General features: G+C 59.3%; 3 protein-coding genes across 4 annotated transcripts; all 3 read right to left on the reverse strand.

Moving 5' to 3' along the window:
- Positions 1–36,069: 36,069 nt before the first annotated feature.
- Positions 36,070–43,792, reverse strand: Lhx3 (LIM homeobox 3). 2 transcript variants are annotated; one of them, XM_026395547.1, is made up of 6 exons: positions 43,705–43,792; positions 39,444–39,615; positions 38,147–38,349; positions 37,376–37,527; positions 37,024–37,192; positions 36,070–36,497 (listed from the first exon to the last, which is right to left on the reverse strand). In XM_026395547.1, the coding sequence occupies exons 1-6, from the start codon at positions 43,790–43,792 to the stop codon at positions 36,070–36,072; spliced, it is 1,212 nt and encodes a 403-aa protein (XP_026251332.1). The 2 variants fall into 2 exon arrangements, with proteins under 2 accessions (XP_026251332.1, XP_026251331.1); XM_026395546.2 differs by lacking the exon at positions 43,705–43,792 and adding an exon at positions 41,870–41,963.
- A 1,094-nt stretch (positions 43,793–44,886) lies between these two features.
- On the reverse strand, positions 44,887–74,087 carry Qsox2 (quiescin sulfhydryl oxidase 2). The gene is made up of 12 exons (XM_026395512.2): positions 73,709–74,087; positions 64,175–64,275; positions 62,406–62,454; positions 61,707–61,812; positions 61,402–61,492; positions 59,485–59,630; positions 57,810–57,944; positions 57,534–57,663; positions 54,289–54,411; positions 53,013–53,163; positions 49,439–49,627; positions 44,887–47,482 (listed from the first exon to the last, which is right to left on the reverse strand). The coding sequence occupies exons 1-12, from the start codon at positions 74,046–74,048 to the stop codon at positions 46,935–46,937; spliced, it is 2,109 nt and encodes a 702-aa protein (XP_026251297.2). The 5' UTR covers positions 74,049–74,087; the 3' UTR covers positions 44,887–46,934.
- Positions 74,088–80,865: 6,778 nt separating this feature from the next.
- On the reverse strand, positions 80,866–121,676 carry Ccdc187 (coiled-coil domain containing 187). The gene is made up of 28 exons (XM_077797369.1): positions 121,540–121,676; positions 120,666–121,177; positions 119,433–119,531; positions 114,550–114,684; positions 112,771–113,822; positions 112,199–112,293; positions 107,585–108,126; positions 107,076–107,160; positions 106,349–106,434; positions 103,954–104,103; positions 99,149–99,246; positions 98,673–98,786; positions 97,517–97,638; positions 97,314–97,405; positions 94,170–94,245; positions 93,472–93,600; positions 92,264–92,354; positions 91,608–91,754; positions 90,612–90,763; positions 88,356–88,501; positions 86,595–86,668; positions 86,308–86,383; positions 85,336–85,392; positions 84,501–84,640; positions 84,035–84,144; positions 83,533–83,606; positions 81,597–83,069; positions 80,866–80,984 (listed from the first exon to the last, which is right to left on the reverse strand). The coding sequence occupies exons 1-28, from the start codon at positions 121,674–121,676 to the stop codon at positions 80,866–80,868; spliced, it is 6,183 nt and encodes a 2,060-aa protein (XP_077653495.1).
- Positions 121,677–130,044: the final 8,368 nt, after the last annotated feature.

Raw genomic sequence — 130,044 nt, forward strand, 5'->3', positions numbered from 1 at the left:
TGGGGACACCCGGGGAGGGGACTGTGTGGATGATACCCATGGGGACACCTGGGGAGGGCACTGTGTGGGTGATACCCATGGGGACACCTGGGGAGGGCACTGTGTGGGCAGTGCCCATGGGGACACCTGGGGAGGGGACTGTGTGGGTGGTGCCCATGGGGACACCCGGGGAGGGGATTGTGTGGGCAGTGCCCATGGGGACACCCGGGGAGGGCACGGTGTGGCCAGTGCCTGTGGGGACACCTGGGGAGGGCACTGTGTGGGCAGTGCTCATGGGGACACCTGGGGAGGGGACTGTGTGGGTGGTGCTCATGGGGACACCTGGGGAGGGGACTGTGTGGGCAGTGCCCATGGGGACACCTGGGGAGGGGACTTTGTGGGTGGTGCTCATGGGGACACCTGGGGAGGGGACTGTGTGGGTGGTGCCCATGGGGACACCCGGGGAGGGGACTGTGTGGGCAGTGCCCATGGGGACACCTGGGGAGGGGACTGTGTGGGTGGTGTCATGGGGACACCTGGGAAGGGGACTGTGTGGACAGTGCCCATGGGGACACCCGGGGAGGGCACGGTGTGGCCAGTGCCTGTGGGGACACCTGGGGAGGGCACTGTGTGGGCAGTGCTCATGGGGACACCTGGGGAGGGGACTGTGTGGGTGATACCCATGGGGACACCTGGGGAGGGGACTGTGTGGGTGATACCCACGGGGACACCTGGGGAGGGGACTGTGTGGGTGATACCCATGGGGACACCTGGGGAGGGGACTGTGTGGGTGATACCCACGGGGACACCTAGGGAGGGGACTGTGTGGGTGATACCCATGGGGACACCTAGGGAGGGGACTGTGTGGGCAGTGCCCATGGGGACACCTGGGGAGTGGACTTGTGGGCAGTGCCCATGGGGACACCTGGGGAGGGGACTGTGTGGGCAGTGCCCATGGGGACACCTGGGGAGGGGACTGTGTGGGCAGTGCCCATGGGGACACCTGGGGAGGGGACTGTGTGGGTGATACCCATGGGGACACCTAGGGAGGGGACTGTGTGGGTGATACCCATGGGGACACCTAGGGAGGGGACTGTGTGGGTGATACCCATGGGGACACCTAGGGAGGGGACTGTGTGGGCAGTGCCCATGGGGACACCTGGGGAGTGGACTTGTGGGCAGTGCCCATGGGGACACCTGGGGAGGGGACTGTGTGGGCAGTGCCCATGGGGACACCTGGGGAGGGGACTGTGTGGGCAGTGCCCATGGGGACACCTGGGGAGGGGACTGTGTGGGCAGTGCCCATGGGGACACCTGGGGAGGGGACTGTGTGGGTGATACCCATGGGGACACCTAGGGAGGGGACTGTGTGGGTGATACCCATGGGGACACCTAGGGAGGGGACTGTGTGGGTGATACCCATGGGGACACCTAGGGAGGGGACTGTGTGGGCGGTGCTCATGGGGACACCTAGGGAGGGGATTGTGTGGGCGGTGCCTGTGGGGACACCTGGGGAGGGGACTGTGTGGGTGGTGCCCATGGGGACACCTGGGGAGGGGACTGTGTGGGTGGTGTCATGGGGACACCTGGGGAGGGGACTGTGTGGGCAGTGCCCATGGGGACACCTGGGGAGTGGACTTGTGGGCAGTGCCCATGGGGACACCTGGGGAGGGGACTGTGTGGGTGGTGCTCCTGGGGACACCTAGGGAGGGGATTGTGTGGGCGGTGCCTGTGGGGACACCTGGGGAGGGGACTGTGTGGGTGGTGCCCATGGGGACACCTGGGGAGTGGACTTGTGGGCAGTGCCCATGGGGACACCTGGGGAGGGGACTGTGTGGGTGGTGTCATGGGGACACCTGGGGAGGGGACTGTGTGGGCTTGCCCATGGGGACACCTGGGGAGTGGACTTGTGGGCGGTGCCCATGGGGACACCTGGGGAGGGGACTGTGTGGGCGGTGCCCATGGGGACACCTGGGGAGGGGACTGTGTGGGCGGTGCCCGTGGGGACACCTGGGGAGGGGACTGTGTGGGCAGTGCTCATGGGGACACCTGGGGAGGGGACTGTGTGGGCAGTGCTCATGGGGACACCTGGGGAGGGGACTGTGTGGGCAGTGCCCATGGGGACACCTGGGGAGGGGACTCGTGGCATCCTGTGGGAGGCTGGTCAGACCTAGTCTGGGCAGAGTTTCCACCCTGCCATTGCCACGCTGGGCCTCTCACCCCCACCCCGCCAGAGGCCCACATGAGTCCCCTGTTGGCACTGTCCGAAGAGCTGGCCACCCCCCTGAGGGGCCAGCAACTCCACAGGCATCCTGGGTTCAGATTAAAGTCTCCAAATGTGCAGAGGGCGAGAGGGGAGGGGCGTGACTGAGACCCTCTAGGTTGGGGCGGCTGCTGCTGCGGCATCCCTCTGCCCCCCACCCCAGCTCCGTGCTCCCCTTGGAGACCAGCCGGACCTCCAGGCAGCCTGTCCACCGGTGCTAGCCGGGGCCCTTCCCCAGGGCAAGCCCTGGGCTGTGATGGGGCGGACGGCTGTGCTGTGTCCTGGGTGTATTGATTTTGCTGTTTTACTGGTTTCAACTTAATGACTAGAAACCCCAAACAAATAAAATTTCCTTTAAAAACCAAAGGAGATCAATGAGCATGGGCCAGAATCACTATTCTATGAGCCGGAGGGACAGTCCGGCTTGGGCTTCCGGATGTCAGGGCTCATGGCCAGAGGTCCCCCAGGGGCTCAGGAAGGGCCCGTGGGTGGGGTGGGGGACAGCCTGCGCGTGCTTGGGCCCACCCACTGCCCTCATAAAGCCAGACCCCATCTCGCTGGCTGGCGAGGTCATTTACAACCTGTCTCCAGGTTGTAAAACCAGAAAAATTTAAAACATGTGACTCGTCTGTTTCCACACGTCCCAGGCAGCCTCGGGGTGGACAGGGGCTCTGAGGCATGGAGCTGTCCAGGCCTGGCTGCAGCCCCAGGCAGGGTCGCCCATTTAAGTGGTCTCTCCTGAGCCCCTCGGGCAGCTCAGGTGGAGTTGTGGAGGAAGAGAGCCCTTAGGGATGGTCAAAGAGCTGGGGGTCGGACCCCACTGGACAGGTCCTGGGGCAGGGATCCCCAACCCAGCTGCTCTGGCCCTGTGTGTGGGTGCAGATGCCACAGACCTGGACACAGCAAGTACCAGGTCCCCCAGCCCAGTCGGCTGGGGCCCCCTCGTCCCTCCCTAATGTTCTGGGTGACTGGGGAGTTTCTGCGGCCCCCACCTGTCCTGCAGGACTTTCTGTGTTGCCTGGAGGCTGCCCAGAGCCCTGCCACCTCCTCATCCCCAGGGTTTCCCAGAGGTCCTGGTGCCGCTGGGGCACACTGCACTTCCTGGGCAGGAACCCTGGCTCTCGTCTCCCCCTTGAGAGCTCAGGCTGAGGCTGGGAGGTCAGAAACACCCAGGCCACAGGAGCAGGAGGAGGGGAGGCCAGGCCAGGCAGGAGGAAGACAGCTTGGCCTTCCTGCTGCCCCTGCTCGGAGGTCCCCAAGTCCTAGGCCCAGGAAGGGGCCCTTTTGTAGCCTCTCCACAGAGCCCCTGCCCGAGCTCCAAATCCAAACCACATTAGCCAAAGGCCTAGGGAGGGCACTCACCGAGGGCGGACACTCACCTGGGGCTTATCGGAGTCACTGGGGAAGGGTTCACACACATCCCAGCCAGGACCAGTGCAGGGAACCCCGAACCTGGCTGGGCGAGGCTGGCAGGTGCCTCTGAACACCTCCTTGGGCTGGGCTGGAATCTGCCTGGGGTGCTGAGTGTGGCAGGGAAGGGGCCTCTCTGCCCGTCTTGGTGTGGCCCAGGGATCAGAGTTCAGCACAGGACATCAGTTTCTGTTTGGGAGCTGAATGAGTTCTCCCTCAGGCCTCTGTGGGGTGCCCTGGGCCCCCCGCTGATGGGACCTCATGCCCCAGAGGTCTGTCCATTTCTACACCATGGACACACAGGTCAGCCAGGGCTTTCAGCTCCCAGACCTTGGTTTCCCCTTCTGCCCCAGAGTCCAGGGTGAGGTGAGGACTCACCAGGGGACACCCTCTGAGTCCCGGTCCAGGCGCCCAGTGCTCAGGAGATGCCACTGTGTGTCAGGCTTGCTCTTCACAAGACAGGCCACCGACAGACAGGAGCGCCAAGGCCCAAGCGGCCTCACAGCCAGGAGGGATACCGTGGGGAAGGATGTGGCGCCAACCTGCTCTCACACACAAGGGTCATAGCTCTGCCTTTGGTCCAGTCAGCAGAGGTATCAGACAGGGTCATTGTCCTCTCAGACCCCGTGACCTGGGCATGGTGGAGGGAGGCTGTGGTGGCATTGCTGCGACGCAGGTTGGGGGCAAGGGAGGGGTGCCAGTGTCACCTGGACAGGTCCTGCGGGACAGTGACCAGGGAGCCTCGAGTGAGGAGCTGCATGGGGGCTGGGGTCCTGGCAGTGGGGAGGAAGGGCCTGGCCAGGGCTGTAGGCACACTGCCCAGGAGCACTGTGGGGTCCACCCCAGAGCCCCGCACGCCCGCCCTCGCCCTCACTCGCACGCCCGGGCAGTGGCTCCCCTCTGATGCTGCTGACTGTGAGGAGCTGCTAGCTGCCAGCTGTCCTCCAGGGCCAACCGCTGACCAGGCTCATGGATTATTCAAGGGCAGAGATCCCTCCTTTCTTAAAAAGCAGCAGAGCAGGCGTGGCTCAGGTTACCTGGGCAGGTGACGGGGCTGGTCTAGAGAAGCACTGGGATCGCAGCACTGAGGTCAGTGGCCCCCCAGCAGTGGCCCTGTCCAGTGAGCCCAGGAGGCCTCTCAGTGGAAGCCCTTCCCATGCCCTCGCAGGGGCCCTCGACCCTGAGGACCACAGTGCCTGGCCATGCCCCTTGGCCCCCTGGGCACCTCTCCAGGGAGCAGGTTAAGGGGCTTGCTTACGTCGCTCCTGGGCCTGTGTGGCCAGGTCCGGGAACTGCTGGGACTGACTGGCAGCAAGGCCCCTGGAGAGAGGTGACTGAGCCACCTGGGGACCATGCAGCCCTAGGCGGGGCCAGGAGGGAGGCCTCACTGTCCCAACTTCCCAGGCTCCGGTGAGCAGCAGGGGGCACCAGTCCACTTGATGGAAAGGTAAAGTGAGGCAGGGCCCTGGTCAGGGAGTCCTGGCTCTGCTCTTCCCATGAGACCTGGGACAAATCCCCCTTCAAAGCCTCCTGCCCCCAGAGTGTGGGCATGGTGGCCATGGCACAGGCCCGTGGCCCACATGAGGCTGTGGGCCCCTGTCGGTTGGTGCCAGCCAGGGCCCAAGACCTCATATATAGAGAGTATAGAGTCCAGCAGGAGAGGCCACATTCGCCTCTGGGGTACAGAGGCCGTGGCCTGCAGAGGGCATCCTGGGGTCAGAGCAGACTGACCACACCCAGGTGAACTCCAGGACTCCAGCCCCAGCTGACCACTGCCATGCTGGGCCTCCACAGGCTACTTGGTGGTCAGTCCCACTCCAACTCCAAGCGGCAGGTGCTGCCCTGGGTCCTCTCACAGATAAGGAAACTGAGGCCTGGGGGCTGGGGGTGTGGCAGGGGCAGAGCTGGGACCCAAGCCCTCCAAGGTCCACCGGGCCATGAGGGGCTATGGCAGACTCAGGCCAGGACCACCCACACAGTTCCCTGCTCGGCCTGACTCACAGCAGAGAGGGGCAGAGGGACACGTGTCCTGTGCACCAGTGTCTGGTGTCACGACATCTGACCAGGCCATTCCGCCCTCGATGCCATTCACTGGGGCCTCTCTAGGTGCCTGAATTATGCACGAGGCTGGGCCACCCGGGTGGCAGATGGCGGAGCAGGCAGTAACCAGAGCCTCGGTAGGCGGGCACCTCCCCTCCTCCTGTCCCTCTCCCAGGAGGCCAAGGACACACACAGGGATCCCCTCCTGTCCCAGGGATTCCACTGCAAGGGACAAAGAGCCTGCATAATCGGGGTCCCAGGACCATCCCCCTGAATTGCACGTGTCCTCTCTGACCTCCAGATGGCTGTGCACCTCGCTGTCTGCTCTTGGGTTCATCCGTCCTATCCTGGGAGCCGCCCGGCCCTGTGGGGCTCAGACTCTGGGGAAGGAGGTGCCTGAAAGTGCAGGGCCCAGCCCAGCGGGAGGCTGCAGGAGGGCACTCCCAGCAGGGCCACCGCCCTCCTAGCACTGGGAGGCTAGCAGAGCCCCCGGCTTTCAGGGCCCAATAGGCGATGCCATCCCCTGTCCCCAGTCCTGACCCACTGGCAAGGCCCGTCTCTCTGCCAGCGGCAGCGTGCGTGACACACCTTGGGGGCTACCGTGAGCTGTCCCAGGGAGAGGGCCTGGGCCTCCTTGAACAGCCCTCATGAGGGCAGCGCTGTGGACCTCCCAGCCTAGGGAGAGCACAGTGGTGGACACCCCAGACGGGGGCCTGGGGCAGGGCTGAGATGGGTCTCCTGGGTCCCCCGGCATGGCACCCAGAATGGCCTCTCTGGTCCCCGCGTTTGTTGAGATCGCAGCCACACAGACCCCACGCACCCCTGGCTCAGGCCCCCAGCAGCCCGCAGGGCAGACTCAGCTCCGGCTCCCTCTGGCCTCTCTCCGCCCCCCATCCCGGCCTGGCCACTCAGGCTCCAGCCTGGAAGCACCAGGCTAGAGAGAGGGTCCTTCCAGCCCCAGGCTGGAGATACCAGAGCCCACCCCACAGTGCCGCGGGTCCCCTGGGCAGGGCGGGTCTAGCGGGCGTCAATCCGAACAATGATTTATTTCAGAATTAAATGTATTACACCGAGATCTTGCCAGTTCCGTCCTGCCAGCGTGCAGAGGAGATCTGGCTAATTAAATATATTATGCAGTGTAGCCTTGATTGTTGGGAATGAATCAGTTTAATTATGGTGAGAATCACGCATTGTAATTAACATTATAGTTTTAAATCAGATGGGGGAGGAGCTTCCTACCTGGCACCAGAGACTCCAGACTCAGGCCCCACCAGAGAGGCCATGTGTCCATCCATGCCGTGGCGAGCCGGGCCCCAGACCCTCCTACACCTCTGTGGGGCCTTGGGCATGCCACACCTCACAGACTGGAAACCTCGTGGACGCGCCCGAGGGGCTGTGGGAGCCTGCCGAGGGCTCGCAGGTGGAGCTCTGGGCAGACGCTGGCTCAGATGGCACCCAGCTGATACTGGGCGCTAAGCTCTGCTCTGGGCCCAGCCTGGCCTCCTGTGCCTTGGGAGACAGGCCAATAGCTCAAGGAGGAGGACGAGGAAGGAGGCAGAGGGAGGCTCCGTGGCAGGGTGACAGGCCCAGGTGCTGACCCAGTGGCCATCAGGACGAAGAGGCCTTCGGGAGGTCTGCTGGGGGCAGGAAGGAGCTGCTCAGGATGGGGGTCAGGACCCAAGGCCCTGGGCGGCAGGAGTGTGCAGCCAGGCTGGAGTCTAAGCTGTCCGCAGGCCATGAGACCCCCCACCCAGCTGAAATCCCACCATCCTGGGGCCATCCTCTGGGGTCCTGAAGACCCCTCTCCGCCCCAAAGGCCCTTCTGCCGGCCAGGCCGGCCAGTGGGGTCCTGAGATCCGGTGGCCGAGGTGTCAGCAGCTGTGCTGGGAGCCGTGGGAAAGCCCCTCTTTGGTCTTGGTTGCTGAAGACAGCCCAGAGAGGGAAGAGGGTGACCTGGGGCCGTTTGGTGGACCTAGGCCCCCAAGGCCTCGAGGACTTACTGGGGTGCCCCCTGCCAGCCCCAGCCCCACCTGCACCCTCCAGAAGTTCTCAAGGTCGGGCTGTCCAGCGGGAGGAGGTTCAGGGGCCAGAGAGCCGCCCTATCTGTCCCCAGAATACCCAAGCAGCTGAAGGGCACGGGCCCTGGGGAGCGCGGGGCAGCCCAATAACCCCGTTCCGTTTTAATTTTATTTCCCGATGAACACGGCAGGATCAATCCCGCTGACCGGTTAGCGAGTGTCGCTATTTGCATACTTAAGAGATGCCGAGGGGGAGGGGAACCAGTTCCTGCTGATTGAACGGTAGCGGCTCCAGGGCTGGAGGGAATTTAATTTCCAGGGGCAAACAGCAGATTGCAGTGCCTGTGCCTACGCCAGCCAGGATGCCCGCCCGGAGATGCTGGAAGGCGCCAGGAGTGGTGGGCCCTCCGACACACTGGGTGCCCCCACAGGGAGCTGGGAGCTTTCAGCAGGCCACACTGCCAGGCCATGTGCTGCTGCCCAGGGCTCAGCCACTTGGGGTAGGGGGTCTACACTGCTGCCCTCTGGCCCTGGGCCCACCCCCAACCCTCAGAAGGGGGGTCCCTGGTATAGGAAGCCTTTAGGGGAGGATTGGAGGGCTAGGGTCCTCCCTGGGGTCACCACAAGCAACACAGGGTCCTACAGAGAGAGGCCTGCTGTCCTGCAGTAGTGAGGTGACCTTGGAGCCCTGGCCTAGGCCGCAGCCTTCCCTCTACCCTTCTTTTTCAGGGCCAGGGCTCCACCTGGGGCTGGGGGCTGGGTCAGAGAGCAGTCTGTCAGGACCAGGCAGGGGATGGATGAGCAGAGGCAAGGTGGTGGGAGGTGGGAGCTGGGAAGGTAGGAAGGTGGGCTGAGGAGGTGGGAAAGCCCCCCCTGGGCCTCAGCCGCACTGTGCCCCCCTCAGTGGAGTACCCTCACTGAGGGGCAGATAGCACCCTCCTTCTGAGGCTGGTGTCCCCGCAACCCTCTGGGGTGAGGCAAGAGGTGCCCCCACCCACCCTTCAGGGTCTGGCAGCCCAGCGGCTCCAGACATGTCCTGGACTGGGTCGCTGTCCCCTCGGTGACAGAGCCCACCCTTCAAACTGTGAGGCCCACACAGCAGAGACCCCCAAGCTGGCCCCAAACCTCAGTTTCCCAAAGGGGAAAGAGGCCTGAGCCAGTGACCAGCAGGTGGGGGTGAGCAGAGCTGGCGAGCAGGTGGTGCAGGGTAGAGGCCGGGTGGACGCAGCTGGGCGGCCTCTGGGCCCTGGGTGGCTTTGCCTGGCTCCTTTTGGCACGGCTGATTGGGACAAGCATGGGCCTGACTGATGACCAGGGAGCTCATGGGACATGGAACGTGGGGCAGCTTCTCCCACTGCCCACAGCCCAGAGACGCCACGCAGGATGCACCGCCCACGAGAGCATGTCCGCCAGGAACGGGCGGTGTCCACAGCAGCACTGTGCCCAGCCCAGGGGAACAGCCCAAGTCCACCCCTGCTGAGCAGTACTAACGGTCCTTCAAGGTCCTTCGTGGCGCTGGAGCTTAGGGAGAACTGAGGCGAGACAGGAAGGAGCAGGTCTATGGGCCGAGGGGAGGTCAGGCAGCAGGGACGGGGGTGAGGACATGATTGACAATGTTCTGAACTCGACCCTGGAGACTGACGGCGGCACAGCCCTGGACATGCTGGAGACCAGCTACAGCACTTTCTGCCCTGGGCACTGGATGCTCGTGGCACTGGAGGGGACCCAGGGTGTCCACTCACTGTACCGCCGAGCCAAACCCCGCCCTGAATGGCACGTGTTGAGTGGGTGGCCTGGCAGCATGTTAGGGACATCTCAGTCAAGCCGTTGTTTCAAAGCTGAGCCCAGCTGAGCAGAGGGCAGAGGACTGCACAGGAACCAACCCTCTCCTCCTCCAGGGGCAGAGCCCCAGGGGACAGATGGCATGCCCCCTGGGATGTGGCTCTCTGGTCCTTGTGTCTCTGCCCCATGGGGCCCCAGGGAGCTGGTGGGGCGTCACCCTCACTGGTGACGGGGAGAAGCCAGATGAAAAGTGCTGAAGGGACCTCAGTGGGTCGAGGTCAATAAATCTCAGGGCCGCGCGGCTCCCCCTCTCTGCTCAGCAATCTGTCCGGCTGCCTCCGCCCAGCCCAGTTGCTGCCCATTACCTCGGGGGGGAGAGCTACAAATCACTGTGACAGACCAATCAACAGGCCAGGGACTTTACACACGCTGCCTGGTGAAGGATGATTCACCCTCCGCCACACATCAGAATAAATCTCTTCAAAAACTTTCCCCGGCGCCCACCTCCCCGAGCCCCAGCCCGTCCCCACCACTCCCCTTCCTGCCACCTCTGTCCCTGCCAGACACCCACCCTGGTCCTTCACGGTGCTGGCCACAGGCCGATGGCCCCTGGAGTTCCCCCTGGCTGAGAAGCCCTGCCAGCCCCTCCTCGTGCCCAGCGGCCCTCGGCCACAACCCGTGGCGTGAGGCCCTCCTGCAGGGCTGGACCACCTCATCCCGGCAGGAAGAAAGAGCTTTGTAAAATAATTCATAGGAAACTTAAAACACTCAGACACCAAGAAATTGCAAATGGGGAAATATGATGGATTGTGAGTTGAAAGAAGGCGACTTCTACAGGGAAAATTGATCCCGTGGAAAATGTTTTTGTCTGCTGTGAAAAATGGGTAATATCTCGCTGGGGCTCAAGAGCTATGATCCCGAAAATAATTTGCTTTTGATTTCCTCTTAGCTCTTCTCGCTCTCTCCCTGTGCGGGAGCCTGGGCCGGGGGGTGTGGGGAGGGGAGCGGCCCCCAGCCGCCCCTGCTGGGCCTGGGGGGCCTCCCAGGGGTCTGCTCTGCTCAGAGCTGCCTGCCGCGGAGGGTGGGCTCCTGCGCAGCCGCCTCCCGCCCTCCAGCCCCACTGTCTGCTTTCCCTGCCTGGGACCTCCAGGAAACAGAGCCAAGGAGGAGGACTCCCCGGATGTCCCTGTGGGGCCTGTGGAGGCTGCCTCCCACTGGGCACCTGGAGAAGGTTGTCAGGGCTGTCTCAGTCGGGTGGCCCCAGAGAGGCCCCTGAGGGGGAAGCTGAGGCCAGACTCAGGGGCAGGTCCTGGCTGTGGCTGGAGGTGTGGCTGCCAGCTCAGGTCTCAGGCCAGCATGGGGACAAGAGGGACAGAGCTGGAGGCCTCCAGCCAGCAGGGCACCTGCTCCTCCCCAGGCCTGATGACATGAGGGCCCCGCGTCGGGGCCAGGAGGTAGCCTGCACAACAGCTTCCCTTCAACCCATGAGCTACCCTCGGGCAGGACCCACATCGTCCCTGTGACCACCCAGGGACACCTCAAGACCCCAGCTGCCAGATGTTTCTGACCTTTTCTAGCCTCTGCAAATGGCAAGCTCTGAGCAGACTTCAGTGGCCCTGCTGAGAGGACCGCAGGCCATGGAGCCAGGGCTGTGGACACAGCCTCAAGGACCAGGGGTCCGGAGCAGCGTCCCCAAGGTTTAGTTCTGCAGCAGCTGCCAGGTCATCTGGCTGGGGGGTGGCTCATGGAAAGAGCCCCAGTGAGGGATGGTGGGGCCCAGGCTCCCGGAGGATGGGCCTGGAGGCCGCTGGTCAGTCACCTAGTGGTTCCCCTCTCAGGTGTCTCCTGAGGGCATGCATCTGTCCACTGTTGTTAACTGTGGCCCTAGGGGACAGCAGTCTGACCAGTCATGGGAAGGCCAGAGGGCTGGACGCTGCCTGGTGCCGTGGTGGAGGCCAGCTCTGGCTCACGGCTGCCGACTCTGCGCACACCTCCCTGTGGATGCATAGAAAACCCGCTGGTCACTGGTCCCGGGAAGCGCTCACATCTGCGGGGTGCATGTAGCTGAGGGGAGAACCCCAGAGAGCTCTGTCCAGCTGTGAGGCCCTGCCAACTCCCTCCTCAGGCTGCCGGTTGGCACCTCAGTCACCCTGCGCAGAGCCTCGTGACTTCTGGAAGAAGGACTCCAACCTTCCCGAGTCGAGGCCACAAGGCAAGCACAGTGGGTTTGGACCCTCAGGCTGGTGCAAAACTTGACGCTGGACTTGTTGACTGATTGATAGACTGACGGGACCTATTCTTGGACCCTTTCTCCTCCTGCCATCACCACAGAGACCCCACCCCACCGTGACCCAGCCAGGCCACCGCAGAGCAGCAGGGGCAGGCCCTGTGTGGCGGCTCATGCCCTCCCTCGTGTTTTCCTGGACGTCAGCACACCCACCGTCTCTCAGGGCTGGGGACCCAAGGCCACTGAAGGTGAGATTTACCTCCCTCCACGCTGTTCGCACTCAGCAGAGGTGGACGGGACGGGCACTGCGTGGAGACCTCTTCCTTTCCCTGTGGACGTGGACAGGCAGCGTGGTGGACCTGGCCGCCCGGGAGCGCCCTGCCCACTTTTCAGACAACTGATGAATTTGCAGGGACTCTGTGGCTGTGTAGGTCACCCCTGCTGCACCGGCTGACTGCCTCCCCCATGTTCAGCCTCGCTGGGAGCCCAGAGGGGAAGGATGGCCTGCTCCCAGGGCCATCGGTCAGTTATTTTTAGACAACTCGGAAGGCATAAAGGGGGACTCAGATAGCAGCATGTTTGCTGGGAATGTTGGGGATTGAGGGTCACTCCGAGTGACAGTGACCCCTGTCTCCCAGGACCCCTGAGGGTACCTGCAGCAGGATCCACCTCTCTTCTGATGGGTGGCGGGGCCAAGCCAGGCACTCTGGGGTTGTCACACCACACTGGGCCAACCCTCCGGTCTCTGGGGCCTGGAACCAAATGGCCTGCCAGAGTGATGACCAGGTGCAGCCCATCCTGCTGCTCTGAAAACAGGCCTCAGGGGGCTGCTCCTGGGGGACCTGAAGTGGGAGTCAGGGCCTGGTGACCAGTGAGGTCAGTCACCAGGACACCAAGCCTCCACGCAAAATACTGGTGATCCTACCCTGGTCTCAGAAGAACTGACCCTGGTCACTTACATTCCAGCAAAGACCCTCCAAGAGCCCAAGGCAGGGTTCAAGGTCACCTGGAGCTTGAGCAGGGGTGGCCTTGCTGGGCTCACAGGTCAGGGGCAGCATGGCGGGCCTTGCTCCCCACCAGTTGGCCCTGGCCTTGGACAAGGCACTCATCTTTCTGGGTCCCCCTGGGAGGGGGTAGCTGCCAAGGGGGGAGCCCCTAGAGGCCCAGCAGCCACAGATGGACTAGCTCCCCCCAGCGTCCCCTCCGGGGGCCATCACCTGGTGGGGCAGGCTGGCCAGCTGATTGTATTAGACAGCCTGCTATTGATCCAGCTCCGTTTACCCTGGTGCCTCATTTCAATAAACAGCAGTTTGGAGGAATTAGCCAGGGACCGGCTCCCTCCGCCCTCTCCCTGGCCTCCTCTTCCTGTGGATTTGTCAGGAGGGAAGATTTATGAGGATTCCAGAGAGATTCTAATTTGTTCCTGAGCCGGCAGGACAGAGGGCGCGGGGAAGTGCTCGGTGCTGCTCCTGTGCGCTCCAGGTCCCAGGTACCGGGGCAGGAGCACTGTTCAGCACCGGGCAGTGTCACCAAGGCTCTGGGTCAGCCAGGAGAGAATCCATCTGGACGCCGCCTGAGTGGCCCCGACGTCCCCGGGCCCCCCTGCCTGTGAGGGTGTGTGCTCCTGTGTGCACATGTGTGTGCAGTGGGGCCCAGGGCCACACCCAGCCCCCACCACCCCCATACTCTTGGCCGCAGAAGCTCAGGGGGTGGGCTGAAGCAGGAAGCCCTCCACTGGGTCCTTCCCGAGTCGGGAGGCTTTCCGCCAGGGTCCATGACGCTGCTTTCCCCAGAGCGGCAGCCCCTGTGGTCCTCTGGGGCCCTGCCTGGAGCTCTCTTCTGCTGTTCTCCCAGCCTTCCTCCTCCTCCTCCTCCTCCTCCTCAGGCTCCCAGAGGCGGAATCCAGGGTCTCCTGTGTGTGAGGCAAGCATTTGACCCCTGAGCTGCACCCTGCAGCCCTGCTCCAGGATTTTAAAAATAGATTCAGATCATTGTTGCCTTAAAAAAAGCTTTATTGAGATATAACTCATACCATACAATTCCCCATTTATTCACTAAGAGACAGGGTGGCTGAGGGTGGTGGCCCACATCTGCAGTTTTAATAACTTGGGAGGCTGACACAAGAGGGTCACAAGTTTGAGGCCAGCCTCCATAACTTAGTGAGACCCTGTCTCAAAATAAAAAATAAAAAAGGGCTGGAGATGTAGTTCAGTGGCAGAGCCCTCCAGGGTTCAATACCCAGAAATGCAAGAGAGAGAGAGAGAGAGAGAGAGAGAGAGATGAGGTCTCACTATCTTGCCCAGCCTGCCCTTGAACTGACCTCAAGAGATCCTCCTGTCTCAGCCTCCAGAATGGAGGAACTACTCATGCATGCCACCGTACCCCACAACACCACCATAGACAAAACATTTCAGTTTTAAAATCCAATGGATTTTGGCACATTATGTTATTAATTTTTTAAATGTTGTTATTTTTTTAATATTTATTTTTTAGTCATAGTTTTACCTATATCTTTATTTTACATTTATGTGGTGCTAAGGATTGAACCCAGTGCCTCATGCATGCTAGGCAAGCGCTCTACCTCTGAGCCACAGCCCCAGGCCAAATGTTATTAATTTTTTAAAAACTGACCCATATGACATACAATGTACCCTTTAGCCACGTTCAAGTGTGCAGTCCAGGGGTATGTAATACATTCACTTGGTGTGCGTCCATCACCACTATTTCTAAATCTCTTCTTTTTTGGCACTGGGAGTTGGACACAGGAGCACTTCACCACTGACCCACATTCCAGCACTTTTTTTTTAAGTCTTTTATTTTCATTTGCTAAGTGGCTGCGGCTGCCTCAGATGGGATCCCTGCCTCAGCCTTCCAAACTGCTGGCCTGACAGGCATGGCCACCACGTCCAGATATTTCCAAGAATTTTTCATCACCCCAGCTGAACTGTGCACCTGTCCCACGCCTCCGAGACCCCGTCTCCCTCTCTGTGTCCAGGACCTGGACCGCGCTGGGCCCCTCCCCTGGGCACTGCTCCTTCACTGAGAGGAGTGCCGGTCTCACGTGGTGGAGCGTGCCATGGCGCCCCGGTTTTCTTTTGGATGGGAGGTGACCCCACAGCTCCGGTGTTCACGCAGGAATCTTCAGAGGTGGCGACTGGATTGTGAGAGCTGTGCAGCACCCGCGGATTCATCCATTTGATGGATCAAGAATTGGAATGGAGCAATGGGGTGGTGACTGTGGGCAGGTGGGCCAGGGCCGGAGGAGACGGGCACTGGGGCTGGTCCTTGGCTCCTGGAGCTCTCTCCTCTGCTTCCCGGGGCCAGCGGGCTCCTCCACCAGGCCCTTCCACCATGACGCTGCCCAGGCCCACCTCCTCCGGGGGTTCTGGCTGGTCTCGGTCCCAGCGAGGCACAGGGGACCCGCGCACCTTCTCGCATTTGGACCATGGTCTCTGACATCACAGGGAGCTGGCTCTCTGTTTTTCCTGTTCTTTCTTCCTTTTCCTTATTTTTAGGGTCCCTTGTGACTGTCTGGTTAGGAATGACCCTCATTTTGTGTTTTCGTGGTGGCTTCGGGGATCAGCCTCTTGAACTTGGCCCACCTGTGTCTAAGTTGGTGGTCCCACTCCCCTAGAGTGAGGGGCAGGCAGTGAGCACGCCCACCTCTGCCTGTGGCCACTTCCGCTGCGGTGGGGTGGCCACCGCACACCCCCGTTCCTGGGCATTGTCCTCACCGGTCAGTCGTTGTTATGGCACTATCTTTGCAGGACTGAGCCCAGGGCCTTGCACACACAAGGTGAGCCATCTGCCACCCACTCCGTCCCCAGCCGCCCACTACGACCCCAGCCCCCGTTATTTTAGAAGATTTTAAAAAACAAAAGCGGGGGTGTGTGGGTGGGCCAGGAGGCTGCCCGTCTGGCTGCCCCTTCCCAGCAGGCCCCGCTTCTCACCAGTGGGGTCCTCTTGAGTGTGAGTGTCCCCCAGCGTTTCCTGGGTGAGGGGGTGAGTGTGCCTGGCTCCCAAGGGACGGAGGCTGTCTGTGGGTGGTTCTGCCCTGGAGGCTCCCCCGAGGCGCTCAGTTTACTCGGGTTTCCATCCTTCGGTGCTGCGTGGGCCGAGGCTTAGTGGCTGCAGGTTCTCTGGGTGTTTTCCTCCCACCTCCCGGGCTCTGAGGAGCGTCTTGGACCTGAGGGTCCTAGAGTCCGCCCAGCGCCTCCTGTGAGTCTGCGGCCTGTGGGGGCCCGGCCTGCCCAGGGCTGTCCACTTCACTCCAGCCAGTGTCCCCCTCTGTCCCCAGTGGCTCCGGCCTTCCTGGGCCTCACCTGTCCCCCACATGCTCTGCTCCCTCTGGGACAAGGGCAAGGCCACCCTCCTGTGCCCGCCAAGGCTCCGGCCCGTCAGTTCCGAGTGGTTCTGTGACGTTGCGGGTTACCTTCCCCCTGTTTTGAACACCTGCTGATCTTTACTGGGTGCCGGACGTGGTGGCTCTATGCCGTGGGTGCTGGAGATTTCTCTGCCCTGTAAAGGTTCCTGGGCTTGGTTCCGGCAGCGGTTCCTCCTGGGAGGCCTGGCCTCCCCCAGCCCCAGGCCCCAGGCCCCAGCTCTGCTCACTGACTGAGCCGGGGCCTCTGTCCTGCAGCACCTCAGGCCTGAGGCAGCCCGAGCCCCACAGGTCTTCTCAGCCTGCTTGGCAGGAACGCAGCCACTCCTGCCCTCGGAGGCCCAGGCGGCCTCCGGCTGCGTCCTTCGGCTATGCTTCCTCTCGGGGACCCTCTGTGGCTCTCTGGAGCTGCCTTCCTGTCACCCTGTCCTCCCCACCGGCTCCACCCCCAGCTTGCTGCCCTAACCTCCACGGCCCTCTCTGGGTTCCCCTGTGTGCTATCGTCCTGCAGGACATGGGGCCGCCTCAAGCCCCACACCCTGTCTCCTCTCTCACGGACCCTCCCCGGGGGCACCTGGCCCAGTGTCAGAAAGCCGTGGTTCTCTGTGCGTGTGTGTGATGGCACCAGGGACTGAATCCAGGCGGTTGACCACTGAGCCACACCCCAGCCCTTCTTAATTTTTATTTTGAGACAGGGTCTTGCCAAGTTGCTTAGGGCCTCCTTGAATTGCTGAGGCCGGCCTTGAACTTGCGATCCTCCTGCCTCGGTGCCCCGACCATCACTGGATCACAGGGCCAGAGCGCTCCTCCCCCATGGCAGCTCTCAGAGCTAGGGTGGGCTGAGCCTCTGCCCCCTTGTCCTCAGTGCTGGTCATGAGAGGTGTCAGGGCTGCCTGGCTGTGAACTGACCCTGGACGTGCAGCTCCAAGTCAGTCGTGGGCCTGCTGAGGCCGGCAGGGCTGTCCCCACATCCAGCTGCACTGCCTGGCTCTGGAGGGAAAGTGACCTGGCGGGGACTCAGCACTGTGCCCAGAGCCTTGGGAGGTGCGGGCCCTGCACCCTGTCCAGCTGCTCTCCCAGGGCAGGCGCAGCCCTTCAGGATGATGGATCGCGGCATCTGCCCTGATGCAGCAGATGTGGGCTGCACTTGGCCTCCATCGCTCCCCGGGGGCCCCGATCGATGGCAGCCTCGTGCGGCCCCAGCGCCCGTGATGAATGGCTCGGGATTGATTTTCACTTAATCGACAATTTGGTGAACCTGTTTGCAAACCCCAGGTTGGGCCCCAAACTGAGCACTGAGGTAATAGATGGCCAGGTTGATGCTGCCTGGCTAGGGTGGCAGCCAGGGGGCAGCAGAGGCCTCCCAGCAATGGGGACACCCTGCTGCAGGACTGAGCCCCCTTTGTAAGCCCTGCCTGGGTAGGGTCATGTGCCTGGGTCAGGGAGCCCAGGAGGTGGGCCTTGGCCACAGTGGTCAAGAGGGTTTGTGGAAATCTCCAGGTGGGGGTTTGATCCTGGCTTGGCCCCTGCTGGTTGTATCACCGGGGCACTGCCTGTGACCCTCTCTGACCCTCGGTTTCCTGTGAAACGGTGCTTACTTGCCTGCCCATGCCCCTATAGACCCATGGCCAGGGCCAGCCACCCACCCCCTCCCACTGACCTGAACTCTGTGCTCCCCCATCTCTGCTGCAAACCTGATCCAGACCGGCACTTATCAGGACCAGCTGATGTCCCTCCCCATCCTCCTATGGTGGCCTAGTGACTTGCCCAGTTAGGCCACTCCCTGCCTAGACCCTCCACCTACCCCACGTGAACCTCAATCCCTGACCTCCCCTCCCCTGCTCCATTCCCCTGTCTCCTCCCACTCCTGGACCTGCCCAGCTCTCCCCTGCCCCAGGCCCTTGGCACTGGCTCTGCTCACTGACTGAGATGCCCACCCCCTGTGGCAGCTCCACCAGCGCCTGGGTTTGAATGTGCCCTTAGGCAAGGCCTGGTGGCCCATACCTGTCACCCCAGCCACTCTGGAGCCTGAGGCAGGAAGGTAACTTGAACCTGGAGTTCCAGAGCCTGGGTCAAACAGTGAGACCTCATCTCTTAAGAAAGAAAACAAAAGAAATTGAATGGCTAAATGCCCCCAGTCCCGTGGAGACCTTCCCTGAGCCCGCTCAACCACCACACCTCTGGGCGGGTGGGGCTCCTCGGGCCCTCTAGGTTGGACTGTCCAGCCCCCCAGATGTAGAGACCAGGAAGCCCCTCTGAGTGGGGGGCAGCCTCTGGCTCACCTGGGCCACCTGCCCTGAACTCCTCGCAGCCTGGAGACTTGGGAATGTAACCGGACCCCAGGGTAATCCCCTGTGCTTCCCAGACAAAAGCACTGAGTAGGAGACCCCGGAGGGCAGCGGAAGGCAGTGGGAGGGCAGCGGGAGGGCAGCGGGAGGGCTGGCGGTTACCGGGGCACAAAGGCTCTGCCCTTCTCAGCTGCTGGGGTCTGATTTCCGTCCTGTGCAACCTGATGCTACGCAGGAGCCCCCTTGCCAGGCCTGCCCTCTCCCTGCCAGCAGGAGCTCTCAGGCTTGGTCCCCAAGGTTCTTGGCATGACCACACCTGGCTGGGCCTCATGCCCCGCCCAGCACCCACACCTGCCCTGCAAGGAGCTGGGCATCCAGGGGGTGAGCTCTGCACCCACACCTGCCCTGCAAGGAGCTGGGCATCCAGGGGGTGAGCTCTGCACCCACACCTGGGCAGAAAGTGTCGCCTGCTAGCTGTGCTGGGGGCGGGGGCTCTGGGCCCACTTCCCCCTGCACCCTGGGCCCACTTCCCCCGCAGCCTAGGAGGTGTTCTGGGGAGGCTGGTGGGGCCTCTGGGGAGGCTGGTGGGGCCCCTGGGGAGGCACAGGCCCCTGGGGCTCCTGCTCTGCTGGGGAACCTGTGGGCAGGGCAGATGGGCCCCGAGAGAACAGGCTGGGACACCCAGTGTGGCCTGGATCTTCCCCCAGCGACCACAGGAGCTTGAGTAAGTGGCCTCCCAGAGAGGAGGCCACTTTACTCATCTGCGCTGGGTGACAGTCCCCTGCAGAGTGCTGCAGGAACCTGCCAAGCCCTGAAGGTCCTGGGGGTCTTGGCACCAGGACTGTGGTCATTGGCAATAATGCTGGGGCTGGGGAGCTGGGTAGTGCCCTGTGTGAGCAGGAGGGTGTACGGGGTGGGGGCAGGGGTGGGACCCTCACCCACACTGGCACTGAGGAGGAGATTCTTTTCTGGTCTTGTTCCCCGGTGACCAGGTGGCCTCTGAACTTGCAGAGTGTGCAAGTGTGGCCTGCCAGGGGTCAGAAGTCCCTCTGCCCACCAGAAGCACCCTCAGCTGGGCACAGCACCTCACAAGCATCCCCAGACTTCTCCAAGTCCCTGTGGCACTGGGAAGAGCTGGCCTGGGGCCTCCTGGGGGCTCTGCGTGGCTATTGGGTAGGGCTGCTGCCCTGAATGCATGAACCCAAGGTCAGAGGCGGCCAGGGCTCCTGGGGACCCCAGAGCAGGGGCCTGCCATGTTCCTCCAGCCAGGAGGCCATGTGCAGCCTCCAGGGAGAGGACTGGCCCAGAGGCTCCGGGTGGCACTTGGGACCCAGTGTGCCAGGCAGTGCTCCTGAAGGTGTGCCCACGCCCTGGGCCCCAAACCTGTGCACCTGCCCAGTTTGGGAACAGTCCCTGAAGATGTGATTCAGAGAGCCATCTCCAGAAGAGGGCCCCGGGGGTGACAGTGGCCCTAGCCCATGACAGGCATCCTATGAGAGACACAGGGCAGGGGTTGATGCTGCCACAAGCCAGCCCCACTAGGAGCTGCAGCAGATGGGGAGGGTCCTGCCTGCAGCCTCCTGAGGGAGCCCAGGGCACCTGTATTTCTGCTTCCCGTGCAGAGAGAATTATTTCCCTTTGTTTTTTAAGCCACCATTCCAATCGGGGTCATTGCTGTGGCAGTCCCATGACACTCCTCCAGGAGCTGGGTGTGGGACAGCAAAGCCCAGGTCTCTGTGTTCCTCGCTCCCCTTGAGGAGCCCACTCTGTCCTCCCGCTCCTGTCCCCAGGACACAGGCCTGCCCCATGCTGGGGAGATTCCAGATGGGACCGGCCACCAGGTGGGGGAGGCCTGGGGAAGGGGAGCACAGAGAAGAGGGGGACGTGAAGGAGGCAGCGGTGCGAGGCCAGGACTGGAGACTCAGAGGGAGCCAGTCTCTAATAGGGGATGGCCGGCGAGGGTGCAAACCCAGAAGAGTGGGCGCTGGGGGGAGGTGCGGCAGGGACACCTGCTGCCAACCGTGGGTCCCACAGACCGGGTGGGCCTGGCCTGAAGCCGCCCCAGGCAGGACAACTGTGTGAAAGGGGCTCCTGAAGCTGGGTGGGCGGCTTTCCCAGGGTGCCTCGCTGAACGCTCCCAAGCAGCTGGGCCTGGGCTCCCTGGGCTCCCGAGTTCCCCGAGTTTTGACGGGACCCAGCCTCTTCCTGTCTCCCCTCCTGTCCCTAGCACACCACAGACTGGGACCAAGGTGTGCTCCGTCATGACTGTGTGAGAATCGACACTGATATCACCTGGCAGCACTCACCTGCCCATCAGCCTCCTCCTCCCATGCCAGCCCTCCCCCGCCCAGGGTGACCCGGGATAGGATGGCTCTACACCCCTCCCCGCCAGAGCTCAGTGGTGAGAATAGATGGGCCTCCAGGAGGGGGCTCTCCCCATGCAATCAGCCAGAAAGGCCAGAGCTTCGCAGATGCTCGATTCATCAGCCTAATGGCTTTGCAACCCGAGTCCAGGAAGCCCGGGGTTAGGCCTTTTGTCTCTGGGACCAGCACCTAAGCCCCTGCCCGGGCAAGAATGTGGGCTTCCGGGACCCTGGCCCAATCCCACTGAAACCCGAGCACTGGCGGGCCCCACGTGAGACCCCGTGTCCTCAGGCTGCGGGGTGTGCTCCTGCAGAGCAGCTTCTTGGGCACTTCCCCGAGATCAAGTGTTGGCTAGGGCCATAAATCTCCAATTCCAAAATGCAGGCCTCATTGCTTTTGGTGCTGACAGATCTGCAGTTATCAAATGGGGGGGGGGCAGCTGGTTCAGAGTCCTAAATGATTCTGTGAAGCCCCCTGTGGTCCCCACCGATGGCACCATCTGCTGAAGGCGGCACTCTCTGCCCTGGCCTGGGTTTCTCTTGGTGCGAGAGAGCACTGGGTGAGACCTACTGCCCAGGGCCAAGCTGCCCTGGGCACCAAGCTCCACCTTGGAGCCCCGAGTGGGGCAGGCAGGGGGACGGCTTGCTCATGGGTCTTGGAGGCGTGCAGGACCGGGTGGTGTGTGGCCTGGCTTCAGAGGACAGCACTTCAGGTGTGGTCACCACCTGCTACACCCGGGCAGGGCGGTTCTTCGGGATGGTCATGTCTTCCTTTCTCAGACCAGAAGCCGAGGCTCCCAGAGTGGCCAGGGAAAGTGTGAGGGCAGAGATGCTGGAGCCCAGCGTCTGACCCGGGCCTCTGCCTGCCCCACGGGTGACACATGCCACGCAGAATGCCACATTCTTTCAGAGCACTAAGGCCACTCACAGGCAGAGCTTCACCGCACGGCCCCCAGATGTGTGGGGAGGGCAAGAGGTGCCCACCTCTGTACTGGCAGCCTCTGGAACTTTTAGACCAGCAGCCAAAATGCGCACTTGTGGGGAAGGATCCTGCGTCAGGGGCACGCCTGGGGGCAGTCCCCCTGGAGGGCCCTTCATTCCCTGCCCACAGGGCCAGGGAGCCAGCGACTGCTGGCTGAGGGAAGGCGGCTGGCGGGGTCGGCGGCAGGGGCCTGGTGGCTGGGTCTCCTTCTCAGCTACTTGCTTTGGACAAACACAGTGACCTGAAGCTGAGCCGGAGCACCAACCTTTTCATCGAGAAAGATTTAATTTATTGGGAGCGCAGAGTCGCAAATCATGGGCCTGGAGATTTATCGCCTCCAGGGGCGGAATTGACCAGGGGAGAAGGCAGGCTTCCCAGGCTCCACCCGCTCCTGTAATAAAGTTGAAAATGTAAAACGTGCCTGTCCCACACCAGGGCGAGGGCTGGCTGCCGGTCCTCTCTCACTGAGCGGGACGCAGTGGGACCCTCCCAGCCCCTGCCAGGGACCCTAGAGTGAAGGGCTAGTGGCAGCTTGGAGCCACGGCGGAGCTGCAGGGCAGTGGGAAGGCCCTGGGGACCCAGAGGTTCCAGAGGCCTCACAAGGCCTCTGCTGAGATTCGGGGCAGTGACCGGGCTCAGGCAGCAGCAGCCAGCCAGCCACCCTGGAAATGCCCCCAGAAAGGAGGTGACATCCCCAAGATCACCGTACAGAAGAGAGGGCCAAGGGCAGAACCTCCGTGGCATTCAGAGCAGCAGTTCCTCTTCACGGTGGCAGTGCCAACCCAGCCCACACGGGCTCTGCCCAGTGGCTCACCCCTACTGCCCTGGCAATGGTGGGGCAGGGTGGGGGAAGTCATGGACAGGGTCATTCTCAGGCAAGGAACTCAACTCGGGACACAGGTGTGCTTCTCCAAGCCTGCAGTGCTCGGCCTGCCGGGTCCCTGCAGTGCTGCTGCAGATGTTCAACACCCCGCTCACCAGGTGCCTTCACATGCCAGAGGTCAACCGTGGCCACAGAGGCAGGGACAGAGCCAAAGGAGTGCCGGCTGCCCCTCACGTTTGGTGGACAGCCCAGTGCCATGGGAGGGCAGGGAGGGTGCACAGAGGTCTCGGGTCGGGTGAAGGATCCCCTTTCCAAACCAGGGTGCAGGGCTGCTGTGCTCAGGAGCCATCCTGCTGGACACTTGGGCTGGCAGGGGAGGACCTGGCACCAGTGGGCAGTTGGCAGGCCACATAGATGGAGCCCAGTGCAGGAGGGTGGGGCTGCTTATCTCACTCCAGGCCAGCCCCAGCTCCCCACCACCCAGGGGGAACCCAGACCTGGAGGGGTCCCCCAGCTGCCGCACCCTGTCCACAACCTCCTGTCTGGGGAAGACAGAGCCCCTTGGAAGAAGAGCTGACCTCTGCCAGGCTCAGCTGTAGCCTGCCCTGGAGATGTCTGCCCCGCCCCAGGCCTCGAGAAGAGCCGCTGGGGAGGGGCAGGTGCAGCTGGTTCCTGGGGCCCACATGGCCTCTCCTAGGTGTTTCCTGGCAGGGCTGGGCTGACCCCCATGGGAGGTTCCAGAAGGGGTAATGGTCTCTCAGACAGGCATGGACGGGCTATCACTAAGCTGCACTTTTGAGACTCAGGAGAGAGGGCTGTGCTCACAGACACAGAGACCTCAGGAGCCCACAGGTGGCCCAGCCAGTCTCCAACAGTCAGGTCCTCGAAAGACGAGGGCAGGTTCATGTCGAGCATCCAAAAGAGACCCTCTGGGTCCCTGGCTGTGTCCTCCTGGTTCTCTCCCAACCGCCCTGCTGTAGGCACCCTACTGGGAGTCAGGCTGTGGCTCTGTCCCGTTCTCCAAGTAGCACCCCACAGTGAAGCGCCTCCTTGGCCTGAGGGGGTTGTAAACAGCACCAGGCCCCGAGGGCTCCCTTGGACAGCCCAGGACAGGCAGGACTCAGGCCCTTCGGTTGGGACTCAGGCCAAGACGTCCTCCTGCAGGGACACAAAAAGGGTTTCGGGGAGAGAGGGCCAAGGAGGCAGAGAGGAGTGGGCTTGCCTGTCTGCGCCTGGTGCCCGCGTGTGTGCTGAGGGTTGTGCCCAGACCAACTCTCTGCACCCGCCCTGCCCTCAGGTCCCTACCCTGTCCCTGAGCCTTCCCACCCCCACCAAAAGCTGCTGTCCCTGGGCTTCGGGACCACCCACAGGTCCAGCCCCAGCGCCCACCCCAAGCACTCTACAGAATGTCTTTCTCATCAGGAGTTTTAAATTATAAGCCTAAATGAGGTCTATAAATCTGACTCCATAAAATCCACGCACATCATTTTCCAACAGAAACGGCTCTCTAAGAAATATTTTCCTGGCGACCCCTCCGCCCCCACCCCCTGTGCAATATAACATTTATTCTAATATTAAAATGGCAGGTGTTCTATAAATCCTGAGTCTTCAGCGCTGCTCATTGATTTTCCCGCAGCCTGCGGCCCAGCGTAGAAGCCAAGTGTGAATATCAGTCTATTCGATTGAGATTCATACCCTATTTGGGGGTCAAAGAGCAAGACCTCGTGCGCTTGAACTTCTATCAGCCCAAAGCTGATCAATATGTGGAGATATATTAGGGGCCAGCCGCTCACACAGATTAAGTGGCCGTATGTACAGGTGAGGGGCCCCTGGTAGCCCCCAGGGGAGGCGGCAGACCCAAGGGTCATGCTGCCCACCTGGCCAGGGCCTGGGGCTGTCCTGGGACCCCTGAGGGAGGGGGGACTGGAGGCACTGGCCCAGGTGGGAGATGGTACAGGGGCCAAGACGCAGGACCCAATCAGGGGCCTCTTGCTCACCTTGCCTGGCTGGGGGACATCACCGAGGGCCGGGGACACTGGAAACCCAGGGAGACCCTGGCCCTCAGTGGAGAGATGCTATCTCCGATGGCCCTGCGTCATAAGCCAGCATCACAAGCCACCATTGAGCTTCTGTTTACCAGAACATGCTGCAGTCCAGAGAGCCCACCAGAGTAGACATTCCTTCTAGTCACAAAACGCCATCTAGACCCCAGCTGCCGTTCCCCTCTTGGTTTCCGGGCTCTCTGCACCTGTCCAGCTGTCTGCCTGTCCCCTTCCTTCAGGCCTCCGCCCCTCCCCACCCTCCTTTCCCTGGTGGCACCCTCCTCCAGGTGGCCCTCCCGGGTCCACTTCCAGCCTCCCACCTGGTGCTCCCAGGCTTCGCTGGCCCCGGGGCCTTTCCTGACCCTCCGGTGGCCTCCAGCTCACTCTGTGTGGACGCCTGTACTTCAAGCAGCCTAGGGCCCCCTCCCCGCACCCTTGCACACAGCCTTAGTCCACATTCTCCAGGCACCTCCCCGCTCCCAGGCCCACACAGAAAGCCACCCTGAGCTCCCGGGCAGAAGCCACGCACCCCCAGGAGCTCCTGTCCCCACCCGGGTTTTCTGAAGGGCATCATGGGGTCAAAGCTCAGAGACCCCCACCTTTCCTGATGTGTGAGTCAGGTCCCCACCTCTGCAGAAGTGTCCTTGCTGTGCCCTTGTGGTGGGACCCCCTTCCCGCCTCCTCATAGATCACTGCCCGCCTGGCACGAGGCCCGCTGGCCCTCGGCCTCTGGCAGGTAGCATGCATGTGCTCTGTTAAGTCGTTAGGGAGATAAATGATCTGAACTCTGGCCTTTTACCTTTTCCCCTGGTGGGCAGGCCACCCCCACAGCCCACCGCAGGCCCCCTCCCGAGGAATCATTTCATTAGGAGCGTCCCCGGCAGCTGGCAGAGGCCACCCTGCCCAGCCAGGAACAGAATTTCTTTATGGAGATGAGCAATAGGAATATGAAAATTTAAGCCGGAGTGGATGTAATTTAACTTCGCATTATTTATCGGGGACACAAATCCTTTCTAATATTGTCAGATTTGGGAGGCCAGGGCAAGGTCACTGGGCCTCTAGGGGATGGCTGTGGGGTGCTTCCCACCCCTCAGTCTGAAAGGCTGGTGGAGAGCGGGGCGCTGCTGAATGGAGGGGTGAAAGCCAGGGCACCCACATGAGCTGAGGGGCTGAGGGTGGGAGGAAAGGCCCCAGCTGGCGTGGGCAGCAGTGACCACTATCCACCACAGGACAACTCCTGTCCACCCCAGGAGAAGGGCCGTCAGCCCTCAGAGACAGCAGGAGCCCCGCAGGTGCCCAGGCTTGACCTGCTCTTACGCCAATTCACCCCAGACCAGAAGGGCCCCACTGTCCCCTGCACCTGGCACTAAGTGGGGACTGGCGTGCCCCATGCCCAGGTCCTGGCCAGGCCTCCTGGGCCAGTCAACTCTGGTCAGGGACCAGCCTGGGGTGGAGCCCAGTGAGTCTGCCTTCCAGAGAGGGAGTGTCCTGGGCCCCATAAGTACAATTGAAACAGCTGGAAGGCATCTAAGTCCCGAGGCCCAGCCCGTGGGGCAGGCTGGTGCCCTCTGAGGCTTCGGAGGGAGACGGGCCAACTTCCTCCAGGGTGGCCAACTTCAGGGGTGCGGCCATCCTGGCGAATCCTGGCCTGTGGTGGCACCACCAGCCTTCACCCCTCAACCCTCAGCCCTCCTTGGGCCTCCTGTGTATCATTGGCCCCAAATCCCCCCCTTACAGGACACCAGTCATTGGATCAGGCCACCAACTCCAGTGCCACCTCTCCCTAATGTGTCATGTCTGCAAAAGCCCTGTTCCCAAGCAAGTCTCCACTCAGCCCGGGCACTTAGGGCTTGGACACACTTGCACCTGGGATGGGATGGGAAAGGAGTGGACAGCTGGGCACGAGAACGTGCTCTGGTGAACGTCCGGGTTTGATTCATGTCTGTGTCCTGAATGTCTTTATGTCTTTGTATTTTTGCATAAAAAGGACTGTTCACAGTTGGGTGTTGGAATGTTCAGTTAAACTCTAACTAGAGGCACGGCACTCTGAAGTCTAACTTGGAGTTTTGATTCCACCTGAAGCTTTGCTGCTGGAAGAATGGCTTCAGGACCCTCTGCAGCTCCGTCCAGCTCCCTGATCATCCAGGCACAACCAGCCTCTGCCTGCTCCAGCTGTTACACAAACAAGGACACCACCCACCGTGGCGAGCCCCTGGCCACCCAAGGAAGCGCAGAGAGCTGGCCAGCGCCAGACCTCCAGTCCCCTTGGATTTCCAACGTAGTTTAGGTGAGGCTGATCCCTTTGCTGACTGTTTAGTTGGCATCACAGGCTGACTGACAGTGACTCCTGGGCCATGCTGCTTTAACCAGGACAAAGAGTCCTTTGACCCAAAGCCAAAACTGTGCATTTTCCCAGGCTTAATTCTAATTTTTTTGTTAAATCACACCCTCTCAGAAAGAAGCAATAAGCAGTTGTTTTGGGGTGTTGTGTTTCTAAAATAGTACGGGATGGGGCTTCTCAGGATGGGGAAGCAAGGCACCCATCCCCAGGCAGAGGGTCAGGAGGTCTGGGGTCTCCAGAGATGTCACACCCTCTGCTGTCCTGACCTCTGCCTTGACCTCCCTGCCCTAGTCACTTCCTCGCGTCCCCATAGCTGCTGGATGACGCCCGGACCCCAGGCGACCCTGGTGGCAGCATGAAGGGATCAGGAACAGGTCCCCAAGCCTGAAGGCAGGGGGGCAAGAGGCAGAGAGATTCCTGGGTGTCAGCAGTGCTCCCAAGTCCCCTCCATGAGCACCCCAGTGCTCCTCTTCCTCCGGCGCTCTTCTGATTGGGGGTCCCTCCCCTCCCCAAGCACCTGTCCTCCACCCCTTCTCCAGTCTTGTGGGGGGGTCTGGGGATTGAACCCAGGATCTGGGCATGCAGGGCAAGCACTCGACCAACTGAACTAGGTCCCCAGCCCTCCGGTGGGGTTTTAAAATGTCAACACCCCCCTCCACAAATGCCAGACACAAACCTGCCCACAAGCAGGGCCCGTCCACACCTGCCCATCCCAAGGACGGCTCTGTGGAGCCTCTTCCAGGCCCCCTGCCCCCCCCCAAAGACCCCTTGAGTTCCCTCAGTGCCCCCCACATCCATTTCCATGCCCATAACCACACCACCCTTGCCTCTACCTGCCTCTGTCACCCCTTCCCAGCTGGGCGGCCAGCTTCCCTGCTCCTGTCCCTCCCTCAGCGCACTCAGGCCCAGGCCCGCTCCCCAGCCAGTTCCTCAGCACCTTCTCTTTGGCCCTGGCTCTGCCAATTCTCAGTTCCTGGAGGGACAGAGCTTCCAGGTGGGACCTGGCTAGATCCTTGTCACACCCAGTCCTTTCTTGGCAGCTGGTCTGGGGTAGCCCTTGGTCACTCCAGCCCAGCTGCATTTCTGTCCACTGCCACCTCAGAGGTCACACCTGGACCTTCTGTCACACAAGAGGATGCCACACACAGGTCCTGTGTCGACACCTTCAGATGCTGCCTGGGAGCTTTAGCAGCAGCTCAGAGCCCAGCCCTGGCCCCACCCTTGGTCTCCAGCTCTCCAGGCAGTCCCAAGCTCCCCAGGGCCAGCAACCCTGGGGGACAGACCATTCCACTGCAGGGCTCCCTGAGTGCTGGGCCCTGGGCTGTAGTTTAGGAGACCCCAAGTCACTCCTCCTGGGATGAGCTTGGGGGAGGCAGCTGGGGTTGGGTGGGAGCCAGGTCCCCAAACTGCTCCAAGGCCCTATCAGAGACAGAGCTCTGCCAGGGAGGATGAGGAGAGACCCAGGAAGGGAACACTCTGGAAAGAAAGGGGAAGGCCCCTCCCCAGGATCATTCCTTTGGTTAGGGAAGTGCTCAGGGCAGGGCAGATGCTGACCTCCCTGTGGTTCCTGGAGCCTCATCTCTAGACTCCAGGCCACATGGAGGGTGGGCCCCATGAGCTGCCCCATCCTGCCCAGCTTGGACTTGATCCCCTGGCCAGGGACAGGCCTTCGTGGCCAGCCAGCCTCAGATAATTCCAGCAGGGCACCATCCCTGGAGGATCACCAATGGCTCTGGAAAAGGCCACAGGTGACCTTGGGGAGAGAAGCAGGTTTCAAAGCAGTTCTGGGTAAACCACCCTGGGTGTGCACAGCTGGGGTGGCCTGGCCAACGGGGTCGTGGGGAGGAAGCAGGTGCATGGCAAGGGAGTGTCTGTGCTGCTTCCACACTTCCCAGACCAACGCTGCTGGTATGTAACTAATAATAACAACAACAACAACAAGCCATGCCGGTGGGTTACAAAGGTTGAGGCTTCCCTCTCTGACTGTGCCCAGGAAGCAGGCGCTGGGCAGCCCGTGCCCCTGGGAGACTGGAGGGGAGGGAGCCCGGGAGGGCCCGGCACACCAGCCACAGTCGCTCTCCCACCCCCACCCTGTCTTGAGCCCCAGAGGGGGATGGGGCAGTTTGGCCTTTCAAAGGCTCCGGAACACCCCCTGGCAACACTCCCTGCAGGCATCCACGCTCCAGGCCAGGGTCTGTGGGACAGGCAGGTTCCTGCTCCCACAGCTCAGCCCTCTGACAGCCTCGGCAATGCCAGCAGGCAGCCCGGCTCTGCCTGCGTTCTGTCCCCTGAAGGACACCTCACTGCAGCACGGCCCCACTCAGGGCAGCCAAGGCTGGGGGCTGGGAAAGGCGCCTCCCGCTATAAAACTCTGCGGTTATCCATCTCTGCCGCAGCCACACCGGCCCCTGCCCCCACCCCTGCATTTTAACTAATGGGACACTTAGTTTAATGAGCAGAGTTTGCATAAGAGAAACCTGCTAATTAAATTTTAAACCTTGTCATTCCCAAAATTAACTTGAGCTCTGAACAAAGCAGTTGGGGGGTGGGAGGGCAGCCGCCCCTCCCCAAGGAAAGGGAGGGAGCTGCCCAGCAGGAACCACCCCCTGCTCCCCCCACTCCCCTGCGGCTCACTTGGAAGGGGTTGAAGTCCTGGAGCCCCAGGCCACCTAAGGCGGCCCACTGGAGGGGCCTGGCTGTGGGACTGCCCTGAGGAAAGGCTGCCCGAGGGGCACTTGCCCCACCCCAAGCGCTGGTCCCACAAGGGATGCAGCTCCCTCCCCTCTAAGGAGCCCTCTGAGCCTTCCCTAAGTGCCGGGCACTTGGTGGGGTTCAGGGAAGACCCTCTCCCTTCCTGCCCCATTCACACCCCGCTCAGAGCAGGTGGCCGCCTAGCTGAGCCCGCCAGAGGATTCCATGGGGCTGCCCTTCCGCCCGCAGCGGCACTGCTGGCCCGTAGCAAAGAGAAAACGGGCAGGGACAAGGGAAGAGGGCACCACCAGCAGCACCTGTCCACCCTGCCCTGTCCCAGGTCAGGCAAGGCTGGTGGTCAGGGTGCGCCTCTGGGGCAATGGCCAGGAGTCTCCCTGAGCCTCAGACTGGGACAGGACCAAGCCCCTTTATAAATGGCCCCAGGCCCCAGGTGGTGGGTCTGGAAGCAGCCCTGCTGGACCCTCCAGGTCAAGATAAATCTGTCCCCACATATACCCTTCCTGGGAGAAGGGCTGCCGCAGCAGGGAGCGTCTTCCACTCTCCTGGGGGCACGGGGGACAGGAAACTGCCCACCACCAAGGAGTTCCCAGGTGCTGAGAGCCATAGCTAAGTAAGAATGACGCATGGCAATTTCCTTGTCAGCCTACCCCATGTTGCTTAGAGGGAGGACTCTCCATTGTAGAAATGGGCTGGCCTTGGACCCAGGTCATTTGCAGTGACATTGCATGAATGTTTGAGTAAGGTGACCCTGCTCAAGGACCAGGGTGGATCAGGGTTTAGGGTGGTTCCAGGTTTAAGGTGGACCCTGCTGGGAATAGGGCATATCCTGCTGCCTCCAGGCGCCTGCTCCTTGAGTTCCCATTGAGTTCTCGCGGGATTTAGAGAGTACTTCGGGATGCGGAGCCCAGTGGAGAGTGTGGATTTCCCCACGTGTAGAGCCTGTAGAGTGCCGGTGTGAGTTCCGGAATAAAGAATTGCTGTTTGAATCTACAAGGTTGTGAGTGGCTCGTGATTTTGTGCCCAGCCAGACTGCGGCACCCAGGTGTGAGGTTCACAGGGATCTCTCAGGACCACCATTAACCTGTCCATTAACCTGCCGTGAGGCAGGAGGCTGGGGGGCATTTCCACCTCAGTGACAAAGAGCAGGAAGGGCCTAGGGAGCACCTCACCACCACAGGCCTATACCTGTGCCCTAGGAGGTATGGGGTGAGTTTGATGTGAGAAGAGTATGAACTTAAAGAGTGGCAAATATGCACACGTGAGTGCGTGCTGGCTATTCCCAAGCTTTGCCGCTGCACACCTCACCACGGCCCTGGCAAGGAGGTTGTCCCCTCTGCTCTTTCCTTCTTGGAGAGGCTGAGCGCCGCGCCCACGGCCACAGTGTGGTGTGTGAACATCACAGACAAAAGGCACCAGGTGAATGGGTGAGGCCTGTGCCAGTGCCTGGCCCTACCATCCCCTTAATAACAGAGCTGCGGGACAAGCAGGGAGCCTAGACCAGCCCGCTGGACCCAGCCCTGGCCCCGTTTGGCATCTCAGAGCCCCTCCAAGGACGGCCTCCACCCCTGCTGTGCACACTCACATACCTGCATGCTGACTGGGGGTCACAGGGTCAGGAGCTCCCTCCCAGGTTCGGCCTTGGGCTCCACCTTATGACCCCCACGACAGCTGCTTCTTGTTCTCATACCTACTTCCCAACACCAAGAGGGGGCTCTGCTGGTCTGGATGGAATTTTTTACAGTAAAAAATGAGCCACAGTTTCACTGCCTCGAGGAGGGTGGGAGCCGTCACCGAGTCGCCAAGGCAGACTGATGAAAATCCTGCTTATGAAGTCGCGGCTCCCCCATTAATTAGGGGGAGGGGGCGCTCCGGCACCACTGCGCACCTCTCCCGCAGCCAAAAGCTTGTCAACATTTTCCACAAAGAATGAAAATGTAAATAACTTTTAGATTATTCAATGTCACCAAGGTATGGAAAAAGGTGGCCATGCTGAGCGTCATTTATCTCGTTGTGGATTTAAAGAGCTTTTTTCTATTAAATTTCTTAAAATTAATGTTTTATGTTGCTCAGAGTAATTTGAACAATTATGGGCTTAAAGAATTGATCATTACAGCCCCTGGGATTTAGTCCTCCAGACTGATTCTTTTGGAAAACCCTCTGATTTATCAGGGTTGCTGCTCCACAAGGCAAGCCCCCCATTTGACCCCACCCCCTCTTGTGGGGGGGGCTGTCCTACTGGCAGATGGTGGGGAGGGAGACAGGGAGGACCGAGGCTGTGTCCCTAGCAAGTCCCCAGGTGGCCTCTGGCTGGCAGGGCGTGTGTATGGGGTGTCCTTTGGGTCCTGAAGCCCCTGTGTAAATTTATATGTAAGGCCATAAGCCTTTTATGTGCTGGTTGAAATTACTGTATCAGGCATGGTGATGCTGGTCTGTATCCCAGCATCTGGGGAGGCTGAGGCAGGAGGGTCCAAGTTTCAGGGCGGCCTGGGCAACTTAGTGAGGCCCTGTATCAAAATTAAAAAAATAATAATTTTTTTTTAATAAAAAATAAAATGCCTGGGTATATAGCTTAGTGGAACAGCGCCCCTGGGTTCAATTTCCAGTATCAAAAGAAAAGAAGAAAAACAAATTACTGTTTAATGATGTAATACAGTCGCTAGACTCAAAAGTGATCCAGCCCTAATAGGTGGAACCTTCCAGTCGGGACTCTGCCGCACTCCTCTGCCAGCCCGCCAGCGGGTGGGGTCCAGCGCTGACCCACGCGGCCCCTGGACAGCGGGAGAAAGCGGCGACACGCGGTCTGGGCGCAGGATCCGCCGCGCTTCGGGCTCCTGGAGCTTTGCAGCGCGCTCTGGGCGGTTCCCTCTGCCCGCGGCGTCCTCAGGCCTTCAGGTCTGGAGGTCCGAAGGTCGCCCGCTGGGTCCCTCCCGCAAGGGCAGCCCCTCTCGCACCGCGCCCAGGATTCCCGCCTTCTTCCACTGGGGTCCCCAGCCCGCCTGCAGATCCGTGGCTCGGGACCCTGCATTCCAGACTGAAGTCCCCAGGACCCAGCTAACGCGCTCCTTTGCTGGCAATAAGTCGTACCCCTGCAACCCCGACCCGAATGTTGGGGCGCCGCCTTCTGGGGACGGGGATCTTGGAACGAAAGAACCTCGATTCCTCCGGGGTCCGGGACCCAGAACGTCGGGGTGCGACCTCCCGCCTCCCCTCACCTCTCGGGCGCCTGGGGCCGAACACCAGCACCACCCCCGCCCCCGCCGTCCAAGGTCACGCCCCGCCCGCCGGAGGTCTGCAGCCCTTACTGAGGACCTGGCCCCGCGGCAGCGGGTTGGGGACCTCGGCTGGGACCTGAGTCTGGGTCCAGGCGGGGGGGGGGGGGCTGACCTGAGCCCGAGAAGGTGGGGGTTTCTGCCCCTGGCAGGTGCGGGGTGGTCCCCGGCTTCCTCAGTGGACCCGGTAATGCGGGAGCCGCCTGCGCTCAGCTCAGGTGAGGACACAGACCCGCAAGCACTCTCGAGGCGACATTGGATTCGTCACAGGTGGGCCCCCAGGGTCCAGGCCGCCCCGTGTGGGTTTCTGGCCCCATTTTGGGCGGAGCTTTGGATGCCACGGGGCCCTCTCCAGCCTGAAGCCGCCCCACTCCTCCGGGTTATGGATGGGCCAGCTGGAGCGAGCCCGGCCTGACGGCAGACAGGAAAGGGCCCCGCGGGAACACTTAGCACTTCATTAACCTGTCAGCGCCTAAAAGGCCCCAGGGGCCTGGGGGAGGAGCTCTGGCCTGAGCCCCAGCGGCGGGGCCGAGTATTTGCACCGCGGGGAGGCTGCAGGACCGCCAGCCGAAGGCCCTCTTCCTGAAATCCCAAATATGACCTGGTCTGGAGTAGATTGCTCCTGGGGACCTCCCTCACGGGGGGTGGGGGTGGGGGATCGGAAGTTGTCATTTCAGAACCGGGTAGGTCTCTGCCTTCTGCACCCCTCCCAACCCTGCCCCAAACCTGGCAGGCCAGTGGGGACCTCTAGTGCTCTCTGACCCAGGCCATTTCCCACAGGCTTACTGGCCTGAAACACCATGCCAACATCCAATTCCTTGGGACTTCCGTGCCCATCTTGTGGTGGCCCTGGGAGCATGTGTGGCCTCAGGACCCTTCTCCCCTCTGGCATCTTCTCCCAGGGCCACTGTCCTCTGATAGCTGTCCCCCGATTATTCTGAGGCTGCCCCAAGGGGATGCTGGCCTAGGGGCTCAGTCACATCCCCCTCTGCTGTCCTGAGGAGCTGCCCCTCCTTCTGCTCAGGAGGTCCCCAGCTGCTCGGGACAAGCCCCTTCACCCTCTGAGCCTCAGTCTCCTATAGGCAGGGCCCCGTGGGGTGGCACACAGCAGGTTCTGTAAACAGGTCCAGGTCCAGAGATGAGCCAGTCTGGGAACTCTCTGGACTCAGCCCCGAAGACCCCTGAAGGCCAGTGCAGTCGGCATGGCTGGACATCAGGCTTCCTCTGCGACTCTCAGAGTCCTTTGCCCCATTTCCACCACTGCCAGCCCCCAGGGCCCTGGGGGGCAGAGTATTTCCCAACTGCCCTCCCCTTCCTTCCCCTTCCTCACTTTCAAGATTGGTGGGGAGGGAGTTGGGAAAGGATCTACCTGACAGGCCTGGAAAGGTGGCTGGTTCCAGCCAGTCTCCCCACAAAGACAGCTGGCCTTGGAGAAACCTGGGGATCCCTGGGTGCACTCCGCAGGCGGCTCCTTCCCCCACCCAGGCGGGGGCTGAGAAGGGGGAGGGTCCAGAACCCTGCCCAGGTCTCCTCTCAGAGGAACCCTCACTTTGGGGTGAGGGAATGCATGTGCCTAGGCTTTCAACTCAGGTCTCCCCTTTAGGGAGCTCCATGGGGAGGAAGGCAGGACTCAGAGAGTGCCAATCACAGGCCTTGGGTCACATAGTGAGTTAGCAGGCCAGCTGGGATGGGAATCCAAGTTGGAGAGACCCCCATGGACTGGTACCTGGATCTTGATCAGCTAACACCAGCTCCCATCCCCCGCTCACATTACACTCCCCAACCCAGCTGCACCTCCCACCCTGTCCCTCTGTGGGACGGACAGACTCTTCCCTGCCTCCCTCCTGTGCTCAGGAGCTTGGCCAAGATCCAGAGCAAAAGGGAGCTCAGATCTAATCCAGGTGCCAGCCCAGGCAAGGAACAGCAGCCCCTGGGGTTCACCTCTCCCACTTTCAAAGGACTGCCTCTCCCCACCAGCAACCTCCTTGACCTGCACCGCCCTCAGCCTCACCGAGGCTACAGGCTGTCCAGCAAATGTAAATGACAAGTTTATTGAAGTCTTGGAAAGAGCCGATCACCAGAGAATAAATAAAAGTCACAGGACATTCACAGGACCAACAGGTATCGACACTCTGGTTTTCAGGAATGACTTTGACTTACACACAGCCAACCTTTGTGTGGGGCAACTGCAGGTGCCTCCCAGAATGTCGTTTTAAACATCTGATGGAGGAGGCCTGGTGGGCTCTGAGGACCCTGGCCCCAGCCTCCTCCAGTGGGGGACAATTTCCGTGTGTCCCCATCAGGCAAAGCCCCATCAGCATGGAAGGGCAGCTGTTTGGCAACAGGCAGGGCCTGGACACTTGGGGTCCTAGGGAAGTGTGCAGTGGGCAGCAGGGAGGATGAACAAATCTGGGCTTAAAGACTGACTGGGGAGCAGAAGTGGCCCCAGGGATCTCTGCAGCCTCCACAGTATTCAAGAACAGAAAGATCTGAGACCCTGGGGAGGGGTGCAGGGACTAGCGGAGAAGGTTGCTGGTAGCAGAGAGGTCCCCAGAGCCCTGAGGAGAGGAAGGTCCTTTCCAGGGTCTTGGTGGCCACAGAGGACACAGGCAGTGCCCCCACTCTGCACTCCCCACCTCCTGCCTGAACAGGCAAGGCAGATCCCTGACCTATAGTGGGTGCTACAGGGTCAACACTCAGAGACACGACACGCGGTGCCTGGGAAATGAAGGGCAGTTAATGTTATCTTGTGTGTTTAGGTTTTGAAAGCACTGTCCAGCCAAGGCTGTGCCGGTCTGGGTTGGGCAGAGGCCTGGCCTCGAAGAGAGGCAAGTGCTCCGTTCACTGGTCAACAAAGGGGGAGAAATCTGCTTATAAAACATAGCCCTGGAGCCACTGGCTTGTGGGTGGCCACCAGGCAGGTTGCCCCTGTAGAAGGAGCATTGTCCTGGGAATCCCTCTGCCCCCCAGGAGGGGCCAGAGGCGCAGGCATTGGGGGAGGCTCTGCAGACACTAGGCCTCCCTGGTTGCCCTCATCCTGCTTCCCTTGGAGGTCCTTGAATGGAGAGTGCAGCCCCCGAGCTGCCCATCCAGGGGCAGCGCCACCAAGACCCCTCTCCTCTGGTGCTGGGTGGAGCCGGGGGCCTTAGTCAGAACTGAGCATGGTCCACCTCATCCAGCCAGGAAGCAGGACTAGCAGGGAAGTCAGGGTAACCCCCGCTGCTCCCGGTGGACAGGTCAGAGCTGGGTCCGTTCCCTGCCAGCACCCTTATGGGAGGAGGGCCTCCTGGGGCTCCTGAGGGCACAAGGCCCAAGCTGGTATCTGGATACACCAAGCTGGAGAGGAGGGGCTGGGGGCCTGGGAGGCTCTGCGGGGCAGCCGGGGACGGGGGGATGCCATAGGGGCTGCTGGGGCGCAACTCTCGCAACTCTTGGTACTGCTCCGGGCCCGCCAGGCCTCCATGCTCCAGTGCAAAGCTGCCCAGGGCTCCTGAGGGCCGGCCCAAGGCAGGGGCAGGCTCTCCTAGGCTGCTGTACAGGCCATTGGCGGGGCCCATTTCAGCCATGGAGGGCTCATCTGCAATGGAAGCAGAGAGCCTGTCAGTCCTGTCCTTGAACCTTGGTTTCCCTCAATGCCCATCCTGGCCCAGGCAGGGGACAATACAAGAAAGAAGGAAGTGCAGAGAAAGAAGAAGTCAGGTCCTGCAGAAAAGGACTGAACTTATCCCCAACTCCAGAAAGCCTGGGCTTTTTATCACTCACCCTGAAAATGTGTTGCTTATTCTAAAAATCATGGCAGGGGCTGGGACCTCCCCACCACGAGGCAAGTGTCTGGCAGAAGCCCAGCTTAGGGACCAGTCAGGGAACAGGGGCTCTGACCAGCAGAGAAGAGCAGTGGTCCTGAGTGACCAACCAACAAGGCTTGGAATGGAGGGCCAAGGTCTAAACAAGCCAGTTTGGAAAGTAAGGCTGGATTCGGAACCAGGAAATTCACAACTCCAGGCTCCCTGCCACCAATGGAACCAAAGTTCTTGCTCAAGCTCCCAGCGACCCCATCAGCAAGTACTAGTCTGCAAGGGCATGCAGTGTCTACCCAGGCCTACCGGTGAAGGAGACCTCGGCGTCGCTGTCCTGCCCCTCCTGGATGCTGTCCTTGTCCGACTTGGAGCTGCCGCGGGAGCGCTTCATGTTGCGGAAATACTGGCCCCAGCGCTGCCGGCCTGCGTCCTTTTTTAGCCTCTTTTCCTTGGCCCGGCGGTTCTGGAACCAAACCTGGGGGATGGGGTGGTGAGTGGCCGCGGGGCGGCGGCGCTTTCAGTCTCTCCCCTCCACCCCACTTCCCTGCTTTAGGAAACAGCTCCCAAGTCGCAGCGCGGGGCTGCGGCGTGAGCGCCTGCGGGGTGGGTCTTCCTGCTCTCGGGCGCCAGGGGACACGGGTCGCTTGGAAGCGCTGACCTGCACGACACGCATGTCCAGGCCGGTCTCGGAAGAAAGCTGCTCGCGCACGTGGCGCGCGGGCTTGGGAGAGGTGTTGTAGGCGCTCTTCAGCGTCTCCAGCTGCTTGGCGGTGATGGTTGTGCGCGGCCGCTTGGCGGTGGCCTCGGCCTCTGCGGAGCGAGTGGTGAAGCCGGTGGGCCCCCTCTGGCCGCCCCCGCCGCGCCCACCCCTGACCGCCCAGACGTCACCAGAGGCCCCTGCTGGCAGGCCCAATCGCGGTAGCCCCAGGGACCCGACGGATTTCACGGACCTGGCGGGTGCCCAAGAGAGGGGATTACTGGTAGAGGGGGCTTCTGTGCCTAGTGGGCTCTTGATCCGAACCCCAAGCCCGATGCCACCACACACAGCAGTCTGAGAGGAGCCCAGTGGTCTCGTTCCCCTTTTTTCTGAGTGTGGGTAAGGCCAGGTCTTCATGGTCAAGGTGAACAAATGCAGACCAGGAATGACAGTTCACGTAACTCAGGTAACCTCCCTGCCCGCTAGAACGCAGAAGTCGCTAAACCCCAGGCCGGGATCAGCCAGCGGTGCCTTTAATTACCCCGGCCTCGCTCTTGGGCCTGCAGGTCATGGCGCCCTTACCTCCCCAGTCCCAAACCGCCTCAATAGAGAGCCCTGGGGGAGGTGCTGGAGGTGAGGATTCCCCCCAAGGCCCACCCCAGGGATTGGTAAGAAGGTGGGGCTTGCGCCCTGACGGCGCCAGCCCGGTGACCACCCTCCAGTCCCACTGACCTCGCTGCTTGGCTGTCTCGTAGTCCGCCTTGCACACCAGCCGGCTGTCTTCCATGAGGTAGAACTCGTCGCCTGTGGCCAGCTGCCGCTTGCACACCACGCAGGCGAAGCAGTGCAGGTGGTATACGAAGTCCTGGGCGCGGCGCACCACCTGCGTGGGTGGGATGCCCAGCTGGCACGCGGCGCACTTGGTCCCGAATCGCCTGCGGGGCACATAGGGCGCGGCTCAGCTCAGCGGTAGCACAGTAGCACCGCAGGCCGGCGCCTTCGCTGGGAACGGGTTGGGTGTGACAGCGAGCTAGAGCTGTGCCGACTGTCCTGGGCTTGGGTGTAGGAGGAAGCTCCTGGCCCAGTGCCTCCATCAGGCCAGCAACCTGGGTGGGCCACACGTACTGATGAGCAGGGGACCCCAACTTCCTCTGTAGGACCTCCAGGAGGAGAATCTGCTCTCTCGCTGGATGGGGAAGATTAATTTGGAGGGTCAGGACTCCAAGTGGGGCAGTTCCCTCAGACCCCAGAGGCCTAAGCTACCCGCCTCCCCCCCCCCCAATTAGGGACAGAACAAGCACAATTTAAAAGGGACTATAACAGTTCTACCAAATTATCTATATCTACATCAATCATCTATCCAAATGCTGGGAGTTGAACCCAAAGGGGTGCTCTACCACTGAGCTACACCCCCAGCCCTTTTATATTTTTTTCTTTTGAGACAGTGTTGCCTACAAGGAGGAACCCCTGCTAAGCCTCGCTGGGATTACAGGTGTGGGCCACTGTTCTTGGCTGTGTTTATCTTTTTAAACAACTGCTTCCATGATTCACAAAATGAGTTATTTGTGGGGGGTACTGGGGATTGAACCCAGGCAAATGGTCTACACCACGCTACATCCTCGGCTCTCTTAATTTTTTAATTATTACTAATTTTGAAACAGGATCCCACTAAGTTGCCCAGGCTAACCTCAAACTTGCAATTCTCCAGCCTCAGCCTCCTGAGTAGCTGGGAATACAGGTGGGTGCCACCACACCTGGCTAAAATAAATTACTCAAAAAAATATTTCCTGATGTTTCATCCAGGCCAAGCCACCCAGGGAACACCAGCTAGAACTTGGCAGGTTCCCAGGTATTCTGCCTGTAGTGACCGGAGGGGGCTGGGGGGCACCTGGAGATGCAGGCTGTGGGGTGGGAGACTTGGTTAGAGTGGAGGGTGGTGGGTTCCAGTGTGGCCGCACTTCTGGCCTCCTTTCTGTGGGGGCAGGTTGTGGGTGCCCTCCCGTCGCCTCCCACAGGCAGTAGCGCTTACTTGAAGAAGTCGTCCTTGCAGTAGACACTGTCCCCCCGACTAAAGCAGCGCTCGGCCAGCGGTGTGTGACAGTCACTGCACTTGAGGCACTTGCTGTGCCAGTGTCGGTCCAGAGCCTTCAGGATGAAGCGGTCCAGGATGTGCTGGTCACAGCCGGCACACAGGGGTATCTCTGTAGGCAGGGGAATGGCCCAGGTCACTGGCACCTCGCAGACCACAAGCCTCTTCACCAGTTGGAGCCAGCCTCCCATTCATTGGTCCCCAAGACCCGGACGATGCCTAGGGACCCCCTTCTCTGCACACCATTGCCCTGCTAGCTCAAGCAGTTTCTTGGCCCCCCAAGTGCAGGGACCCAACAGGCACCTCATCCCACAGCCTGACAGCAGCCAAAGAAACAGAAGTAAGCTTAGAAACCTGTCTGGGGGCAGGGTGGCCAAGTCACCCCGTGAGGTCGAGTACTGTCCATTTACAAGATATTCAAGAAGATGCATGTTGAGTTCAAATGAAAACTGTATCCCACGGCACTAGGTTCCATCTTTGGCACCACATAAGAATAAATAGTTATGTCTATTACAAATACACACACACACACACACACACACACACACAAAACCATACCCCAGGGGGATCTGCTCTAAAAAGTAGGACAGAAAATGGGAAAACTAGTCCTACTAACCCTGGAGGTGGGCACACAGGGGACGCAGGTCCTGGGACACATCGGGGCATGGGGCACATCCAACTGAGCGTTTCCATTACCTTACACAATAAGCATCATGACCTCAGGCTCTAGAGCTCCCAAACCTGTGTGGCTGCCCAGCCTCAGGTCCCCTGTTAGTCTCTGAACCCCTCTCCTCTTTGGACAGTCTCAGGAGTATTTGTGAGTAGATTGGCTAAGTGATGTGCTGCCCACAGGCTCAGGTGTGGTGGCAGAGTACCCAATGGGTGGCTGATTCTCCCCACCTAGTGCTGGCCAATGCCATCCCCCAGGAGCCTGGGGCCTCTAGGGCAATCAGGCTGGGGTGGGGGTCCGAGGGTGCCCTTCAAGAGCTGTGAGCCCAGGAGGAGTTATGAGGGGCTCTTCCTGGTGTTTGTGAGATGAGGACTTCTGGTAATTTAGAAAGGACAGCCATGAGAGTGGGGAGCGGCCAGCAGGAGCTGGCACCTACGCAGATGTGACCCACCTCACCAGCTCCCTGTCTATGGACAGGGCAGGGAGCAGGAGGGCCCCAGTGGCTGGGGATCAACTGAAACCCATCGTGGGAAGAGGACATCGCCAGGAGGTCCGCTCGACCTCCCTCCCGCATTGGCGGGAAACCCGCGACAGACGGGCGGACCGCGTCCGCGTCCCGCGTCTGGCAAAACCGCTGCCCTGGTCATCGAGCGGCAACGGCAGCCGCGAGGCCTGGGTCCTCACCGCCAGCAGTGAGCCTCAGGGAGCCGAGGACATCGGCTCGGCGCAGCGCGATTCAGCACCGCGGTCAGGACAGCGCCTCGTCTAAGCAGCCGCAAGAGCCCGCGTGGGACAAAAGCCAAACCCACATCCCCGGGCCCCGGCTAAGCCCCCGTGGAGCCCCCGAGACCTCGGCTTACGCTGCCTGGCGACTCGGCCCCGGCACGGTCTCCACCCCTGAGGCTGGCGGTCCGGAGCCTCGGCGCCCGTCCCAGGGCTGGCTCGGCCAGCGCTCCCTGCCCTCGAGCGCGCCCAGCCTTCCCGCCTCCTCTCCCTGCGCCTCCCACTCTTCTCCAGGCTCTTCGGCCAACCCCTCCCGGGAACCGTCGGAAAATAAATGAATGAGTAGGGGATGGAGCGACCTCGCAGCCTAGACCTAGCCCCCTTGGCCCGCTCCGTTCCTCCCACTCCCCCTCCCCAGCCTTCCCCACCCAGAGCTCTCGTCGGCCTGGAGCGTGCAGAGAGCAGCCTGGCTCGGAGAGCCTCAGCGCCGGCAGGAGACCGGGGCCCCAGAGAAGCCGGGCTTTTCCTTGCGTAGGGTCCTGACAAACGGCGGGCGGCTGAAGAGACCCAGATTAGAGAAATTACACCGTTCAGCTCGACCCTGGCTCCTGCCTGATTGCGCTCCCCTGGAAAGTCGGGTCTGGGCGAGGGTGGCCCTCTGGGGGACCCTCCTGCTCCGTGGTCACTGGGCGGGTAACAGCCCCTACACCGCTTACACTTCAGGGGCGGCTAAGGACTGCCAAGAGACCTCTTAGCCATTCCTGGACACCCGAGGGTACCCTGGACAGAGGACCACATGCCCGACAACAGCGCCAGGGGCCCTTCACACACCGCGGCTGTGATGCACTGGCTTGGTTGTGCCGGGGCCCTCGCACCCGCTCCGGCCCAGGTCCTTTGGCCTCCGAAGGCAAAGAAGTAAAAAGCCCGAAGACCTCCTGGTCTCCCTGATGCTGCCGCTCGACTGGACACCCACCTCGGCGCAGGTCAGCCCTCCGCGCGAGCAGCGCCAACAGCAGGTCGCCCCCCGCCGATTCCCGGGCCGGGTCCAGCTCCCCGCGAGTCTCCATGGCGCCCGCCGCCCGGCACCTCCGCTTTCTGACCCCGAACTTCCCCGGGGTCCGGGGAGGCCGCGGACGTAGTGGCCCCTAGCCGGCGTCCGAGCGACTCGCCGCGTTGCTGGGCGCTGCGCCGGCTGGCCGCCCCGGGGCCTCGAGCCTCCGGCGGTGCGGAGGGCGGAGCGGCCGGGGGGCGGGGCCGCGGCGCGGGGCGGGGCCGGGGGTCCCGGAGACTCGCCCCGGGCGATCACCGGCTCTGTGCGCCTGGCCCCGTACCTACGGTGCCTTCGCACCGCTCTGCGTTCTTGTCCCTAGAGCCGGGACGGCAGGGGAGGACCCGAGTCAAGGCTGCCCGCAGGCGCTGGCCCCTGCCTCGCAGCTGGACTCACTTGGGCGCTGGAAGGGCTGGGGGTTCTGGGAGAAGTTGGCAGGGAGGGAGCTAGGTTCTCCTGATGCTGAAATTCGGCCTCGAGATCTGAGCTGGGAGCCTTCGCGACAATGTCTGGTCCGCGGAAGCGCAACCGAAACCCAGAGAAGGTGAGCGTCGCCGCCAAAGGCCTCACAGTAAGAAGCTAGCCGAGACCCCAGACCTTCTACGCCCATCCCTGCAATTTCCCACTGGCGTGGGCACTGAAAGGAAGGCGATTCTTAGGAGAGAAGCAGGCCTCTGTCCTCCTCCTCCTGGAAACCCATCCAAGACCCTGGTTTAGGAGGGACTGAGCTGGAAAAGCTACAGGATGTCCCCTCGCTTCTCTGCCCCCAGCACTCTGGCTACCAAAGAACAGTCCCTGCACCCGATTTTCCAGAATCCTGCTCCCAATGCAAACAGGTGAGCCAACTGGAACCCATCCATCCTTTCGTGTACATCCCTTCCTCTGCTCAGAGGGCCCACAGTCCTAAGTCATCGACCAGGATTTTAGTCCTGTACGGTCACTCAGAGACAGAATACAGCATGGAGCCCTAGCAGCCAGCAGGATCCTGGATGGAAGCGCTGGGGAAGCAGTAGGTTGAACTAGTGGGTTGAACCTCCAGGTCCCTCTACCGGGGGTCAGATGGTGATACCCTCTCCACTCAGTCTTCTGAATTTCGAGCTCTAAGGGCACAGGACTGGAAGATGGGCATAAAAGAGCACAGCCCCTCCGTCCTAGCTCCAGCACACAGCATGCCTGGTTGTGAGCACAGGCTCACGGGCCACCAATCTCTTGCTTTGTACTACACCTGTTACTCCAGAAGGGTCAGCGCACACACACTTGTGTGGAGCCGAGTGGGTGCCTGGTGCACTGGGGTGAGGTCCGTTGAGTGTCAGCTGCTGCAGAGGCGGTCTGGCAAGGGCCATTTGTGACAGGACTGGGGAAGGGAAGGCCCCTTCTGCTGGGCATCTGGCCGGCCCCACCAACAATGCCTCCATTATTTCCAACGTCTGTGGCAATGGAATGGCCCTTGGAGAGGACGGTTGGGGTGGGACACCAAGACTGGGGTCCCCTACTGCAAGCCAGGGCTAAGAAGGGAAGTGAAGGGCTTCATTCTCTGGGGGACCTGGTGCCCCTCACTCTGTTCCATCACAGGCACCATTTGCAGGTCAAGCACCAGGCTCCCCGGGCCACCCTCGGCTTCCCTCCCAATCTGTTACCATTTCAAAGTGCCTCCCCTGTCTCCCTGGACTTTCCCTGCAGCCCTCCCTGCTGCACCCGCGGCCCGCGGCCCCTCCACCCGCCTCGGCCGCCCTAGTTGCTTCTCTCTCCGCAGCTCTTACCCTGCGTCCCGACAAAGGTGCAGAGGGCAGCAGCCGCCGGAACCCCTGGCCTTTCTCGGTCGCCTTCGAACTCCGCTTCCAGCAGCATCGCGGTAACGGGTCGGGTCTGAGTGGGCGTAGGCGGAGGGCTGGAGCTCCGCAGAACCTGGAGCGTCGCGGGGCAGACTCCAGCACTGGGCCCGCGCTGTCCGCGGTGCTGAAGGAGGCATCCGCGCGCCCCCAGCCCTTTTGGCGCCTGTCCCCCGCCCCTCCCCTGTCCCCGCCTCCGGCCCCCGCCCAGTCCGGCGCACGTCCCTAGCACGCTGGGTTTGCCGGGACTGGACCCGGTCCCGGCGGCCCTCGCCTTGGGCAGCCATGCCGTCTGGCTCCGCCCTGGCCGGGAGGCTCCTCTTTCGCAGCAAGCGGGTCGAGGTGCCGCCGGGCTGGAAACCTCTGAACCCTGCCCGCTGGACCCTCAACAACCTTCTGGAAAGCAGGGAGCACCCAGGCTGCGGGGGACTGGACCTGGAGCGGAGGCTCTCTCCTACAGACGTCAGAGGCCTTTCACTGCTGCTGCTGCCGCCCTCAAGGTACTGTCCCTTGCACCCAACATCCTTCTGGCCACTGCAGGATCACAGACAGAAACTTCCAACTCCAGACTGTGAGCTCCAAGACCAGGTACCGGAGCCCTGAAGGCATTCCCGGTGGAGAGGTCTGCTCAGCACACACTGCCCGAGGCCAGCAAGGCAGGGGCTGCCCAGGTCTCTCCGTGGGAGAGTCCTGGGAGAAGCTAGCCATGGGCAACCTGCAGGTCTCCGGCTTCACACTGCATTGAGTGTGTGGGGGGTGGCTATGGGGTGGGCTGGGTCCCCAGGGGCTTCCGCAAGCAGGAGTGCCCGTGAACACGCTGAAATAGTGTCATCTGTATGTCTCAGGGTGCTGCTCTTAGCTGCTGCATCTGGTTCTGCTCTAAGCAGGTCATCTAAACTCCACTTTCCAGCGCTCTTTTCCATCTGACTCCCGGCTCTCTTCCAAAAAGTGTCTTTGATTCAATACAAGCAATCCTAGAAATCCAGAGTCGAGTCCAGAGGAGTGTAGATGGGAGCCCAGGTCCATTCTGTTCCCATTCCAGAACCTCACATTTCAAAAGAACTGTCACGGCTTCTCAAATGTCAGATTTCTTTATTCTTAAAATGTGCACATTATAATTTTTACTTAAATACAAAATGTCCACTTCCCTTGCAGGTAAGAAATTTCACTGACATTTCCATGTCAAATGGCTCCTTTTTAAACAAAATCTTTCCATTAAAAATAAATAAACATTTAAATTACGGAACTGTTATATTCATTAGTCTCAATACCTCTTAAAATACTTAAACTTTATAAAACCACCTCACACCTTGTGGCACCCTCAGAGCTGGCACCCAGGGGTGGGGCTGTTCTTTCCCTCCTCCAGGACACCCTTCGGGGCGCCTCAGTGACAAGCGCGTCCCCAGACATTGGTGGCCTTGCCCTGTAATAGGAGGGAAGCTGGAAACAAGCCCTGACTAAAGCAGCTCTGCCAAGGCCAGATGAGCAGCGCACACTCCATGTTCCCGGGGAGATGCCTCGCACCCCCGCTGGAGCTGTGGGTAGACTTGCCTGGTTTTCAAACAAAGAGATATGACGTCTTCAATAACCAGGTACACACCAGCCGTGAAGGCAAGCTCCCGGCTTTTTAAGCAGAGGATTCTAGGGGCTAAAAAGCATCATGAAGAAACCTCACGGCAGAGGAGTGGAGCAGGAGATGGAAGCTGCCAACAGCCCACCCCCGCGGTCCTGCTGGCCTTAGGCAGCTGCCTGCGGCTCCCCTACCCATCCTCTGGTCATCCTAGCACTCCAGGGCTGGACTAGCCACAGCCCAGGGAGGCAGCTGTCCATTTCCCTTAAGTGGCAGCAGTGACAGCAAGGTCATAGGGTCTTAAACGACATCCACGTGACCAAATGTCTTCAGGACACACTTGAGCATCAAATACAAAACAGCAAAGTAGAAAAGGTATTTACAGGCATCTGGGTCACGCACGGGCACAGAGATGGACACACCAGAGGATGAGTCCACCATATCCAATGAAAGCTCGTGGGACAAACCAATGGCCAGGGACTCTCCATGAACGTCCCAAAGCATGTATCAGTTTGCTCCCTTTAAGTCTTCAGAGGCTGATTCACCACTAAGTGTTTTGGGTTTAATAATGTGTTTAAATTGCTAAATAGTAAAAAAAAAAAAAAAAAAAAAAAAAAAAAAAATCATTCCTGAGGCCTGGGAGACCAGTGCCCCTAAGAACCTTGTCCACAGCTTCAGGTCAGAGAGGCCTGTCCTACAGGGCCCATGGCCAGGGGCCTCTGCCTTCCTCACTGGGCCTGTCCCTGGCCTCCGTGGTGCCTCATGTAGGGCTGGAAAAGGACCAGAGTAGACAAAGGGCTCCTACAGAGGTCATCCAAAGACCATGCCCCCAAGAGCAGACGGGTCCTCCATTCCCCTCCTGTAGACCTAGTCTTCAAACCCACCACTGGGCCCAGAGCTCCCCCAGGACAGCCAGATTGGGATGACCCTCACTTACATCTCTTTATCATCAGAAAAGCCACCCAACAAAAAGGCACTGCCACCACCCTGTCCCTCCCAAGCCCCAGGCTTACTCCCCAGGACCCTGAGTCATTTCTGAGATACAGCTCTCCCCTGGCCGGGTTCCTTGAGTCTCCACATCTGAATGGATCACCCTGCAGGGCACAGGACTGACTAGACCCTTCCTTCTCTGCTCCCGAGTTCCCTGAGCTCCCACACAACTGTTCTTTTGCTTAAGTGGGGACAATCAGGTGGCCAAAAAGGAGATCCCACATCACTGGAGCACCATGTCTACTCTGAGGGCTGCAGGGTACACTGTGTGGGGAAGGTTCCTCCAGCGAGGCTTCTGCCAACACAGAAGCAAGGCCCTGTAGAGCTGTCGCCTGCGATCACTGCGGGGCACAGGACAGCTGGGGCTGCTCCTCTTGTTCCTTGACCTCAATGAGGTCACCGAGTCTTCCTGCAACAAGGGCTGCGGGAGGCATGGACAGGGTTCAGACGTGAGCATGCCCACAAGACCCCCCAGTCTCCACAGGCCTGTGAGGGGACCCAGGTGTTGAGCCCCGATCATAAACAAGAAAGCTGCAGGTGGCACAGGGGGCAGGGCTTCCAAGGGCTTCCCGTGTGCTGCCAGCACTGCCTCGGGAGCACCCTACACAGCTGGGTGGTGAAGCCGGACTTTCCATCGCTTGGACCTCACTCTGAAGAAGAAGTACATCACCATCAGGAACAGAGAGGAGGCCACATACAGCAGCACGCAGAGGCTCATGTCCAGGCTGGAGAAGCCAACCCCAAGAAAGGGTGCGGCGGCCTCAGCCTCCTGGAGGGCCCCAGGCCCCCGGGGACTCTGGAGCCTCAGGTCCAGCCTGTGCTGCACATCCTGGGGAAGGTCAGCTCTGGGGCCCAGCATGCCAGGCGGACGAAGACTCTTGGCATCTTGGTCTCTGCGGAACTTCTCTGGGGGAGTCAGTGCTTGGCCCTCCACCTCGCCCCTGCCCAGGGCTCTTCCCTCACTGGAATCTCCCTGGTCTGCAGAGTACGTGTCTATGAGGTTGCTGCTGCTATAGTACTGCTTCAGGAACACCAGCACCTGGCCCTCGATCCAGCTGTCCAGGCCCTTAATTTCCTCGTGGCAGGCTGGGCAGAGGTCTGGGGTAGGCCATGGGACCTTTGGAAACTTGGGATCTTCACTCAGGTGGCCTAGGAGAAAAGGAAGGGGAGAATCACTGCAGACAGGCCTTGGCCATGGATGCTGGGCCTGTGCAGGTGGCAGGCCACAGGGCTCTGCTGCCCCCGCGGTCCTTCTAGGCAGGCAGCAGCTCTTGCTCCCTCTGGTGGGCCCCACGCCTGCACACCAAGGAAGAACCCTGCACACCTGGCCCACCTGCCGTTGCCTGACCAAGCCCTGAGGCAATCCACCAGCTCTGCTCTGCCAGAAGGACCCAAAGGCCCCACCTCCTACCTTCCAGGAGGCCCAAGAGGCCCAACACCCCACTGAACACCGCCCACTCCGGCTGCCAGGGGTATTGCCCACCTCGTGGTCCTTTGAGAGACAGGTCCTGGGATACCCCTTTTCTATACATGGCAGGACGCCGCACAGCACCCTCCTCTACTGTGGTGCTGCTCAGCTGCAACTGGCTTCCTGCTCCTGAACACAAACCTACCCCAAGCTGGGTCTCCTGCCACAGCCCTACTGTTCATTCCATCACACTTCCCAGTGAACACAGGCAAGCACCTCTGTCACGGACATCCACATTCAGCTTTGCACACTTGCCTGAGCACTTCCTTCTGAGTGTGGACGTGGCTGCTCAGCTGCCCTCAGAAGGGCTCTCCACCCTCTCCCAGCAGCCTTGCCTGAGGCCTGACTCCTGCCCTCCCCTGGGATTTCTCCCTTCTTCATTCCTCTGATCGAAGGCCTGACAAAGGGCCACAGGGAGGCTCCTGCCAGCAGGGGACTCAGCAACACCTGCCTGTGTGACCTGAGATCAGGGATGCCCTGCACCCAGGTGTAAGCTAGGGTTCCCCTGGTAATATGCTAACCTGGCTGCAGGGTCCAGCCCAGCTCCCCTGCAGAACCAACAAAGCTCCCAGACAAGCCTCCGTGGTGCTGATGACACCTATCCTGCTTGCTGTGTGACATGTGCTAGACACAGAGCCAGGAGAGGACAAGGCAAAGGCTAGTCTGCACACCCCAGGAGAGGCCACCAGTGGGACTTGAGGGTGGTCATGCACAGAGATACACCAAGTGCTGCAGAGTCAGAGCTGATGCTGGACAGGAGACTAGGCCAGACCCCTGAGGGCCTCTCAGGCTGGAAGGGGACAGGGAGCAATGCATAGAGCCTCAGGAGTGGCCCCACCACAGAGGCCAAGGGACCCCCACCACAGCTGGCTGATGGGAACAGGCTGACAGCAGGGCTCCTGGACAGGGCAGCCCCAATTGGCATCTTGCTCCAGACGCCTCAGAGCTGAGCGCCCAGATGACCAGAGACCTCTATGGGGAGGAGGGAGAGGCCCAAGAGGCGCTGGGTGTGGAGAGAGCCCCCTGTGGCCTTCGAGGCTCACCTCGAGGCACAGCTGACAGGGAGGGAGCAAATCCCAGGGACGCAAAGGCGCCCGCAGCCCTCAGTGCAAAGAAGAACCAATTTTCTTTAGTGCTCCAGTTGTAACGTGTTTTCATGACACAGTGGATTAAGTGAGCACCAACAGTTCAGCAGCATTTTCTATTCATCTCTATTAAATTCATTTTTCAGTGGAATTATTTTTAAGCCTAATTCTAATCTGCCATTGATTTTGGAAGTCTGAATTACTTAACTCTGAGAAATTGCTTGTGCCCTATTTAGTTTAAATAAAACTACTCTGAGAGGTTTGGCTTACAGTCTGAGAACAGATTTTAAAGATACTAAAATTCCTTATAAAAATTAATCACATCCTTAATTTTCTAGTGTCAAAATTACTTGGAGAAGGGTGTGACGCAAGAGAGAGAGCCATACCAGTCTCTGTCCACCTTCATGAGGACCATGTACCCCAGAGCGAGAGGACAAGCTAGACAGCTTGGGACCTGGAGGCCTGCAGACCTGGCTGTCCCCGACATATGCCTCACCCATGCTGCCCGCCCGACCAGGCCCACAGAGCTGTCCCAGGGCCAGGAACACCCACCGGCCAGGCGGCTGTTGACTGCGTTGTGCCGGCTCCAGAGCCAGAGCACAGCTTGGTCCAGCGTTTTCACGGAATCCATGGACTCTTTAGCCATTGCCTCGAAATGTTCGCCACATTCCTTGCACCCAAAGAAGGTCTGAATGTACCTCCTCAGGGTCTGCAGCACGGCCTGGGGGTCATCTTCAAAACCTACAAGGGAACAAGAGCCACTGGTGTCCCAGGCCCACAGGTCACTGCTCAGCCTCGTGCCTGAGGCAATGCAGGCCAGCTTTGAGTCCCCACGGAGACTAAGGACACAAACTAGGGGCCACAACTTCCCCAGATACCAAAAGGTGCCCAAGGCCTCTCAAGGGCATGAGGACGATGGTGCCCACACCTCAAAGGGGACACCTCATTGGCATGGAGACCTGAGTTGTGTGCTGATAGCAAGGGGGACCAACCACGAGTACTCAGTGCCACAAACGCCACAGCCCTTTAGAAGGATGTGCTAACACCCCACAACCAGGCCGTCAGCTGCCTCTGCCCTTGGCCTCAGGACCCAGAGAGCGATGGGCGGCACAGGCCCCCTTGCCTGCTAGCCTCCCTCCTTTAGCCCGCCCCCTGCAGTACTGGGTGCCCTACCACATCGGCAGACACCCACCCAGGAGCACAGAGCCTCAGGACTCGCCCTGCTGAGGACGACCTTCCTGAGAAGTGGTGGTCAAGGGCAGGCAGGTTGGTGAGGCCCACGCTCTTCAAAAAGGTGAGCCTCCCGGCGGAGCAGTGGTTCCACAGGGAAACAGCCCAGTACCCATGGCCATGGCTAATGGCACAGGACAGGACAGGTACAGCTCAGTGGGGACACTGAGAAGGAGCAACAAACACCTCTACAGGCAGCCCCAGCCTGGGGGCAGAAGGGAGCAACCGGAAGCCCAGGCGTGGGGACGGAGCGGCCAGCAGCTCCGCTCAGACGAGCGTGCAAATGAGGGAACAGGATTAAAGCTGGCCGCACGCACGTCAGCATCGAAAGCCACGCGGCAAAACGATCACCAAAAAGATGTGCTTGGGGGAAGGAGTCCCTCTCCACCACAGCAGGCCCTCATAGTGTCTGCAGACCCTGTGGAGGACAACTGTCCATAGCCTGACCTAGGTGTCCACCTCTCAAGGACTGCAGGCTCCTGGGTCTAGGCCTTTGCAGTCAGGGACTCAGACCAAGACCCTTGTTTGTTTCACTCTGAGAAGGCAAAACTCAGCACGCTGCCGTCGCCCGCTGGCTCTGGGCATGCTCATGGCATCCAGGCAGTGCCCTGTGACCTGGCCCGTCTGGCCCCCACTCCCTGCCGGGAGCTCTCCAGACATCTGCCTCACATCAGGGTAATCCCCCTCCTCTCCCTGCAGACGGCTGCACGTTCGAGGACCCTAATCTTTAAAGTGGACAAGAACCATAAACCTCTACCTGGGGAGGATTAGAGCGCTCGGCTGGCGCTTTAGTGGATGGGTTTAAACGTGCAATAAGGGAAGAAAACCTCCAAGACTTAATCCCACGCCTCGTCTGACCCAATTCCCTCTGCGGAGAGCTCCTCCTCGGAGACACTTGAGCTCAGGCAGGAGGGCGGCTGTGGCTGCGCTGCTGCCTCTACAGCCCACTCCTCAGGCGTCAGCTTTGTGCCCCAGCACCCGAGGGCCTGCGCCCTGGCTGTCCCACTCCACAGTGCTCTGGTGTGACAGTGGGAGGACGGGTGCTGGCACGAGCCCCCTTCTCTCACCAGAACGCCCCACCCAGGGGTGCAGCCTGGGTGTGAAGGGCCTCAAGTCACACAGCACACCGCTCTGATTCCAACATCTGGGTGGCTCCTGAGGTTCCCCAGAAACACACTCCTACTTTCTGGTCCCTAAAGGAATGTGCAGGTAAGACCACACCCCGGCAGCAGTACTGCACGGTGTCCTTGGGGAGGGCAGCATGGGTGCATCCAGACGGCCTGGTGGTGCCTCGTTCCTGGACATGGTCCTGACAATGTGGCCTGGCTCCTGCTCCTAGGAATAGGCAGACGCTGCTCCCAGCCCTCTGTCTGGCTGCACCAGTGGTGCTCCTGGCCCAGTTCTGGGCCTTCCTGGCCAGGATGCCACCTGGAGGGGGCAGGAGCTGGCCTGCAGGAGTACAGCCACTCCAAGGCCCCTTGGATTCCAGCTGCCCCCAGATGACCATAGCTCCAGGGGTGAGACCCTCCTCACTGACAGAAGAACTGCCCAGTCGAGCCCAGACCAAGCTGCAGACCCAACACACTTCGAGCAAACAGAGGCAAGGTGTTCCACAGCTCAGCACTGGGCACTAGGCAGGGCCCCAAGTCCAGCCACCACTGGGCTTAGAGCGAGCATCAGTGGCCTGGAAAGGCAGCCGAGAGGGCAGCCACCCCACGACTGCACCAGGCTCACAGTGAAGCAAACACAGTGGCCTAGCACAGGGGAGTCCTGCGTCCAGGCGCGTCCCACCAGGGGGGTTCATGGCAGGGTTGAGCTAGCAGTTTGTAACAACTGGACTATCAAACTCAACTTCCTATGGTTTTTGTTTTGTTTTTAGTTGTTGATAGACCTTTATTTTATTTATTTATATGTGGTGCTGAGAATCAAACCCAGGGCCTCACACAAGCCAGGCAAGTGTGCTACTGCTGAGCCCCAGCCCCAGCCCCTTCCTACAGTTTTTAACCTCACAGCAGGTAGCCTCTGGGATGGCCCCTGGTGCCTGCTGCCTGCAATCTGGGGCCTCACAGAACACTCTCCAGGGAGTAGGTGACCACCAACTCACTTGCAATGACCAGAAGATGGTAGAAAAGAAGAAGTGTTGCCAGAGACATGCTGCCTCTCCCAGGGCTCCCTCAGAGCCAGAGGCTGTGGTGGGTTGGCCCATGGGGTGGGACAGGGAGCAGAGCTTGTAGGCATGGCAAGAGCCCAGGGAGGATGGCAAGGAGGTGCCCGAGAGGCAGTGAGTGGTCTCTCCCCAGTGGAGCCTCAGAAGCCTCAAGCAGAGGACCCAGGTTAAGCCACACCCAGGTTCCTGACCCCTTGAAACTGAGACGATAAAGGGAGGCTGGTTTAAGTTGCTAAATTTGGGGGTGATTTGTTAGGACCCCCAAATTAATAACTAATATGCCCCTCCAAAAGGTTTTGCTGACCTTCCTGTTTTTTTCTGAGCACATACTGCAGAGAAATCCCTGGCCAGGGGGCTGGGGATGTAGTTCAGTTGGTAAAGTGCTTACCTCACAAGCACAAGGCCCTGGGTTCAATCCCCAGCACTACCAAAAAACAAGAAAGAAACCCCTGGCCAGCAGGCTCTGCCTGCCGTTTCTTCCCTGCAGGTCTGCCATGCATGGGCTTGTAAGTTCACGAGGGGACTCAGGCTCATGGGTGGGTGCCGTCACGTGTACATTCTGAGAAAATGTCACATCTGCCTCCTGTGTGTGGGCCCTAGGCACCCAGATGATGAGCTGCCTCACAGGTAGCTAAACTAACCCTGATGCTTCTGGCTTCCCCAGTGCACAGCACGGTTGATGCATCAGGCCACCAACCAGCCACCACCGCAGCCCAGGGGGCGGTTTACCTGTGCCCACCAGTGCTTCTGGATGGGTAGAAGCCTGCACAGTCAGAGTGTGGAACAGCTTCCAGAGCGAACACGGGTAGCCCCTCAACTCTGGGCGGCTTCCTTGACATCCTACCCACTTCACATGGTTGGTAAGGAAGATTCCAGAAATCTGGGGAAGAAAAATGATGTAAAGAGAGACAATTGTTGCCACAGCTGCTGAAGCAGGTCCACAAGGGCGGCACCGGTCAGCTGTCCTCCCTGCAAACGTCTGCACTGGGGTCTCATTCAGTACTTGAACTTCACCCCGAGGGCTGAATGCCTACCTATCTTAAAGGGTCTTAAGATATGGGAGGTGGCCTTTTCCTTTTTGTCATAGGACAGAGGGAGCGTCCTCTCCCTTGATAAGTCAGCAGCATCAAACAGAAGACGCCACGTTTCCTCTTCAGTTAGGGTCAGCTGTGACGAAGACGCTGCGAGTAAAACCCACCAACATCTACCAGCAGCCAAAAGGGCAAGGCGTCTTGCCTTCCAGAGCCAATGGCGGCCTAACGTGCAGCACGGCTCACAGGCACGCAGCACTGGCTGCGGGGACGCAGGCCCTGCACTCAGCCAAGGGGCAACCAGAGCTCCCAGTTCCATTCTGGAGGACATTGCTGCACCCAAAGATTGGAGAAGGACAGAGGCAGAAGCACAGCACTCATTCTCGAGACACGATGGCACGTGGCGGGGGCCAACACCTGCAGCAGGGGTGCACACAGAACAAGGACAGGGCTGGCTGATGTCAGGGAGGTGAGGACAGAGGGGCTGGGTGACTTCCTGCCCTTGAATCTCTGGGGCCAGGAGCCGCTGCTCAGGCTTGCAGAGGGAAGGCCACACCTGCAGGCACCTGGCCTGGAGGCCAGTGGGCTGCCCACTCGCTGATGCCTGGCTGTAGGTGTAGAATTTACAGGAGTTTACTGAAGTTGAAACAAACAAAAGAAAAATAAGCCCTGTGCCACACGGCTGCCATCTCCACAGGATGTCACAGTGCACTTGTGATGAAGGGTCCTTAAAGTGACAACTTCAGCATGACTTGCCAGCACCACACAGGAGACATGCAGTTGTCACAGAAACAGGGCTCTGACACTGTGGACAGCAAGGTCCCAGGGGACCACCCACAGGCAGGTGTGGTTCTCCTCCCCCAAGTGGCAGGCTCTGGGTCCCAAGCCCTGGGTAGGAAGGAGGAAGTGTGCTGGTGAGCAGGACAACTGCAGTGCCCAGGGTACCCTGAGCCCTGGCAGGGGTCTGGACTCACCCGCATCTCATTGTTGACCAGGTCAAGGACGGCACTGTAGGGGATCCTGTCCAGGGGAAGGCTGGCCAGCCATTCCTGAAGCATCTCCAGCAGCTTCCTGACAGGTGGTCGGCCGGGGAACAGCTGAGCAAGAAAGGACCCATAAGAGCCTGTGGGAAGAGTGCTGCCCAGCCCCGAGGGCTTCCGGGGCCAGGTCTGGGATGCAGGTGGCGCAGCCTGCAGGACAGGACCGAGCTCGGCCTGACAGTCTGCCCTGCGTAGCTCTCCAGGGAAATGGCTCCACTTATTTGAGGGCTAAACTGGAATGAGGAGTTTGTGAGAAACTAGAGGTCCTGGGCAGAAGGGGCAGGGGTGGGAGTCTGTGGGACAGAGATGTCCCACCAGTTCCCTACCCAGCCTGTCCTATGGACTTCACCCACCTGGCCCCCATGCTGGCTCACACCAGGTGTCAATTCATGATGACAGACCATGGTGACAGTGTGACTCATTACCAAATTGTCAAGGGCTTGCTGGCCCTGCTGAAGGTTCCTCTAACTGTAGCCTGACCCCACAAGCCCCTTCCTGCTGTGTCTACCAGACTGCCTTGACAAGGTGTCTGGGAACAATGACCTGTCCCGGTGGGTGATGCTGAGTTGTCACTGGAGCCTAGAGAAGCACTGAGCTAACCTAGTGTTCTGTACTCCTTTGATAAAGAACAATTGTAAACTGTGGAGCCAACCTAGAGGCCCTTCAGTCGATGAACGGATAAGAAACTGAGCTCTATATACACAACGGAATAGGACTCGGCATGAAGAGAGAACAGATCATGGCATCTGCTGGTCAACGGTGGAGGTGGAGAATAGAATGCCAAGCGAGGTAAGGCAAGCCCAAAACACCAAAGGCAGAATGTCCTCTCTGGTAAGGGGGTGCTGATCCAGGATGGAGTGCATGTGGGGAGACGAGGAGCTCTGGACAAGGAGGGGGCGTGGAGTAGGGAAGATGGTGGAATGAGATGGACATCATCTCCCTAGGTGCATGTATGACTGCACACGTGGGGCGACTCTGCATCCTGTACGACCCGAGAAACAAAGTTGTGCTCTGTTGGTGTAAGATGAACTGAAATGCCTTCTGCTGTCATGGATAACTGACTAGAATTAAAAATAAAAATAAAAGAACTTGGATGTGGACATCCTCTTAGTATATGTGCAAAGTAAGGCTGCCAAAGACTAAAAAACCCAGCTGAATGTCATAGGCAGACCACCAACATCACATTCCAACACAGTGAAAAAATTGTCTATAGACGTTTATCAACTTACCTAAATTGTTTATTTTTTGACATTTAAAAAAAGTTTTAGAAAAATTAAGAATGATTTATTATCTTGACTTCCAAAGGTGTGTCAAGCCAGAAGCACTCCGGCCAGCTGGTACGTGGGAGAGGAGGAGCTGCAGAGAGGAAGCCCATCCCAGAAGGAGGAGGAGGAAACGCAGAGAAGGCCCTCGGTGGCAGCCACGGGAAGGCACTGATGGACAGGCTGGCCGGGCACTGCCGCCAAGGACCCACCCCAGCCAGCTTCTCACCCCTGAATGGCACGGTGGGGTCAGCAGCCATCCAAGCAATTCTCAAGCAGGGCGTGGAGTGGCAAGCCTCAACTCCCAGAGATGGGGCCGGCTGAGGCAAAAGATAAGTGAAAATAAAAAGGGCTGGGGTTTCCCTCAGTGCTGAAGCACCTAGGTTCAATCCCACTATTGCAAATGTATCACAGGACTCGTTATTTTTTTAAAAGATTTTTTCAGTTGTAGATGGACACAATACCTTTATTTTACTTATTTATTTTTATGTGGTGCTGAGGATTGAACCCAGGGCCTCACGCTTATGAGGCAAGTGCTCTACCACTGAGTCCCAGCACCAGCCCCAGGACTCATTTTTTTAAAAAAATATAAGTTGTATTTCCTTCATTTTTCAAAAATCATACTACACATGTAAATGTTGACAATCCCAAGGCTGGAATATAAATTGCTCCTTTGGGGACCTTACTATTGGCAAGAAAAGTCCTATCAGATCTGGATCCTAGTCCTGCAGACAGTAATGGGGACACTGGATCTGGACTATACCAGTGACAGCAGCAGGGGCCAGGTGTAGGGGGACAGGCTTGAGGTAAGGATGGCCTCTGAGGTCAGAGACTAGAGGCTGTAAGTCAGACTCCCAGGGCACTAAGGCCAGGAAAAGGAAGGCTCAGACTGGTCCCCAGGGAGGGGAAGGCTGTGGCCCCAGCCGGCCCACACAAGTCTCTTGGCCCAAAAACCAACAAGCCACAGGCTCCCAACCATAGAGCCAAGTTCTTGGCAGGAGGCTCCCTGAGACACCGCTCACGCGTCCCACACACCAACACAGGAGCACCTGCCTCCTCCATCAGGGCTCGGGATGGAGGGCCATTGGCCCACCTCAGAGGCACTATGGACCAGGGCCACCCGTAGGCCAAGCTCTGAACAGCAGAATGCTGTCCTGACTCCTCCTTAGAAGCCCCTGCACCCTCAGCAGGACTCCTCAAGGGAGCCGTGTGACCCCAGCTCAGCACCTCTCCCCCAGCCCTGTCCCCCAGCCCTCTGGAGGCTCCTGTCAGCCTGTGTCTGGCCATGCAGTGCACTCCTGCCTCAGCACCCCCACCCCACCTTGCCACACAGCCTGGCTCAGCCACCACCCCACACCTGGAGACGAGTCCCCTCCTCTGAACTCCAGACAGGGTGGCCTCCCAGCCCCCTCCCGGGATGGGCCCTTGCAGACTGAACCTTGCCCAGCAGACCCAGCTCCACCAGGCAGGGCTCTCATCTCCCTGGTGACCCCGCAGGGGTTTCAGACCCTGTGTCAGGCAGGGATGGCTCAAGCACGGTACCCAGGCACCTCCCAGAGCCTGGCCTAGGAGAAGACTCCTTGTCCACAAATACACAGCCCACCTGCTGCTTCTCCCTCACACCCTCTCCACCGCCTGCTCCAGAGCCCAGAGAGCCCCAGTCTAGTCAGGGCTGAGGGGGCTCCACGGCCCCCGCTGTCCCATCTCCAGGAAGCCAGAGCCCAACCTTTCAGACAGGCTCATACCCCCACTCCCCCCAAGCCTGGACGGCGTCCCAGGGCCTGCACCGGGCACACGAAGGGCGACTAGGAGCGGAAGGGCAGGCTGGGCTATGGAGGGGAAGGTGGGAGGCAGCCGACCCCGGGCCAACCGACGAGAGTCCTCAGCACCACCTGCTGCAGAGCCTGATGCCCGCACCTTGGAGACGACAGTCACGAAGTCCCTGAGTGTCTTCAGCTGGGTGCCAGCCAGCGACCTGTGGGCAGCCAGCTCTACCCTGAGCAGGTAGTGCAGGCAGGACTCCAGGTCCGCCATGTACAGCTTCGCCCTGGAATGGAGCACAGAGTCAGGTCCCATCCTTCCTTTCCTTGACCCCGCCCTGACCCCCGGAGGCTTCCTGTGGGGCCAGCAGTGGGGGGGCATCCAAGTAGCCTTCCCCACCGGCCCACCCATGGCTTTGGCAGGAACACTTGCCTGTCGAACTCTCTCCAAACCACCACCTCTGAATTCTCTGCTCTGTTTGGTTTTTCAGGCAAGAAATGTGATTTTTTCCTCACATCCGGCAATGACTTCAAATAAGAGGAGAAAAACGACCGGAGAGGCTTTGCGCTGTGAGGAAGGAGAGGGGAGAGGTGAGGACACTGGGCCAGGCGCTGCCTCCCTGGCCTGTCCACCTGGGGTTGAGGGCTGTGCTCTCTGGCCTCCCCGACCCCACTGTCAACTCTGGGCACTCACTGGGGCTGGGGACCAGGAGCAGTGGGCAGAGCCTCAGGGGGCCCTCAGGCTGCCCTCCCACCTGAGAGGAGACGCGAGGTGGTGCGCAGACCACCGCCGAGGTGCAGCTGCAGGAGGACGAGGGCTCATCGTGCTCAGTGGGACCTTAAGATGCTCGTAAAGCTGCTTTGAGCATCTGCCAAGATCAGCTTTATCCCGACTCATTTCAGATGCGCCTGGGTCTCACCGACATGCCCACAATCTGCCAACTGGCGGGCATCTGGAGCCAGGCCCAAGGGGCCATCAGCCCCTGAGCTCTGCGGGGCCAGCCACTGCACGGTGTGGCGAGCACACTTCTGGCATATGGTGGAAGCCGCCCGGCACATCCTCCGCAGCTCAGGATTCATCAGGGGCAGGCAGAGCGGCTTAGAGTTTCCAAAAGGAAAGCAGGAGCACTATTTGTACAAATGCCAATGTGATTCTGTGATAAGAGGCTCTACATGTGACATGAAGCCACACAAATATCTGTCCCCAGGACCAGCAGCCGTTGTGGGAGCAGGTCTGCCATGGAGTCTCTGACATGGCTGGGCTTCCCAGGGGCTTGGAGCCCGTCTGGACAAATGGGAAGACTTCCGAATTCTAAATTTTCTTCTTTGTTTGAGGACAGATACATGCCCAAGGTATATGTGGGGCTTCTGGGCAGGGCCCTCCTGCCTGCTGACCTTTGAAGATGTAAGACAAGGCCCATGGGGGCAGGGAACGTGGGCTGCCTTCTTCTGTCATGTCCTTGGCAATCAGAGGTACCTGGACGTGGTGACCAACCAGAAACTATTGGATAGATGGGGCCATCTCAGCACAGGCTGGGACACCCCTGGCCCCAGGGGCCTTCAGGCTAGTGGCTGTTGATGGTCCCCAGGGCAGGGGACCCGTGCACCACAGGGCAGCCTAGGCTTCCTCCCACAGCCTCCCGACCCTCTGTCCAGCTGCTGCTTCACTCTGGTAGTTGACTTCACTCAACCCTGTCTCTGGGGCGCCAGGCACACTGACACTCAGAGCAGGTCCACCAGGGCCTTTGGTGCCTTCCTCGAGGAGATGGAACCCGCAGTCACCCACATAGCTCACTCTGCAGAGGGGGGCACCTGTGCTCACGGCCACAGCCAGACCAGTCTAGAGCCAGGAGCAGTGTAAAAGTGGGGCACAGGGGGGTGGTCAGTGGGCATTTGCTTGGCTTGGGGTTTGCTTAGAAACCCAAGGAAACCCCGGAGTCTGGAGCTGGATGAGAATAAACCCCGGGAGGCACCGCCAGACCCAGGGCTCTAGGACTTTGCCACCGGCTCTCTCTGTCCTGTGGACCTGCAGGCTCCGTCCAGCAAGGTATAAGCTTCCCTGGGTCCCACTAAACACCACAAACACGCCTTACACCAACAGCACTTACACGTTAACTAATCCACGAGACCCATTTGGGTAGATCAAGTAACAGGAAGGGACGGAGGAAATGCCAAGGGTCTCCAGGAAGGCTGTGTCCCCATCCAGTGCTCTGCTCACCACGACGTTTTCATACGGAATCAAGTCTAAGATCACCTGTGTGATGACAAGACCACACTTGTCACAGAGGACAGCAGTTTTCTCAGAAAAACTCCCAAAGCGTAGACCAACCACCACAAGTGACCCTTGACCCAAGAGCAGAGGCCCTGCTGGGGTGCCACCCACCTGCACCATGCAATGGGCATACAGCTAGGCAGATATGACAGGCAGCTGTCAACAGTCACCACAGCACCAGAGTGTCATCTGGGGCACATCTGCACTCATCCCCCCAGGAGCAAGGACACATTTACACCTCGATTGCCATCACATCTTAAGCAAGTCAATGGGACAATGCCCACGGGCAGGCTACAATCCCATTTTGCAACTATCCAGAAGAATCAAAGATGACATTCACTGCTAAACTTCTACTTGACCCTTTGGAACCAGTGTGTCTTCCACAAAGCGCATGTTAATTGAGTGGGTGCCTCATGTCCCCACTCCTATCTGGGCAATAGGGCCCTCAGGAACAACACTCCCTCCAGCCCAGCCACAGGCCTGCAGGCTCTGGACCACCCTTCCATGAACAACCTGTGTGGGTCCAGCTCCGCCCACAACAGCAGGTCTCGGTGGGAGAGAGACCATGGCCACAGGAGTGGCACCTCGGAGCCCAGAAAACCCCTGCACAGGCACACAGAGCCTGCTGTACTCCTCTTATATGTCGACAAAACCGGCCTCTTCTGGGAGGAGTGGGGGCCATATGTGAGCTGAGTGTGCCCTAAGTGTCCTGCACCATCTGCAGCCTCACTCGGTGAACTGCAATCACCCGTCTACCTGTGCTGTGGGCACCCCTCCCTGGTGGGCAGAGCCTGCTGAGCCTGAAGATGATAAGGTGGGAACAGTGTGCCACACAGATACTCTTTCTGTGTGTGTGAGTCGGGTGGCATGAGGCACTGCCTGAGAGCATGGTGAGCAAGGAGGCCCTGGGAACCAGCAGAGGAGCCAACAGAACACGGCTCTGGCAGTTCCTCATCCCCACCACGAGCCCTGGCAATTACGGAGAAGGCGGCAAGATACCACCAGCCAACTTGGAGGGAGGGCTGGTCAAGCACCAGGAGGGCACCCAGGTACCACAGACGGTGGCAACACCTCTCTCTGCAGCCTCCCTGCCCCTGCATCTCACACTGCCCAACAGGGGCAAAGCTGGTTCCTATGCCTCCTAGAGCTACCCAGATGACCGCTGGAGTCACCTGCCAAGTGCAGGGAGGAGGAGCCCGGTATTAGTGCTGAGCACCACAGTAGCCAGGATCCCCTCTCATCTCCAAGGGACCCTCAGCCTAGTCCTGTTGGTTTAGGAACATTTGGCCAAAGTGAAGACTTGGGAACCAAACAAGTGACATTTGAGTATGACAAGATTTCCTGAGAAAAACACGGTTTTAAGAATCCTGGATGTGGGCTAGGGATATAGCTCAGTTGGTAGAGTGCTTGCCTAGCATGCATAAGACCCTGGGTTCAATCCCCAGCACCACCTAAATAAATAAATAAATAAATAAATAAATAAAAAAGAAAAAGAATCCTGGATATGGCAAAAATGTAGGGAGTTCAGAACTCCTCAAAGAAGACATTGGCTGATGCAGAAGAGAGAAGGGCCTCAAGAAGGAGGCACCAGACGCCCCTCTGGGCAACCCTCCATTCCAGCATTCTTCTCGACAGACTGGTCACTCAGCTGAATTCCAACCAGGACTCCACAACTGTGAGCACTTGACCCACGACCCATGAACCCAACCAGGGCCCACACAGAGCAGGCCTGCAGCACCCACAGGCACAGTACCTCTCGTCCAACGTAGGAGCCACTGCTCTCAAACACCACAGCTACGTAATAGCCACCACGGCTGTCGAAAAGGGAGAGGACGTCACTGGGCCTTTCGGGGAGAAAAAAACACAGGTTTTTAGCACTCCTAGCCGCAGGAAGCTGCCAGCACGCGTTGCTTCCACACAGCGACATGCACATGACCGTGACTGACTCACTGTGCAAACGCTGGGGATCCAGCACAGGGCCTCCCACTTGCTAAGCACGTGCCCTGCCACTAGTGACACCCCAAGCCCCATGTGCCCCCTTTTAATAGAGCTACTCACTGAAGAGGGTCCAGAGGTGGACAGGCTGGAGGCCAGGTGCCCTCTGTGTGGTTCTGCAGAAAGTCGATCATCGTCTGTCTGACTGTCCGCAGCTCTCTGTCGGGTCCTGCCAGAAGCACACCTTGATCACGGCCACATCTGTGCAAGTCTGGCCCACCAAGCGCTGGCCCCATACCAGGTAACCCTGGTGGGTGCACTGATGCACACTGCCAGGTGTGGTTTAGGCAGAGGTGGATTCATACACAGGTGACCATGGGGCCCGTGAGTGAGTGTGAACCGCTTCATGGACGTGTGACAACAGATGAATCTCACAACAGGCACTGAGAGGAAGCAGGCCCCTGGATCCCACCCACACAGTGGACATGGCAAGGCCACCTCTGCACCCAGGGAGTGCCGGTGTCGCCAGGTCCCCACAAGGGTAACTTGAGCACCCGCCCTGGCCAGGCTCCCCTGGGAACCCAGTAGCCACACACGTGTCCACTGTGCATTTCTCCAAACCCTCTCAATGAAAAACGGACTTGAAAGAACTTTTCCAAGAAAGACAAAGCAGAAATTAAATTCTCTCACTGCAATAACTAAGGTCCGACCCCTCAGTGGAAGGACAGGAAGTGCTGGTGCAAACCCACCGTGGGCATACACCCCTGAGACCGACAGGCCTGGACATCGGGCTGAGATAAGAATACAGTGCTGTGTCCTTACCTTTAAAATTTTCTCCAGTTGTAAACGCCTTTGTGAATGCTTTAAAATACTAGAGGAAAAACACACAACAAATAAGAAACAGCCTCACGGGGGTCCATGTTCATGTTAACACACAACAAAGTGACCAGTGCCCTCAGAGGTCCCGGCCAAGTCCTCTGGGAAGTCGAACTGCCTGAGGACACGTGTCCACCTGGCCCTGCAGGTGCTAGCGCTCCCTGCCACGTTTGTGGGCAGGCTACAGTAAGCACCATCAGGATCCCATCATTCACGTTCTGCCCCAGAGGTCTGGAAGCAAGTCAAAGCCACAGGGCAGAGTCATAAAGGGCAGCGCCCCCAACTCCTGGCACCTAAGATGTCTAACTGGGGCGTATCCACAGAGGACGTAGAGGGAGAGTGGCAGTCAGGATCTGAGTAGAGGAAAAGGACTCTGCATCAGGAACTTTCTTCATCAAAGACACAGTAAGCAGTAACTAGATGAGGCCCACTCTAGGTTCAGATACGCCGGTGCTATGACGGGAAGGTCAGCGTGGAGAACATGAAAGGACCTCCGTCCATAACCACCAGGGAAAGGACAATGCAATGGCACAAGCAGCCTCCTCACAGACAGGGACACGCAGGGGCCCCAGGGAAGAGAGACTAACCACTAGTTTCCCTGTGCGCCGTTTGTGGGCGAGCGTGAAGGTGTGAGGGAAGGGCTGGCTCTGTGGGGTCTGCTGTGCACACCCCCGATCCCCCTGCCCTGCGATGCCCCCCAGGCCCACTCTGGGACCTCGTCACAGCAGTGCTGCTCGAAGCAGCAAAGCCTGCAGATCCAGTCACAAGGGCCAGCGCCACACAGTCACAGGTAATCAGGTCCAGCAAACCACGGCGACACCCAGCACCATGGGCCAGCTCCACAACTCGGGAGGAAGGGCCAGCCCGGGCTGCTCAGCAAGGCCTGCCTCAGATAAAGAGGGCTGGGTGGGCTCAGTGGCAGAGCTCCAGGTTCAACCCTGTCCTGAGGCGGGCGGGCGGGCAGACGTCTACAGGCAACACAACATCACCTGTGTATGAGGTTACGAGAAAAAACCAAGTAGAATAGATCTTGACGCCATCAGACTGGGACAAAAAGCAGCAGGACAAGCAGCACAGGACACAGTGGTCCCTGAGCCTGGAAACCAAGCAGCATATACAGCACAACGCTGGCCGATAATAGAGTGGCTGGAGCCAGGCAACAAGCAGGCCAGTGAGGACACTCAGACAGCACCCCCACACAGAGCAGCCTGGATTTCTGGGCTCCAGGGACTGGCACCAGGGGCTCCCAGAAACCATCCCCACAGACGCCACATCTTTTAGGGACGTTCATGTGATTGTGCCGCATGGCATTTGTGTGCACGCACATGGCCACACACCAATGCACTCATGGACACTGCCTGGGCTTTCAACAGGCCGCAGTGACCTCTGTCTGCCCCCTGGTGGAAAACACGGGGACAAACATCCTTCAAGGGCTGACTACAGCTGGGGGCAAGGTGCCAGTGTCCCTGTGGGTGCTGCCATACCCTGAGGAGGAGACACGAGGACCACAGTACATACACACACAGGTGGGCAGCACTGGCCGTGCAGCCTGCAGAGGGCCTCTGTGTGTGTGGGCAGGGGCATCCCAGCCCAGCGGCAGGCCTCTGAGACCCCACTGCCGAGTCTCAGGAAGCAAGCCAGATCGCTGCAGACCAGAAGTGAGAAGCCCGAGAACAGGGCAGGCCGGACGCAGCCTGCAGGCACCCTGGGCTTACCCGGAAGGTGGGGTAGAAGTGGACATCGTAGGTGCGGCACACCTCCTGGTTCTTCTCCTCCGCGCAGTCCAGCGCGGCCACTCGGATGGCAGCAGCCCAATCTGAAAAGCAGGAGTGTGACCCTCAGCAGGGCAGGTGCTCTGTGCTCGCCACCCCCTGCAGCCCCAGTGTCCCCACCCCAGAGGAGTCAGCTGCCATGACAAACCAGTGCAAAGCCTGCCTCCACGTCACCAAGGCAGCCCCTCCTGCATCCACCTGGGGAGGAGGCGCTTCCTCCCTGACGGAGGGAGAAGACATTCTGGCCGAACTGGCAAGTCACTCCGTGGCTTCCCACGTGGAGGTGTCCTAGTTCAGTGGAACCCTGACACGGATGTGCAGGGAACAGAGGGACAGGCAAGCGCTGCATGTGAAGGGGGGTGGGGGCGGCCAAGGCACATGCACAGAGCAGGCGCTACGCTAAGGGAAGCACCGAGCCACCACAGAGGCTTCCCGCAACCCTGCATGCCTCTGCTGTCCTGGGCAGGAAAATGGAGCTGCTCCAAATACCTTTCTCTACCTTTAAAGTTTTATTAATTATGGAAAATTTCCAACACACAAATAATAAGATAAAAATATAACAAACTCCCACATGTCCCTCATCTCAGTATCAACAATCACCAGCTCATGCAACTCTGGCTTCACCGGATCCCCACCCACTTTTAGAACCACCCAGAGCATGAGGTTTCCGCATCACACCTCCCCACGCGCATCTCTGAAGTGGAGGCTCTTTCTTCACAGGGCACGCTGCCCACACCCTGGCGCGTGCTGTGCAGCACACCATCCTTACACCATCCCAGGCCCAGCCAGGATGAGCAGGCCCTGGTGCCTCCTCTGCGCCCAAAGTCGGCTTGATGGGGATGTAAAGGAGGCTGCCTTCAGCCCCGGCAGACCACATGTACATCACGGCACCCACACCCACTGGCGGAAGACCCCCACCTCTGCCCTGTGCCTTCCCACTCTCTGATCTTGCTGACTGGGCCCCTGACCCTGTCACCTGGCATGGGGACAAGTGATCCTGGCCTTCTCCCTTCTTACTGACCATGACCAAAGTACACCGATTCATTAGGGCCACGGCCACAAAGGGAGGCCTCCTGTCCCACTCCTCTCACTCAGGGGTGGGGACGGGTGCCAGGACACATCTATAGAGAAAGCTGCCTGTGGTGACCAGGGAAGTGCCCGGCCTCCCTGCCAACACCAGCATCAGGATGAGGGCTCCTGGCACTCTCTGATGGGGGCCTTTTTGATAGACTGGTGCCCTTTCTCTGGGTGGATGGACTCACACACATTTCATGGTGCCTGGCCCTGTGGGGCTCCTGTCCAGACCTGGGATGTGGTACTGGTGCTCAGCGAGTAGCCTCTGCAGGAAAACCCAGGGCTCTGCAGGTGGACAAGTCTAAGGAGCCTCGTGCCACCTGCTGCTGGAAGCCACATGATTTCTGGATGGAGGCTCACTGCCTGTTCTGGCCATTCCCGTTGTCTGCCAATGTCACATCACAATCTTCTCTGAGGGCCAGCTCTGCTCTGCTTCAGAGGCAGTGCTGAACGCCTGGGTGGGAGGGGACTGCCATCAGCAGTCACCCCAACACCCATGGAGATGAGACATCACACCTGCTTACAACACATACCTTTTCCCTCTTTGACTAAAAATAAATAGCACAGTTATGTTTTTCACAAACGGTGACCAGACACCTTCCTGCTGTGTTGGCTACAGAAACAAGTCATGTCCCAAGGCCACTATGATGCTTGGAGAACCCCAGCAACTCCTGACTGCAGGTCACATCTCCCTGGAGCCTCACCTTGCACAGACCTGAGGAAGGACAGTAAATACTCCCATCCAGCTAGTGCAGCAGAGGAGCAGATGGCAGAGCACGTGAAGGTGGCCACCCTGGCTCTGCAGCCTGCACCTGACACTCACTCTGCTCACCGGGAACTTTCCACGACACATTCCACCCGCGGTACAGAAGCGCCCTCCCACCGCCAAGCACAAGAGAATGAAGGACCCAGGGCCTAATGACAGACTCCTGTGTGAAACACCTGAGCCCGCCCGGAAGCAGGGAGGGAGGGGCACGTCCCAGGACGCGCACATCTTGGTAGGTTTTGGGTCTATATTTTCTCAGGTTTTTCTCAAAACTCATGTCACTCATAAATCAAACATTAAAAACACCTACTGACCTGCGCACTTGTGGACATGTGTGCTATGCGCCAGCGCTGCTGGCCACCTACACTGTGCTCCACGTGGCTTTACCTTCCTAGAGTCGCCAACAGAGGGCGGCTCAACACAGGCCCCCAAGGTACAGGCCGCTTACCCAGCACTGTGGGCAGAGCTGCACAGCCCAAGCCACAGCCAGGCACGGCAGGCTCTGACGGCCCTCAGGCCAGCCAGCCAAGTGTGGCCGGGCTCCGCCTAACTCAACTCCTGACAGCCGGAGTGCAGAACCCCTGAACCCCTGGCGCCGAGCCAAGTCCACGAGAAACAGAGACTCCGTGCACCCCAACACTTGTGCTCAAGCCTGATCAGAGCATGTTCCTGTGACCCTTCCTGTGTCCTCATACATCTCGTCCACTGGAAGTCACCGCCCAAAACACAAGAGCAACCTCCCCAGCCCCACCATGCTCAGCAATCACGTCCCACTGTCCACACTGCCCACTGCAGCACCCCTTCAAGACTGCGATAGGAATGTCAGGGCCCCAACTTGGTAGATGGGGACACTGAGCTCCATGTCACCACACACCCAGGGAAGAGACAGGGAGCTTCAGACCCAGTTCTCTTGCTGTCGGAAACGTGGCCCTGGGCCTGCCCACCCTGCACCTTCCAACCCAGGAAGCGTAGGCAGACAGGTGCAGGCAGTGCTGCCCATCAACACTGCTTTCCCAACCCTCTCCATGGAGGTGGTCCAGTGCCAAGGGCGTACACCCTGGCAGGATGGGGGAGATGCTTGGCCCACGCAAGGCAATAAGTGAAGGAAGAGCAGGTGGAGCCCACGCACAGCAAGCATACCTGCTCAGGAGTGCGCTGTGCTTCCTGGGCACCTGCGTGTGAAAGGGCAGCAGCAGATGGAGACCAGGGGGCCTTGACCTAACCCCATGGCTTCCCGTGGGCCTGAGAGCACCATAGTTCCACCATAGCCTCCACCTATGGTCATACGGCAAGTCTTCCTGTCTTATCATGCCACATCCTCAGTCCCCAGGGCCTCTGCCTGGACCCTGTACCACCCCTGTGCTGGGCTCCCACTGAGATGCCACTCACCCCAGGAGTCCCTTCTGGTTGCACACTAGCTCAGTCCCTACTGTGAGGTCTGGCCCAGTCTCTGCACTGCAGGCCCACAACTCTGCAGACACCACCCGACGGGTCAACCCCCTGCCCCAGAGCCAGACTGTTCAGTTTCCCCTTCTGGCCTGCCACTTACTGGGTTCTGAGAGTCTCTGTGCCTTAGCTGCTCCTCTGTAAAATGGTGACATCAAGTAAGATCTACTTGCCAAGGAGCCTGGGATGGGACAGGTTGAGAGATGCATGCTGGCATGCAGGAAGGCCAGTAAGTTCTGCCACACAAGTGCTGGCCCAGCGCCAGCACACAAAGATGGAGAGCAGTGGCCAACAGCACAGGGCGGGACAGCACACTCTCATCAGCTCCTGCAGCCGACCAGTACTGCTGGGGAAACTGTGGCCCTACCAGTGACAACCAGAATCCCAAAGACAGGAGGACATTTTAGGTGAGAGACCAGTAAGGCAGGAGGAAGACAGCCAAGTGACACCTGAAGAGGTGACAGTTTGACCAGCGCACTGCTGTCATCACAGTGGCGAGGAGAGTCAAAGCTGCAGTGCCACCGGGTCAAAAGCCGTCCATGGCAAGTGGTTTCAGGAGTGAAGAACTCCCTTCTCTAAACCCTTCCCATGACAGCATCATGGTGCGATTTCCAAAGCCTTAAAAGCCATTTCTCAGGCTGGGGATGTGGCTCAAGCAGTAGTGCGCTCACCTGGCATGTGTGCGGCCCGGGTTCGATCCTCAGCACCACATACCAACAAAGATGTTGTGTCCGCCGAGAACTTAAAAAAATAAATATTTAAAAAACTCTCTCTCTCTCTCTCTCCTCTCTCTAAAAAAAAAAAAAATATTAAAAACAAAAACAAACAAACAAACAAACAAACAAACAAGCCATTTCTCACAAATGCAGAGAGCGCCCCCATCAGGCATTCTCCACTGACTCCGGAGGCGCTCTGAGACGCTGTTGGGTGAGCGGGCGTGGGGAGGAGAGCGCCCAGGCCCTGTGGCTCCGTGGAGTCCTTTCCCACTGCACAGAGGCCGTCTGCATCTCTGCAGACAAGGTCAGGAGTCCATGTGCCGCTCCAGCCCGGGCACCAGGGCCCCCTGCCCCTCGCTGCCAGCTTATTCCTGCAGCTACCTTGTCACTTTGTTTCTGCACAGTACTTGCTGCTCCCTCTAAAGAACAGCAGCCCCCTGCTTTGTCCCTGCTGTCCTGCATGTCCACTGCAGGAACACCAGCGCACACTCAGGTAGGCAAGGGACTCACACAGGCCCATGTCACCGCCTGCAGATGCACTGGCCCTGAGGATGGTCCAGCTGCACCACTGCAGGAGCCCCACCTGCCCCGGCCTCTTGAGATTCCTGTCTCAACAAGTCACCTGTGGAGCCACGCCAGACACTGTCTCCCACCCAAATGAGGGCTGTCCTGCTGAAGGGGCAGGGCCCTCAGGAGGCCTTTGTCTGTCTTTGAAAACCGGTGGGCTGGTAACGCAGCAGACGGGAAGAATTTCAGTTACACACAGTTACACTGTGGCACTGAGGAGGCACCAGCAGTCACTGGGAAGCCCTGGCAGATGGACGGTATTCACAGTGACACAAAAGATCCCACTGCCTATTCCACCCACAAAACACAAGCTACTGAAAAGGTCCTGCCTCAGGGTAGCGCCTCCTTCAATGCACTCCCCTCTCTGCTGCTCCCACCTGTCAAGAGGACACACAAAGGAGGGGACCTCTGAAGCTGAATGCAAATTGCCTGCTTTCACTGGACGCATGGGACCACCCCCCTAAACACTGGGGTTAAAGGGCACCAGCTGGGAGGCACAGGGAGGCTGTCCTCCCCAGGCAGCATCTAAGGCTTTCAAAGGGAAGGGGGACCCAAAGCAGCTCTGGCTTCTAGGCCTGCTGGCGAGCATGGCTGTTAGTACTCTAGGCTTAAAAATACTTGTGAAAAAAGTGGCTTCTACGTACAGCTGACTAAAACCCAGTTCAAACTTGCTTGTTAGCTCTATTACTGAACCAAACAGGATTAAGCCTTTGCCATTCCTTGTCTTGTTATAATGAAAAAATCTATATAAGTCCAACTTATGGTTAAGCACCAATTAGTTCTAGAAAATGATCACAGTAAAGACTAATTAGCCTCCAAGGTCTAAACGACTGTGACTGGTGGGCTGTGTCTGAAGCACTGAGCTCTACTACGGCTTCCTCCCACTCCTGACCCGTCAGGGCACCGTCACGGTCTCCAAGCCCACGTTCCAGACATGGAGAACACTCTTACTGGGTGCAGGTCCCCTTCCAACAGAGCACAGGTCTTGGATAAGCTCAAGCTCAAGTCATAAAGCCTGGGCAGAGATTAAGGCCACCAATAGAGACCAGCACAAGGCACCTACCAGCTGCCACGGGCTGGCTTGGGAACACAGCCAGGTGCACTCCATCTCAGGTTGAGGGTGGCCTGGTCTCCATGCTCTCCTTATTTGGGTTCTGGGGACCGAACTCAGGTCCTGTGGCACTCCAGGTCACACACCTGACTGAGATATACCCCCTAGCCCTCCAAGGTCTCTTCATCCCCAAGAGTTGGACATTTTCTTAGAACAAAACTGGATATGGCCCTCAGCATTCAAGAGTGCCTAAGGGTGATGTTAACAATCCCTGCTTACCACGGAAGCACCCCCACCCTCCATGCCACACAAGGCCCTGCAATGTTTGTGGCTGGGCCACCCCACTGAACACAGCTTTACACAGTGGTGACAGTCTCTTGGAAGCACTTGGTGGACCATCCTCACGTGATGAACGACATGTGAGCACTGGCCATAGCACACCACCACAGTGATTCAGGGAGGGCCTCCTGAGGCCTGGCTGGCACCTTGCACTGGTTAACTGTAAAACAGCCACACAGCTCTGACTGGGGGCTGTGCTCAGCAGGTTCTGGGCCTACAGGAGAGGGCCGCTCAGAACCTGGCTTCACTCTTCTCTCTACCCTCTCCTGATCCTCTGGAGTCCAGGTGCACCCCACAGCCTCGGAGGTACCCACTCGTCCACCCCAGCTGCCACCTGCACCTCTACCTCCCAGGTCCTTCTCTACCTTTTTCCAGGGACAGATAATGACCTTCTGGGAAACACCCAGTAGTCTAATTAATCTCTAAAAGCCTCCATCCTGGTCAGGGAGACAAGAAAATCAGGTCCAGCAGGAGAGAGGGGCACCCTGGGAAAGGCAGACAAGCCATGGCTGCCACTTGGCGGCCACAGTAGCAGAGCACCCTCTCCTCCACCCCCAGGTGACAAAGCCTGTGCCTTCCACTCACAGTCCCCACCCCCTTCTACAGGGTCACAGGAAGTAAGCTGACAGGCCTTGGAGACACCCGCACAGGGACCAGGTCCCAGTCTGTTCTCAGCCATGTGACCACAGTGACTCAGTCTCACTCATCCTCGGGTACAGTCACCTTCGACATGAGAGCATCAGTACTCTCTCAGAAGATAGTTCTAGAAGTGTCTCATTTCCCCTCCAAATTCCTCACTGAGAATTCTAGGGCCAACAACAGATCTGCCCTGTTACCCCAGCTCTCTGCTTTCCCAAATAAGGAGACAGGGACAGACCCCAAGGCCACACATGCTGCCTCTAAGGCACACACCTGTCCTACTCCATTTCCAGAGGCACACCAAGTGCAGGTGTGTCCGCTTGCATCATGGACCAAGATAACCATGACAGCTAAACGATTTTCAGGAACAGAGTGGGTTTTATTTTGCAAAGTACTTAGAAGCAACAGGCCTAAACCAGGTCCACATAAATACTGGAGTAATCTTTAGCTCCACAAAACAGTAGACCTTTTGTTTGTTAAGCCACTGTCTCAGGAAAAACAATTATTTCTGAAACTTGAAAAAGCCAGTGAAAAGCCATGAAGCTCAACCTAACTCTTCCGAGGAAATGAAGATGCTCCTAAACTGAGAGGAGGGCTGGGAGAGGCTTCACCCCCATGGACCACCACCTCCCCATCCTGCCTGTCCAGCTAGGGGTGAGGGGGAGGAGGCAGGTAGGCACAGTCCCTCTTCTAGCTTGGGCTCCCTGCCTGTGGCAACCTCCTGCCAGGGATGCTGGGGGGAGCCAGGTGTATGCTGTTTGAAGGGAGCCCAACACAGGTCTGCACACCCAAGAGGACTAGCCAGATGGCCCTGTTCACAGGTGACTGATCAGAAGCACAGACAGGGCACCGTGATGCCGTGGGCAATGGGCACCCTCTCCTAAGCTAAACTGCTCGCCAAGCAGAGCGTGGCTGTCCTTCTCAGCAAAGGCAGTGAGGCGTGCTCCCAAGAGTGTCCAATGCATTCAGGCAGAAAGGCAGAGGTCCTCATGTGGAAGACACCACAAGGGAGAGCACACAACCACCTCTGGCCACAGGCCCATTCTTGCAGGGGTCCTGCAGGGTCAATACCTCTTGGAACAGTGATCCTCCAGCTCTCCGGCTGGTGCTGACAGGATGCTGGGTGGGTCTGGGCTGGGTCTGACAACATGCATTCTACCAAATCCCCAGTTGATTGCTTTGGGGACCACAGACCTAGAAAAAGTCCCAGGGACCCTGAGTGGGACACTGCTCAGTGCTAAGGGCTCTGTCCCTGTCTTGGGCAGCCTTGCTGCCAGTTTGGCCCTTTTCTTCCTTTGCTTCTGCACCCCACGGTCCCCCCCTCCCATGCTCTTGCCTACAGTCAGGCCACAGCTGTCTTTTGCTTTCAGCCACATCTCAATTCAGGTCCCCTCTTCCTGCCCTGACCTGGCTGACAGCCAGTCCTTTTAAGCAACCTCGTTTAGTTAATTACACCATCAGGTATGGATTTTACTGTCTCACTTTCAGAAAAAACCTTCCTCCCAAGTTGCAAGGACAATTTTCAGGGCTCCATACATGCTGATTCTGCTAAACAACAGCTTGCAATATTTGAATTTGGCTTAAAACTTTTACATTTCAGATACTAAGCTGAAAAGGTTAAAAAAAAAAAGGTGACAGAAGTTTTGCCAAGGCTACCTGCGTTTTCATTTACATATCTGTTTCTGCTACTGAATAAAAACAAGAACTGAGGGCTGGGGGCATAGCTCAGGTGGTAGAGTACTTGCCTCACACACACAAGCCCTGGGTTCAATCCCCAGCACCACATACACCAAAAAACCCCCAAGAATTGAAAAATCTTCCACATTATCGAATGGCTTGTTTCCCCAAAAAACAAAGTTAAAGAAAAAAGGAACCCACTAGTTTTCTGGTTTTTTTTTTTCCCAGTCTCTGGTCTTAGGTCTGCCTAGGGACTTATGGAAAACTTGAGATCCAAGAGAACAAACCCATTAGAATCAAAAAAACCAACAGTGAAATAAGAGAACAAGTTCTAAAGACATTTACAACTGCATACTTGAAAAAGACTCTATAAATCTCATTTATATGAGAAAAATAAAGTAGGAATTGATATAAGACCCAAAAAGAAATGTGCAGGAAGGAAGAGTAACAATTTGCCATGACTCTTGCCCAGTGAAATCTGTAATTCGGGGTTAGCACAACAGTAGCAAGCTGGTCCCTCGAAACCTCAGCCTTGCTGGCGAGGAACACTACTGCCAAACCATTTAAATTCCACTTTATTTACAACGCGGCAGGTCTGCTCAAGAGGGCTGCAAATGTCCTCTACATTACAACCCTGCCATCTAAAGCAGGAGGACAACTTCAGGAGCGAGTAGCGATTAGCAGCAAGAAAGTGCTGAACAGTAAAGTACAATAATAGTACCAGGAATTTGGTGAATGAGTGATTTCTCAAAAGCTGTGAACAAGGAACCCACCAACGAGACACCTGGTAAGACTTTTGCATTTACAAAGCACTCCCCAGAGGATCTGGGTTTCTAAGTTGTGGGCTTACTCTGAAACCCACCATTTCATCAGCCATCCGAACCAGCAAGAGGATGGCGAAGATTTACAGGGAAAGGGTGGCTACAGGTCTGGAAAGGGGGTGTCATCAAAACGGGGGTGCTAGGCTCTGAAACGGAATTGCTGGGGTTGGGGCTGTGGGTCAGGAAACAGCAAGAGAGACGATGGGGGGCAGTGAAGCTCTCGCGGGCAGAAGGCAGGTGTTGCGCGAGGCAGGAGACTCCGCGGGGCCGGGAAGGGCGCTTCTGCTCCCCGGCGCCGGCGGGCTCGCGGCCGCGGCTGGCTCGCTCCACGAAGGCCCGGACGGCGGGCCGGAAAGCGCGCCCGGCGCGCGGGACCCTCACCTCGCACGTCCCCGGCCAGCGCCCGCCAGGTGGGCGCGTAGCCGATGCAGTGGCCGCACCACGAGGAGTAGAACTGCACTAGCCACGCGGCCGAGCTGTTGGCCGTGGCCCCGCGCACGCTGCCGCTGTCCAGCACCCACACGGCGTCCTCGCCCGCGCGGTACAGCCGCGCCGCGCCACCCGCCCCCGGCCCCGTCGCCGCCGCAGCCAGCAGCACCAGCAGCCGCGGCAGCCGCGCGACCCGAGACGGGGGCGGGCGCTGCGCTCGGGCTCCGGGGCTGCGCGGCGACACCGCCACCACCGCCGCCGCCGCCGCCGCCGCCGCCCCGGCCGCCGCCATGTTGGGAGTGCCACCGTCGCGACGACCTTTCACCTTGGCAACCGCCGTCATGTGGTCGCGCACGCCGGCTCCGCCTCTCGCGTCGGGTCTGGCCCGCGTGTTCGCTAGCCCTGCCCTCTAAGTTCGGCCCCGCCCCTGCCCTCCACACCTCCACGCTCGCCCCGCCCCTGAGCTCGCCCCACCCTATCCACACGCTCTCCCCACCCCCTGAGCTCGGCCCCTCTCTCCTCGCCCCGCCCCCGAGCTCGCCCCATCCTATCCACACGCTCTCCCCACCCCCTGGGCTCGGCCCCTCTCTCCTCGCCCCGCCCCCGAGCTCGCCCCATCCTATCCACACGCTCTCCCCACCCCCTGGGCTCGGCCCCTCTCTCCTCGCCCCGCCCCTGAGCTCTGCCCCGCCCTCATGAGCTTGGCTGCGCCCTCGGCCCTCCCAGGCTCACTTGCCACCTGGGCCCCTTGGGAGTAGAGCTGGTCCAGATTTTTTTGTTTTTTTTTTTACTGAGAATTGGCCTCAGGAGCGCTTAACCACCCAGCTACATCCCCAGACCTTTAAAATATTTTATTTAGACACAGGGTCTCGCCGAGTTGTTTAGGGCCTTACTAAGTGGCTGAGGCAGGCTTTGAACTCAGCATCCTCTTGGCTCAGCCTCCTGTGCCACTGGGATTACAGGCTTGCACCATCACACCCTGCAGGGTTTCCAGATTTAGCAAATGAAAATATACTACGTGTGGCACAGATACTATGGCAAGGTTAAATGTGAATTTAGGATAAACAGTATAAAAGGGAAGTTGAGCTTTTAGTCTAAAGGGCAAATTTAGACATCTTCTTAGAAACTATACTATTTATCTGAAATTCATGTAACTTTAGCCTCGGGGGCTTCAGAGGATGCCCTAATCTGACCCTGACTTTGTAGCTCTTAGAAAATGTAACAGAACCTCAGCACAAAGGTAGAGGGTCACCTCTGAATTTTAGGATGCAAGAATAGACCTTGGCTGCAGTGTTCATTCATGTCTCCACAAACCTGGGAAATAAAGTTCTATGTGACTTTTTTACTCAAGTGGAATAGTAGACCTGTTTTTTTGTTTGTTTGTTTGTTTTTAATTGTGATTCCTAACTTTTTTATTCACATCAACACTCCCTGAACTGTGACTAAAACAGAAAAGAAAGGACACAGGTGAGGATCCCATCAAGGGGCAAGGACCTGGTGTTAGCCTGAGACTACAAGGTAGGTGTGCTTTCCTCTGCTGGACGGTTGGTTTTAACAAATGACCATTGGGAGGCTGGGGATGTGGGTCAAGCAGTAACGGGCTCGCCTGGTATGCGTGGGGCGCTGGGTTTGATCCTTAGCACCACATAAAAATAAAATAAAGTTGTTGTGTCCACCGAAAACTAGAAAATAAATATTTAAAAAGTTCTCTCTCTCTCTCTCTCTCTCTCTCTCTTTCTCTTAAAAAAAAAAAAATGACCATTGGGATCACCCTGGAAACACAGTTGCCAATGCAGTCATCTCTGCTGGCTGTCCTGTGGCTCTGTGTGATGCTGTGTGTGAGGAAAGGGCTTTGCTGATGTCAAGGGTTAGGAAACCAGACCAGAGGTCCTGCTGTGGCTGTCCCTATCCCTCATGTCCCTCTCTTTCCCTTCACTTATCCTTCCTGTGCTAATGCTCACCGGTCTCCATTCTGTGCCAACCCTTGGAGACAAATGCTGAGCTCTTGAGCCCCTGGGACTGCAGAGCAGAAGAATGAACCTCAGACAAAAGTGTGGAAGCCAGGCCTGAGGACAGGGAGTGCGGTGGGGGCATCATGCATAGGAGGGCAGAGAGAGGCCTCTGAGTGGATAAGGTGAGAGCCACACCAGGCAGAGGAGCCACATGTACAAGGGCCCTGTGGGAGAAGGTGGCACACTGGAGGGGTGGCAAGGAGTCCAGTGTGGCTGGAGAGAGCAACCAGTATGAGTGTGGGACTGAGAGAAGCACCACAAGTGACCTGGCGGAGGGAGTGACAGGACACAAAGGCATGGGCATGGGGTCCCTGCAGCATTCCTAGTGAGAGTTGGAGCAGACACAGAGCACAGGCTGGACTTCAGCACCATTGAATGCCCACACTTCAAGGTGGGCAGCAGGCAGGGAAGAAAGGCCAGGCCCCGGAGCAGGCCAGATGTGTGTGTGTGAGCCACAATCTGGCTTTGCAGACACCAGCCCCTGCTCTGCTTTGTCTTCTTGGCCATCAGGGAGGGCCTTTGCTGGGGCACAGGGAGATACTGGTTGTACAGAGGAGGGTGATGGCTGTCCCAGTGTGAGCAAACGGGACAAAAGACCAAGTAGACAGATGTGGGACCCACAGACATTCCTGGGGGTTTTGGAAGCTGCCTGGGGGGCCATCAATGAAGAGCTGTGTCATGAGCCAGCCAGGTCACTAATAGACCAGACACGTCTCTGTCCCTCCACTGCGTCAGAACTTACTGAATGAGTTAATCCTCAGGTGACACCATTCTCATCAGTGGCAGTTCAGTGGAGACGTGTGGGTCCCTGGTGTCAAGCTGGGCAGTCACAGGGTCATTCAGTCTTGATTTCTACATCTGTAAGGCTCAAGTCACACAACGCACTCTACACAACTATATGTACAGGCTACAGAGAGGCTGGGAACTGTGCGGCGGCCTCAGGCTTCAGGAGGCAGATAGCAGGTACAGACAGGGTCAGCACAGGTGGTCGGATGAGATTAGGAACCACCGAGAACCTGTGCAGGGCACAGGGCCGTCGGAGCACAGGAACCTATTCTAGGCCAAGGTCCAGAGAGTGCCAGTCTCATGTCAGCTTGGAGTGTCAGCCTGAGGTGTCAGCTTGGAGCGGGACTTACATGGTCGTCACTGGCAGGAGAAGCTGCTCTGCTGAAGCCCCTGACAGAGAACTGAAGGTTCATTGCTGTGGTGACATTCCTGGGTGAGGCTGTGATGAGTGACCAGGTGACAGGGTCAGCGTGCTGCTGTGTCCAGGCTCAGGTGCCCCTCCTTCTGTGGGTCTCGAGTGAGGGGCTGCATCCTGAGGTGGTTCCACTAGCTCCTGGGCCTGATTTTTCCAATATGAGTTTGATACACCCACACATTCATGTGCTTCTGATTAATCTGTAAGTCACAGGTGGTCATTTTGATGAGCATGATCAATTTATTTATCAGCATGTGCCTTATGATGGTGCCAGGCAGATGGTGGCTGTTGATTTGCACAAACAAGGTGGAGTTCTTGCCCTGATTATAGCAGCTCAGGGCAAACTGGGGCTTTATGAAATGGGGTGACTCAGGGTTAGGCTGAAATCAGCTGTTCTGTCCACCATGGAGTCACAAAGGGAAGGGCGCAGCCTGAGAGCTGCTGTTCTACACACCATGGAGTCACCAGGGCAGGCGCAGCCTGAGGACTGCTGTTCTGCACACCATGGAGTCACCCAGGGCAGATGCAGCCTGAGAACTGCTGTTCTGTACACCATGGAGTCTCTAGGGCAGGCACAGCCCGAGGACTGCTGTTCTGCACACCACGGAGTCACCCAGGGCAGATGCAGCCTGAGAGCTGCTGTTCTACACACCATGGAGTCACCAGGGCAGGCGCAGCCTGAGGACTGCTGTTCTGCACACCATGGAGTCACCAGGGCAGGCGCAGCCTGAGGACTGCTGTTCTGCACACCACGGAGTCACCCAGGGCAGATGCAGCTCTGGTTGTGGGAGCAGCCCCAGCATCATGTGGAGCCACCAGCACCAACCCCAAGCAGTGAGACAGGGACCATTGAGTTTGAGGCCAATCTGCAGGGTTTCGATGTGTAAGATTTATTGCAATGCCAAACGTGCATGTGTAAAATATGTAATTCCTCACACGGCCTCATAAATCCAAAGGGTCAGCAATAAATACAGGAAAATAAAAAATTACAGACTAATTTGTTCAGAAAACTAGGAGGGAATTCATGAGAGAGCTGTTCTGAAGTCACACACAGGGCAGGAACACGTGTCCCCACGGCAAAACCAAACCTCCTCTGCTTTGGGGTGGGCTGCGGTGTACCTTGTGCACAACCAAGCAACTGTCCTGGCTGGTGCTTCCCAGTGAGCATACCTCTACAGGGAGCTGGTGCCCTGGAGAAGGCGTCGGGGCCCGTCTGTCCTTGGAGGGGCTCCTTAGAAAGAGATGGATAGGGGCCCAGGCAGCTCCTGTCCTGTGGTGGGGCACCTGGGGGCCTTGCCAGGCTGACTAAGGAGAGGTGTCTCACTCAAGCCCCAAGTGCATGGAGGTCTCCCAGGGCCACAAGCACAGTTGAAGGAAGGAGCACCTGTCTGACAGCTGGAGAAGTCTGAGCCCCAGGAGGGAGAGGCTGAGACCTGGAGGCGTTGGCAAGGGACTGGAATGTCCCTAAGGCCCACACCGCTTGTCCTAATTCACAAAGTAAACTGGTTGCACAATCTTGGGAATAAACTAGAAACCAATAATCTGTACAGTTTGTGAGTTGAATGGTGTGTGAATTATGTCTTAATAAAAAGTGTCAAACATTTAATACACCAGTATAAAGAGGAAAAAATCATTTTCTGAAAAAAATCTCTTCATAATTTAGAATATTGAGTTTTTGAAAATAAAACTGATACCTAAAAACACAAAATGGCACATATTACTGGGAAATCACATGACATTTCTAAGTGTTTTTCTGTGCAGTTTTCCAAAGTTATTGTATGATGCTTCTCTCTCCTGCCTTTTCCTTGTCACATAATGGTGCCATTGGTACAAATTACTAACATTTTTTTTTCTTTTGGTACTGGGGATTGAACTCAGGGGCACTCAGCCACTGAGCCACATCCCCAGCCCTATTTTGTATTTTATTTAGAGACAGGGTCTCACTGAGTTGCTTAGGGCCTCGTTAAGTTGCTGAGGCTGGCTTTGAACTCATGATCCTCCTGCCTCAGCTTCTGAGCCACTGGGCTTTCAGGTATGTGCCACAGTGCCTGGCCACTAACATGGTTTTTAATGACTTAAATAAGAAATGAATTGGCAAAGGATGGATTATAGATGGATGACAGAGATGATAGAGGAATGAATGATAAATGCGAGCTGGAAGACGCACACATGGGTATATACCTGTGCATACCTGTGCATACCTGCACACACACACACACACACACACACACTCACACACAGCTTTGGGATGTGAGGAGTAACTTCAAAGAGCCAATTCCTGTATGCAAGCTTCAGCTCAAGATATCTGACAATGTTGGAAGTCAGAAAACAGACTTGAAAGTGGCTTCCTCTGTAAAAGAACTGACTGCTAGGGTCACGAGCCACTTCCCGGAATGCACCGAGGGGAAGACTCAGAAATAGCGAAAATGCAGAAATGGCACACTCGTCAGTATACGTCCATCCTGCAAAGCACAGTTCATTCCAAAGCTTCCAAGGGAGACTGTAGCACAAGCTCAAGTGGTTCTCACGCTGGAATCCTATAAAACAGCCTGTCCCACTGCTCCTCCTGAGCCCTGGGAGCAGGGTGGGCAGGGAAGTCTTCACTCTTGCTCGAGTCTGGGAACCTGCACTGGGGCACTGCTAGGGGTGATGGCTGGGCTGCAGGGCACCAGCCTCCTCCTCCCTGGGGGACAGCACCAGAGCCCATCAGACACCGTGGAGGTGGCTGCTCTGAGTGGAGGTCACTGCTGGGGAGGCCTGTCCTCGCCCTTACCCATGCTCCAGGCCATTTTCCAGGGGGTCTGTGCGGAGCCTGCCCCCGGCGTATCCCTGTCCTGCCTACAGAGGCCCAGCAAGGCTCTGAGACTCACTTCAAAAAACCATAGCTAGTGTCCTCCTGCTCCTTTTCACCTAGGAAACCTGTGTGCCTGGATCAACACTGCCCTGCACTCCCCCGGACCTTGACCTGAGGAAGGCGGGGGCTCGTGTGAAGAGGGGACACAGTGCTTCCTTGCAGAAGCAGTGACTTGGCAGAAGCCACCTGGGTCATTCTGTCCTGGAAGGTCCACCCAGGAATTGAAGGAGGTGGCACGGGCTGACCTTGACCAAGTACGTGGGTGTGTGTGCACACACATACCCATAAAGTCTCTTGCTAGGACCTAGTCACTGTGCTTCTGAGGAAAGATGTGGCCCAGGAGCCCTTTTGAAATCTGGACAAGTCTGCAGTACCAGAGAGGTCTCCTACCCCCAGAGGACAAGCCCCAGGCTTTGCTGGTGGAGGGGAAGTAACTTTTGGCCTTCGAGTGGTCACCCACTATGGTTTGCTCAGCTCAGGCACGTGGGAGGCATACGTGCCCATCAGCCGACTGACAAGTTATATACTGGAAACAGTAAACCCAGCAGACCCTTGCTGTCAGAAGTCCAGTGGGCAAGAGTCGGGAGGCTCACCCCCAGCTCTTCTTCCACCCACGGCTGCTCTCTCCTCCCCTGTTGGCCTCTGCTGACTCCCACACTGTCCGGTTGTTAGGGGCTGTTCTTGCTGGAGCACCCAACCTCCTCGCCTGTCCTTGCCGCTGGGACAATCTTTGGCAAGCATGTCTCTTCATCACTTGGGTCTGGCCCTTTCAGCCCTTGACAAGGCTGTGGACACCCTGTCCAAAGAAATGCAGCTGGATCCAGTCTGAAGTGATGTGGAGCCCCTGCCCAGTCTGCAGCTGTTTCAGATGACCATCCTGCATCGCCAGCAGCAGGGTGGCGTGCCTCATTTCCAGCCTACCCTGGATATCCAGGCCTCCTGAAGGCCCCTGTGCACATGTGCACGCGCATGCACGCGTGCACACACACACACACACACACACACAGTTACACAATGGCATCACAAACATTGTGTGCCTCCCTTAGGGACTGCCCTGGGGGATGAGCCCCGACAGCACAGCCAGCGAGTCACACAGGATACTCCTGGTGAGCTGGGTGGACACCAGGTCCACAGCCTGGGCTCCCTCGCCTTTCTCCAAGCCTGGGAGATCAGCACAGGGCCCTGAGTCAAGGACCAGGGTGGAGTGTCCCCCAGGGAGCTGCTCTCTGCCCATTGAGTCCTCGGCCCCGGGGTGGTCCTCTGCCTGGCAGCTCAGGCCTCCCTTCCCCTCCTCGCCAACACTGGCCAGCAAGGGCCCTGGGCCTGGGGGAGAGGCTGCTGGGACTGCAGACCAGGGTGTTGGGGGTGTGGCTGTCCTTCTGGATAGGGGCCCATCCAGGCCTCCCAAGAGGGTCCCTGACCCTGGCTCACGCTCCGCACACTCAGTGCCCCACACCCCTCCCCAGGGCCTGCCCATGTGGCCCGGGGACTCCTCAGGCGCCACACCAGCCCAGAACCCCAAGCCCAGAGCAGGAGCCTGGCACCCACCCTGAGTGCCCAATAGCACCTCCGTGTCACTAGCCACCAGCGGCCTCAGCAGAACCTGTTGGGTCACACAGGCTACTTGGGATAGACTCAGGGTCAGTGCCAATGGCCTTGGGAGCCCCTTAGGGACACTGCCTGTCCCTTCACTCAAGGGGGACCCTGGGCAGCTGGCTGCTTCTAACCCCTGACTGCCCAGGGCTTGGCTTCCCACAGCAGAACTTGATTCACCCAGTTCGCCCTCGAGGCTTCCGCCCTTCCCAGGCACCCCCAGGCACAGCCCCCACTCCTGTGGCCCTGGGGACAGTGCTGCTGACAGCACCTCCTCAGGAAGATCCTCAGTGGCGATGGAGGTGTCCTCTGAGCCCCCAGAAAACATGGCCTCCTCGGGAGGGGAGGGGAAGTCTTCTGAGCCCGGGTAGGCCTCCTCCCTGGCCCTCTGTGCTTCAGGGGTGGGAGGCAGTGGGGGCAAGTGGGCATCCCTGTGGGCGAGGGACAGGAGGTCTCTACTGCCACAGGACAGCTCCTTGTCAACTGGAGGCAGGATCCCAGCCAAGAAGCCAATGGCACCTGGGGGACCGGCCTCCTTCAGGGCAGCAGGGCCTCCACCTCCCCGACCCCCAGGCACCTGGCTCCCGGCAGCTGGAGAGTCCAGTCCACTGGGGACCTCAGGAGTCTGCAGGGCCAAAGGGACCTCGGGCTGCAGCGAGGTCTGTGGAAGTTCCCTCTGGGTGGTCAGACTCACAGCAGCACCCCAGAGCTCCTCCTGGCCGTCAGCGGGGGCCTGGGGAGGGATCAGCCCTCCTCTGCCGAAACACATCCCTCCAGAGGTGGAGGTCCCCAGAGGAAAGGACAGTGGTGGGTCTAAGTCACTGGTGGAAGGGGTCTGGAATAGGATCCCCTGGCTGGTGGTCTCAGGGGAGGCCGGCTTGGTTTTCCCCATACTCGATCCACGGGGGAGCCTTTTGCTGGCTCCAGAAGATTCCTGTCCCTCTCCAGGGCCCAGGAGAGGAAGAGGCACTTGAGGCTGCCCACTTTTCTTGAGGTCGGATGAGCCACCTTCAGGCCAGGAGCTCCCTGAGGCTGGCTCTGCAGCAACACCAGCTTCCCACGGGTTCTCCCTGCTGTCCTCGTCCCAGATTTGGTTGGAGGCTTCTGACAGCTCTGACTCTGACCTTGGATAGAGGGCATCTGGGAGGGACAGTGGCCAGCTTTCCTGCAAGAGGCTCTGCCTGGACTCTAGGCCTCCTGCCACGGTCACCTCCATGGAGGAGACACCCAGGGACCCAGCCCCGTTGCCCCCCTGCCTCTGCCAGGACATGCATCCTGCACCCCCAGGAGCGCCACCCGGCTGAGGGTCCCCCTGGTGGAGCCCCCAGGACAAAGGTGGGGTGAGCTCCTCCCAGGAGTCATGAACAGAGAGATCCCCAGACTGGTCGAGGTCAGCGTCTGGGGTGACCTCAGCTTCCAAGCCAGACAGGGAAAGGGAGCTGTCAGAGAGCTGGACCAGGGTGGCTGAAACTTTTTGAAATTCCTGGAGAGAGGAGCAGGACGGGTCACTCGCAGAGCCTGTGGAGGAGGAGGTGGGGGAGGAGGCAGGAGCCTCTGAAGACCCTGAGCAGGTCCTGGAGGCAGACTCCAAGTCCAGGTCCAAGGGGGCTCCCAGCTGGGGTGCGGGGCTGCTTGAGCCAGGGGCTGCAGGAGCTGCTGGGACAGGACAAGTCTCAGATGACATGACAGTGGTCACAACCTGCCCTGGGGCAATGCCACCCTATACCAGCAAGGGCAGTCCCTCCCTGTGGCCCCCACAGCCAGTGGTTCAAAGTCAGAACACCCCAACAAAGGCAGAAAAAGGTCAGTGGTGCCAGAGCAACGGACCCTCGACCAACCTGCCGGTAGCCACCCCCATCCGCCCACCAGCAATGGGTCACTCCTGAGTCTCAGCCGTCGACAGACAGCGGGACTGGCTCTGCTTGCTTTTCACTGGTGATGCCCTGGGGAGGGGCCTGGGCAGGGTCCCTGCAGCTGGGCATAGGGAAGATAGGACTGTGTGCTGTGGGGAGAAGCCCAGCTCTGATTTAGGAACTGCTCTTGGATGACCCTTAAGTGGGGACTTGAGAGTCCTGGAGCTGACATTGAGAGTCCCTGGAGGGGAGGGGAGCATCACCTGGGAAGGCAGCCAGTCGGGGAGTCTCCAGCCAGGCAAAGGGGACCCCCAGGTCCTGCCGACAGGCCTCTACCCTGTAAGCACATTGGTGGAGAAGTCCTGGAGCACCCCCCAGAGGGAGTCCTGTCCCCCTAGTTCCCAGGGCTCATGGTCAGGGACCTGCAGGAGGTCCTCTACCATACTCTCAGGAACATCCCTCCAGCCATCTACCACCTCTATGCTTCACATCTGCACACAGGGCTCCTGGGGGTGAGGCCTGTCTTTGGGGGCCATCAGGTAGGAGATGTGGCACTCCTCCCTGAGAACACACGATCCCATGGTAGCCCCTCTGCTGCCCCCCAGCTGCACCTTGGGTCCATTCATTGGGCACCATCTTTTTTTCAAAAAGGAAGGTGAACTGAAGGATGTCTCATGGCTGGGCCTGAGGTCTCAGCAATCAGAGGGCAATATGCTGGCCAGCCCTGTTACTCGGGCTCAGAGCCCCACCCTGCTGGTCCCGCACCTCTGCTCCCCTGGCTGCCAGTTCTCCACATCCTGGGGCTCCCCCACAGGGCTCCCAGCCACAGCGAGCCCCAATTCTGCCCCTTCTTGGCTTGTGCTGCTCTCAGCCACCTGCAAGAAACACGTCAGAGAAATGACAGGTCTGGGTGTGGCCTCTGCTGGAGCACTGGCCACAACCCTGGGCTGTGGATGGAGCCTTCACGCCTCTAGAGACCACATGGAGCCAAGGCCATTCCCTCAGTGAGGGCTGTTGAGAGCCCGCTCACCAGACACCCTCCTCCCACCACGGAAAAGACTTTGTCCGCCCAGGGATTGAGTGTCGGAGCAAGGCCCACAGAATCAATGAATCTCAGGACCCTGACACTTCCAGAAGGGCTTCAGAGGTCCCATCCCATAGACCTCATGTGATGGCAAGGCCACCCCACAGGGCCAGGCCCCTATGGCTGGCAGGACCCCACCCAACTCACTCTAGCTTCCTGGGGACTGCAGGAGCCCTCTCCGCCCTGAGACTGCTGACTCCGTTCCACCAAGTTCCACCTGGGGCTGTCTGTTGGAGCTGGGGGACTCTCTTCTGCTAAGGCGATCCTTGGTTTGGTCTGAGAGTCTCCTGGAGGACAAAGGTACTGTCATCCCCAACAGGCACAGACAGGGAGACAGAGGGAGTGACTTCTAAGAATTCTGAAGCCACATGAAAAAAAATCTGAATATTTGAAATGGACACAAGACTTCCTTGTGGTGTCTGGTCAGCATGAGGACATAAAAACACGTGGTGATCTGCTAAAAATACCCTCTGCGTAGTTAGTGACAGAGGTCCCAGAAAGAAGCTTATAGAAAATGTGTTTTAAATTTAGAGATCTCACTCCCTGCTTTGGGGACTCTCCTGCAGGCCCCTGGGAAACCCCATTCCTTTCCCTGTTTCCTCCCCACCCATGCTGAGCTGAGCTGAGGAGCACCCACTCCCAGCTGGACACTGGTGGGGGACACAGAAGGCCAGGCAGGGGTGGGCTTTGGATATGGCAGGTCATCCGTAGCAGAGCTGGAAGGCCGCCAAGTGGGGACAGAGCAGTCACGGCAGAGCCTCTCTGGGTCGATCATCATCTCCCTAGACCTGAGTTCCACCTGGGCCGAAGCTCTTGTCCATGGCCCTTGGTGAAGGCCAAGACAATGGGGACCCTGCAGGGAGGACCCCGGCTTCCCAACGACCGTGACAGGTGTCAGCCAGGGAGACCCTGCAGACTGTCTTCTGGCCAGCGAGCAGCAGAGGCCGTCAGGCAGCCCCAAGGCGAGTCCCAGGCCACCCACCGACAAGCTCCAGATCACAGGCCAGTAACTCCGGTCCCTGAGCCTCAGTCTTCTTCTCTGCAAGGTGGGTACGACAGGCATGCTCACCTCAAGAGGCAACATGGTCCCTGAGGGGAGTGTGGACACCTGGCTGACGTGTGTGGGGGCAGAGGGCAGTGATGCCCCTGGACGGAGGCTTTAGGCCAAACATGTTGAAGCCAGTTACAGGAACCTGGATGGTAGCTGGCCTGGGCCTGGCGCTGGCAGAGTAGGGCAGGCCATGGAATGCCCTGGATGCCTGCCATGCCTCCAGCTTTGCCAGAGGCACACTTCTCGGAGGCAACCTGGTGTCCAGCTGGTCTAACCTCTTCCCATCCCACTTGATCCGTCCTGAGGTTTGTCTCCTGAACCCTGGATGCAGGGAGCCTCCCTCAGTCCAGCGGACTTGCCAGGGAAAATAGTGTCCTTCCTGATCCTGAGGGTGGACGTTGAGGGGGCTTCTGGGCAAGGCTGTACCCCAGCAGTGGGCAGCTCCGGGGTTCCACCCCAGGCACCGAGGCCAGCTGGGCCACTGAACACTCCACCAGGACACCCTGCAAGAGCTGAGAGCAGGTCTCCTCCTGCCCTGGGCCAGAAAGCTAAGAATGTGACACGTGCAAAACCCTCATGTCAGGCAACAGAGATGCTTCTGGTGAGGCTGATTTCCAAACCCTTAAAGATGGTTCCAGATAAGCCAGGTTGTGACAAGACACTCAGAGCCAGTCATGACTTTGAATGCCCCAGAGAGCCACATCACCTCCCTTAGGACACAGAGCAGCAGGCTTCCAGCTGTGAAAGGATCTGAGAGCAGGCCCTTCCTCTCTGGCTTTCCTTGAGGGCCTCTCTGGCTTCCCTGGCTGCTGGGCCAGCCTGGGACGGGATCTGCTGGACGCAGGGAAGCTGCTGGCAGGATCCACACTGGGGGGGCCCACAGACTCTATCTAGGGGGCTTACCTGCAGGTGGCTCTTTTACTTCCTGTGGCCTGGGCTGAGCTCTGGGGGTGCTCCCCTCCACCTCTGCGGCCTGCATCTACAGGACAGGACAGAGATGCCAGGGATGCAGGTCACCGGGAGAGCAGCTGCCGAAGACTGGGAGAGCCAAGAGGCCCATTGGCACCACAGGGGCAAGGGCACGTGGGCATCCAGCATCCCAACCAAAATCATGCTGCAGGCTGGCAGGATGGGGGCCCCAAGCAGGCAGGGCTGGGGAAAGAGGGAAGAGGCTTCCTGGGATTTCATACGGGAAAGTCTGGGCCTGGCAGCTGTCCGAAGCTCAGAATGTTCAGCACAGGGACACGAGGCTGCTCCCCAGGCTCTGAAGACACAGTCCTGAGAGTCACAGACCTTGGATGGCCTGCAGGGAGCCCCAGACCTGGAGACGAGCAGAGCCAGCTGCTGGGGAAAGCTTGACACAGCTGCCTGTCTGCTTGTCCCTCTGTGGAGCCCAGAGCTCTGTGCACTAGCCGCCACCTCCAGGGACGTCACAGCTGCTCCTAAAGGTTTTCCCTTGCACCTTCGTCTCCCCCAATCACAAAACTGACTCCCCTCTCCTCTTCCCAAACCTCTTCTGATCCCTCTGCCCCTAGATTCCAATGTCCCAGAGGCACCGGCTTCACCAGCACCCCTCCAGACTGTGTGCCAGGGCACCCTGGGGTTCCAAGACATTGCCCAGAGGCCACGCTGGGCCTGAGGATTCCCGTGAGCTGGGCCCCATGCCCCTCTGCAATGCACCACCCACACGCCCATGTCCATTTGCTTTCTAGGGTTTGTCTAAACTTGTGTCACTGCTTTGAGACCAGCACTCTAGCTGGAGGAATGTGAGAAACTGGAGAGCCAGAGCCAGCAAGGAGGGTTGGGGGCTCCACGCTTGCCATTTGGAGTGAGGGGAGAGACCATCCCTTTCACAGGCCTTGCCTAAGGCAGAAAGGGCCCTCGGAGGCCACGTGCAGAAGGCAGGATTGTGTCGAAAGATGTGTCCGAGTCTTAACCTACAGAACTTAGGAATGGGAAGTTATTTGAAAATAAGGTCTTTGCAGATACAATCAAGGATCCCTAGATGAGATGGTGCAGGAGTTAGGGTGGCCCTAAATCCAATGACTGATACTCTTAAAAGAGAGAAAAGAGAGGAGATAGACACTGAGGAGCAAAAAACGACATGGGAGAAAAGAGACCCAGGAGAAAGGCCACGGGAAGTCGGAGGCAGAGGCTGGAGCGACTCGGCTGCAAACCCAGGGACATCTGGAGCCAGCAGGGGCTGGAAGAGGCAGGAAGGACCCTCCCCGGGAGCTTCTGGAAGCAGCGCAGACTTCGGACCTCTGGCCTCCAGAAAACAGCCCTATTGTTCAAGCCACCCAGCTGTGGAACTCTGTCATGGCAGCTCCCCATCCCACCCCATCACTGTCCAGAGCGGGAGGCTGAGGCCCAGGAGGGGAAGGATGTGGTAAGTACAGATGGGGCACAGGCTAGGTGGCCATGCCAGCTGCCCTCAGGACTGGTGCATTGGGACAGAGGAACTTCTTCTGGAGGAACCAACAGCAAACAGACCAACCCCTACCCTGCCGTGTTCCTGCCTGGAGGCTCAGTTCTGAGCAGGAAAGATGGCTCCTGCCAGGCTTGGCCCTCTCTCTACCCTCGCCTGAAGCTGGACATTGCTGCTGCCCCTGGCTGGTCACTGTACCTGGCCCTGCCTGGCAAGTCTCAGGCCTCACTGGGGGCAAGCCTAGGAGCTCTGAGCAGCTGCTCCTGTCAGAAGCCCTCTGCAAGCAGGAGAGCCTGTTTGGGCATCCCTCTGCTGGCACCCAGCGCCCTGTGTTGAAGTGTAGCATGGGGTGGCCTCCTGCAGGCAAGCCCACAATGCACTCTGCTAGCCACACACCCAGCCTGGTGGGCAGAATGTAGGTCTGTCTGACCCCAAGCTAATGCAGCTCCCAAGATATGTGGAGCCCAGTGAGCCCATGACTATTTGTCCTCAGCTGGCCACTGCTGCTGCCATGCCCAGCTACCTTGGTCCATTTGGCTGCCACTCTCCACCACTGGGTGGCTGGCTTCAGGTGTGGCCTCTCCCCATGCAGACCTTGGAGGCTGCAGGTGACCATCATCATGGGAAGCTGTCTCAGGGGGTGCCTCCTCCAGCTGCACAGAGGGAGGCCTGAAAGACAACAGAGGACAGAGGTGACTGCCCACCCTGGCTGCTCCCACCCACCATACCCACCCACACCACAGCAAGTCCCTGTCCCAGGAACAACCTCCTGCCACATCTAGGAGCAGCTATGGCCAGCGGCTATGTGGAAGGCAGGGGCTGGTGCCTCCCTACGCAGAAGCTTTCCAAGCAGAGCCTCTTGCCCACAGATGGGGCTTCTGCAGTGGGGGGGCTTCTGCTGGGATGTGGCTGGGAAAATGTCTGTCTTCCTCCCCAGCAGAAGGTCCATCAAGCTTTCTGCATGGAAACCAACCACCTGCCTATGGATCAGCACTTGTGGGTGCACAGGGGGCTCTGTCTGGATCCTGGGAGGCACAGAGTACATCCATGCCTGCTGCCAGGCACTGGGCACCCATACTACCTGCCTAAGCCACACTGACAGGGCAGCAAGAGCCTGACCTGGCACAGCCTCAGGCAGCAGGAAGGGAGGGATGCCAGGTCTCCAGAATCCTTCTGGTTAAGAACAAGGAGGTAAGCCTGCTCTGGAACATTCTGCTGCTCTCTCAGTGCCCCTGGCAATACATCTGCTGCCCTTGACCCCACAGGAACCTGCACAGCTCACAGCCCCCATCCAAGGTGGCCCTGAGAGTGTCCCTCCCAGATTCACACTTGGGCAGGAGGAGGGCAGGACCAGATGGGTTTGTGGAGGGTGGTGATCAGCCAGAGATGCTTGATGCTGGCTGCCCAGGGAGTGGGGCCTCTAGGGTCCCTGTCCACCTGTCCCTCAGGGCAGGCATGGAAGCTGACCTGGATGGAATGGAAACAGGCCCTTCCAGAAGCACCTCCCCCAAAACCCTTCCAGCGCCAGCCGGGCTCTCAGGACAGGACCTGTAACCCCTCATCCCCTGTCCTTGTCTCTCTCTCGCTCCTCAGGGACACAGGGTCAGACACTTGCTCACGGATGCACCCAACTCCCAACACTCACAGTCAGACACGGGAACCCAGCATGCCTGTCTCCGGGCACCACCACCTGCTCTGGGCTGGGCTTTACCTGAGCTCCTTCCCCTCTGTCTGACTCTCAAACAGCAACTAGCTTTGCTGCTGGGCTGAGGGAAGACCAAAGGATGGGCTCAGCCTGGCCTCAGGGTCCAGCCATGTGGGTGCTGGCAGCCCTCCTCCAGCCCACCAGACCCCGGGGGCCAAGCGGTGGAGTCCGCCTGGTCGCATCTGCAGATTCCCAGGACTTGTGACTGATAGCACTGGGATTACCCGGCGGTTCCTGCTGCAAACTGTCCTAGAAGGAAGCCCCTGGACCTGACGACTGGGTGAGCAATGGCTTCCTAAGCTGGGGGAGGTCCCCAGGCTGGAGATAGCTACTGGGGAGTGGCCAAGGGCGTCCCTGAGGAGGCTGCCCCTGGGAGTAGCCCCTCCTGGAGAGAGGGTCTCCCTCCATGTCTACCCCACTCACAAGGTTGTTGCTTGGAAGGTGGGTTTTGCCACTAGAGTCTAGGGTCACTGGCCCTGGGGGCAGAAGTGCAGGGGAGAGGGCCTCCCCCAGTCCAGGGGCACTTTAACCTGGGAAGGAGGCGGGGCATTTCTAGCATGGAAAAGCCAGGAAGCTCATGATGGAAAAATCAGTGCTATGCCCATGGCCAGCCCTAGGTCGGGAAGCACTGGTCATCAGACCCCACCAAGACTCAGCACAGGCAGAACTCCTGGTCTCCCGCTGCAAACCAAGTGGCCGTGTGGCCATGCTCAGAGAGGGCCTGGCCACCACTGGCCACAGAGCACAGCAGCCCTAGGAGGGTGTCCAGAGGCCCAGGCTGCCTCACGGTGCTATCTACTGCCCCAGTAAGCCATCCACCTTCTCTGTCCCCCCATACCCCACGGCAGCCCTGGAAGGCCCCACGGCCAGCCAGAGCCAGGAAAGCATGGCTGCTGCTGCTCCTCCCCTGGAGCCAGGGCAGCTCTGGGCAGCCGGCAGGAGCAGGCTCCCTGGTGCCCTCGATGCCCCTCACCCACCCTGGGGGGCTGAGTGAGGTAGGCCCAGTGGCAGCAAGCAAACACACGGGCTTTTAATGGCAAGTGTCAGGGCCAGGGCCTCCTGGGACCAACTCACTGTGAGACTTTTGAGCATTCAGGGTTTCTCTGGGGACATTGGCTGGTGGGTCTGTGAGGCCTGGGTGCTGTCAGCGGGCAGAGGTCTCCCTCCAGTCGTTGCGTAGGCTCAGAGCCCTTCTCTACGGTGGCCTGGACTTCAGGGCTGGAATTCTAGGAAAGAGCAGAGTGAGCCTCATGAGGCCACCCATGTCCTCCTGGGAGAGCAGGAGATAGGCACATGGAGCAGCAGCCACAGCAGGACAGCACACAGCACTGTGGAGCCCCCTGACAGGTGCAGAAAGGAGCCTCAGAGTGGGTGCCCTTGCCCCAGGCTGGCCAGAGGCACCTCCAGTGAATCCTGGAATCAGGCTGCCCATGGTCCTGCAGGCCGGCCTGGGGCAGATGCTTCAGAAAGCCTAATTCATTCAGTCCTGGTCCCCACCCTTAGGACCTCAGTCACCCCAATGTAGAGAGGAGATGCTCAGGTGGGGACAGCACTTAGCTCAATCAGGGGCAGCCCCTGCCCCTTGCCACAGCCTATTCCAATCTGTCAGCTAGTGGGGAGGGGAAGCTGGAGTCCTCCACCCCAGGACACAGTGGCTGCTAGGTGCCCAGGGGCTGGCCTCCCTGAGGAGCCCCAGGCCATATTCTCCTTCCTTGGACCATAGAGGTCCCCTACTCTGCCTACTCTAGTTCTCTGCCCCTGCTGAGGAAAGCCCGGGGCACCTCCACCTCGGCCCGTCCTCCTCTCCTTCCTGTTGGCTCCCTGCCTCTGCCGGGGCCTTTCTCCATGCCCTTGGCCTGGAGTACCAGCCACGACCACTGGAAGTCAGGTGGACAGCCAGGGCACCTCTGCCAGGAAACCTTCTCAGGGGGGCATGCCTAGCAGGTCCCTCCTACACTCACCCCTGGAGTCCCTTTCTACCTGAGGTGACAAGCATTTTTACAAGGGACTTGCACACTCTCACAAAACAGCCAGGGGACGAGCATCCTGCACCCAGATGAGAGCACCCACCTGTGGCAGCTGGGTCTGTGACCACAGCTCCTGACGAGGGCAGGTGGCAGAGCTCTGCGCTGTGAGGACGGCCTTCTGATGCTGTGCGAGCTGCTTCCTGCCTTGGTGCATGGACAGGTGAAAGGCCCTCAAGTGCTGGATTTCCCTCTGCACCAGCCAAAGAGGACAGGTCAGACAGGCATCCCAGCCCACAGCAGCTCCCACATGGAGGGAGGGGGCAGAATTGGCCAGGGGCACCTGGGGCACCCTGACCTCACACTGCCAGCCTTGCATTCCCCTCATATGCCCCTTGCCAACCCTTCCTGCTCAGCTTCTTGGCTGCAAGTTTGGCCAAGGTGGCACCAGCCAGAGGCAGGAGGGAAGCAGAGGCCTCAGCCTCCCTCTTCCTGGGTTCTGGGCGCTGCCCCACCTCTGCCCCTTTATTAAACCTTCCCAAGCTCCAGGAAAGAGACGCTACTGTTCAGGTGGGAAACTGAGGCCTTGAGATGCAGGGCCACTTGCCCAAGGCCACACCAGCAGGAGGCTGAGGCTGGCCTGGAGCCAGCATAGGGGCCTGCTCCATTTCAGCCTTGTTGCCCCCCAGCGGTGGTGTTGGGTGGTCCCGTCCCCAGCCCCGAGGGGCAGGACACCTCCGTGTTACCCTGTCCGGGCCATACCTGCTCTTTCTCACACCTGCTGAAGGCTCGCTGCGGCCTCTCCAACAGGGTTTTTTGCACTGCCTGGGGCCACTTTCTCAAAGCCAGACACCTGAGAGAAGAGTGCGCCAATCTGGAGGATCTGTGCCAGTGGACATCGAAAGCCACAGACGGGGCCAGCCCAGGGTAGCCAAGTGCACCCGTATGCCCTTCTACAGACCAGATGCTGGGACAAGTAGTTAAGCACGGCAGGTGTGAGGGTCTGGGGTAGTCCAGGCTGTCACTTTTCCCACCCCTCACTACCTCTTTGGGGTCTAAGATACAGAGGCTGGCCAATGGCAGCACCTCCCACCTAGGGACCCAGCACAGGCTGGTACTTCTCGGCAAAGGGAGGCAGGCCTCCACCGGGGGCAATGTCAAGAGGCTTCTGAATACATGCTTGCTGAGGAGGCTGCGCCACTTCTTTTTTGAGGAAGGGCACAGGGCATTGAACTCAGGTACGGCCACTGAACAACATCCCCAGCCCCTTCCCCCTCCCCCCTTTTTTGGTATTTTATTTAGAGACAGGGTCTCACTGAGTTGCTTAGAGCCTCTCTTTTGCCGAGGCTGGCTTTGAACTTGTGATCCTCCTGCCTCCGCCTCCCTAATCCTGAGCTGCTGGGATTACAGGCGTGAGCCACCACTTTTGGCACAAGGCTGTGCCACTTGTAAGAATGCTCCTTAAGGACATCATCTCCGGGATGTTCCTTAGGAGGGAGAAGAGGACTAACTGGAAGGCCCGGCAACTGCTCCGGCCAAGGGAGAGACAGCTCTGGAAGCAGTCCCCCTGCGTGTTGAAGAGTCACATGGTGATTTGGCATCTCAGATGAAAACTCCGCTCACAATCTGTATGTGCAGCTTAAGTCCAGTGTTTCTGTGGCCACGCGTTTCCCTCAGCAACACCAGACAAGGGTCACTTGAAAACAGGCACAGGCAGTCACCTAGGCGGGCTGCGAGGGGTATTCTCTCTTGTCTGGGTGCTTTACTGCCTTACCTAACACCTGCGCAGTGTTCCCCTACTGCCCGCTGGACCAGGAGGGGAGGGGCCACGATGAGGGCGGGGCCACCGGGAAGGCGGGGTCAACCCGAGGGCGGGAGCTTCTGGGCGCACCAGGAGAACCACAGGCCACGAGGAGGGCAGGGTATCCGCGGCGGGGTTTCGGGGCTGGGCCAGCCAAGCAGGCGCTCACCCTAACTCGTGCTTCATGCAAGCCAGCTGGGCGCGCTCCTTCTCCTCAAGGGCCATCTCGCGTAGGCGCTGCAACTCGGCCTGGTGCAGTGGGCACAGCTTCTCCTCCTGCAGGCTCTGCTCCAGCATCCCGGCGGTGAAGAGGCAGAATGGTCTGGAAGCTGCGGCATGGGCACTTCCGGGCCTCGAAGCGTTCCCCTGGGGCGAGGCAGATCGACGCAGCCACGTCATCGCCAAGCATCTACGCCAGTCCTGGGACTGGTCTCCAGGAGCGGTGCCTATCCCTGGGGAGGAGGCCACCGCCTCCAGGAAGCCCTCCGGGACTGGCTGCCGCCTTGCCATGCCCCTCAACCCTGAGAGGTGCCCCTCCCCACTGTGAGCTCTCTGAGGGCAGGTGGGGTCATCATCGTGGCCACGTGCCTGGCCCTGATCCAGGCAGTGCAGGTGCATTTGTTTGTGCTCTAGAAGGTTCCAGAAAGCACAGCCACCTGCCCTGAAATGTGCAAGCTGGGTGGGGAAGCACCCTGTTGCAAGGCCTGTCCCCACCTGTCACCCAGGGTGGAGGGCCCGGCTGGGGAGGCTGTCAGCTAGAAGGGTGGGTGATGTGATGGCAGGGTGAACCGACCAGCAGGGCCCAGTGTAGACCCCAGTGCACTGATGTTCCCTGCCCGTGCCCCTCACCCCCACTCTCCCTGTACCTGGTGGGTAGGGCTGTCCGGAGGGCAAAGCCTGGTCAAAGGCAGCTGGGAGGGGGCTGGGTCGGGCTTCCCCACCTCTGAGAGAGAGAGCAGGCAGTGGCTGGGTCAGTGCCCTGTCCAGGGCCTTCCTACAGGAGGGCCTCCCAAAGGTAGACTGGGCAGTTTGGTGGCCCACCCACCCCCAACTTGCAACTTCAGCAGCATCTTGTAGGGCCACAGAAGGGAGCCGTGGCCAGCTTTTTCCTGATGTGAAGTTCTGGGGTTTGACCCCCCAATTGAGGGAAAGATCAGATTAAAAGTTGAAGAGCAGAGAGATGACAGCCCAGGCGCCTTGCTTCCACAGAAGGGGACACTGAGGCCAGAGGGGGATGGCTCCCAGGTCCAGCCCCAGCAGAGTCCAGATTCCTGGCTTCAGGAGCTGCCTGGCTGCTGACCTGTGCTGGCCACCCTGCTGTGCTGGGAATGGCAGAGAAAGGACCCTCCCTCTACTTTGAAAAGATCATTAGGGACTCTTGCTTCCCACCAGGAGACATGGGATTAGGTTTTGGATTTACCATTCCATCTGAAACAACGAAAAAAGTCTCATGCTATGCTTGTTCACACACGAGAGAGGATGGTTCTCCATGCCAGCGGAGCTCAGTGACCACTGGTAGAAAAGTGACAAGACCTCCATCCTCACCAGCCCTGGGAGTTTCCAAGCCGCAGGGAGGGACCCAGCCAGCGGGACACCTGAGCAGAGGGGTGGAGCTGACCCTGGAGAGACCAGTTGGTGGGACAGACTGCGAGGGGAAAACCTCGGGGGTAAAGAAGCAGCAGGCTGAGGCGCAGCTAGTGTGGAGCGCTTGCCTAGCCTGTGCAAGGCCTGAATTGGGTCCCCAGCACCAAAAATGAAATAAAAATAAAAGCAGCAACCACAGGCCAAGGCATTCAGAAGGACCAGGAGACTGAGACCAGTCAGGCGAGGAGCTGGTGACACCTGGCTCACTGGGCAGACAGAACTTTCTGGCCTTGGTTGTAGGAATAACTAGCCCCAGGCTGAGCACGGATCCGGGTCGGCCTCATTAATTACGAACGCAAGGCCTGAGAGGCTCAGAGTAGTTCAGACCACTGCATTCCAGAGCAAAGCTTCTGAAAATGCGAGGAACACAGAACACCGAGACCCGACAAGGAAGCATGCGTGGTGTCCAGCAGTAAGCAATGCAGCAGGGGCACAGCCAAACCTGGCCCGGGCTTGCCAGTGTTGGGCTGGCAGAGAGTAGACACAGTGCATATGTCTAAAAAGTTAAGTGGAGGGCTGGGGCTGGGGCTCAGCGGTGGCGACCTTGCCTGGCATGTGTGAGGCACGGGGTTCGATTCTCAGCACCACATATGAATAAATAAAGGTCTATCTAAAAAAAAACATTTAAAAAAAGTTAAGTGGAATCAAGGAGGACATGAAAAAAGAAAAGTTTCAAAGGAAGCTTTTTCTTTTTTAAAATGTTTTTTGCAGTTGTAGATGGACACAGAACCTCTGTTTTTTAATTGTTTATTTCTGTGTGGTGCTGAGGATGGAACCCAGGGCCCCAGATGTGCGAGGCAGGCGCTCCACCACTGAGCCCCAGCCCCGGTCCCTCAAGGAGGCTTTTAGAGACAGAAACGATAGCTGTGGTCAGAGCCCTCGGTGGGTTCCAGGCAGATGGACACCAAGGACGCAGGCCATAGGGAGAGGAGTGCAGGGAGCAGGAGAAGCATTTGAAAAGCAGAACTGCAGGTTTTCACCTGGGTCCAAGAGTCTCAACACACACCTGGCACAAGAAACCTGAGGAGAACCCCACAAAGCACATCGCCTCCCAGTGCTCAAGACCGCAACAGACGGAGTGGCAGAGGAAAAAGCAGAAGTAGTCACCTTCAGACCAGCAAAGGCGCCCAGGACAATAGGCCACGTCCTGCCCCCCAGTGCTGTGGAGGAAGCCGAGGCTGCCCAGTGCTCCACCAGTGAGCTGCACTTCCAGCCCCAGGCAATGTCTTCAAAGTACTGAGAAAATCCCCAGCCATAACAAAAGTTTCACACGTTGTCCCTGTCGACCTCACTGCCAGAAATGGTTTCCTTTCAGGCAGAAGGAAAGTAACAGCGGGTAGAGATCCAGACCCACGCCAAGGAATGGGGACACCAGAGACCAATAGGACAACTGCAATTCAAAACCCACAACAGGGTCATCGACTTTAAATGAGATAACAGCAATGCGCTGTGGAGTCGGCGACGTAGGTGGATGAAATGCTGGCCACTCCCAGCCTGAAGCGCAGTGAAAGCCCTGGCTGTGGCGAGGTGGAGGAACAGGCAGAGCAGGCGTCCGGTGTTCCCCAAACAGCACTCAAGCAGCAGGGAGCTACAGCTCACAAGCCAACAAGAGAGACGAGATGGAATGATTCTGAAAACACTGTTTAATGCAAAAGGAGGCAGAAAAACTAGAGAAGAAAGTGAAGGACAGACAGCCCGCGCAAGACAAGCAGCAGGATGGGAACCAGAGCTAAGGAGGTGGGCAGAGGAAGCAGGGCCGGGTTTACAGAAGGCAGGAAGCACTCGCAAAGCCGTGGGGGTGGGAAGGAGGACCCAGGCCTAGCTGAAGCCCAGGGCCCCTCATGTCGCTGCAGGCTTCGGGGCAGAGGCCTTGGGGATGAGGAGGGGTTTCCTGTGGGGAGGGGATCAACTCATCCAGGACACCAACAACCCTGAGTGTTTATGTGCTAAACCACTAGAACTGCCAGGAGAACTGGACAGACCCGGTCGCAGCTGGATATCCGAGGACACCTCTCAGTGACCCTCAGGAATCCAGGTAGGAAGCCCATGGGGGAGTGGATTTGAACCCCACCCCTAACCAAGTGACTTGACTGGCAGGGGCCAACTGCAGCAGGGCGCACATGGGACAGCTCCCACACAGACCATGCCCCTGGCCACAGCCCAAGTCTCGCCCAGAGCAGAACCAGGAGGATACTTCATGGCCACAGGAGGAAACCAGAAAGGGCAGAGGAGCCAAGCCCCAGAAGGAGCACCTGTGTTGGGCCAGGTGCGCTCACAGTGGCCACGGCCAGCTCAGCAGAGCTAAGAGCTCTCCCCAGGCTTTGCCATGCCACCTGGGCACCTGCGCAGGTCATGCAGGACACTCACCTGCAGAAGCTTCCTGGCCTGCCCCACTGGCTTGTCCTTCCTCAGGCACCTGGGGGCCCAGGGCGGCCTCTCCACCCAGGGTTGAGGGTGCTCTGTCAGGTGAGGAAACCCAGCAGAGATGAGAGTCATCAGCACCAGACCTGCAGTGGGTGCCCTGCCCCTCCCACAGGTTGGGAGGGGCACTGTCCGAGCCTCAGCCTCACCTGGTTGAGGGCGAGGCTGGGCCAGATAATGTCTGTGGCTCTGAGTCCCCAGAGATCTGCAGCTGCTCCAGCTTCGAAGCTGTCCCTGGCCTGGGCTGGGCTGAGTCTTTCTCCATCAGCCCCTGTGAGGACACGGAGGGGGTGCAGTGGCCAGGTCAGGCCCCAGAACCATGACCTCGAATGTCCATGACCTCACGGCCTGCTTGTCCATCCTCCAGTGGAGGTCCAGCCTTCTCCTGTCCCCATAGGGGTGGAGGAGTGGCATGCCCAGCAGATGCAGAGCAAAACCAGGGCTGGGGGGCGGCCACAGCCAAAGGGGTGGGTCTGAGGCGTGGCACCAGGCTCTGGGGACCAGGAGGGAACTGGCCCTGAACCCCGTGACTGTGATGCCGGAGTGCAGAGGAGGGAGGAGGAGGTGTGACGAGGGGACCGGAAGGAGAAGGGGCAGAGGGAACAGGGCCAGGTGCCTGTGCAAACTCACACCCACGTGCACACACCTCTGGTTCTGCTACTCTTCCTGGAACACCCCCCAAAAGTACTGAGCGTGCCTCCCACTAACAGTCCCTGGACACTGACAGCCCAGAATGAGCTGCTTCCTGGAAGGCTGTCACATCCAGCCAGGTCATGGCCAGGGGCTGGGTCAGTGCCCCGCTGGCCTGAGGACCAGCTTCCCCTTCACAGGGCAGGTGCTGAGCTGCCTGGGCTACAAGTGCTGCCTGTCTGGTGGGGTGACGTGAGTCTCAGGTGGGTGGCTGCCAGAGTCCCTGCCTTCTCCTGAGAGTCCTGCTGGGGGTCTGCACACGGCACACACCTCAGGTCATGAACTCTGGGCTCTAGCAGGGAGCCCTTGGCCTGGGTGCCTAGCAATCCCGGAACGTGGACAGGTGGGTGGCTGGATGGCCATCTGTGACCCAGCTGTGGTCCCACCACGGTCCCCTCAGTGTAGGCGCCCAGGACCCAAGTGGCCAGGTGTGTGGTTCTCAGCTGAGCCCCCCTGCCTCTGCAGCACGGTGGGCAAAGGCAGGGCCCCGGTTCCCAGTCAGTGTCTCTACTCAGCCCGTGGCCCTGCACCAAGAGAGCGGCATCTGCTTTAGAAGGGCCTTGGGCTGGGATGTGCAGGGGCAGCACAGGGGACCAGGGAGGGGTGGCCGCCGACCTTGAGCTGGTGTTTGAAGAGCAGCTCGTCCAGGGCCATCTGCGTCTCCCAGACTTCATGTTCCGCCTGCTGCTGCAGAAGGGCCAGTCCCCGCGCCTGCTTCTGCTGGTTCAGCTGCATGAGAGCCCAGGCCTTAGGGTTCCTGGGCAGGCCACGCCCTGCTGAGGACTGGACTCGTCCTCAGAGGATCACCCTGCTGCTCCCAAGCCTGGGCAGGGCCTGTGCCTCCAGACCACCCAACTGCCCTCCCATCCTGGCCTGGGAAGGCCAGGCACCCTGGTCAGCCTGTCTCCCCCCACCGCCAAGCCCCATTCCCTGGCACTGGGCGCATGGCAGGTGACAGAGGACCTCCCTGTTTCTAAATCCTACAGTTCTGCTCAGCTCGGGGACAAAGGCTGGTTCTAGCTTATCCCCAAACAGGAGAGGCCTAAGGGGACACATTGTCATTCGGCTGACATCACGGGGGTGGGACATACCTTCAGTGACTCGAGAAAGCTTGAGGACTTGTGCTCCAAGTCAGCCAGGTGCCCGCTATGTGGGTCTCCAGCATGCAGGCCCCCAGGCTCCTGCTGACCTGTGGACCATGGAGGAGGGGGCAGCTGAGCACCAGGGAACGTTCTTGGCCTCTTTCTCCTCTGGGCAGCCTCAGTGCTCCACGGCAGCCTCTCAACCTGTAGGGAAACTGAGGTACAGAGGCCAGGAGGGCAGGTGCCCAACTCCAGGGGCTGGTTGGCACCGACCCCATGAAGAAGAGCTCCTTCTTCCTTCTTCACAGCCCCACAGGAGGACACAGACAACTGCGGCACCGTCTGTCCCCCAGGCTGGCTCTGCCTAACCCCGACCATAATTCCCTCCAGGGCCAATGACAAACAAAAACCCCTCAACAAACAAACAAAACCCCACAAATGCCCCCAACAGGCCATTTGCAGAGACAATAGGAGCTACCAGACAGACCTGGGTCAAGCACTTGCTGGGGAACCTCAAATCACTGCCAGGACCTTGTGGGGCCACGGAGCTCTCTACTTCCCTGGCACGAGGCCCCAAGACCGTACGACAAATGCCCAACAGTGTCCATATGGAGAAGAATGAGAACAGACCCTTGTCTCTAACTCTGCACAAAAGTCAACTCAGAATGGATCAAAGACCTGGGAATCAGACCAGAAACCATGCGACTCCTGGAAGAAAATGTAGCAACATTCCAGCATTTAGGCACAGGCAACGGCTTCTTCATAGGACCCCTCAGCTCAGGAAATACGGCCAGAGTTAATAGACGGGATGGCATCAAATTAAAAATCTTCTGCCCAGCCAAGGAAACGGGAATGTGAAGGGAGAACCCACAGAATGGGAGAAAATCTTTGTTAGCTCTCTTCTGACAGAGAACTAATATCCATATTATATAAAGAGCTCAAAAAACTTTACACCCAAACCCCCAAAGAACCCAATTAATAAATGGGCAAACAAATCAAACAGACACTCTCAAAAAAAGAAATACCAATGACCAATAATTGCTGATGATGTTGAACATTTTTTCAACATCATTAGCCATTAGGGAAGTGCAAATCAGAGCCACAGAGATTTCATCTCGCTCTAGTCAGAATGACCGTCATCAAGAATACAAGCAAGAATTAATGCAAGAGGAGGAGGAGGAAAAGGAATTCTTTTACCCTGTTGGTGGGACTGTAAATTAGTTCAATGACTATGGAAATCATTGTGGAGGGTCCTCAGAAGACTAGCCCAGACCCACCATGGGGAGGAAATGGAAGATGGGGCGGATCTCATGAAAAGCCAAGGAAATCAGTGGAGGGGAGAGACCACAGGGTGGGACGCAGGGAGGGAGGGGGAAATGCTGGGGGGTGATACTGACCACATTGTACTGTTCTATTGTGTGCTGTGTGCGTGTGCAAATCTGTAACAACAGATCCCAACCACCCATGAAAAGTGTGGGAAAAGCCCTCAACAAACAAACTAAACCCCACCAATGCCCAACAGGCCAATGAAGACAACCAGGAGGGTGTGTGAACACAGGGGCAAGTCCTAGGGTTCTTCTTGGGATTTTCCAGATTGTCCCAGAGTGTGGGCACCCCCCCCCCTTGGTTATGAAGTCCCCAGAGGCAGCAGAGGTGCTTTTCTCTTTCTGGTGGTCCCCAGGGACCAGCCCTACTGTGTGCCATTGGTGCTTCTGCCTCACAGAGGCGCAGCCAGGAGGAGTCCCACTTGGGCTTCCCACAGTCTGCCCCTGCCTTGCCATTGGCCTGAGTCCTGGCGAGAGCTGGCAGAGGCCAGGGGACAGCCAGCCCAGTCCCGGGCTCAGACCCTCTGGTCTGGATGATGGAACCCGCCTGCTGGCTGCCGATGAGCTCGTCATTGCTGGTGGGATCCCTGCCACCTGCCCAGAGAACGCAGTCTTCCTGCAGACTGCAGCTCGGCTTCTTAGACCTGGAGCAGTTGAAGGGCCGCAAACAGTTATGCCAGTTCCTGAGCATCGCCATGGCTGCAGAAAGGGACCATGTGGGAAGTGGGATGCTCCCCAGGGCCCCCTAACTGGCCACAATATGCAGTGAAGACACTTGCAAACTTCTGGTTTAGGTGCCAGTGTCTACTTTGAGCTACAACTCCTTTGCAAAAGAAGAAGATTTCATGTCCTTTGTTTGGGGTCCCCAAGGGAAGCTGGAGCTAGAGAAGGTGTCCAACCCCCAGCCACCCTCCTGCAGGGACCTGGAGCTTCAGAGGCCCCAGTCCCCCAGGTCTCCCAGCCACATGGGAGGGGCAGCTCCTGGTCACCTCTGGCCATGTCCATACCCCTAATAAATCACTTGGGAGACTCGGCTGCATGCCTCTGAGCTCTGAACCATGATCCAGGAGAAAGTGAGCTGTCCCTGAGCAGGACAGCCCCCTCAGTAAGCAGAGGATGACCTCGGCCTCCACCTCCATCTCCTGCTGTTGGACAGGGGGCAAGGAGTTAGGAGAACACACCCCACCCACTGCCCAGTGCCTGGTCGCCCAAGGATCAGTGGGGTGGCTTCGTGAGGGCTCCACACTGGCATTTCTGCTGCTGCTGCTAAGCATGACCATGACGATTGGGCATGAACTCAGTCCTGGGGCCTGGATCCAGGGGTCACAGCCCCCCCCAAAGAGCTGGCAGGATGCCCTGCCCTCAGGCAGAGACCCACAGCATCTCAGAGCTAAGCCAGAGGCAGCCACACCTGCTGTTCACATTTAAGCTTAAAGGAAACAGGATGTCAAATTCCACTCTCCAGTCATACTCCAAGATCCCAGGGGCTTGACTGTCATGTGAGGCTAGTGGCTGACAGGTTCTCCCTCCTTGCAGGAGGTTCTATTGTGCAGCGAGGTCGAGGCTGGAGTCTACAAAGTTCCACTGGACAGCTCTGGTCTGGGGGAGTCTAGAAAGTTCCCTCGGGCAGTCCTGGTTCCCATGGTAAGAGCTAGAGCTGAGGGACTCTCCAAGTGATCCATGGGGCTGCTGACACCTTCTTCCCAGGCGTGGTGAATGAGGTGGAGGCGTGAGTCAGAGGACCACTTGCTCATGGGCCTAATCCTGATCTTACCCCTTGGAAGATCCTGGCCAGGAAGTGGCCACCTACTGTGGTCAGGAATTTCCCCTGACCCTCACACAAAGGCCAACCTCTGTTCAGCCACTTAGAGAGGACAATATGTAAATCCAGCAAAGGCTGGACAGAGCGCTGGTCCTGACCTACCCCTGGGTTCCTGGGCAGCTCACGGCCACTTCAGGCCACACTCTGGGGAGAGGAGGGGCCATGCTCTGGTTTGAATGTCCCCTCCAACACTCATGTTGACATCTAATTGCTGTGACAGCAGCATTAGGAGCTGATCAGTCCTCAGGACTCCACCCCCATGAACGGATTAACGAGGAGAGTGTCCACTGTGGAGGGTGGGTTCAGCCCCTTCCTCCTCTCAGCAGCTCTTCTCCACCACGGGACAGCTCAGCAAGGAAGCCCTCACAGGCTGGCACCTTGCTCTTAACCTCCGGCCTCCAGAACACAAGGCTCTGAGTTCTGTTTCCTCATAAATCACCCGCCTTGGACTTTCTGTTAGAGAAGCCAAATAGACCAGACAGGTGGGAGGTGGGCTGCGTCCTCCTGGCTGTGGATCCCCGTCCACGGCTCTCTGCCCCTGGCTCTCAGGCACCGGGTGTTCTGACTGGCTCATCTTCTTATGCCTGTGTCCCCAAAATGCAAGCATCATGAGGGCAGGGCTCGGGTGCCAGTAGGTGCCAGACACCAGGATGCTCGGGGACAGTATGGAGAAGCCGTAACGCTGGGGACCACAAGGAGCTTTGGAAACTTGGAGCCCAGGAGCATCAGCAACGTTGGCCTGAGGACCAGGTGCCCCTGCCCCAGGATGAGAGGTCCTCCAGAGCCGAGGGCCTGCACAAGCACACACAACACTGTGGGGTGTTGACACTCTCCACAGCCCTCCGCCAGTCCACAGAAGAACGGGCCTGCACGTCTCTAGGCCCACAGAGGACACACTGAGCCACCTCACTGGGAGGCCTCAGTGGGATGGGTCTGGCCCGTGGGGGTGGCTCTGAGCCTGGGTCTGAGAACCCCTCCACCCAGATACTAGCCCTGCAGGGGAAGCCTGGGGCTCTGCTGTGCCCGGGGCTTTCTCAGGCCACTGGGCCTCACAGGCCTCACTGCCCAACCAAAAGGTGGGCGAGGTGTGGCCGCCACTGCTCTGGTTGAGGGCCGAATGCGCCCGCCTGCCCGCCTCTCACAGCAGACATGACCATGCTTCACCACCATGTCCAAACCCTGTTCTTTTGAGGAAAGTCAGTGGCCACCCAGCCATGAAAGCCTGCTCGGAGTCAGCACGTGGCCCCAGCTGCCCAGGCCTCCCGCTGCCCTTCCTGGCCCAGGCGGGGCCGAGGGCTCCCAACACACAGCCCAAGCTGCTGCTGGGACCAAGTCAGGGTGTGGGGCAGGCACCCCAAACCCCTCCTAGGCACCAGCTTTTCATTCCTGAGTGCTGGGTGCCTCGGGAAGCTGCCCGCAGGGACCCAGGAGCATGGCCACAAAGCCAGCTCTTGGGCGCTCATCCCCCACACTGGTCACAGCAGGCGTGACAGGAGCACAGAGCAGGCAGCGGCCCGGAAGCCTCCAAAACACTTTAATGCTGAAGGGTGGGTGCTGTCCTCATGGAAGAGGGTCTCCCACCCCACAGGATGTGGAGGGGGTCCCTGGTGGCCACCCCTGGCCACCCGGCCAGCCATCCCAGGACCCGTCTGCAGGCTCGCCCTTACCGCAGCTCCAGGTGCTCCAGGGCATTACCAAGCCTGGCCCTCTGGCCACCGGCACGTCCTCCAGACAAAGGGAGCTGCAGGTGGGGCCCCGTGCCGGCACCCTGCGGGAGCTGGGAGGCAGACAAGCATGGGCGTGAGCGAGGTCGGGCACTGGGGGCAGCACAGGGGACAGGGGCCTGGCAGGCCACCCCTCACTTGGCTGAATCTGGGCTCCCAAGGCCCTCAGCAGCCCTCGGAACCTCAGTGTGTCTAGGGCGGGATGGAGGGCCAGAGCCTTGGAAGGCCCTGGCCACATGTGCCTGGCCCCCAGCATGGGCAAGGCACGGGGTCTGCAGCAGCCAGCAGGAGTGCAGGTGACCACCTCCAGGCACCGTGGCAGAGCCCCCTTTGCCAGAGTGGCCATCCAGTCACCTCTGCCAGTTACCAAGGACACTTCCATGAGGCCCGGGGCAGACGGGGGCCACCCATCGATGTGCTGACCCCTCGTGCCGGCCCAGTGATTCTCATGGCTGGGAATGGACTCGTCTAGGAGTGCTCTGGCAAGATCCAGGAGGCAGGCCGCTGGCCTCAGAGCTGCCCTCCCTCAGGCAGTCAGCCAGCTGTGCCAAGGGTTAGGAGCCGGGCGGGCCCCTGGGCCTTCCTCGAGCGCTGGCCACGGCTGTTGGGATTAGAGTGTGTGGGGCACAGTAAGTGTGTACGTGGCACGTGCAGAGCGTGGCCTGAGAGAGCGTGGTTGAGCACAGCCCACCTGGCCCGGTGCTCCTCAGGCACCATCTGTCCCTGGCACAGTGACAGAGTTCGCCCACACCTGTGGCCATGGAGACCGGCGTGTGGCATGTCCTTCTCTAGGGGTCAGCAGGTGTCTATCTCACATGGACTGTGGGCCAGTCCCGGGCAGGAATAAGGTGGTGACCCCAGGCCAGCCCCTGCCCTGGTTCGGGGCCTCTGAGGCAGGTGGCTGTGTGTTGAGGCCACAGGGCTACAAGGCACCCTGGGCGCATGCTGGCAGTGGTCTCAGCCCGCGCTGGCCATTGAGCGCTGGGGTCCTCGTGAGGCCAAGGAGACAGTGCCAGCCTGACTCCGGGCAGCAGACCAGCACCTGGACGCAGTGAACCTGGGGCTCCAAGGGAAGGGCAAGCCAGGGAGGGAAGCGTGGCCCGGTGTTGTGGGGGTGGCAGGCCTGTGGGCCCACACACACCCTGCACAGCCTGGACAGTGCTCTTTGGAAGGGATAGGAGTGCCCAGCTGGCCACTGAGCTGTCCCTAATCCCCGCTCTCCCAGGGCGCCTTCTGGGGCACAGATCCTAGATATGGTTCCTGCCTCTTCCTGTCTCTCCACAGATGACTGGGCAGGGGGCAGGGGGTCACAGTGCCCAGTGCCTGCCCTGGGCAAGGGTCTGGGCCACTCCTCTACCCTCTGGCCCCTCTGTGGCTGTGCTAGGAACAGCCAACCCTTCTGGGCCTGGGTCTGAGCGCTTGAGGACAGACCTAGCTTGTCCATCTTGGAGCCTGGGGCGCTGAAATTAACTTCTCCAAAAATTCTATGGTTGGGTTTTAGCCCACCCCCTTCTCAACAGCTCGGGGAGCTGGAGGGGCCGGTATCAGAGGAGAAGCCACCCCTTTGCTGCCCCCTGCTGGCCTCAAGATTCCGTGGGAATACAAGCCCAAACCATCCGCCATCACCAGCCCATCACCCCGCGGGGCTGGGACGAGGAGGCACAGGTGAACTTCCAGGTGGGCAGAGCAGGCATCAGGGGGAAGGGTCCCAATAGAAAAGGGCAGGGGAGGGTAGCTCAGCATCACTCCTGCTGGGGTACCTCAGCACTCTCACTTCCCAGAGCACTGGGGGTAGGGAGCAGACTGTTCAAGGTCAAGGGACAGAGCTGGGACTTTAACTTGCCCCTTGTCCATGGGCAGCTCACAAGGAAGGGGCGTCAGCTTCTTCCCAGCAGCACCTGGGAATTGGGGGAGCAGCACCCTTTCCGTGACTGTGGCCCCACCCATCACCCCGTGGCAGCTGCTCCACATCCTAGCCCTCTGGTGTGCAGGGCCAGCCCCCCAGGCCCACTGACCTAGCTGCCAAGGTCGCTGGGGTGACACAGCCCTGCTGTGGGGACTGGGCAGAGGCCGGGTGTTCCTGGTGGACTCTGGCTGAGGGGGCATGCAGGATGCCCAGGCCACCGCCGTCCTCCTCCAGAACCCCGGGCCTGCAGCCCCGTCTTTCTGGTGGTGGCTCTACCTTGGGAATCCAGGGTCCTGGGCTCCTTGGGGAGGGGCTGCTCAGGCCAGGCTGGGGTCCCCTGACCAGGGGCTTTGTTCAGTTTGAAGACAAACCAGGGGTGAAGGGAGATTTTTTGGGGTGGCAGAGGAGAGTTTTCAGAAGAAGGGGCCCTACCTTGTCCACGGGCCCTGGGGTAGGTCTCGAGGCCATAGCCATGAGGAGAGCTGAGGTAGGCACAGGCACAGCCATCTTGTACCCAACTATGTCATACCAGATGGCCCCTCAAGGCCCTCAAGGGACTGAAGCTTCTTCCTGGGCCCCGCTGCAGCTGGGACTCAATGGGGCAGCAGGGGCCCCTCCTAAGCTTAAGTGGGAGGGGGTCTGGGGGCACAGAGCAGGTACCATGTCCCCACAGATGGGACTTCAAATGCACCTTGTGACCTGGACCTAGAGAAGGCTGTGGGCCACAGCTGGGGACGGGTGGAAGAAGGGCAAAGGTCCAAGTGGTCCTAGAACTGAGACGTGGGGTGTGGGGCCTGGACAGGTGAAGGAAGGCCCTGCTCAGAGGCCCCGACAAGGCCAACCGCCAACAGCCAACAAAAGAGCCAAGGTGACGTGTCTCCCAAGGGTCAGAGCAGCACCAAGGGAGTTTGTGGGTGAGTATGTCCCAGGGACTCTTGACTGCCCAGGGCAGCGCTTGGCTTAGGGACCCACTGCCAGCTGCCCGGCCAGAGCTGTCCAGAGAGCCACCCCATGGCGAGGACCAGCATCAGGGCCAGCATGACTTGGCCCACATCCTGGGAGCTGTGCCCTCCCTGCCCAGCCTGGCTGCACCCAGCTCCCGGGCCTTGGCCCTCAACCAGCTCCAGGGGCACTTGCCAAGGGACCTCTCTGGGCTTACCTCCCTAAGGGGGCACCAAGGGACCTGAAGGAATCCGGATCTCTCTGCAGCCTCTTCTCCAGCTCCCAGAGTCTCTGTTCCACACCTTTGAAAGAGGCACATGTCATGGCAGGGAATCAGCAGGACAAGGAGCTGCAGGTTAGCGGGGACAGGGACGCCCTGGCAGGGGTGCCCGGGCACATTTTGCAGTGGGCCTAAATGAGCTGCAGTGCCCACCTAGCCTTCAGGCCCCTGGAGAAAGGCAGGGCAGGGAGTGGAGGGCACACGGGCAGTGCAGCAGCCTCACCCCTTCTTCAACCTGTCTTCAGACAAGACAAGGAGGGCAACTACATCATGTGCCACTCTAGGAGGGCAGCTACTCTCACCCCGCCCACCCTGGACAACTCCTAGCTATGGCTTTCCTCTCCCTGCTTCCAGAGAGGAAACCAACTGGTAATGGGGTCCTGTGCTCCCGCTCATGGGACCTCCTGGCCACTCACTGGCCATTGGGCCCAAGGCCCCAGTCGTACCTTGGGGCTGGCTCTGGTGGCGGGCCCTTGGGCTTACGCTTTGTGTCTCCCAGCTCGGGCTCCACAGCTCTGGGTCATCATTAAGGAAGCAGGAGGAGGGGATGAGGGGCTTAGCCTGCAGGCCAGCCCAGTCCTGGGGTGTCCCTGTTTCTCTGTTGGGCATCAAGGCACTGGGGCAGGCCGTGGCAGTGAATGTGAGGGCAGCAGGTGCAGAGCTGGGGCCCACGGGTGGCCAGTCCAGGGCAGTGTCCGAGGCCTCCGCCCCGCGCAGCTTGGTGGTCAGGATGTCGATGCGCTGCTTGAGCACGTTGGCCATGGTCTCCAAGGCCTGTAGCCGGGCCTGCTTGTACTGGAACTGCAGGGGGCCTGAGGAGCCCAGCCGGTCAGCCTCTTGTGGGTCCAGGTAGACGCAGAGCCCCCGGGAGAGGTCCTGGAGGTTCAGGGGGCCCAGGGAGGAAGCAGTGGACAGCAGCAGCGGGGCGCCGGTTCCGGTCTCCAGGGTCTCAGTGTGGTCCCAGGCTCTGTTCAAACACAGACAGAAGCTGCCGGAAGAGAAGAGCAGGCGCTCAGCCCCCGCAGGGCTGCGTCGCTTGGCATGTGCAGAATGGCCGTGTGCAGAACAGCAGGGAGGAGTGACCGGCGGCTCAGCAGAGCCCTGTCTGTCACAGAGGCCAGAGAGGCTCCGGCCTCCGCAGGCAGCTGGCCCGCGGCTGTTTAACAGAAGAGAAGGGGCCTGGCTGTGGCCTGGGAGGGGGCAGGGACATCCACAGGTCTCTGACTTTAACACCATGTTGCCACCGTGTGGCAGAAAACCCGTGTTGGGTGAAAGCAGAGGAATCAAGGACCGTGAGCTGCCACTCCCATACCCGGGCGCGGTGGTGTCTGTGTCCACCAGCAGACGAGGCAGGACGGCAGAGCGGGACGGGGGCATGTTACTCAGCAGGAAACAGGAAATTGTGTCAGCAGCTGTGGTGGGGCTTGGGCCACCAAGCTGGGCTGCTGGGCATCACAGAAGGTAATGAAGGCGGACCCCACTTAGGTGAGGGCCAGCATCCTGGAATCCAGACACAGAACCCAGGGTAGACGGGGACAGGCTGGCCTGGGGCGTCTGTCACGTGGGGCAGCGGCCACGGCAGGACGGTGGTGTGGACCTACTAGTGCCACAGGGGCCACACGCTTGGACGAGGTGGGGAAGGGTGTCGCTGGTGCCTCGCGAGGGCACCGTGTGCCGTGGCGCCGTGGGCGACTAGCTGAGGATGCCGCTCTGCACACTGAGGAAGGGCTGCGGGAGCCGCCCAAAGTGGAGCTGCCCGAGAGCTCGTTAAGCCTGACTGAAACCTCCCGCGACACACCTGGGTGTCAGACATCACACCGTGGCCCCTCCCTGGGCACCACCTCTGCTTTCCTGCTTCAGTTATAAATAAATTTAGCATAAAATAAAATCCAGATGGACTAAGGATCACAAAACATGGCTAAGGGCTGGGGCTGGGCCCCGTGGCAGAGCACTTGCCTAGCGTGCGTGAGGCCCTGGGCTCGATCCTCAGCACCACCTAAAAATTAACCTATAAGTCAAGGCCTTCTGTCCATCTACAACCACAAAATAAACTAAAAACCTGGCTAAGATGGTGGATTTTGTTATGCTTGACACATTTTTTTAAAAGTGGAAATCGCCAAGGGCAAGGAGACAGAGAGTGAGGAGGACCTACAGCCTCCCACCAGTGGGACAGACCTCCACAGCACCGTGTGGCACGGGAGCCTGACAGGCAGCCAGGGAGGGACAGCCCTAGGGTACAGGGTCTGGGTGGAGCTGAGTCTCCCTAGAACCAGTGTCTGTTTAAAGGTTTACATGTGCAGACCCCTGGGCACCTCTGGGCCCTGAGTCCAGGGAGGTAGTCCAGAAAAGACCAGGTACGGAGCCAGAGGAGCAGCCAGGGCACGAGGAAGGGTGTCCAGCCAAGGAAAGGGGGCTGGGGCCATCCTGGAGCCCCTCCCGACACCAGCTGCCAGGGTGCTCCTGGCTGCAGCACCTCAAGGGGAAGCCCTGAGCCCAGCCTCCAGCCAGATCCAGCTGCCCACCTGGGCCCATCCACGGCAGGTGACCAGAACGAGGCTGGGCCAGGCAGAGGCTGGCCCTGGCTAAGGCTCACTGCAGAGCCCAGGGAGCCCTTCGCAGGCAAGAGCCAGAAGCAAGCCCCCTCCCCGGCTCCCCTACAGGGTGGGGAGGGCATGCAGACGTCCCCACTGGCTCCCAAACAGCTCAGGGGTGGAGAGTGCCCTGGTTGGAGTAAAACACAGGATGGTGAAGACAAAACAATAGGAAACAAAGACAAGAGCCTGGCGGGCTGGGGCTGGGGCTCAGGGGTGGGGCGCCTGTCGTACTTCCAGACTCATGACCCCTAATGTTGAATCCCCAAAGAGCAAAATTCCTAAGGTCTACAATCTCAACTCTGAAAGATTAAAAGAATCGTGAATGTTGAAATCCTGAAGGCTGGGATTCTGAACACAGCGATCCCCACGCCAGGCAGCTCCGGAGGATCAGCCTGCTTGCCATGGTCAGCAGGCAGAATAGGACGAGGGGAGCCTGGATGCCCGGGGCAGGGTGCCTCCTGAGGCGAGCAAGAGCCCAGAGGGCTGGGACCCGCTGTGTGGAAATGAGCGTGAGCATCTCCCAGGAGACAGAGGAAGAAGGCAGCCCTGTCGCCATGCAAGATTTGGAACATGGTTTGCGGACCACCTCCTCCAACTGCCAAGCCCCTCCCTGGAAAGCACTTTTTCACACGTCAGATTTCCTATTTAGTTTAGCTTTTTTTTTTTTTTATGCCTCTTTTCTCTCTTAGTTTTTCCCCTGCTATTTTAAATTGCCGGCATTATATTTTGCAGTCTGCTATGAGATGCATTTCATCTGCATTCGTGTCGGGGTCCTGAACAGAAAGCCCTTGAGACTCCTGATTTCCGATTGGCTTTGTGCACCTCTTGCCACTGTGACTCCAGCAGAGAGCCTCACTCTCTGCCTGAGCTTCGTGCATGCAGGTAAAGAGGTTCAAACAGCACCTTTGTGCACGTCCACTTGTGTGAGAGAAAATTTCCCAATGGGGCTGGGGATGTGGCTCAAGCGGTAGCGCGCTCGCCTGGCATGCGTGCGGCCCGGGTTCGATCCTCAGCACCACATACAAAGATCTTGTGTCCGCTGAAAACTAAAAAATAAATATTGAAAAATTCTCTCTCTCTCTCTCTCTCTCTCTCTCTCTCTCTCTCTCTCTCCCCTCTCTCACTCTCTCTTTAAAAAAAAAAAAAAAAAAAAAGAAAATTTCCCAAGAGCTAGCTTGCTGGGGTCCCTCTGTGCAGTGGTGACCCATTGCAGCAAAACAGGGTGTCCATCACCATATTTCCGATGACCACAGGATTTTTGTCATTTTCTTGCTATCCTGAGGATGGAACCCAGGGCCTCGTACATACTAGGCAAGTGCTCCATCGCTGAGCTGCAACCCAGCACTTTTTACTTTGAGACAGGGCCTTGCTAAATTGCACAGGCTAGCCTGGAACTTGGGGTCCTCCTGCCTCAGTTTCCTGAGTAGCTGGATCACAAGTGTGGCCACCACACCTGGCTCCCAGATGACTGAAGCTATAGAGCTGGGCAGACACAATTGCCAACCACAGGGCCACGTTTTGACATGTCTTTATGAATTCGCTTCATCTGCTCCTAACTGAAAAGCCCGTGTAACCATCATTAGCAGAGCTGAGTGCTCGTGCTTGCATAGTTACCTACATTGTGACTGTCTGCTTTATCCGGTAAGTTGCCACCAAGTGTCCTGTCAGGCTTTTATGTTTCTCCAATAAATCCCCCTCTGAAAATATACGTCTTTGAAATAATTTTTAAATTATTTTTTACAGAATTATATTTTCAGGATTTACATTGTTCAGATTGGTGATTTTAGAGACTTTAAAGATTTTGCTCTTTCGGGATTTCAACATTTGGAACTATGGAGTTTAGCACTGTGTCTTTCGGGATCACAGCTCAAGCCTGCAAGTGCTCACAGGAGGAATAAAGGCAGGTATGTGAGCTGGCCCGGCAGCCATGGCCACAGTGGTCAGCCACGGGAGCTGGAAGGCAGGGAAGCCCCGTGTCCACAGACAGGGAAGCCGATTGGTGTGGACAGAGCAAAATGATGTGAAGCCCTGCTTCACATTGAACGAGGTGGGTGGGAGGCCCTGACATGCAGTGAGAAGCCGGGGCCATTACCTTTCGGAGCCGTTATTACAAAATGTCGCTAGGGGCAAATCCATGGCCAGAGCAAAGTAAAAGCTGCTCTCCCGGGAGAGTGGGTGGAGAGACAGCCGGGGGTGGTCTCCTCTGGGGTGACTGTCCCAGAGCAGCTGTCCGTCAGAGGGCTCAGAGCTGTGCCCTTGAGCATGGACGATGTGGGTCCCACATGCTCCTCTGACCTCCGAGAAAACACTGGAGCGACTAGCGGCTCCCTGGACTGGAGCCCCAGCAGCCGAGCACAGGTCCCAGGAGCTTCACCGTGATGGCAGCATGGGGGCCCTGAATTTGTCCTTTGCCCTGTCTGCCACCACAGCCATGCTCAGAAACAGCAGCCCCCATGTCGTACCCACCTGCCCGGGGCCTCCTGGGCCCCCAGCACCTTGCCAGATGTCACCTTGTTCCACTGAAGCACAGGAGATGCCAGGTTCCCAGGGGCTTCCAGGCCCTAAAGAAAAAGGGGCAGTTAGAGCCCCCCAGCAGAAGACCCCACAGCCCAGGTCTCGGCCTCAGATCCGGGCCCCAACCTCCACCAGGCCTCAGGCTGGATTCTGAAGAGTCCTGCAGTGTATTGGCAGGGGGTTTCACTTCAGGGGCTGGGGTGGAGGCAGCACGGTCCTCCCAGAGCACACTTGGGCTGGAAGCCCGCAGCCTCGCTGGAGCCCAGCAGCAGGGAATCGGGCTCAACCCCCAGCCCCCACCCCCGGACAAAGGTGCCCAGGTCTGGGCCTCTCCTCTGTGGAGTCACCCAGGGCAAGGCTTGTGAATGCCCTCGTTTCCTAACGAGTCAGGGTGAAGCTGCTGCAGCCGGAGCTGCCACAGCCCCAGTGGACACATGTCAGTGGACACAGGTGGCCAGGGAAGCAGCCAAGGTCCTCAGGCCCAGAGGCTGAGCTGAGTGCCCCCTTGCCCCTCCTGCACGTACCCCAGACCTCGCAGAACTGGGCACAAAGGTGACGATGCCAGGGTTGGTCTGGGAGACCACAGGGACGGCCTTGCCCAGCACCGCCTCCCTCTGCTTCCGGTAGACCTCCTGCAGCCTGTGGTTCCTCAGCTCCAGAGTGCGCGTAGCCACGGCCTTCCGTTCCAGGGCCTGCTGCCGCCAGGCCTGGGCCTTCTGGCGCATGAAGTCTCGTAAGGACTCCGAGCTGTGCGGCTGGCACAGGGGCGCCCGGAGCCGTGGGCAGGACCCAGATGAGCTCGAGTCTTGCTCCTTCCCCAATAGGTTCTGAGGGTGGCCCTGGCTGGGCCTCGACCAGGCCTGCTTGGTTCCCAAAGAGTGGGGGACAGCGGCTCTGAGCTTACTGGGGGGGGAAGTCCTTTGCCCAAAGGAGCTGCTCCAGGGCCGTTGGGGGACAGAGTGTGGCCTCTCCAGAGAGCTCCAGGGTCTGGAGACAGCGGGCTCCAAGTCTTCACAAGCCGCCCAGGCCCTCTGATGACAGGTCTGTCCACCAGAGGTGCTCCAGGGCCGCCGTGAGAAAGTGTCCAGCTTGTCAGGGTTTTTTCTTGACCTCTGGAAAGGGGGGTCTCGTCCTTGGGCCACCCAGGCCCTCTGTGGATAGGACTCCCACTTGGCTAAGGTGTGCCAGGGCTGCTGGAGGCAGGAACTGCTGGGCCTCTCTAAAGAGGAGCACTTCCCCTCTGTCATGGCCCAAGAGCTCTTGGAGAAGGAGCCCTGCACATCCCGGGAGCCTGGGGGGTCCCGCTGCTGCCTCCCTGCTGGACTCTGCGGCTCTGCTTTAGCGGGTCTGAGCTTCGGTCTGTCCCTGGGGTTGCGGGCCAATTCCAGCCCGGCCTGGATCTGCTGCCGGAGGTCTTTCAGGATAGCCATAGCGGTTTGCACCGTCTCCGGCTGATCTTGGGAAGTCAGGCTGGGTGTGATCTCGGAGAGCCACTGGTCACTGCCGGCAGAGGCAGGCCTGGGGAGCCAGGCGTGGATGGGCGAGCCCCGGGTGGCTGTGGCTCTCTTGCTGTCTCCTGCAAAGACAGGTGGTCACGGGGTGCTGGGCACTGCAGGTGGAAGGCAGGCAGAGCCAGCTCCTCCTGGCACGGGGCGGTGGGCAGCCGGTCTCAGCTACCTCCCTCCCGGCGGTGGCCTCGGCGCCCACACACAGAACCCTCAGAGCAGCAGCCACATGGGGCGAACCCTCTGCTCTGGATGTGTGTGCTGACTGCGCACACGGAGGAAGGAGTGACACGAGTCCCGCGGAGGAGTGGCCGCTCCTATCTGCAGTCCTTCTGCTGGGGAAACTGGTGGTGTGCCTGCTCCAGAGCTGACCCAGGACATTCTTGGGGACAGAAATCCTTAGGTTTTTTGGTCTGTTTGTTTTGAGTACTGAGGATTAAAACCCAGGACACCCTGTCACTGAGTCATACCCTCAGCTTTTTTATTTTTATCTTGAGACAAGGTCTCACAAAGTTGCTGAGGCTGGCCTCAAACTTGTGATCCTCCTGCCTCAACCTCCCAAGTTGCTGGGATTACATGTGTGTGCTGCCACTTCCAACCTTCTCAGGTTTTTAAAGATAACTATTTTCCTGTGTCCCCTCTCTGATGGTGATTTAGAGGGTGATTGACAGGTCTCTGGGAGAGACACCCTAGCTGCCTCCTCCTTTGATGAGATGGACAACATGGCCATCTCCTCCTCCACACCCGCCCCCTGGGGCCGCAGCAGACCGGCAGACCTGTGGCAGAGGCACGAGGTACCTAATTCCACGCTGGGGGCCCAGTCCCTCGAGGGTGCCTTGCTCTGGAGCCTGGGGCGGGCAGGAGGGGGCCCAAGCAGCAGCCTCACCAGGGCTTGTCCTTTTCTCCAGGCGTGAACACCAACCAACTCAGAATCTTAAACAGAGAAGACACACAAACACAGCCGGGTGCCTGTGGACCTCCGAACTGCGGCCCTGAGGAGGAAGTGGGTGGCTCCACGTGGACCCTGGCGACCACCTCACAGGCTCTGGAGGGGCTCAAAGTGAAACCCCTCATGTCCAGCCCCTGTGGGTCAGAGCAAGGCTTCATCTCAGGGTGACTATGGCAACTTCTCTGGCCCTCCGTATTCTCTTCAGTGAAAAGAGGGCAATAAATCTCCTCCTAACAGCTCTGTCCAAGGAGCACTCAGCACAGACTTGTGCACACTCACACACACGCCCACACCTCCTCTCACCCGCATACACTCACACACTCACCCCCTCACACACTCAGGCACGCAGCACACACTGTGGCCAGGAAAAGCAACCAGCAACGTGGAGGTCACAGCCCTGGGCGGCCCCTGCACCTGGCCGAACCTCCAGGTGCTCAGGGCAGGGGCTGCAGCTGGTCACACCTCAGCCAGAGGAGAGTCCTCTGCTCTGAAGCTGGTCAGAGCCAGCAGCCACGGGTGGGATCCGTGCAGGCTCCCAGGCCCACAGGACTGTGCGACACAGAGTAGATGTCACGGCACCTGCCAGCAAGATGAGCTCGCTCTAACAAACATGGCTCACAGCGACATCACCGCCAGGGGTTTCCTCACGCTCGCTCCCTGGCGGCATTCACCAAGGCCAGCCCGGCCACCGTCATGACGGCCAGCCCTCCACCAGCCCAGCTGGGGACCGTGGCCTCTCACCCGCACCCTCCCACACCATCACCCACATGCACACAGACTTGTGCACACTCACACACACATGCACACACGCCCACACCTCCTCTCACCCGCACACATTCACGCTCTCACACACTCACGCACTCACATTCTCACACTCACACACACTCACACACTCACATGCCGACATACTCACACGTCCTCACACACACTCGCACACACCCTGAGGCCTGGAATCAAGATCTCCATGCACACCCAGCCCCCATGGAGGGAGATTTCTGCCAGGTGGGTGCTCCCCCTACACCCCTCATGGACCTGCCCTGAGCCTGCGTCGCCAGCCACAGGTCTGGAACCACAGTCCCGCGGGGATGGAGCAGGGGCAGCACTGAGCCATGCCGTCTGGGGTCAGGCCCCTGGGCCAGGGGAGGTCATGATGTTGTCACAGCAGTCCCAGGCCTGGGTTCTAGTCTGGCTCCACCTCCTCCACTGTGGACCTCGGGCAAACGACCCAACTCCTCCGAGCCTCAGGTCCCTCTCTAGGAGCCCCTTCCCACGGTGCCATGAAAGTGAACCAGTGGTCACCATCACTGTGGCTGGAGTCAGGCCCAGAGGGGGCCCGGGTTCTGCAAGCAGGGGTGGGGCCCAGGCCTGAGCTAAGGCTGGCGTGGCCCCATTGACCACTCCTGGACCTCACATAGGGACATGGGGACGTGTCAGGCTGCCCAGAATGGCTCCCCCCCGCCCTCATTGCTGCTCCACTGCACAAAGCTAGCCAGGCTTTCCCCGCCAGGCCCCAGGCAGACCCCGCTGCACCCTCAGCCCTCCCCCATCCCCCAGCTCAGCTTCCCATCCCCATCCTCGGCCCAGCAGAGGGGCCCATCGATGGATGGGTCCTGGTGGGCGCGTTTTTCCTTCTGCTGAGCACTTTGAAGGCAATTAATGTTTTTACGAGAGGATTTTTAATCTGTGGATGTGGATGAAGTCCCCAGTGCCCTGTCAAGGCTCCAGCTGACCTAATCTATGATAAAAAATGCAAAGTAAGGTGCGATAATCTAAAATTAAATATCGGGCTTCATCTTCCTGCGGCCCAGATGGATGAATATTTTATACTACCATGGTTTAATTTTTTGTTAACTGCAGCAGATTTCTAATTCATCCAGTTCCTGAGTCCTGTGGCTCTGACCTCTGAACCCAGACCCATCCCTCCTTAGCCCAGCTGTGACTTCGTCACTGTCAGCAACTAATGCTCATTGCCATCGGGGTGACAGGGTGGCCGCGGTGATGAATGTGGGCAGTGGCACGCCCCTCTGACCTGGTGTCAGGCAGAAGGCAGGTCATTTTTCAAGCTAGCCCTTAAAACAAAACAAGCCCAAAAGCCAAGGGGAGGGGAACGACACCCCTTGGTGTCATATAAAAACAGGGTTCTATTTTGTGCATTTTCAGGGGGCTTCTGGAAACTTCTTGGAGCCCTTCAGTGTCTCTCTTGGACGCCAGTGGAGATTTTCCCGGCTGTCCTGCGTCACCTCCAGGCAGCTGACAGACAAATCTGCCAAGGCCACATGGCCAGCTGGGCCTCCCGCCTCCCCGAAGACCTGCTGCTGAGCATGGCGGAGGCCACTGCTGGCCCAGGGAGCAGATGTCTGACCACACAGGTGCCTGGGCGTGCCTGGAGCTCATGCTGCCCAGCAGGCCAGGGCCCTATTCTCACCCAGTGGGGAAACTGAGGCACAGAGGGTCACAGGGAGCCATGTCCTGGCCCCAGGTGCTGCTTAGGCTTACAGTCAGGGTCCCACACAGCCCGTCTCAGGCCCTGTAGGCTGTGTCCTCCACACTGGGGGCTTCTCAGGGGTGTTCCCAGGGCCCAGACTGAGGGCGGGCCTTGGCAAGGTGCCCAGGCGTGGTCCCAGGTACACACGACTGGCTCTCAGGTTAGGAACACAGGTTGTGAGCTGGATGGGTCAGGGCCTGTCAGCCTGGCCCTGGGCAGGCTGCCCAACCTGCTCCCACATGTAGCAGGCCATGTGCCTTTCCCCAAGGAGCTCTGAGAATAAAGTGATTTGATGTCCTCACAGGCTTGACCTTGAGGATGTTCAAAGGGAGGCCCAGAAGAGCTCTGCCAGCCTCCGTCCCAACAACCCGCTACTGCCCACGTCCAGCGGAGGGCAAAACCCCTCCCGCGTTCACCCTGAAGCTCTGAAACCAGCAGCCAGGCAGGGCACCTGGGTCTCTGCAGGGCCAGGCCTCAGGGAGGGAGGGGATTCCTAACTCAGAGGGAGTTCAGAGTCCTCCAGGCCCTGCCCACCACTGAGGACAGACCTTGGCAAGGTGCCCAGGCATGGTCCCAGGTACACACGGCGGGGGGGCTCTGTTATCACCTATTGTTAATTATATCCTCTATTATCGGTGACAGCATTAGTGATGGCCTTACCCTGGCTAGCCTCTTGGAGAGGGTGGGATCTGCGAGCCTCCTCCTCCCCCTCTCCCCCAGCCTCCCCCTCCCCCTCCCCCAACCTTCCCCCACCCCACCCCTACCCCACCCACCCTGTCTGGGCCGGTGGAAGAGCCTGTCCTTGTTTCTGCCTGGAACCCTAAGTCTCCAAGTCCCAAGCTGGGCCAGCGGGGACGCCTGGCCCCCAGACATCCCGCACCCTCACTTCGGCAGCACTGTGGGAGTGCGCAGTGCCTTGTCCTCAGGGACTGTGGCGGGGGCTGGAAGGACAGGACAGCGCTCGGGCTGTGGTCTTTCACTTCACCATGAGGGACACACAACCTGCACAGGCAGGAGCCACCCGCGGCTCCTCTGGTGGCCACTGGAGCTGAGGCCCCCAGATCCCAGGCGTCCTGAGCCCTGTGTGTGTGGCAGTGCAGGTGACCCTGCCAGCCAGCCAACCTCAGGACTGAATCCAGAGCTTCTGCCAACTCTAGGGACCCCGGTACCCGGGTGCCTGGCCCTCACCTTTGCCTGTGGCCGGTCCGCTGGGACAGAGCGACTGGGCAGGTTTCTCCCTTTTCCAAGAGATGTTTCTGGTCCTCTTAGTTTTTTCCCTTGGAACTTCAGCGAGAGGAAGACGAAGAGGGAGGGAGAGTGAGGAGTGGACCCCACGTGGCCACTGCACGCGCATCCCGAGTCCTGGGGTTCCTTGAGTGGGTGGGTGACCAGATGAGCCAGGCCCCGGGGAACCCAGCAGCGAGGGCTGCTGCCAGAGGGGCTGGGTACCTGGCTCCAGCTGTGGGTCAGGCCAGCTCTGGGATCCTGGCTGGCAGAACACAGGGCCAGACTGCCCCTACACACGTCCAGCTGGCCATCACTGCAACACGGGGGCCTGCCTCTGACTGCCTTCTCCCAGCCCCTGCAGAAACCTCCGCCACCCTGCTGGGCCGGGGAACTCAGAAGCCAAGGACATAAAACACCTCCCAGCCTCCTCCCCTCTCCACCCTGGGGTCTCCAAAACCCTACAAGAGCCTGCCTCTCTCCACCCCAGGCCTGCCCTCAAACAGAGCTGCCCAAGCCCAGCTGTCAGCCGCTTGGGTCCAGCAGCCTCGGGTCCAGCACCCTCGGAGGCTGCACGGCGGGGTGAGGCTTGTGTTCCCGACAGTGCAGCCCTCCACTCCCAGAGCAGCCCGCCCGTCCCTCCACCCCTCCTCTGTCTATAGAATGAGTGAGCAAGCTCAGCCACGTGTGTCCCCAGGCCCACCCGCTACCTGGAAGTCTTCTGACCCATGGCCCACCCTCAGCACCTCCAGAGCTAGGCAGGGCCACGTCTGCCAGACAGCCCAGGGAGCCAGGGGCTGGGGGTCCTAGAGGGCCTCGGGCTGGCTGCAAGGTAGTGAGAACACCTCCTTCTGCCCAGGAGATGGCTCTACAAAGAGCCAACTGAGGGGGGCCTGGGATTCTCTCCCCGAGAGGCAGAGGGTTACAGCTCAGGCTCCAAATCCCCATTCTCAGCTAGGGTCCTCTCTGACCCCCAGTGTCATCTGTAAGTGGGGCCCAGCACATGGTATCCACACCACTCACCTGAAGCCTCGCGCTGGGTGACCCGGGAGAGCTCGTGCCCCAGGCCAGAGAGTACTATGTCTTCCATTCTGGGCTCAGCTGCATGCAGGTCCCTGAAGCCTGGGGCATGCACACAAAGGGGGCAGGGAGAAGGCTCAGGGGCAGCACCTCGGGCCACGCCCCGGCGAGGACAGCCCCTCAGTGGGAAGCTGCCTCATTAGGCCAGACCTGGCACCGACAGGTCACCGCCGTGGCTTACAGAGCAGAATCTGCCCTCCTGCAGGGCACCGGCTGGGCTTGGAACCTCCACATGGGAAAGGAGGCCATAGCCCCTGGTTCAATCCCATCCTTTCGAGGCAGCAAGACTCAGAGGGCACACCCCAGAGCTGGCCAGAGAAACACTGGGAGGGCCACGGAGGGAGCAGCCGTGGTCTCCCTGGCGTTTCATCATCTATACTTTCAGAAAGAAGCACGCTGCCTTTGAAAAAGTCACAAGGGCCGTCCTGGGGGACCCACTTCCATGAGGCGACCGGAGCCCAGGTCCATGAGACAGGAAATAGAGGGGTGGGGTCTGGGGGGCTGGTGTTTCATGGGGACAGGGCTTAGTTTGGAACAATGGGGAAGCTTGGGAGATGGACAGAGGTGTGGCCACCCAGCAATGGATACATTTAATGCCACTAACAGACCCGTAAGAGTGCCTAAGATGGCAGGTCTTATGTCATGTAGTTTACAATCATCTTTAAAAATAAGCTGCTGCCTTAAAAAAGAAAAAGGGCAGATGTCCATCTCCCTGCCTCCTTAGAAGGAGGCACCTGGGCCAGGCCCCCTCCTGCCCGCAGTGAGGCTCCTAGATATGCCACCCCTCTCCAGGCCAGGAAGCGGGTGAACCTTCTAGACCCCACTCTGGCTTCTTAGGGTCCCTGACCACGCAGCTGGCCTGCTTGGGGACCAGCCCCCAAAGCTTCAGGGACAAAGAAACAGACCCAGGTTCTTTCCACACCCTCCACGTCCCTGTCCTTCCAATGTGATTCAGCCATCCATGGGCCTTTCTCACCTAAACCCAGCTCAGAAGCCCCTCTCCAATCTCCACGTGGCTCTGGGGCCTTGAAGCCCTCGGGGCACTGGGCACATGGCACACACCTCCCTGCTGGGCCACACTGGTGCCCCTGCGTCTGGCACCCTCCCAACCCGCCTGCCTCCTGGCCTCCACAGCCTCAGGCCCAGCCTCCCTCCCCCAGCCAACCTGCCACTGACCTGGGCATCTTGTAGGGGCTGGAAGGGAGCTTGTCGCCTTGCGGGTCTTGCTCCTGGGTGCCGGCGATGCAGCTTTGTAGAGGCGCGAGGCACTGGAGGGTGCTGAGGTGCCCAAGGAGGCGCAGCTGGCCTGCCACTGCGTCTGCGCCCGGATCTTGTCCCTTAGCTGCTCCAGCCGTGGGTTGCTCTTTCTGGGATGCCGCCGGGGCCCTAGCATCTGGGGCGGCCTCTCCCTCCAGGGCCCTCGGGGAGGTGCACATGATTCATGGCCCCCAGAGGAGCCGGAAATGCGGCCCGATGACACCGAACTGTCCCCGTCCCTGTCCTCCTGGTTTACAGCCCACGGGGGCAAGCTGCAGGCCTCCATACTGGGGCTTGGCTCCTCCATGTCATCAGACCAGACCACGTGAGGAATCGTGCCATGAAAGCCCAGCTGCTGGGAGGGCCCGGGCCACCTCAGGTCAGCTATGAGGTCATCCTCGGCTGCTGCAGGTAGACCAAGACTGTCTTCCCTTGGAAAGAGTGACAGACACAGTTGGTCAGGCTGGCGGCCCAAGGCTGAGCAGAGTCCCCTGTCCCGGCAACCCCTGCTCCCACAACTGTCCCACAGTAAACACTCTTTCCCAGGACCCTTGCCCTGACCATCTCTCGTGGGGTCTGGCCATGCCCTGCTGAGGTGGGGACCGTCATCAGCCCAATCTGCAGGTGGGAAAACTAAGGCTCAGAGGCCAGCCCACACCAAGGCGCCTGGCAGAGGCAGGCCCAGGACCTGAGCGCTGACCTCCATGTCCTGGTGTCGTCCACCAGGGCACTGCCTGGGGAAGGCAAGACCCCTGCAGTCTGCCCCACGCATTAGATGACACGCAGACACTACCTGGGCTTGGTCTTCCTGCTCTCCGTTCTCCCCAGGGTCCTGACAGACCAGAGGCCCTGCTGCTGGCTATCCTTGGGGAAGGGCTGGAGTGCTCTCCGCAGGTAGGTGGGCAGCCTGCCCAAGACTGGGGTTGGCATGGCCAGTAGCCAAGGTGGGTGAGCACCAGGGCGAGCCCCAGCCGCCATCAGCCTGACGGTGTGCTCACATGGTGGCCTCCAGGTCTACAGCCCAGGGCCCATCACTGTGCTGGACAGGCTGGCCACTGCCTGGCTCTGGATGTTGGCCTGTGCTGGCCCCCTGGCCTACAGTGGAAGCCCTCAGGACGGTCATTGAAACTGGGGGGGGACAGTGGGTGCAGGCCCTGAGCTGGCAATGGCGGGGGTGGGGGCTTCCTAATGAATTGCCTCTCAGTGGGGTGGGAGAGAATTCCAGGGGTCCCCATGACAGCATAATAACCCCGTGTCACTCAGCGACAGAGCCGGAGCCCTTCAACTCCTGCTGGGGCTCCCACCAACACTCCCAGATGTCCCCCAAAGCCAGGAGTCCTGGCTTGCGTCCTCCTCCCCGGGAGCTCGAAGAGACACACCCCAGGGGTTCCATGAACCTGCCCGGCAGGGCAGCGTGGTGGGGTGGACATGGGTTCTGGGTGTGGCTGGTCCTGAGGTCGAGTGGGGAAGGGAGACCCTGCCTCTCCCTGAGGACTGTCAGTGCCCGTGAGTTCTCTGTGGCGTGGCTGATAGGGACAGTTATGGAGATGCAGGAATCTGTCTTGGGATGTGGCCCAGAGATAAGGAGTTGACAGCCAAAGTCCCCTGGTTCTAGGTGGCATGAAGAAAACCTAAGTCTTTATTGTTTTATTTTGGGGGTTGGGGGTGGAAGCCAGGCCCTCCCACGTGCCGGGAAGGCTCTCTGACACGGGGCCACACCCCTGCCCTTCCTGGGGCTTTTTATACAGGGCCTGACCTAGGGAAAGGGTGTCAAGCCCAGGCCCCACCTGGAACCTGAGGCCCCCCAGACCTCCCTACGCCAGGACTGCCACAGCCAGCAGGACCCGAATCCAGCCCAGGGACACCGCCCAGACTGGTGTCCCACTCTGCTAGGGCTCCTGGCTTCCCTGGGGATGACATTTGCAAGAGATCAGAAGTCCCAGAGAGGAGACTAGGGCTGCCGCAACTGGGGGCCTGGAAAAGGCTGAGGAACTTCTGCAAGCTCCTAGAGTGTCACGCAGCAGATCTGGGCTGGCACAAGAGGCTGGGGGCCACAGGGAGTGACCGTGTGTCACCCACGCCATCCTGGAAGCCTGAACCACTCTGAGGTGATCCTCAAAGACAGCTCCACCTCTGGCTCCCTCTGGTTCCCAAGGAGCCTCCCCACCCTGGGACTGAACGCCCCTCTGCTTCCTACAGACATGGCCCTGGGCCATCCAACCCCCAAAGGACTGTCCCCTCTATTGACCGTCACCTCCTCTCTGCCAGGCCTTTAGGCCCCCATAGCACCCAAGACCAGGACTCCCCAGCCCTGCTCCCAAAAGCGGGGGGCAGAGCATCTGAGGATCGAGGCTGGACACACCCTGCCCACAGCCCACAGATTGTTGAGGCCCTGGTTTGACGGGATAGAGCCACACGCAGTGGCCAGAACCGAGTGAAAAGCATGGAGAGGCCTGGCGAGGACAAAGCCAGGGCGGAGCGGCTGCTGTCCTGTGGGCTATGAGGCCACCGCTCACTGCCCTCTCCTCCCTACCAGCCGTGCTGGGTGCTGCTGGGTCCCCCCAGGCTGCTCAATCACCAGGCTTCAGGACACACTCCAAACCAGGGGGCCCACGCTGGCTGCCCAAAGCCTGGAGCCTCTGCTCATGTCCAGTCCATACCATGGCCAAACCTGTGCAGTCTGTCTCCTGCCCCCAGGACCATCACACCTGCTAGCAGGGCGGGTCTCTGTGCTGGCCGCAGAGTGGCCAGGAACAGAGGCTCCCAGAAGACCAGTGGGCAGAGGCCAGAACCTGGGTCAAGGAGCCTGCACGTGTCCCTGGCAGCACCGTCACCTCAGCTGGGCCCTCTGCAGGCCTGGGGGAAGGTCCATGCCAACCAGGGCCTGCTCCTGGACTCCTGGTGCTGGCCAACCCACTACCTCCTTGGCTTCTACCACTGGAGCTCCACTCTGGTGCACAAGGCACATGCCCCTTCCCCCGCCCTCTGGCCTCCTCCCTCCCCTCTCCCCCTGGGAGGACAGTCCTCTAACACCCCACAGTGTGAAGGGCCTGCCCACTCCTGTCCTTGGGGGTGCCTGCCAGATCCCTGTCCACCTCTCCTGTGGGGTCGTGACCCACGTCAGCAGGTAAACACGCCCCTTTATCAGCAATTATTCACTGCAGGGCTGGGCACTTGTGCTACTCTGTGACAGTCCCTTGAGGGACGTCCACTTATTACCTTTACTCTAGGGGAGGGACTTGGGGCTCAGCTTGAGTCACAGGTCCAGGGGCCTGGGAGGGTCAGAAAGCTGGCATGCCAAGTCATCCCCACGACCTCCCACACCCCCAGGGCCAGGAAAATCCGCTGCTCCTGGGGGTCCCAGGGCAGGCGGAGCCCTGTATGAGGGCTGGCTTCTTGGCAGGGTGGGCTGGGAGGAGAAGCCAACAGGCATCCCCGTGTACCCCTGCCCAGCCTAGGCAGGGAGGGCCCAGGGGCTGAGACACCAGGCACCCTCGGGATCTCAGGCAAGCTGTGCAGCCCTCCAGGCCCTGGCCCACTCCTCTGCGAAGCGAGCGGAACCTCGTCCCCCGGGGAGGCGCCCTGGGGAGTTCAGAAGACACATGGAACACCAAGTTCTCGGCTGGGCCTGCAGAGTGGAGGAAGGAGCCAGGGAGGGAACCCAGGCACCCTGTCCCTGTCCACCTCCCACCCCTGTGCCGGCCCACAGCCACCACCCAGTTCCAAGACTGGGCTGCACAGGTGCAGACTGAGGCGAGGCTCAGCAGGCAGCAACGCCGCAGAGGCCCCCAGCCCCCCGCAACTGCGAAAAGCACACAGGCTCCAACTGCAGCATATGCCTGACTCTGCTGCAATCTGGGCCGCGGAAGGTGGGCGGGGGCGGGAGGCCCCCCTTCTGGAAGCTGGCAGCTCTGCTCTAATTAGCAACACTGTTTACTTCTCACCGCCTGGGCCCTGGAAAGCAAAGCCCAGCAGGGCCAGGCAGTGCAGCACAGCGAGAGGAGAAGGGCACCATGCCTGTCACCCCTGGGGGCCCCAGGGCCTGAGGCCACAGTGCCCAGCAACAGCAACACAGGTCCAGGTGATGGCATGGCACCCTGCCACCAACTGCCCTGCCCTCTGCAGCCCCACAGCCGCACCCCGAGGCCACCAGGCTGCCAGGGCCAGGAAGGCAGCAGAGCCTCAGGGTCCCCACAGCAGCCCAGCTCTCCAGGCTCGAGCAGGTCACAGTCACAGCCAGGGAATGACATGTAGAGGGCCAGAGGCCCTGGGCCCCTGAGTCAAAGCACAGGTCTCACCTGTGGTGCACGCCATACACACATGCACACACACACACACACACACACACACACACACACACACCAAAGGGTCTGCAGAGCAGGGCAGGGCTGTTCTGTGGGTGTGAGTCTGGGCAGCCCGTCCGTCCAGCCCACTGAAGCTTCCACTGGCCTTGCCCCAGGAGACAGGGGACACAGAGGCAGCAGATGCCAGGGCGGGAAGGAGTGACAGCAGGCTGGGACTTGGGAAGACCGTTGGGAGTGGGTGCCACTGGGAAGCCAGGCGGAAGAGCCCAAGGAGTGAGACGAGGCAGAGGTGCCACGTGGCAAGCTGTCCTGTGGCGGGCCTGTAGTCAGAGGCGGCGGCTGACAGGGAGGGCTGTCACTGCTCCTGCAGAGACCCCAGCTGCACTGCCAGCTCATAAGACCCAGAAGAAGACCCTGGGGGACACATCCAGGTGCCAAGGAGAGGTTCCACCAGGGCCTCGCCACAGAGGGAGGTCCCAGGCAGCCCCTCCACCCCCGACCCCAGGCCTGGTCAGCCTCTCACAGCCAGGGCGGGCAGCAGAGCAGCCTGCTAAAGCAGGCCACCCACCTCCCACCTGAGAAGGCCCGTGAGTAACAGGGCACCTAGACCCTGCCTGCAACACCTTACCTGGGGTGGCCTTGGCTCCACACCTCCCTGTGAGGGAGGCTGTCACCTTGCCCACTGTCACATATGCAGAGCAGGGACCCCTCTTCAGTACCACCTCCCTCAAATCATGGGTCCTCAGAGCAGCACACAGCTCTGGGACTTGTGACCTGACCCCCCAGCAAGGGGGTGCCACCTGAAAAAGGAACCCGAGCACACAGCACCACTTCCTCAGGGACCAGAGCTCCCTCAAGGGCTCAGATGGCCAGCAGAGGACCAGGGCCTTGAGGGTCTAGCTCTGGGCCTCCGTCCTGGGCTGCTCCAGCCTTACCTCCCAGACCCTAATGGGGGCTCTACAGCAAGGCGGGTCAGCCAGGGAGCCAGGCCACATGCCAGAGAGCTTTAGCAGGTTGCCCATGCTGGGCTGGGCTGTCCTGGACAGTGAAGCCTCTCCTTGTCCCCACCCCACTGTCAGGATCATGGATTTGCCAGGTGGGCCCAATACTGAGCCTCACGTCAGCCCCGTCAGGTCTGGGCAAAGCTCATTCCCACTTCACAGCCGGAGGTGGTGACAGCGTTCACAGGAGCTCACCTGGGCTCCGAGGGAGGCAGCCCTGCAGGCAGGGCAGGGGAGAAGCCCTCCTAAGGCAGTCTGGCTCTGCCTCGGGGCCCACGCCCTCAGAGGGGACAACACAGGAAGATTCCCCCAGGGGAGCTGGGTGGAGGAACAGGGAGCCTGTGCCCCCTGCTCCCTATCTCTGCCCCCCTTCTGCCCCAGCCCCCTCCTCCAGGTGCTTGGTGTAGACTGGGCAGGGTTCAGGTAGATCTCCCCAGGTACTCACCCACTGGGGGGCTCCAGGTCTCCCTGTCTGCGGGAGGACACTGGGCAGCAGCCACACTACAAGGCCAGAGGAGTCCACAATGCGAGTGCCCTGGAGCTAAGGACTCCAGGTGCCCAGTTGCTGAGGGAAGCTGCCCCGCCCAGAGGTTGCCAGAGAAACCCCAGCCCTACCAGAGTTTGCAGCTCCTCCTCCCTGTGCAGCCCAGGGGACTTGTATTCCTGTGCCAGGAGCCAGAAGCCAGGAGCCAGGAGCCTCACCTGAGTAACCACCGCTGTGAGGTCAGGGTGGGGTGCACACCTGAGGCCCTGGACCCTGCTGGGTCCCATAGGTGGGAAGGAGGAGGGACAGAACCTGGAGGGTCTCCGCACCACCCAACACCAACCTCACTGGGGAGGGGGTGGGCAGGCACTTGGGACACCCCATCCCCACTGGGCCCCCTGGGGCAGTGGGGCGTATCTCAGGCCTAGTGGACCTTGGCACTGCCCCCTGCCAGATTGCTGTCCCCTCCTGACTGCCCCCTCCCCAGGGACCATCAGCACAGCTGGCCTTTAACAATGCACCTGGCAGCTGGAGCTAATAGGACCCCAGTGACAGAATTCTAGCTCCAAGCTTCTGAAACATGGTACCTGTGGCGGGGGCTGCCTAGCTGGGGCCTGGCTGGCAGGCGGACAGGCAGGTAGGTAGACTGGCACCACTAGGTCCAGTGACACCAAAGTCAAAATCTGTAGAACCACAGCTACAGGGCACATGCAGGACTGTGGCAGGTGGCCGTGGGGGCACAGGGCTGCTGGCCTCAGTCTCCTGGGACCAACCACCCTTTCTCCTGGTGTTGAAGATCCCAAGTTTTCCCAGGGGTCCTTAGACTTGAGTTTTTCAACCTGGGGTGCTAGTCAATGTGCAAGGCAGGGCGCTGCCCCCACTGTCTCTGCAACTCCAGGCCCTGGGCCCTGGGGGCCTAGGCGTCCTCACTGAGAACAGGCCGCTGGTGGTAGTCCTCCTAGGCTGCCAGCAGGTGGCGCCCTCTCCCCATCGTGGTTTGGGAGTCCCCTGCAGGGAGGTGGTGGAAGCAGGGACTGAGGGGACTCTAGGCCACCCATCACCCACCCCAAGAACACTGGAAAATAGCCTTCTGCCAAGAAACTACTCTAGGTATTTAGCAAATTTGGTTTGGCACCAGCTGGGATCGTCCTGGTCTTTGGAATACTTGGGTGGGGGGACTCTGCCTCCCGAGGCAGCCTCCGGGGCAGCAGCCCTGGGCCCTGGATAGTTGCTCAACACAGTCCTAGAGGCCTCCTCAACGGAGCTGGGCTCCCCACAGCAAGACCACCCTGGAAGTGGCTCCGCCCATGGCCAGATAATCTGGGAGGGTGACACCTGTGGTCAGCAGACTGGGTGCTAGAGCTTTGTGGACTTGCCCAGGCCATCTCCCCACCACGCCAGGAGGGGCCTGGCTATCCCGGACGAGGGCCCGTTCTCAGGCTCCTGAAAACTTGCCCAGGTGTGGTTTTGGCCAGGTGTGCACTGGTTCTGGGCAAGTGGGGATACGGTTGACTTTGTCCTTCAACATCAGAGAAACAGGAGAAGCCCTGCCCCAGGGCTGAGCGTGGAGTCTGGAACCTGCAAGGAGGAGCTGAGATCCTGGGAGGGTTTCTGGATATCCCCTACCAGTGTCCCCTCACCCTGGGTGATGTCATCCAAGTCAGTCAGACATGACCTCCACATTCCCAGAGGGCCCAGCCGCCCTCCTGCTGCCCAGACCCAGCTCTGGTCCCTCGTTATCTGCATGCTCCCCAGCTTGGGCCTGGATGCTTCCTTGCACTGCCCCATGGATGCTGAGGTCCCTGTCACAGTTGCTGGAGTGGGGGAACACAGGTGTGTGTAGGCCAGGAAGTCTCAGGTCCCCAAACCCCACATACCAAAACAAACCTAATTTTTTTTTTTTTTAAGGAAATGCACCTACTCAAATAGGTCTCTAGCTTTGAAAGCACATTCTAGTGCAGACCCCACCCTTCAGTTGGACCTGTGCTTTCCTCCCGGCCCTGGCACTCCAGCCTCACCACCTCCTCTGCTGCGTTCTCTCTGGCTTGTAGCAGCAGGGACACCACTGGCCCTCTCAGGGAGGCACAGAGGCCTCAGATGGCAGCAGTGACCCACATCCTCCCAGGGGCAAGTGTCGGAAAACTCCCTGTGAACCAGCAGAGTCAGGCTGCTGCAGGGTCTCAACACGCGCCTGCCCCTGCACTCAGGGTGCTGGCCATCCACACCACCGGCGTCTGCACCCACTCCGCTCTGGCCCTCGGGGCCCTTCCCCCTGTGCTTCTGCTCCAGGTCAGAGGCAGTGGCCCCAGCGCTGCGTGTTGGGCTCACCCAGGTAACGACGACCCAGACTCTTATGACCTGTACACTGACAGGTGCCCTCCACACCAGAAGCAGGGCTGGCACCCAGGGTCTTTCTACACCCTCTCACTCTGAGCGCCCACACAGCTCCTCTGAGGGTGCCACTCTTCCTTTATGCTGAGAGCACATCCTCCTGGTGGCACAGAGAGTCATGGAGATGGCAATGACATGGTGACCCTCCATGGGCAAGAGAGACCGCAGCCACCAATGCGGCAGCCCAGCCCCTTCCTGCAGAGTAGGTTAAAGATGGTGACCGAATGGGGGATGTCGCCCAGCAGAAAGCCCGTGGCCTGAAGAGTTGGCCAGAGAGGGAAAGCACACAACAGTCTGAAGCTGACCCTCAGTCCCTCTCTACAGGGCCCTGCGGTCACTGCTCTGAGAAAGGGAGGCCTGGTCAGGGCTGTGGGCACTGTGGAGCCCAGTCACTGCTCCCTGTTGGGGCAGTGATTTCCAGGCTCCACCAGGATCCAGCTCACAGTGGCCACTCTCCTGCCTCTGGACTGCACTTGGGCTGGTGCACCCCCGCTGGGCCACCCTGGTCTGGGGGGTGAAAGATCACAGTAAGGGGGTGGCAGGAGCCTGTGAACCATGTCCCTCCTGGCCAGCAGGCTGTCCTGCATGTGGGGGACAGTGGGGCCAGTGTCCTAGAGGACCTCGAGGAAGCAGTGCTGCTGGGCCCCTCACAGCTCTGCCTGGTTACCAGCCCTGTCCAGCTGAAGCAGACAGACCCCGGCATGGCCAGTGACTCTGCCCAGCAGTGGACAATCCCAGCCTCTGGAACAGAGGCAGGTCTCTGCTAGTGTGAGAGAGGAGGCTCAGAGCACCGTCCTCCTCAGCACCCCGCATTCTACTTTATTTTTTTATTAGCTACACCTGACAGTACCATGATCTTGACATACATTTGAATCATTCTTCTGAGTGTACAGGTGGCAGAATCACATTGGTCATGCAGTCACGTGTGTACATACAGCAGTCATAATGTCTGTTTTATTCTGCTGCCCTTCCTATCCCCCCTTCCCCTCCGCTCCCCTCCATCACCCCGCATTCTAGACATGCCTCCTGCAACCACGCTCAGCCCTGCCAGGGCCGCCTCACCTCCTGCCTCGGCCTCGTTTCCTCAGTGGCATGATGCAGCTGGCTGACTGAGCAAG

This window comes from Urocitellus parryii, chromosome 4, assembly GCF_045843805.1.
Source record: "Urocitellus parryii isolate mUroPar1 chromosome 4, mUroPar1.hap1, whole genome shotgun sequence".
NCBI lineage: Eukaryota > Metazoa > Chordata > Mammalia > Rodentia > Sciuridae > Urocitellus > Urocitellus parryii.

What these genes read in the sequence shown, in the direction of transcription:
- Lhx3 (XM_026395546.2), bottom strand. Translation starts at nt 41,963, where the DNA reads ATGGAGACTCGCGGGGAGCTGGACCCGGCCCGGGAATCGGCGGGGGGC. An exon ending in CGAGACAGCCAAGCAGCGAG is followed by an intron (nt 37,528 to 38,146) that starts GTCAGTGGGACT and finishes CTCGCTCCGCAG; the next exon opens with AGGCCGAGGCCACCGCCAAG. An exon ending in CGCCGAGGTCTCCTTCACCG is followed by an intron (nt 36,498 to 37,023) that starts GTAGGCCTGGGT and finishes CTTCCATTGCAG; the next exon opens with ATGAGCCCTCCATGGCTGAA.
- Qsox2 (XM_026395512.2), bottom strand. Translation starts at nt 74,048, where the DNA reads ATGGCGGCGGCCGGGGCGGCGGCGGCGGCGGCGGCGGCGGTGGTGGCG. An exon ending in GTTTGGAGAGAGTTCGACAG is followed by an intron (nt 57,664 to 57,809) that starts GCAAGTGTTCCT and finishes GCTCCATTCCAG; the next exon opens with GGCGAAGCTGTACATGGCGG. An exon ending in TCGTGACTGTCGTCTCCAAG is followed by an intron (nt 54,412 to 57,533) that starts GTGCGGGCATCA and finishes TTTCTTGCTCAG; the next exon opens with CTGTTCCCCGGCCGACCACC.
- Ccdc187 (XM_077797369.1), bottom strand. Translation starts at nt 121,676, where the DNA reads ATGCCAACCCCAGTCTTGGGCAGGCTGCCCACCTACCTGCGGAGAGCA. An exon ending in GGCCCCCAGCGTGGAATTAG is followed by an intron (nt 113,823 to 114,549) that starts GTACCTCGTGCC and finishes CTGTCTTTGCAG; the next exon opens with GAGACAGCAAGAGAGCCACA. An exon ending in CTGTGATCTGGAGCTTGTCG is followed by an intron (nt 84,641 to 85,335) that starts GTGGGTGGCCTG and finishes TTTGTCCTCCAG; the next exon opens with GAGACTCTCAGACCAAACCA.